The sequence below is a fragment of the Carcharhinus amblyrhynchos genome, chromosome 21, assembly GCF_965287045.1.
Source record: "Carcharhinus amblyrhynchos chromosome 21, sCarAmb.v2.hapA, whole genome shotgun sequence".
Classification (NCBI taxonomy): domain Eukaryota; kingdom Metazoa; phylum Chordata; class Chondrichthyes; order Carcharhiniformes; family Carcharhinidae; genus Carcharhinus; species Carcharhinus amblyrhynchos.
Genome location: NC_137344.1, coordinates 12,188,364 through 12,332,542, shown reverse-complemented (window position 1 = coordinate 12,332,542; position 144,179 = coordinate 12,188,364). Strand labels below are relative to the sequence as shown.

General features: G+C 43.5%; 1 protein-coding gene across 2 annotated transcripts; it reads left to right on the top strand.

Annotated features, from left to right (window-relative positions):
• The first annotated feature begins 70,966 nt into the window (after nt 1-70,966).
• Nucleotides 70,967-139,751, top strand: tha1 (threonine aldolase 1). 2 transcript variants are annotated; one of them, XM_080209504.1, is made up of 7 exons: nt 70,967-71,313; nt 105,031-105,114; nt 129,214-129,302; nt 132,517-132,702; nt 135,080-135,217; nt 137,308-137,500; nt 138,121-139,751. In XM_080209504.1, the coding sequence occupies exons 1-7, from the start codon at nt 71,109-71,111 to the stop codon at nt 138,438-138,440; spliced, it is 1,215 nt and encodes a 404-aa protein (XP_080065630.1). In that variant the 5' UTR covers nt 70,967-71,108; the 3' UTR covers nt 138,441-139,751. The 2 variants fall into 2 exon arrangements, with proteins under 2 accessions (XP_080065630.1, XP_080065631.1); XM_080209505.1 differs by lacking the exon at nt 105,031-105,114.
• The last annotated feature ends 4,428 nt before the right edge of the window (nt 139,752-144,179 follow it).

Below are 144,179 nucleotides of genomic sequence, written 5' to 3'. Positions count from 1 at the left end.
GCTTGACGTGGGCAGCACGGTGGCACAGTGGTTAGCACCGCTGCCTTTCAATGCCAGGGACCCGGGTTCGATTCTAGCCTTGGGTTCTGTCTGTGGGGAGTTTGCACATTCTCCCCGTGTCTGCGTGGGCTTCCTTGGGTGCTCCAGTTTCCTCCCACACTCTAAAGATGTGCAGGTTAACTTGATTAACAATGTTAAATTATGCCTTAGTGTCAGGAGACTTAGCAGGTTAAGTATTTGGAGTTCTGGGGCTGGGTGGGATTGTTGTCAGTGCAGGCTCAATGGGCCAAAAGGCCTGCTTCTGCCCTGTAGGGATTCTATGGCTTTGACGCCTTCACAGTCAAATAGCTAGCTCATGTTGAAGAATGGATACTTGAGCAAGATAATAGGGGATTGCTGGGGCGATAGAGACACAGGAATCTATTCTTCAGGAGAGAAAATTAGCAACAGTGATGTCCATTTATGGTCATTTCATTTGGTTTGCCTGTGCCAAGTACTATCCCCAATCAATAGGATAGACACAAACTCATCTGATTCTCCAATTGAAGGACAGTGAGGGATCCTGTTTCCCTTCTCTTCCTGAGGGATGTGACTGTGGTTGGGAGTTCAGCCAATGGAGGGCAATTAATTTGAACATCATGACCCACTGCACAGTGATCATAGAATCCCTACAGTGCAGAAGGGGGCCATTCAGCCCATCAAGTCTGCATCGACCCTCTGACAGATTACTCAAATGCTGTTCCCCATCCTATCCCCGTAACCTCACACATTTATCTTGCCCAACCCATCTAAGCTACACATCTTGGGACACTGAGAGGCAACTTAGTCAATCCAGCTAATCCGCATAGCTTTAAACTGTGGGAGGAAACCGGAGTACCCGGAGAATACCCACGCAGACACAGGGAGAACGTGCAAACTCCACACGGTTACCTAAAACCGGAATTGAACCCGGGTCCCTGGCACTGTGGGGCAGCAGTGCTAACCACTATGCCACCATGCTGTCCCATCAACCCCTGCCAAGTTTACATTGCCACTGACACTGAGAGTTGCTGCTGGGAGGTGGGTATGATGCATTAAATCTGGGTGGTGTTGGAGAAGCGTCAACCTTGTGAAGACTCATTTCCTGAAAATATTTTTTTAAAAATAAACTCATTACAATTCATCACAAAGTCCCTTTGTGCATATTTTGTAATTTGGGACAGAGAAGAATATTTTAAACCAAACGAATGATGAAATTGTAAATATTTCCAACTCTGAGCACTGTGGTGAGGCAAAGTTATTTTCAGGATAAGTTCCCTCAATGCTATTTTTTCTTCATTGGTAAAATCTGGCAAGAAGTAGACGTTGTGGTTTATCATTTCTTTTCTTAAAAATAAATCCAGTTTCAGTGTAACTAAGCAATTTTCTTCAGACGCGTAAAAATGTCAGATTCAGGAAGTACAACTGACCTCAGATTTAATCAAACGTACCTGAGAGCAAAATTGGAATCGGTTGCACCTGTTGTTTGGACATTACAGGTGGTGTTTGGGAACCAAAATGGTGTCTGCAGCGCGCATGCATACCTGGGGGGGAAGTTGTGCCAGATGCCATATTGGTTATGCTGATGCTCAGCATTCCAGTGAACACCCTCTCTTAATCTTGTACAGCTGAACACACAGTAAGTAGTGTAAGTAATGAATACACAAATGCCAGGCAATGACCATCACCAATCAGAAACACTCTAACCACCTTCCTTTCATATTCAATGGTGTTACCATCACTGAATCCTCCACTGTCAACATCCTTGGGGTTACCATTGACCAGAAACTCAACTGAACTCACCACATAAACACAGTGGTTACAAGAGAAGGTCAGAGGCTAAGAATACTGCAGTGAGTAACTCACCTCCTGATTCCCCAGAGCCTGTCCACCATTTACAAGGCACAAGTCGGGAGTGTGATGGAATATTCCTTACTTGCCTGGATGGGTGCAGCTCCAACAACACTCAAGAAATTTGACACCATCCAGGACAAAGCAGCCCATTTGATTGGTACCACATCCACAAGTATCCACTCCCTCCACCACTGACGCTCAGTAGCAGCAGTGTGTATTATCTACAAGATGCACTGCAGCAATTCACCAAAGATCCTTAGACAGCACCTTTCAAATCCATGACCATTTCCATCTAGAAGGACAGGGGCAACAGACACATGGGAACACCACCACCTGCAGGTTTCCCTCCAAGATACTCATCATCCTGACTTGGAAATATATCGCCGTTCCTTCACAGTCACTGGGTCAAAATCCTGGAATTCCCTCCCTCATGGTATTGCGGGTCAACCCACAGCACATGGACTGCAGCGATTCAAGAATGCAGTTCACCATCACTTCCTCAAGGGCAACTAGGGATGGGCAATAAATGCTGGCCAGCCATGTCCCACAAATTAATTTAAAAACTACTTACATCTCTACACAAGAACATAAGAACATAAGAAATAGGAGGAGGAGTAGGCCATCTAGCCCTTCGAGCCTGCCCCGCCATTCAATAAGATCATGGCTGATCTGTCGTGGCTCAGTTCCACATTCCCGCCCTCTCCCCATAACCCTTAATCCCCTCGCTTATCAAAAACCCATCAACCCGCGTCTTAAAAATATTTAGCAAGGCAGCCTCCACCACTTCAACGGGAGGGACCTCGGGGTCCTTGTGCATGAGTCGCAAAAACCCAGCCTGCAGGTGCAGCAGGTGGTCAGGAAGGCGAATGGGATGCTGGCCTTCATAGCGAGGGGGATTGAATATAAAAGTAGGAAGGTCTTGCTGCGGCTGTATAGGGCATTGGTGAGGCCGCAGCTGGAGTACTGTGTGCAGTTTTGGGCGCCGCACCTGCGCAAAGATATTTTGGCCTTGGAGGGAGTGCAGAGGAGGTTTACTAGGCTGATACCGGAGTTGAGGGGGTTGAGCTATGAGGAGAGGCTGAATAAACTGGGCTTGTACTCGTTAGAGTTTAGAAGAATGAGGGGAGATCTCATTGAGACATATAAGATGATGAATGGGATGGATAGGATAGAGGTGGAGAGACTCTTCCCGCTCAAAAGAGACAGTAGGACTAGGGGGCACAGCCTCAAGATAAAAGGGGGGCGGTTTAGAACGGAGTTGAGGAGGAACTTCTTCACTCAAAGGGTGGTGAATCTCTGGAATTCTCTGCCCGTTGAAGTGGTGGAGACTGCCTCGCTAAATATTTTTAAGACGCGGGTTGATGGGTTTTTGATAAGTGAGGGGATTAAGGGTTATGGGGAGAGGGCGGGAAAGTGGAACTGAGCCGCGACAGATCAGCCATGACCTTATTGAATGGCGGGGCAGGCTCGAAGGGCTAGATGGCCTACTCCTGCTCCTATTTCTTATGTTCTTATGTTCTTATGAGAATTCCAGAGATTCACCACCCTTTGAGTGAAGAAATTCCTCCTCAACTCTGTTCTAAACCGCCCCCCCTTTATCTTGAGGCTGTGCCCCCTAGTCCTACTGTCCTTTCTAAGCGGGAAGAGTCTCTCCACCTCTATCCTATCCATCCCATTCATCATCTTATACGTCTCAATGAGATCTCCCCTCATTCTTCTAAACTCTAACAAGTACAAGCCCAGTTTATTCAGCCTCTCTTCATAGCTCAACCCCCTCAACTCCGGTATCAGCCTAGTAAACCTCCTCTGCACTCCCTCCAAGGCCAAAATATCCTTGCGTAAGTGCGGCAGTGTTCGGTGCTTTCTATTTTTGTTTAACATCGCAATAGTCTACGGGAAATGATGTAGCCAATGCTGGAAATGTTTTATTGCCTTCAAGGCTTCCTCGCAAGCCAATTGCTCCCAGTCATGACTGTGCAGGGAAGACAACACGACTTGGAGAATGAACAGAGGCTGCACAGAGCAGGCCATGCTGCTAGAAGTGGGAGGAAAAGGAGAAGAGGGTGGAGAAGGGCTTTCATCAGGAGGCCACATTCACCCAGGTATTCAGGGAGCAAATCTACTAGCTGAACCTTGGCGATGAACAGTATGAGACACCCTCACTGAAATCTGAGCAATCTCAGATATCAGAGCAGGATGAGGACAGTATTGTCAATAGCAGTGAAGGTAACCAGGGTGACAAACTTTCATTTTTCTGGTTCCTTCCAAGCTGGAGCTAAAGATATTTGCTTCATCTCACAGCTGCACTTTGGAGGTCATTGAAGATCTACTAAAAGAACTAATGACATTTTGACCTCACTTTCCAGAGAGAAGGAGGCTGAGTTATCAGGCAGGGATTGCAGGGTTCCCCATGGTGCAGTGTGGCAATGATTATCCACACGTCACTTTGCAGACAGCACATAACAACTCTGCCCTTTTCTGGAACCCAAAAAGATTCCACTCCCATAACTTCCAGCTGGCGTGCAGCCAGAGACAGAGAATCATAAAGGACAGTGCCCGATGACCTGGCAGCAGTCATGATGCTTTCAATTTGCGGATATCTGCTGCATTGAAGTCAACATGGCAAACTGGAGGATGGCTGTTGTGTAACAAGGGCTATCCACTGACCACATAGCTGGTGACTCAGTCCGCAATGTGCACACACTGGCATGTACTCAAGATTACAAGCGTGAAGACTCGTAATTGTCTTCTGTTTGCTGCACAATTTCACAATTGCGAGGACTCAGGCCTTGCCACCAGCTGTGGCAAGCAGCTCAGGAACAAGAGCATGAGAAGAATGCAAAAAGAGGAACAGGAGCAAGTGGAAGGGAGGATGCAACTCATAGAGTACTTTCCTGCCCATGCTTTCTGTGAACCAGTCATTTGACTGCACTACCAGTACCGACAACCCCAATGCCCTATTCACCAAGAGTTCCATAACTTACATTCCCTCTGTCACAGACCATCAAAGCTTCCATTTGGTCACAATGCGAAAACAAAAGCAAACACAAAATAAAAAGTAAAGAGGGCACACAGTTGAGCACGTATCACCAGCACACTCTGTTAATTCACTATTATTAAGTAGACAGCTCTTCCTTGAGGCTTTTCCTGGACAGTCTGATGCTCTGTAATTGCAAAGCTGAAAAAAAACTTCAAAGAACTTGTGTCTCACTAAGGAGGCTTCAGGTTGATTCACATGAAACAATCTGCTCTGAAAACTCTGCTCATTTTGACATATACGACAAATTCCAGCAGAGTAGCAGAGGCGATTCACAGCATTCTAAAATAATCAACAATATTCTAAACAAATCACAATAAAAGCAAGATAATTCACCTTCTCTCCAAATGTTAATAGATCCGTTAAAAAAATGGGGTCCAGATCTGCATCTTTGCCTAAATCTGAGCTCTTCTTCTCTGGGCATTATCTGTGTACAGAGTCTTATTGAAATCCATCCATTAATTTTTGAGACTTTTTTTATAGACTTATAAACTAACAGGGAGAAAATATTACATCTGTTCACTGTCAGTGATGGAGGTGACAATCCAAACTAAATTTATAAATCAAATAATTCCACATATAAAGGTTAGCCAATCAACCTTGTACATTGATTTACTGCCTGGCTCCCACGTATCTTTGCCTGTCTTTGTGCGATTATGCAGCACTAGTTCAGTAACTGCAGAATGTGCTGACTTTGGGTGGGGGAGATTGTAGCCTTACAGAATGACCTTGAACAGTTTTATGGCTTGTTATGGAGATAGGGATGAACAAGGCCTTGGAAGGATTTGAAAGAATCATAGAAACCATACAGTGCAGAAAGAGGCCATTCAGCCCATCGAGTCTGCACCAACCACAATCCCACCCAGGCATACCCCCATATCCCTACATATTTACCCACTAATCCCTCTAACTTATGCATCTAGGGGCTCTAAGGGGCAATTTTTAGCATGGCCAATCAACCTAACCCACACATCTTTGGACTGTAGGAGGAACCTGGGGCACCCACAGGAAACCCACGCAGACACGAGAAGAATATGCAAACTCCACACAGACAGTGAGCCAAAAACTGGGATAAAACTTCTAAAACCAAAGTATTGCCTGCTCAGGAGTTAATGTGACTCAGTGAGTGTGAATGGGACTCAGTGGGAATTAGGACATTGAAAGCAGAGCTTTGATTAGTTCAGGTTTAGGGAGGACAACCCAGGGGAGCGGTCAATTCTATTACCATTAAATACCTTCAGAAATAGTTGGTATCTTGGTAAGGGAGTACTTGTAAATTCAACAGCAGGAAAGAAATTCCCTCTATTAATTTTTTCTCCAGCCCAATTTTTGAAGCGACTTCTTCAATCTGTGGTACAGTTGCTCAAACATCGCTAACTACCCTATAGTACCAGAACTCATCCTCAGGTTATGGGTCTGTGGATGCTGCCAGCCTCTTACACCTTAGCATCATAGAATCCAACAGTGCAGAAGGAGGCCATTTGACCCACAAAGTCTGCACCAATCGCAATCCACCCAGGCCCTATCCACATTACCCCATGCATTTACCCTAGCTAGTCCCCCTGACACTAAAGGGCAATTTAGCATGGCCAGTCAACCTAACCTGCACATTTTTGGACTGTGGGAGGAAACCAGAGCATCCAGAGGAAACCCACACAGACACAGGGAGAATGTGCAGACTCCACACAGACAGTCACCCAAGCCAGGAATTGAACCCTAATCCCTGGTGCTATGAGGCAGCAGTGCTAACCACTCTGCCACCATGCCGCCCTCAAGGTCCACAGCCCATTGCCAAGTCCAATGGTGTGTTCCCCTCATACAGACAGGACTTCCAGCAATATCTAGTGAGTAGCAATCTCTAGTGAGCATCCAAGATGAGACCAATTGCAATGTTACTCCTGCCAGCCCACCTCACATCAGAAAACCTAACACAGGTAGTGTATTCAATGAGATATTCCTGAATTGTGACACTGGAAAGAATATTTAACAGTTAAACCAAAGTGATTTTTTTTTCCTGGAGCTATGCTTTTCACTTTAACATCTGGGACCAGTGCTCATTGAACTAAGTAAATTCAAAGCTTCTTTGCTCTAAAGGGTTTGAGGCTCCCAGTGGAACTTGTTTGAACAGTCTGAGTCTCAGGGAATCTGCTAATTTAATTTTGCTTCTGATGTAGTGGAATTGCTTGAATAATCCATAGTTCAGCTGAAGCCTGTGGAAACAATGCCACATATGGCACGGTAGCACAGAGGTTAGCACTGCTGCGTCACAGGGCCAAGGTTCCAGATTCAATTTCAGCCTCAGGTCACTGTCTGTGTGGAGTTTGCACATTCTCGTTGTGCCTGTGGGGGTTTCCTCCCACTGTCTAAAGATGTGCATTGGCCATCCTAAATTTTCCCTTAGTGTCAGGGTGATTAGCAGGGTAAGTGTGTGGGGTTATGGGAACAGGGCCTGTGTGAGATTGTAGTTAGTACAGATTTGATGGGCTGAATGGTCTCCTGTGCTGTAGGGATCCCCTGCAAGGTGATTTACATTTCAAGCCAGTCCCTCTTTCTCCTGAGAGATCGGTTGCAATGTTTTGGTCTTGTGTCATTGTTAGTTTTCGACACCCTTGAGAGTATCTTTCCTGGCTTTGATAGTTTAGCAAGATACAGCACCCAAGATAATGAACAGAAAATCTTTTGTCAGATCTGGTCTAATCGAATGGGCAGAGTACATTAACTGTGATTTCACCGAGTGTTTCTACCAATTAATCATTACTGCTTTACTCTTACACTCTGTGGCTGAATTCGTAAAGCCTCAAATTTAATTGGATTTTTATAATCCACATTTGTAACATTCACAGAATCATGAAAATGAACCCCTCGATCTCTGTAGGACCTCACAAAAGGGAGAAAAATCAACGAGTGAAACATTACTATTGAACTGAAATATGGTCTATAACTTATTGCCTCTGAGACATGTGCAGAGTTCATTTGTGAGGATGGTTGGCTTAGTGCATGAAAATGTTTTTTTTAAGGGACATATTTTTCACTGGCAATCCTGCTTTTCCCTGAAATGTGGAAGGCCTGCCAAGTTTTAGGTTCATGAAGCACTTCCCCTTTTAAAACAAGGTGTCCCATTCCGTATACACAGAATTGCCTTTGAGTTTCTTGTACAAAAGGTCAAATATGCAGTGATTCAGAATCCAAAACAATTTTGTTGTTTGATTCTGGACTCACAGTGCTTTATCTTCCTGCTGTCTCAAGTCTCGATTTCCACTGGTGTCCCTGAATTTAAAAATGTAAATTTTTGGGAAAACATGGGTTTTTGTTTTAAGCACTCTTTCCATTCCCAATTGTGGCCATTCAGATACAGTCCTGATCCCCATGTGGAAATTAATCTTTTTGAGCTGGACTGAGTTTTAGCAGGTTCATTGACTGTGATGGGGCAACATAGCAAAAGCACACAAATGCTTTCAAGTGAGGAGAAGGAATCTCTGCACATTGATCAAGAACTGCCACACTAGCTAAACAGTTACACTATATAATTTAACTACACACAGCAGGACACCGTGGGTGGCACAGTGGCTAGAACTGCCACCTCACAGTGCCAGGGCCCTGGGTTCAATTCCCACAATTTGGGTCACTGTCTGTGTGGAGTTGGCACGTTCTCCCTGTGTCTGTGAGTTTCTTCTGGGTGTCCCAGTTCATAAGATATAGGAGCAGAATTAAGCCATTCGGCCCATCAAGTCCACCCTGCCATTCAATCATGGTTGATATGCTCCTCATCCCCATTTTCCCGGCTTCTCCCCATAACCCTTCAACCCATTACCAATTAAAAATCTGCCTAACTCCTCCTTAAATTTAGTCACTGTCCCAGCAACCACCGCAATTTGGGGTAGCGAATTCCACAGATTCACAACCCTTTGGGAGAAGTAGTTTCTCTGCATCTCTGTTTTAAATTTGCTGCCCCTTATCCTAAGACTATGACCTCTCATCCTAGAATGCCCCACAAAAGGAAGCATCCGCTCCACGTCTACTTTATCCATACTTTTTATCATCTTGAATACCTCAATTTGGTCTTCCCTCACTTTTCTAAATTTCAGGGAGTATAGGCCTAAACTGTTCAATCTGTTTCCTCCCGCAGTCCAGAAGACATGCTGGTTAGGTGCATTGGCTGTGCTAAATTCTCCCTCAGAGTGTACCAGAACAGGCACTGGAGTGTGGCGACTGGGGGATTTTCTCAGTAACTTCATTGTAGTGTTAATGTAAGCCTACTTTTGACAATAATAAACTTTAAAAGCTATGAAAAAGTAACTTCAACCCTAGACTAAGTTTGTATATATCACATCACTCACTGAGCTATCAAGGGAATCCAGTGAAATAGCTTCATTCCCATGGCACGATAGACTTTGAAACAATATTGAAAAACTAGCAAAAGTTGGAGCCTGTTTGGAATTTATAAATTCCCCTCGACTCTCTGTGAAAAATAATTCCACTGGGAGCCTCAAACCCTTTCCAGCAAAGAAGATTGGCATTTACTTGGGTCAAATATGAGCGCTGATCCCAAAGGTCAAAGGTCAAAGGCTTGTGCTTGTACCACGTGGTTTTGTTCCCACTTCAGGAAGACACACCTTGACTAAAATACAGAGAGGCACCATGCAGCTCAGATGGTGTTTAACTTGTACGTATTTGTACCCTAGGATGTGGACATTTAACAATCATCTTGATTCTGCATACTTCAGACTTTATTTCACTTTACTGTATATTTGACCTTAATTCAGGACCTTAATTCTTTTAATTCACTGTAACCCCCTTTCCACAACCTTTCAAGATTGCAGGGAGGAGTTCTTTACAGACTTTTGGAGCCAGTGTTCCTTATCTGGGCATTGGAATGTAAACAATACGCACTGAGGAGGCCGAGATGTAATGAGGTCTGGAGTGACCAATGCCTCTACTCTGGCTGCATTTGATTGGCTTAATCAAACAATGCAATTAGGGTTTCCGATCAATTCATTGGCTGGATGACAGAGAATCTTCCAGAAACAAATAGAGAAAAAGATGTGCAGCCTTTGTTTGCCAGTGATAACTTGAAGAGATTGATCATCTCAAGAAGACCTGTACTCCTGAACGATGCTTCAGAGAAGAAGAGGATAGATTCTACATTGAATGTATTTCGTAGCTAAGATTTTTCCTAAACTCAGTAGTATTTATTTTCAGTTAAATAGTTAAAGTAGATATTCAGTTAAAGTTGATATTCAGTTAAAGTTGATTTTCAGTTAAAGTACAGTTTAAGAGTTAAAGTTCAGTTGACAGTTGATGTTCAGTTAGAGTTAAAGTTCAGTAAAGAGTTAATGAGCACTGCTGCTTCACAGCGCCAGGGACCTGAATCTGGCCTCAGGTCACTGTGTGGAGTTTGCACATTCTCCCCATGTCTGTGTGAGTTTCCTCCAGGTGCTCCGGTTTCCTCCCACAGTACAAAGATATGCAGGTTAGGTTGAATTGGCCATGTTAAATTGACCCTAGTGTCAAGGGACTAGCATGGTAAATGTGTAGGGTTACGGGAATAGGGCCTGGGTGGGATTGTGGTCGGTGCAGACTTGATGAGCCAAATGTCCTCCTTCTGCACTGTATGGATTCTATGGCGTTGCAACTGTTTATGTTTGAATTGGTACCATAAGCGTTAAATAAAGAAATTGCTGAATTACTGTCCTAGTTTGTTGGATTAAACTGGAATGCTTGGAAGGTGTTTAAATTAAAAGCCAAGTAACATGATGGACCATGTTCCCATCAGACAGATCGCATTCAAAGGGAATCAAAGAGAGGGACCAACATGATAGAATTAGTACAATGGGGCACACTTCATATTTTTGTCTGTATATGTCCCTTTGTTTATTTTGTAAGAAAGACTTGCATTTATATAGCGCCGTTTGCAACCTTAGGCTGTTCCAAAATATTTCACAGCCACTTTTGTAAATTTCAGTCACTACAGTAAAGAAATAAATTGAGGTGACAGCTGAGACCCAATGACTAACACCAGGATTCCAAAAACAAACAAAGAAAATTTAAAGAAATTAAGTTTGAGTCTTAAAAGTTGAAGAAAGTAATTCTATAATTTTGCAATCCCAGCCAGGAGTGAATCAGGCAACTGTATATGGAACCAGCAATGTTGCAGATGTAAGTTTAAGTTTATTTATTAGTGCTACATGTAGGCTTACATTAACAATGCAATGAAGTTACAATGAAAAACCCTAGTCGCCACACTTTGGCACCTGTTCGGGTATACTGAGGGAGAATTTAGCATGGACAATGCACCTAACCAGCACATCTTTTGGACTGGGGGAGGAAACCGGAGCACCCAGAGGAAACCCATGCAAACACGGGAAGAACATGCAGTCTCCACACAGACAGTGACCCAAGCCAGGAATTGAACTCGGATCCCTAGTGCTGTAAGGCAGCAGTGCTAACCAATATGCCACCATGCCACCCAAGGAGAAATGTAAGGAGGAAAAGCATGTTTAATCTGCTTTAAAATAATCAACTTAAATCATTTTGTTGGTGTTTTACTTGGGTATTTTGGAATGTGGAAAAACAATTCTGCACCAGGCAGATATTCAATGTGCTGGAAGGAAATGAGAAAGCTTTGCAGAGTTGCTTTTTCTGGCTTAGTTTGACTCAGACTTTTCTTGTTACAATAATTGGGTTTGTAAATTGAACCAGATTTTGAGCACAGATGGTTCTATTTTACGAACTGTTCATAACAATTTTGGTCAAACAGGATAAGGCACAGTTAGATTAGCAGGAAGCTGTGATGCATTTCTCACTGTTAGTAAATCATCACTCACTCCACAATATTGCTTTAGAGGTTGCTGCAGTAGAAAAGGATGTCATTTTCAGTCAGTGATGAAGTGCGATATAACGTTCAGGGCTATTTGAGGCCCATCCCCCCTTCACCTGGGTCTGAATATTCAGGACGGAAGGGACACATCCCCGACAACCCCAACCAACCCGATGCCATATCAAGCTCGAGCATGAGTGTGGCACAGTAGTTAGCACAGTGTTGCCTCACTGCTCCAAGGACCCAGGATCAGTTCTGGCCTTGGGTCACTGTCTGTGCAGAGTCTGCACATTCTCCCCGTATCTGCATAGGTTTCCTTCAGGTGCTCCGGTTTCCTCCCACAGTCCAAAGGTGTGGGAGGTTTGGTGGATTGTCCTTGTCAAATTGCCCCTTGGTGTCCCAAGATGTGTAGGCTAGGTGGATTAATTGACTCGATGGGCCAAATAGCCTCTTCTGCACTGTAAGGATTCTACGATTCTGTGAACTAGGGTTGATCGGCATTAGACTGGACCTCACTTCAGTGGAAGAGCTATCTTAGAGAGCTGCCGGCCAACCTGACTAGCCAATAGCCTATCCCTCCAAACACAGCGCTGTGGTGGCCAAAACAGGCAATGCAGGCAGCTGTCTGGCACTAAGTCCAAGGAAAGTAAAAAGTTTCCCATCACAGGTTTATTTGGCTGCACAAGCCACAAGCTTTTTGAGCGCTGCCCCTTCATCAGCTGAGTCCGAGCACACAGAGGACAGACTAAGTAACAGGGGTCCCAGGGCGGGGAGGGTGGGAAATGTCTGGGGAACCCTCAGTGGTGGGGGAGGGGGTTAGGAATATCCAGAAGTCATTTGGCCTTAGCGAAGTCCTCACCCTCCACCCTCCCTGCCCGAGATTGAACTTACAATATTTTCAAGTCTGCCCCAGCCCCCAGAGCTCTTACCCATCTGCCAGCCTACAAATTGCGGCTGGGTGGAAAAAGACCCTTCAGTGACCATTAAGTGGCCACTTGAGGTCTTAAATGGGGCAAGGATGGACTTCCCCTCCAGAGACCTGCCCACCCTACTGCAAACACACTACCAGCTCAGAGCGGGCGAGAACGCAGAGAGAGTCTGCCCATGGAATTTCACACTGCTCCCTCCACCCTCCTAGGACATCCTCAGATCCCCCCATGGAAGAGGTGTAAAATACTGCCCCAAGTCAAACTTAACACACTGTCTCTAGAGGCCATAACTGTGGAGTGTTGACCCAGCAGACCCTGGTCTTAATCTCCAGCAAAATAATGCAAAACAATTTGGGAGATGGGGATTTCCCCATGTGCGCACAGCCATTGAAAGGTACGGCTAAAATCTAATTATTTAATAGATTATTTGTCTTATTAATTTGCAGTCTCTTCCATTTAAGAGGTGGCATGTCAACATTTCCCAGTGACAAGATGGAAATCAGGAGCTCACAGGGTGGGAATCACAATCACAGACCCATATTCCATTAGTCTGTAACACAAAATACACTGAACATTCTTCAGCATGGCCCTTGAGAAAGACATGAAACTGGACTGTGGAGTTGAGAAAAGTTAAGAGTAAAGTTGACACAGAGGGCCGGATTCTCCAACCTCATCCACAGCTGGGATTCTCCAATCCAGCTGCAGTGAATGGAGATTTGGCTGATGGCCTCACTGGCGGCAGCTAAGAGGCATCAACTGTCAGAAAATTCTGGCCAGGATATTTGATGTCGACCACAAATATCCCTTATTCAACACCAAAGAATATAATCCAAATATGTGTGGGTTAGATTGATTGGCCATGTTAAAATGACCCAAGTGCCAGGGGATTGGGTTAAGGCAGAAAGGGCTGTAATCAGCCATACTGACAGCAGCTCAATGCACCATTAGCAACATGAAGGTCTACCACCCTGCCGACTTGATGGACTGAACAAAGCTACAAGATTAAAGTTTGCTTCTCAATAGCTGCCTGCAATAGCAGAATGTACTGGCAATGGTAACTGAGTATCAGAATTCCGAGGACACATAAACACAAACAGCAAATAGCTTGGGACGAGTGACTCACACTGGATTTAATTCTCCAATCTTTGGCAAAGGTCCACGCCTTTTTGCAGGAAAAGTTGAAGACTTGTTGGAACTGGTCTCAGCATTCAAACAATATCAAGCTAAATGTTATAGGCACTGGTGGATGTGATATTCCAACAACAATAAAAATTGTTTAGTTCTTAGAAAAGAGTGCTTGTATTTTTTGTAAGGGGAAGAGACAACCAAATAGCGATTAGGATCTTGGAGAGGAGGAGAGGAATGGAAAGATGTGGTTGACCTTTGCAAGACCTTTTGAAGGGAGTGAGAGAGAATTGGATTTGAAAGACAATCCCAACCTGGGCCACCCACTTAAAGCACCTTTTTAATGACACTAATCTGGCATCTAATACCCAAATTGGCAAACTGAGAATAAATTGGAAAGAGAACAATGCACACTCAGTTTAACACAGACCTAACCTTGAAGAGACCTTTGGAGGCTGCTGAGGAATTGGTACCATTTTTTGGAGCCTTTCACTTGTGTTAATATGGAGGCAGCAGAGATAAGGATTTCTTCTTGTCACTAATGTTATCGTACCAAGTCTTCTTTCTTCTCATGTCCAACTCTCTTCTACTGCCTGTTGCTAAACACTTCTATGCTTACAGCAAAAAAGCTAATTTCTACAAATAGATGTTTCCTCTGGTCGTCCCTTTGGCTATTGGATTATCTGGGGGCAATTCAGGAAAATATGGAGCTCAGGAAACCTTTATGGATGAAAATTTCACTTTGTCCAGGCCTGACAATCCAAAAGCAGATAAAAATCTGGCCCTGTTTTCCTACAATCTGAATGATTAGTTAGTTTGATTGGCTATGCTAAATTGCCCCTTATTGTCAGGAGGATTAGCAGGGTAAATATGTGAGGGTTATGGGGATATGGTCTGGGTGGGATTATGTCAGTGCAGACTCAATGAGTCGAATGGCCTCCTTCTGCACTGTAATGATTCTATGAATGAGCAAGGTCTGAGGGTGAGAGGGACGGCCACTTAGGACGAAGCTGAAGAGAAATGTCTTCATTTGGGGAGATGTGAATCTCTACCCCAGGAATCTGTGGATGTTCAGTCCTTGAGTAAATTGAAGAAAGAGCTCGATAGATCTTTGGACACTGTGGGAATCAACATACAAAAGGATTGGTGAGGAAAGTGGAGTTCATGTAGTAGATCGACCATGATCTTATAGAATGGTGAAACAGGTTTGACAGGCTGAATGGCCTATTCCAGCTCTTATTTCTTATGCTGTAGTAAAATCTGCAACTTCATATTTGCCAACCGTTTTATTTATTCATTCATGAGAGATTTTAAAAAGTTTATTTACTCTTTAGTCATAAGCAAGGCATACATTAACACTACAATGAAGTTACTGTGAAATTTCCCCAGTTGCCACAATTCTGGCACCTGTTCGGGTCGATGCACCTAACCAACACATCTTTCAGACTGTGAGAGGAAATCGAGGCACCAGAAGGAAACCCACGTAGACACAGGGAGAATGTGCAGACTCCCACACAGACAGTGACCCACGCCAGGGATCGAACATGAGTCCTTGGCGCTGTGAGGCAGCAGTGCCAACCACTGTGCCAACATTCCCCTTAACTTCCAATAATTCACTGGAGATCACAAAGAATATCAATTTCTTTCAATGTGCAGAAAACAGCACATTATAAAGCCAATACGATAGACAAAAATTAATTCATATATTTACAGATTAAATAATACATCAAATTACAGCAAAAATTTAACATCAAACCAACACATCAAACCATAAAAGGACAATCAGCCCACTGTACCTATTCAATGTATACAGTCCAGAACAAGGACACAAAATGTTAAAGTTAGATTTGGGCCATTCGGGGTAATGTTACACAAAGGCTATTGGAAATCTGCAACTCTGTCTCCAAAAAGCTATAGAAATGAGGGACTGAAAATTTCAGCATCAATAATTTGGTAACTGAAGGCGCAGCCACTAATGGTGACTGTAAAATTGGGGATGTATAAGAGGCCAAAGTTGGAAGAGCGCAGATACCTCAGTGGGTTGTCAGGTTGGAAAGATAGGGAGGGGTGAGGCCATGGAGGGATTCGAAAACAAGGTGGAGAATTTTGAAATCAAGCTGTTGTTTGGCTGGGAGCTGATGTAGGTCAGTGAGCGCAGGGGTGATATAAGAACATAAGAACTAGGAGCAGGAGTAGGCCATCTGGCCCCTCAAGCCTGCTCCGCCATTCAATAAGATCATGGCTGATCACTTTGTGGACTCAGCTTTGCTTATCCACCCATTCACCATAACCCTTAATTCCTTCATTGTTCAAAACTCTATCTATCTTTGCCTTAAAATATTTAATGAGATAGCCTCAAGTGCTTCACTGGACAGGGAATTCCATAGATGATATGTAGGTCAGTGAGCACAGGGATTAAGTGGATCAGAAGCGGGTTGCCAGTTAAGAATCTAACAGCAGAGGTTTGGATGACCTCAAGTTTACAAGAGGTGGGATGTGGGAGGCCAGCCAGGAGTGTTTTGGAATAGTGAGTCTAGAGGTAAGAAAGACAGGAAGGAACCTGGAGAGGGGTGAAGTCGGACATGGAACAGACATGGAAATCGCCAGTCTTAGTGATGGCATAAATGAGGACAGAATTAACGAAGTTCAAATGTGACAGACTGTTGTCATGGAGAGGGGTAGAGTCAGGCGCTAGGGAAAGTGTCTGGAGTTGCAACCAGAAACAATAGGCCTGATTCACCAGCCCAATGTGTTTATGTACAAATTACGGGGGAGAGGGCATAGCCATACCCACATTACTGCTGGCGAGAACCCCCTTTGGGAGTCTCTTAGTCCCCATATCCTGATGTGAGGGCATGAATCAGATGAGTATATTTATACATTTATTTAAATATGCAGGGTTGGTTTGGAGTTGAATTCTCCCAGCTCCTGCAGGCACAGCGAGAACCTGACACTAATCACCACTGGTCACCCCAAATGGAGGAAAGGGATCAGTCATGGTGGTCACACTGGGGGGCTCAGGCACCTCCCATACACATGCCCACCCATTACTCACCCCCACCCTCCCTGGGTGTGCGTGAGTGTGTGTGTGTGAGTGTGTGTGTTTGTGTGTGTGTGTTTGTGTGTGTGTGTGTGTGTGAGTGTGAGTGTGAGAGTGAGTGTGTGTGTGTGTTTGTGTGAGCGTGTGAGAGTGAGTGTGTGTGTAAGAGTGAGTGTGAGTGTGTGTGTGTGAGGGTGTGAGTGTGTGTGTGTGTGTGAGTAAGTGTGAGTGTATGAGTCAGTGTGTGTGTGTGTGAGTGTGTGAGTGAGTGTGTGTGTGAATGTCCGTGTGTGTGAGTGTGAGAGTGAGTGTATGTGAGTGTGTGTGTGTGTGTGTGTGTGCGTGTGAGTGTGAGAGTGAGTGCGAGTGTGGGTGTGTGTGTGTGAGTGTGAAAGTGAGTGTGTGTGTGTGAGAGTGAGTGTGAGTGTATGAGTGAGTGTGTGTGTGAATGTGTGTGTGTGTGAGTGTGAGAGTGCGTGTGTGTGAGTGTGTGTGTGTGCGTATGTGTGTGTGTGTGTGTGAGTGTGTGAATGTGTGTGTATGTGTGTGTGTGAGTGTGTGAGTGAGTGTGTGTGTGAATGTGCGTGTGTGTGAGTGTGAGAGTGAGTGTATGTGAGAGTGTGTGTGTGTGCGTGTGAGAGTGAGTGTGAGCGTGTGAGTGAGTGTGTGTGTGAATGTGTGTGTGTGCATGTGAGTGTGAGAGTGAGTGCGAGTGTGGGTGTGTGTGTGTGAGTGTGAGAGTGAGTATGTGTGTGAGTGAGTGTGAGTGTATGCGTGAGTGTGTGTGTGAATGTGTGTGTATGTGAGTGTGAGTGAATGTGTGTGAGTGTGTATGTGTGAGCGTGTGAGTGTGTGAGTGAGTGTGTGTGTGTGCGTGTGAGTGTGAGTGTGTGAGTGAGTGTGTGTGTGAATGTGTGAGTGTGTGAGTGAGTGTGTGTGTGTGTGAGAGTGAGTGCGAGTGTGAATGTGTGAATGTGTGTGTGTGTGAGTGTGAGAGTGAGTGCGAGTGTGAATGTGTGTGTGTGAATGTGTGTGTGTGAGTGTGAGTGTGTGAGTGAGTGTGTGTGTGAATGTGTGAGTGTGTGAGTGTGAGAGTGAGTGCGAGTGTGAATGTGTGTGTGTGAGTGTGAGTGTGTGAGTGAGTGTGTGTGTGAATGTGTGTGTGTGTGAGTGTGAGAGTGAGTGCGAGTGTGAATGTGTGTGTGTGAATGTGTGTGAGTGTGTGAGTGAGTGTGTGTGTGAATGTGTGTGTGTGAGTGTGAGTGTGTGAGTGAGTGTGTGTGTGAATGTGTGTGAGTGTGAGAGTGAGTGCGAGTGTGAATGTGTGTGTGTGAGTCTGTGTGTGAGTGATTGTGTGTGAGAATGTGTGTGTGTGTGTGTGAGTGTGAGTGAGTGCGAGTGTGAATGTGTGTGTGTGAGTGTGAGTGTGTGAGTGAGTGTGTGTGTGAATGTGTGTGTGTGTGTGTGTGTGAGTGAGTGCGAGTGTGAATGTGTGTGTGAGTGTGAGTGTGTGAGTGTGTGTGTGTGTGAATGTGTGTGTGTGTGTGTGTGAGTGTGTGTGTGTGAGAATGTGTGTGTGTGTGTGTGTGAGTGTGAGTGAGTGCGAGTGTGAATGTGTGTGTGTGAGTGTGAGTGTGTGAGTGAGTGTGTGTGTGAATGTGTGTGTGTGTGTGTGAGTGTGAGTGAGTGCGAGTGTGAATGTGTGTGTGAGTGTGAGTGTGTGAGTGTGTGTGTGTGTGAATGTGTGTGTGTGAGTGTGAGTGTGTGAGTGTGTGTGTGTGTGAATGTGTGTGTGTGAGTGTGAGTGTGTGAGTGTGTGTGTGTGTGAATGTGTGTGTGTGACAGTGAGTGCGAGTGTGTGTGTGTAATTGGGGATGTGGGGGAAAAGTGTGTGGGTGTTTGCAAGGGAATATGGGGCTGTGTGAAGGTGTGTCGGTGTTGTATATGTGTGTGTTTGTGTGTATGTGTGGGGGGGGGTATGTGCATGAGCATGTGTGGGTGTATGTGTGTGTTGTGCGGCTGGGTGTTTGTGTGGGTGTGTGTCCAGAGGATCAGCTGTGATGTTCCCCACAGTCAAATCCACTGCCGAAAGCCACTGTTGAAGCTGAAGGATTAATAGTGCAGCCACATGGCTGAGATGTTAGGTAGGGTGCGGTGAATTTCAGTGAGAAACGTCAACAATTCTGGAAACAGGCAGTGGAACAGAGAATATTTCCTTCCTTGAAAGGTTCACACTCTGACAAAGACGACGTGCACCGCAATATGAGTATTGTCTGGCACAACGATGTGTGAACATCTCAGCTATCGGAGCACAGCCGACTCTGCAGACAAAGCTGAATACAAACTGTTCCAGGAAATGAGCCACTTAAGCTGGTACCTCTCCAACGACCAGTTAATGAGGGTGTGGTATCATCACCAGTTCCCCTATGGTCGTTACTGGTTAGAGCAGATTGCTTTTTGGCAGGTTAAAGGAAAGGCTAGCAGGAAAGAAAATTAGCATCTTATGATGGAACCAACCTTCTGTCTGTGTGTTTATTGTATATCTTCAAGGTAAATGAGTGGCAATGGCACCTGGATCAATCGCAATGCTTGCTATCTGTTTGTTCACCAGGAACATGCAACCTCATTCTACCTACACAGGCTGAAAGATCAGAAGAAAAAGTTGGCAAATTTCTTCATGTTAAATGATCACAGCCTTTGTGCAAATATTTGGTAAAGCTGTATTATTCTTTGGGTTAGAGGTGAGCTGTGTGTTATTTTAACCCCACCAAAGATAAGGAAAGTTTAATATTTGTGATTGCATGAACACTTGTTGCATAAGCAGCCAGGAGCGTTTCTCATTATCACCATATGGATGGGAAGGATGTTCCCAATTCTTACTAAGACTGACGCCTATGCTGGCATCATGGGGGGGCCACGGGGAAAGGGAAGCTGCCAAGGAACAAGGATGTACAGGCGTCCAATAGGAAGCTACAACCCTGTCATTCGACAACTCGCCAGAAATGTCATCATCACGTGTTTCCAAACAAAACCAGAAATCTGAACCGTTTGACAAGGATACAGTGCATGGTCCGTGCCACATACTCCAGCACCTTATTGCCGCTTCCTCCCTGTGCTGACTGTCTCCTCCCTGCACTGTCTCAGGCCAAACCAAACTGTTCACAATCTCAGTGTCAAATTCAACCCTGAAGCCAGCTTCAATTCCACTCCCCTCAGAACCGAATGGGGCAGATCGGGTGAAACTATTTCTGCAGCTCGAGGAGTTCAGGCCTAGGGACAGAGTCAGCTAAGCCGTTCAGGAACAAAATGAGAAAATGGTGCTAATACAAAGGGTGATAGAAGTTTGCAACTTGCTAGTTGAAGGGCTAATTGAAATTTTTTGTTAACCAAGGGTGTCAAGAGATATAGGGCAAAGTTAAAGTTAATTTATTAGTCACAAGTAGGCTTACATTAACACTGCAATGAAGTTACTGTGAAAATCCCCTAGTCATCACACTCTGGCACCTGCTTGGGTACACTGACGGAGAATTTAACATGGCCAATGCATCTAACCAGCACATCTTTCAAAGAAAACCAGAGCACCCGGAGGGAACCCACACAGACACGGGGAGAATGTGCAAACTCCACACAGTCACCCAAGCCAGGAATCGAACCCAGGTCCCTGGCGCTATGAGGTAACAGTGCTAACCTCTCTGGCAAAGGTGAGTATATAGAGTTAGACATACTGACAAGGATCTCACTGAATAACAGGCTCAAAGGTTTGTTTCTTCCTGTGCCTATATTGAGTAACACCAAACGCTTCTGTCCCTACCTCAACTCACTTGTTGCTGCAGTCCTCATTTATGTTTACACTCATACTCTTATTCTGGTGCTCTCCTAGCTGTCCTCCCATCCCTCAGCCTCTGTAAACTATTGCTCATCCAAAACCCTACCTACTGCCTGTATTCTCTCCCAACTAGGTCATGCTCACCCGTCTATCCATGTGCTCACTGACTTACGTTACATCCCAGTCACCCAGTCCCTCCAAGTTAAAACTCTCACGTTAAAATCTTTTCATAGCTTCACTTCTTCCTGTCTTAACCGAATCCTACAAACTATTTCCCCACATGCCCATCTACCTCCACTCCCCCCTCCCCCACTCCAACTCTGCTCCTCTGATTCTGGTTCCCTGTACATTCTCCTCTTTCCCCACCAGCAGTGGCTGTGCATTCAGAGTCTAGGCCTTTCTTGCTCTGGGATTCTGTTCTCCACCTCTCACTTCTCCTGCAACCTGCCTCTTTCACAAAGGTTGGGACACACTTCCAAATATCTCCTCATTTGGCTGAGCAGCCAATTATTTTTAATTATGTCTCTATGAATTGCCTCAAGAGGTTGGATAATGTTAAAGGTGTTATATAAACGTAAGTTGTTCCTGATTATCATCTTCCTCCTGATCCATGGGAATGTTGATAGCTGATAAAAGATGTGTCCATGTGATAAGCAGGACGGCACAGAGGCAAGCACTGCTGCTTCATAGCTCCAGGGACCCGGGTTCAATTCCAGCCTCGGGTCACTGTCTGCATGGAACTTGCACATTCTCCCCGTGTTGGCTAAGTTTTCTCCAGCTACTCCGGTTTCCTCTCTCAGTCCAAAGATGTGTAGGTTGGGTTGATTGGCATGCTAAATTGCCCCTTAGTGTCCGGGGGATTAGTAGGATAAATACGTGGGGTTACAAGGATAGAGCCTGGGTGGGATTGTTGTCAATGCGATGGGCCAAATGGCCTCCTTCTGCACTGTAGGGATTCAATGATTCTACCAGTTACAAACTAATGACTGGAATTCGTTCACTGAAATTGTTAAAACATATCTGAGGGGTAAAACAAATAGCCAGCCCTCTGAAGCTCGACCTTTGACATTAGGTCAAGCACTGAGATCTGGAATATCAAGACCAAGGCACCAGGCCTGGCCCTGAGTCACACATCACATGACCCTGCCCTGAAACAGAATGCCACTAGGAAATTACCATTCCTGTATTTGAGAGTTAACCTGCCCCAATTCTATTAATAATTTGAACATTGGGTTTATCGTAACAATTATGCATTTTCAACAAGAATTTCCAGTCCTCCATTTATAAATAACCTGCTTTTAAATTACAGGAAATGGGTTTGAAAAATACACTGAACCATTTACTAGCTTTATTAGGGAACACCAGTCAGCTTCAAGTGAAATTAAATATTTTTAACATGTGAAAACTTTTAAAATGTCTCAACTGGTCTTTTTGTGTCTAAAAAGGTGAGTGTATTTTGAAGAGGCACAGTGGGTAAGAATCATGTCCTCCTTGTTCATTCTATCTGGGAGTGTAGCCCGGTGGTCTGGACGGTCATCAGGATCTGCTTTGCTTTGGCAAACATGATTCTTAAACCAATGCTATAGATCACAGAAATGTGATTGGCGCCTGACTTTCTTGTCATCTTCATCATGAAGGAATCAGGTGAATGATGCTAAAGAGCAAAGAACAATACAGCACAGGAACAGGCCCTGCAGCCCAGCAAACCTGCACCAACTCCTAATCCTTATTTAGGCCCAATACCTATTGTCCCTGCGCAGTTTCTAAATAAAACTTGGCACAATTTGGTGGAAACTCTAGCTTAGTCATTGATATATTCAAAAGCACCTTGAAGTTATTAAAGTACAGTTATTGTTCATCCTATGTTCCGTCATTGCAAAACAGGCACAACATCTGGCAGATAGAGTATAATTTGGCAAACGATGAAGTTATTCACTTTGACAGGAAGTATGAAAAAGCAGAGTATTATTTAAACAGAGAACAGCTGCAGAATTCCAAGGTGCAGAAGGATCTAGGTGTTTGAGTGCATGAGTCACAAAAAGTATTATGCAAATACAGCAAATACTTAAGGTTAATAGAATGCTATCCTTTATTACATGAGGAATTGAACATTAGGATGTTATGCTTCGGTTATACAGGGAATTGTTCTGACCACATCTCAAATACTGCATGCAGTTTTGGTGTCCATGTTGAAGGGTGTAAATGCATTGGGGGCCATTCAGAGGAGGTTTACTCAATTGCTACTTGGAATGAGTAGGGTTGTCTTATGAGGAAAGGTTGGACAGAGTGGACTTGTTTCCACTGGAGTTTACAGAAGTGAAAGGTGACTTGAAAGAAGTGTAGTAGTTCCTGAAAGTTCTTCGCAAGGTGGACATGGACGGGATGTTTTCTCTTTTGGGTGAGTCCAGAACCAGGGGGCACTGTTTTCAAATTAGGGGTCCCCCTTTTAGGACAGAGATGAGGAGAATTTTTTTCTCTCAAAGGGTTTCAAACTCTGCCTCTGTGGAGGCGGGAACATTGAATATTTTTAAGGTGGAGGTAGATAGATTCTTGGCAGGTAAGTGAATCAAAGAGGTTGATGGGAATGTAGAACTTGAAACACAAAGGCATCATCCATGGTCTTATCGAATGATGGAGCAGGTTCAAGGGGCTGAATTGTCTTGTTCTGCTTCTTTTTCTTACAAACATATGTAAGTAATCTACAGCAGAGCGTGCAGCATGTGCTTTGACTTTGGGACTGTCATTTTGCATTAACTGAAGAGTGCACATTTATAATGGATGGGCAATAATGAATACATTTCTCAAGGTCACAGAATCCTTACAGTGAAGAAGAAGGCCATTCAGCCCATTGAGTCTGCACCAACCACAATCCCATCCAGGCCCTATTCCCGTAACCCTCATATTTACTCTGCTAATCCCCCATACTAAGAGTCAATTTAGCATGGCCAATCCACCTAACCCACACATATTTGGACTGTGGGAGGAAACCGGAGCACCCGGAGGAAATCCACGCAGGCACGGGGAGAACGTGCAAACTCCACACAGACAGTGACCCGAGGCCGGTATTGAACCTGGGTCCTTGCTGCTGTGAGGCAGCAGTGCTAACCGCTATGCCGCTGTGATGCCCAAATCTAACGAAGAAGCAGCAGTTTGGAGAACAAATGGATGGTTTAAGTTAAATGCTTGTTAAAGGACATTGCCAGCAGTGCAGGTTAACATTGATATGGCATTCCTGATTCACACTATAGCTGATTTTGGGTTCCATTGGCCAGTTCTATCACAGTCTCTGATGCAAGAGCTTGTGGCAGATTTAATGAATTATCTGCTCAAGCAACTTTTCACTTAAAATAATTATTTTGGAAATTTCAGCAAACATTGTATTTTCCAGTCTGTTACTTTCCAACAGAAAAATCTTGTGCAGCAAGTAAGTGAAAATGGAATAACGTGTTTACCATTAGGGATTAAAAGTCAAGTTTGAGCAGCACAGGAACACCTTCGACAATTCCCAATCCATCACCCATGATCGGTGAGCTGGGCAGAGATTTCACTGGGTGGTAGGGAAATGTCCAATCAGACCATGAATAATGGGCAACACAGTGGTTAGAACTGCTGCCTCATAGCACCAGGGACCCAGGTTTGATTTCAGCCTTGGGTCTGTGTAGAGTTTGTACGCTCTCTCCCTATCTGCGTGGATTGCCTCCAGGTGCTCTGATTTCCTCCCACAGTCCAAAGATTGGCAGATTAGGTGGATTGGCCATGCTAAGTTGCCCCTTAGCGCCCCAAGATATGTAGGGTTTGGGTGGGGTGTTCTGTCGGAGAGTCGGTGCAGACTTGATGGGCCAAATGGCCTCTTTCTGTTTTAAAGTTTATTATTAGTGCCACAAGTAGGCTTACATTAACACTGCAATGAAGCTGTTGTGAAAATCTCCTTGTCGCCACATTCTGGTGCCTGTTTGAGTACACGGAATGCACCTAACCAGCATGTTTTTCAGACTGTGGGAGGAGACATATGTCTATATCTATGCAACCAAAGCATCTGAAAAACATGCAGACTCTGCACAAACCATGACCCAAGCCGGCAATTGAACCCGAGTTCCTGGCTCCTTGTGGCAGCAGTGCTAACCACTGCGCCTCCATGCCACCCTGCACTGTAGGGATTCTATGATATTATCACGTCTAATCTGATTTTATGATTCCAAGTTAAGTTGTGTTTTTGAGGCAGAAAGCCTTTATAAGTGATTTATTTGAAGTTTTTCCAGACTTGGGCTGGCTTGTGTTTCACAATGGGAGCAGCTGATTTTGGATCACTTGAACCAGTCCCCTGATATTTGCATTGGATAGGATTTTACAAGCCAAAGAGATTTTATAAAACACTGGTTTGACCTTAACTGGAGCAATGTGTCCAATTCCAGGCACCACAGCTCAGGAGGAAGGTTCAAAAGGGTGCAGAAAGATTTACTGGAAAGATGAAGGGGATGAGAAGCTTTGGTTACAAAGATAAATTGGAGCTGAATTCTCCGTAGGGAAGAGAAGATTGAGGGGAGATTTGATAGAGGTGTTCAGAATCAAGTGGGGTCTGAATAGAGTGTCGAAAGAAGTGTCAAATAACCAAAGGTCACCAGTTTTAGTTGATTGGTAAAACAACCAGAGAGGGCATAAGGAAAAACCTTTCTTACAAAGTGAATGGTTAGGATTTGGAATAAGCTGTTTGAGGGTGGATTCAATCATGGCTTCCCAAAAGCAGTTGGATCTGAAGCAAAATGAAATTGTGGGGATGTAGGGAAAAGAGGCTGGCTAAGTAGCTGTGATCTTAGAATCATTGAATCACACAGTGCAGAAGAGGCCCTTCAGCCCAACACGCGAGAAACACCTGATCTTCCACCTAATCCCATTTACTAGCCCTTGGCCCATAGCCCTGAATGTTATGATGCGCCAAGTGCTCATCCAGGTACTTTTTAAAGGATGTGAGGCAACTCACCTCCACCACCCTCCCAGGCAGTGCATTCCAAACTATCACCCCCTCTGGGCAAAAAAGTTTTTCCTCACATCCCCCTTAAACCTTCTGCCCCTCACCTTGAACATATGTCACCTTGTGACCGATCCTTCAACTAAGGAGAACAGCTGCTCCCGATCCACACTGTCCATGCCCCTCATCATCTTATACACCTCAATCAAGTCACCCTCAGTCTTCTCTGTTCCAATGAAAACAACGCAAGCCCACCCAACTTTTCTTCATAACTTAAATGTTCCATCTCATGTAGCAACCTGGTGAATCTCCTCTGCACCCGCTCCAGCGCAATCACGTCCTTCCTATAATGTGATGACCAGAACTGCACGCATTTGGCATGGTGGCACAATAGTTAGCACTGCTGTCTCACAGTGCCAGGGACCCAAGGTTCAATTCTGGCCTCGGGTCACTGTTTGTGTGGAGTTTGCACATTCTCCCCGTGTCTGCGCGGGTTTCCTCTGGATGCTCTGGTTTCCTCACACAGTCCAAAGATGTGTGGGTTATGTTGATTGGCCATGCTAAATTGACTATGGTGTCAGGGAGATTAGCAGGGTTAATATGTGGGGTTATGGGGTTAGAGCCTGGATGGGATTGTGATCGGTATAGACTTGATTGGCCGAATGGCCTCCTTCTGCACTGTAGAGATTCTATGATTCTATGATCCAGCCGTGGCTCCACCAAAGTCCTATACAACTCCAATGTGACTTTCCTTCTTATGATTCAATGTTAACCGGTTTAGTTGTTGAGTCAGAGTATGAAGAGCCACAAGTCTAGTTGCTACTGATGTAAGATTTACTTTGCAAGACACAGGTGTTCAGTATAGAATGGCTGGAATTGGCAGGAAGGCTGGAGGGAGTCATGATAAATGGGGAGAACACTCATCTTAGGCAGATATATTGTAAACATCTGACCATGAATTTCCCTAACAGCCAATGTGGAAAAATCTTCAGATTTGTGAACTTTCTGAGGCTGAGTTCCATGTTCTGTTCTTGGCAGCAATTATCTTGTGATGAGATTCTGATTCCATACTTTTCTGAATAAGTAAATGCACAGCAGCGGACTGAGAGAGCTGTTCCTTCTTCTGGGTCTATTAAAGTAATGGCACCTTTCTTTTGGACACTTACCATCCTCTTAATAACCTTTATAGTTGGTGAATGAGTGTTATGGTAGCAAATTTCAGTTGATAAGACTAAAACTCCAAGTGAGGACAGGAGCCATGTGGAAATGAGCTTGCTTGTCTCTGCAGCCAGCAAAACTAAGCTGATACTTCACCGAATCAAACTGGATTTTTAAGAGTTCCTAGCGGCCAAAGTGCTGTGGAAATTCCTTGCGAATATTGCATTGGCTTGGAGAATTTATTAAAGTTGGACACAAACAATTTGAATGATGGGCAGAGTGGAACCACTTTCTGGTTGGGAAATCCAGTGGGATCACATTATAATATTGATGGCATCTATTGGCCCTTGAGTGTTGAAGTGGCACAGTGGTTAGCACTGCTGCCTCACAGTGCCAGGGACCTGGGCTCAATTCACATCAGGCCTCCGATCACTGTCTGTGTGGAGTTTGCACATTCTATCCGTGTCTGCGCAGGTTTCCTTTGGATTGCTCCAGTTTCCTCCCATAGTTCAAAGATGTGTGGGTTAGATTGATTGGCCACGCTAAATTGACCCTACTGTTAGGAGATTAGCAGGGTAAACATGTGGAGTTATGGGATTAGGGCCTGGGTGGGATTGTGGATTGGGCAGACTCGATGGTCCGAATGGCCTCCTTCTGCACTGTAATGATTCTATGATTCTAAAACAATAACATGGTAGAACTGCCCAATTGTGTTCTGCATCTGAAGGGACCAATGGTTTAATTGTCATCTAGACTTTGACAGGCCCTGCCAGATTATTTGGAGCTGTTTTGGACTGTAGCTTAGCATGCATTAGCCAGCACAAGCCAACTCCTTAGCCTTTTCCTCATTGAGGTCTGCGTTGCCAATGGACATTTTGTGTGGGGAGTAACAGTGTTTTGTCTGATGCCTTTGTCTCTTATATAATCCTCTGATCTCTTCTTGCTCCTTAATCAAAGTAAGCAAGTTCATTTCCAAATGCCTCCTGTCCTCACTTGGAGTTTTAGCCTTATCAACTGAAATTTGCTGCCATAACACTCATTCACCAAAGTTAGCACTCCTGTCCTCATTTGGAGTTGTCTAGTATTCTATCCTATCTGTGGCTCAAGTGATAGTCCCACACTCTATCCACCCTAACTACTTCCCTGGAGCAAGTTAAATCCCCAAAGAAATCAGCATTTTGCAGGGACCTTTAATTTGAACTGTTGGCCTGCAGAGACACAAAGCCTTATATAAATGGTTAAGCAATACTGAGGAAATTAAGAAACGTCAATGAGGAATGCTGTACCTGTTCTCAGAATCTCTTGGCTGTTGTTGGGGGCACAAATATCCCAGTTCCGCAGGCAGTCAGAGGCACATCCAGCACCGTGTATTTAATTATGATCAGGAGGTGCCCATTAGCTGCAAATTCAATTGTGCATCTATAAATTGAAACAGGCAGAGAACTGCGGTTGCTGGGTTCAGACATACACTTGTCATATGTATGTCTAAATAAAAGTTGATGAAGCGATGTAAAAATCAGTTACAGTTCTGTCCTTCACTAGGCTGTCAAACACCATCTACGCTAAACAAAATGAAAAGTATTCCAAAACTCTATTCCCAACTTCATTTGTCTGTTGTTAACCCTTCCGCTAGCTTTAGATTTCACTGCTTTCAACAGGCTCTGCTCTCATTCATAACAGGCCTTGTTCATTGTTGCTTAACTTGTATATGGTGTATTGTGCATTGGCCCTCGTTTCACAATGAGGAGCCAGTAGGCAGATAGCAAGGAAATCAAAAACCAGGGCAATACAGAATTCGATTGGGTGGCAGGGGTGCACAGTGGTTAGCATTGCTGCTTCATAGCACTAGTGTTCAATTCCAGCCTGTGCAGAGACTGCATGTTCTCCCCGTGTCTGCATGGGTTTCCTTCGGGTGCTCCAGTTTCCTCCCACAGTCCAAAGATGTGCAGGTTAGGTTGATTGGCCATGTTAAATTGCCCCTTAGTGTCAGGGGGATTAGCAGGGTAAATGTTTGGGGGTTACAGGGATAGGGCCTGGGTGGGATTGTGGTTGGTACAGACTCGATGGGCTGAATAGCCTCCTCTGTAGGGATTCTATGATTCTATGAAACGTAGCAAATTGTTCCTCACAATTCTGAAAATGGCAGAGAATTTCAGGGCCTGTTTATTTGTCTAATCTTTGTTTAATCTTTCCTCTTTCCTTCTAGGTCATTGTAACTTTTTTTTTAACCAAAAATATACTTTATTCATAAAAAAAAACTCGATTAATCTATTTCAAATATACAGGGCTTTGAATAGCAAACACAATGTGGAATCAAAATATTTTTACAGATCTGTACAAATTACAATGACTACATTTCAAAACTTAAAAAACTATATCCATGCCTCAATATTTACAGATTTGTGCTGATTACAATGATTACATTTCAATACCTAAAACTTTCTACATGCCTCAATAAATTACTGTGTGCCATTAGTGCTCAGATTGGCACTCCACACAGACTTTTTTTTTAACCAAAAATATACTTTATTCATAAAAAGCTTTTACTTTCTGCTGCTAATTCCTCACTTGTCTTTTCTCGTTTCACCATATCCTCTTGTTTCACCACTTCACTTTCATTCTTACCCTTCCAGGCTGCTGATAAATGTTATGAACCATAGAAAAATAGAAACTTAGAAAATAGAAGCAGGAGTAGGCCATTCGGCCCTTCAAGCCTGTTCCACTATTCAGGCTGATCATCAAATTCAATATCATGGGTTTCCTCCGGGTGCTCTGGTTTCCTCCCAAAGTCCAAAGGTGTGCGATTCCTCCCAAAGGAGATGCTAGATTTACCCTTAGTGTCAGGGGGATTAGCTAGGGTAAATGCATGGGGTTATGGGGATAGGGCTTGGGTGGGATCGTGGTCAGCGCAGACCCGATGGGCCGAATGGCTCTTTCTGCGCTGTGTGATTCTATGATCTCTAGTTCTGGACATCTGCACCATTGGGAAATTTCTCTCTGAATCTACCCTGTCTAACCCTGTTAGAACTTTATAAATTTCTGTGAGATTCCCTCTCACTCTTCTAAACTCCAGTGAATACAGTCCTAACTGACTTAGTCTCTCCTCATATGACAGACCTGCCATCCCAGGAATCAGCCTGGTAAACCTTCACTGTACTCCCTCTATAGCAAGGATATTGTTCCTTAGATAAGGACACCAAAACTGCACTCAATACTCCAGGTGTGGTCTCACTAACGCCCTGTACAATTACAGTAAAACATCCGTATTCCTATACTCAAATCCTCTTGCTATGAAGGCATCTCTGAATTCCTTAGGTGTGACACTCCGTCTCATTGTAAATTATATCTGAACTCAGTGTTAAACAATGTGAAATCAGGCCTTGCAGAAATCAGTTACTCATTTAATTGAAGCAGTGGCCCACTGCTAACAGAATTAGTCAATACATTATGCTTTGTCTGTGAATTCAATCATCAGTTGACAGCAACGCTTCCAATACAAGTTCTGATAATGCACTGGAGGGGACAATGAAAACATGAGGGACCATAAATATCTGCAGCTGGCCAGCTAAGTGTTTGCTGTGAGTTGGACTCATTCTTGCATGATTAGAATCAGACAGTTTTGTGATAAGTTGCTGAAAGTGGAATCTGATAACATCACAGGGTGGAGAAGTGAGACCTGAGTGATTAGGATAAGAGACTGTGTAACGAATCAGATTGAAAGATTGTGAAAATAACAGCACCAGGACTGAGAAGGAAGCATCAGTTAGAGTGGGTGAATTCAATGTCAAATCAGAAAGAGAAAGAAAATTAAAGCGAGGGAAGAAAAAGACAGGATTAAAAGAGACAATAAAAGAGGTAGAAAGATGAGGGGGGAATAATTCACTTGATTTTTACGTTTTTACAATCTTCAATAACAATTGAATCCAGAAGGATTGAGACACCACACTTGCATTAATTAATTTTCGCTGACAGTGAGGTTGATTGGTAGTAATTAACACTTAATATCACATAATTGAAGGCATTCTTGGACTTGAACTTACCTGGCATGGGTATAACCATGATCAAGCAGGTAGTTCACCCAGATAGAGAGTTAGGCTTGTCCATTGCACTGGGGGTGTGCTGACACCTGCGATCGTGGCTAAGGTAGAGTAAATGATCAGCAAAGCCAACGAGGTTAAACTGAGGCTTTACCTCATGCAATTTTTCAAAGCCATGTTGGCCTTTTGGTTTATATCTGCCAAGCAACTACATCAAAGCTGGAATTCTCCAGTTGCCACTGCCAGCACAGATGGAGAATTTGGCACTCAGCCAAATCTCTGTTCACTGCAGAGGGTAACCATGATGTGGAGTCCAGCGTTGGACTGGCATAAACACAATAAGAAGTCTAAAAACACCAGGTTAAAGTCCAACAAGTTTATTTGATAGTAAACCCACAAGCTTTCGGGGTTTGCTCCTTCGTCAGGTGAGTTATGACTGGTGTTGAGACTTCTTACTGCAGAGGGACCAGAGAATCCCACTGGCGTGAACGGCCAGACTATTCTACCCCATGTTGCTCAACATATTTCAATGGTAAGACAGGTATTGAGAAACTTTTTTTTTAAATTCATTCATTTGTGGAGCATGGGCTTCGCTGGCTGGGCAGCATTTATTGGCCATCCCTAGTTGCCCAAGGGCAGTTGGGCGTCAACCACATTGCTATGGCTCTGGAGTCACATGTAGGCCAAACCAGGCAAGGATGCTAGATTTCCTTCCCTAAAGGACATTAGTGAACCAGACAGTTTTTTCCAACAATCAGCAATGGTCTCATGGTCTTCAGCAGATTCTTAATTCCAGATTTTTGAAATTAAATTCAAATTCCATCATCTGTCACGGTCAGATTCAAACCCGGGCTCCCAGATCATTAGCTGAGTTTCTGGATTAATAGTCTAGCAATAATACCACTAGGCCATTGCTTTCACTGTTTACACCTCCAGTCGACCAGAGTATATACACAGTACTATTCACATGAATACGCTTCTATTTACATGCCATATATTCATCCTGACAACGAACTGCCTCCCCACCCCAATTATAAAGTGAAAGGAGCTCATTGCCATATCAGTCAAGCTTTTCTCTGCATCTGATATATTCCTCACCAATAAGAAGCAGTGTCCCAAGAAAAAAGAATCAAGGTTTTTTTAAAAATTCCCGTGTGATTTTTCTTCTGGAGCTTAATCTTCAAATTCCTGAAGAGAATTATTGGAGAGTTGGTAACCCTAATTCTTAACAAGACCGCTAGTAACTCCATTACTATTCCTGGAGTCAACGTAACTGAGTCCGAGTAGAACTTTAAAATGATCTGTGGAAGAGCTAAGAGTGGAAGTTTGCAGCAACTAACGTGCTGATCCAGCACATCAGCAATTAGCAGCTGATAAAACTGCATACAGCATGGAAACTCTGTGACAGGTGCTCCGAGTTGAGAAACTATGGGATGTATCAGAAGTGTATTCATGTGAATAGTACCATGTCTTGTCCACAGGAGGCAACTGCGTTTTTTTGCAAGCCATAATTGACATTCAATATGTTTTATTTATTCAATAACAGGTATCCAGAGTATTGTACTGCATCTCTTATTGTCAGTATTAATAATTAATATTAATTATTGCCCCTCAAGTGTCAGTTGGGGATGAGCAATAAATAATGACCCAGCCAGTGATGTCCCAAAACAAAGAAAAAAATGCTTGCAGGTTTTGGCATCATGTACTTCTCATCAGAGGTTGCTGTGTTAAGTGCAACTATTCCTGTTCTGGTGCTGCCTTCTACAGTTCCAAGTCCATCATTACAGGAGATTACGTCAAATCCCAAATTCCACGCTCCTCGTGATAGTTTCCTCATTTTACTCTAAACAGGATTTCTTGTCGGATTACTAATGAAATAATCAGAGTAGATTTTGTTTCCAGCAGATGTTTAGCATGACTTCTGTGAACTTTGCTGGAGATATTTGTATATATCGACGTAATGATGAACGCCTGCCAGTAAATCTGTTGAAACCCCACGCATGGATAAATGTTGAAGCCATTTCATAAAGAGAGCTCAGAATTACACAATACTTTTACATCTGGTGATAGCATTTCCAGCCAGCCATGACCACAGTGCTCACCTGCTAACTCACAAGAGTTAAGAATGGAGGTTGAATTTGGGTGAGAGTGTAGTGTGACTCACTGACCATGCAGAAATCTATTGAGTGAGTAGTTGATTCAGACGCATAGCCCCAATATATCACAGGTCTAGGCTGAAATAATTATTGTCAACTAGGGTACCTCTTGAATCACTTCAGCTGGCCTGAGGGTTCCCTTTTTAAAGGGAAAACTGTTCAAGATCCCTGCCTCACTGATTGCAGAGCGTACATCATCATCTTAACTGAGCTCAATTCTAACGCTCTCGCATCCCTATTCTAAGTTAATCCATCATCAAGTAGCACCCACAATGCTCAGGTGGGAGAGGGAGCTGAGACTGGCCTCCTCAGCTGTAATCCCCAGCTCCACAAGAATTCATCTCCCACATGACAAGAAAGAAAATACATCCAATTCAATGGAATTTCTAATAACTGCTCTGGAATTAAATCAACACACATTTAATTACCACTAAACGTATGTGTAGATATATATGTGTTTATGTGTACGTACAAGTCGATGTGATGGTACTGTGGCAATGTAGTTACACTATCGCAATGTAGTGATATTCTAACCACGTGTTGGCATTGTAGCAGTGCAGTGACACTGTAGGAGTGTAGTGACATTGTAGCAGTGCAGTGACACTGTAGCAATGTAGTGACACTGTAGCAATGTAGTAACACTCCAACAATGTAGTGACACTGTAGCAATGTAGTGACACTGTACAATGCAGTGACACTGTAGCAATGTAGTGACACCGTAGCAACGTAGTGACACCGTACAATGTAGTGACACTGTAGCAATGTAGTGACACTCCACCAATGTAGTGACACTGTAGCAATGTAGTAACACTGTACAATGTAGTGACACACCAGCAATGTAGTGACATTGTAGCAATGTAGTGACACTGTAGCAATGTTGAGACACTGCAGCATAATATGGTAGCAGTGTAGTGATACTGTACAACATAGTGACACTGCAACAGTGTAATGACATTGTAGCAATTAGTGATATTGTAGCAATGTAGTGACACTGCAGCACTGAAGTGACACTATAGAAATGTAGTGACACTGCAGCAATGTAGTGACACAGTAGCAATGTAGTGACATTGCAGCATTGTAATGAAACTGCAGCAATGTAGTGACACTGTAGCAATGTAGTGACACTGTACAATGTAGTGACACTGCAGCAATATAGTGAAACGGTAGTAATGTAGTGACACTGTAGCAATGTAGTGACACTGTTGCAGTGTATCGGTACAGTGACAGCGTATCAACGCAGTGACAGTGTATCAGCATGGTGACACTGTGACAGCACAGTGACAGTGTATCAGCGCAGTGACAGTGTATCAGCATGCTAACACTGTGACAACACAGTGACAGTGTATCAGTGCAGTGCCAGTGCCCCAGCAGGGTGACAGCACATTAGCACGGTGGCAGTGTATCAGCGCAATGACAGTGTGTCTGCATGGTGACAGTGTGTCAGCACAGTGACAGTGTATCAGTGCGGTGACAGTGTATCAGCACAGTAACAGTGTGTTGGCACAGTGAGTGTGCCGTCATGGTGACAGTGTATCAGCATGGTGGCAGTGTTTCGGCACAGTGACAGGGTGTCAGCAGTAACATTACAGTATTGTAATGAAACTGTAGCAATGTAGTGACACTGTAACAATGTAGTGACACTGTAGAAGTGACAGTGTGTCGGCACGGTGACAGTGTGTCGGCACAGTGACAGTGCAGCAACTTGGTGATGTATAAATACCTTGCCTTGAAAATGTTTAAAAACTCTACTTTTCACCCATGATTCTCCTTATTCTGTCTATGACTGGGGAGAAGTGGTGCTGTCATTGCTACTGAATGGACTGCAAAGTAAAATTGGCAAGAAAAGCACGAAGAACTAGCTGGTGTCACTCCTCTCAACAGAGTTTGAATAACAGAAGGTGGATAGAAACAAAGTGGTCTTATCCAAACAAGAAGGATTGAGAGATCCTGTTCAAACTGTCCTGTGTCCCGGGTCAGAGTAATAAAGCAAATTTTAATCTCTGCGAACTGTGATTGTACATGGTGTTTTACATAAAGGATGAACAAGTTTGGCTGACAAAATAGATGATTAATACAAAGAAAAGGCTGACTCATCTAAATGTTACATTATAAATGATTTGGACATTTCAGGGATTTGGGAATTATAGATGTGTTGTTACTCAGCTGGACGAGATTTCCAATGGGAAAATGATTAGAAGAGACCTCTTGCCATTTTGGATGGATTCTCTGATCTCCCACTCCCCCCTCCCAAGTGTGTGACACGGCAACCCCCAGGGCTATGGGCTCAGAGGCAGCAATGCTGACTGTGGAGTGCAAACTCTATTGGATAGGCTTGGTACTGGCTCCACTGCCCTTTGATATACATCCCCCACATTCCCATTCCACCCACCCTGACAGCTCACTTCCACCCCCACCCCCAACCACCCTACTCCCACCCCACCAGTTCATTCCCATCTCCAACCACGCAGCCCCACCCCACCCTGACAGCTCACCCCTACCCCCCAACCACCCACCCCTCACCCCACCCTGTTAGCTCGCTCCTACCCCCAGCCACCCACCTTCCACCCCATCCTGGCATCTTATCTCCACCCTCAGCTCCCACCCCTACCCCCCACCCAGCCAGCTCATCCCCACCCCCAACCACCCACGTCCCCACCCCATCCTGACAGCTTATCTCCACCCCCAGCACCCACCCCACTCCCCACTTTGACAGGTCATCCCCACCCCCAACCACCCACCCCCCCACCCCATCCTGACAGCTTATCTCCACTCCTAGCCCCTACCCCCACACCCCACCCTGACGGCTCATCCCCAACCCCAACCACCCACCCCCACACCCCACTTGACAGATCTCTCTAGCTTTGACAGGGGGCCATCTGGACTCAAAACGTCATCTCTTTTCCCTCCTTCCAGCTGCCAGACTTGAGATTTTCCAGTATTTTCCTTTCGATCTCTCCTTCCCCTGCCCTGGAACCTCTCTTTATCCCTCTCTACTGCTCTCCACCCTCACCTCTGTCCATCACCTGCACAACCTCACCTGACAGCTATCATTCCTCCCCCTGCTCAAGGGTCACAGCAATTTTCTAATAGAGTCATAGAATCCTACAGTGCAGAAGGAGGCCGTTCAGCCCATCAAATCTGCACTGACAACAATCCCACCCAGGCCCTATCCCCATAATCCCATGCATTTACCCTAGCTAGTCCCCCTGGTGTCAAGGGGTAATTTATCATGGCCAATCCACCTAACCTGCACATCTTTGGACAGTGAGAGAAAACCGGAACACCTGGAGGGAACCCATGCAGACACGGGGAGAATATGCAGACTCCACACAGACAGTGACCCAAGCTGGGATTTGAACCCAGGTCCCTGTGCTGTCAGACAGCAGTGCCACCATGTTGTCTCTGTTGAATGTTGAATGGGGTGACACTGAGAACAGGTTTGGAAGCACTGGGCTAGTCTCTGGTCATCACCAGGATTGAGTTGACCATTGTACCCTGGACATTCTCTCCCCCATCTTCTTCTGTCAGGAAAAAGATCACGTATCAATCAACTCAAGAACAGCTTCTTCCCTACTGCCATCAGGCTTTTGAATGGACCTAACTTATATTAAGCTGATTTTTCTCTACACCCTAACTATGACTGTAACACTACACTCTGCACCCTCTTCTTTCCTTCTCGATGAATGGTATGCTTTGCATAGCGCGCAAGAAACAATACTTTCCACTGCATACTAATACATGTGTCAATAATAAATCAAAACAAATCGACCCTGCTGCCCAGCATGTAGCGGAAACTATTTGAAAATAACAATATTTGAAGTATTCTAAGTCACTGTTAGTCTTCAGTCATCATCACACTTCTGACGACAACAAAATGTAGGGCAGAATTTTACCAGCATGTCCTCCCGAAATTCCTACAATCCCGCCTGGAATTGGGGCGGCCGTGTGGGTACAATTCCAGCCATGGTGTTGGGCTTGCTCTGTAATTCTCCAGAGCAAAACCCCACAATGAGAAGCAGTAGACAGAAACAAAGAATGTGAGAGCAAAGGGAGGGAGATAAGGAGACCAGAACTGACAGGGGCATGCAGCAAGATACTGCAGACCAGTGTGACAGGGATCAGCTGTTCCTCTCTAGTTTCTTGGAGATATTTGACATTCCTGAAGAAGCACCAGAGAGATCCTGAGAGATAAGTATCAGTTTTCTGTTGCAGGCTATTTACGAATTGGGATAACTTGAGCTCGTCTATCCATCTGCTCTGGTTATGAATAAAACTCACTGTAGGATTCCCAAAACAGAACGGTAGTTATGGAAAATGATTTCATCTCGAATATACGCTCAAGCCATTTGGAATTCATTACACTGAAACTACAATTGAGTGTAAAGTAATTAGGTTATTTAAACAGTAAGAAGTTGGAAATAAAACAAGGCCGAATAACAAACTAACTTCCCTTGTACAGACCAACCTCACCTCTTATATCTCGCTGCCAAGCCCATATCCTCACCACTGCCTCTGTTAAGCAACATCATAGTGAAGTTTTACAAGGCTATTACAAGAGCTGGTTATACAAGCTCACAGCCTCACTGTTACTGTCCATCTTATGGACATCCTGCATTTACACAATGTGTTTTATTTGGAAATCCACCAACGGATTACCCAAGAACATGGAAACACATGTAGGACATTCACCCTACTCCACCCCATTCACTGAGTTAACAAATGTGGCCAGAACTCTCTGATCATTCACATCCCACTAACACTGCCAGCGACAGTGGAGAATTTGGCGCTCGGCTAAATCTCCATTCACAGCAGCGGGACTGGAGAATCCCAGCTATAGGCAAGGTTGGAGAATCCTTAGAGCATCCGGCCCAAGGATTCCTACCTCTTTCTACCCATATCCCTTCATAACTTTTGCTGGTAAAAATCTATTAGAAGTAAAATTATTCATTGATTTAACACCTACTGACTTTGTGGGAGTGAGTTCCATAGCTCTGCGACCCTAATGTTTCCTACCTACTCTCCTGAATGCCCTGCCTCTGGTTTTAAGATTATGTCCCCTTGTCTTAGTCTCCCCCAGCAGTGTTAAATTTTCTATTAATTCTGTTCAAAATCATAAAACCTCAGTTAAATTGCCTCTTAACTTCCTAGGCTCCAGGAAACACCAAGCACAGTTTGTGTAATTTCACCATGTAATTTAAACCTTGGAATACTGGAAACATTCTGATGAATCTACTAATATATCATTGAATCTAATATATCGAGAACATGCAATGCCCAGTAGTGGATGCGGTGCTCCAGATGTGATTTATACTGTGCAGCTGTAGAAATACTTACTCCCTTTAGCCCTTTATAGGGGCAGCACAGTGGTTAGCACAACTGCTTCACAGTGCCAAGGATCTGGATTCGATTCCCGGTTTGGGTCACTGTCAGTGTGGAGTTTGCACATTCTCCCTGTGCCTGCGTGGATTTCCTGCGGGTGCTCCAGTTTCCTCCCACAGTGCAAAAGACATGTGCTGATTAGTTGCATTGGCCATGCTAAATTCTCCTTCAGTGCACCCAAACAAGTGCCGGAATGTGGCGACTAGGGGATTTTCACAGTAGTTTCATTGCAGTGTTAATGTAAGCCTGCTTGTAACACTAATAAATAAACTTTAATCTTTAGTTCTAGAGATGGATGGTACATTAGCATTTTTTGTTGAGGTCATTAGTGACACTGTGAAGCAGTATTTTGCTTTATGGTTTGAAACTAAACCACCTTCTGTAACCAGAAGACAAATGCTTGTTATACTATTTTGAAGTACTGTAGTTCGCAGGCCTTAATATGTTTGTACTTATCAGGGCAATTTTAACTCCTTCTGCCTGGGTAGTGGCAAAGTTAAAATCGACATGGTCGATTTACTGGTGTGTTCCTACTCCACCAACATTTAAACTTGCACTTTCCACCAGCTGAAGCAGGTATCCGCCTGAGTTACAATTGGGCTCTCTGCATACATACAAGCTGGTGGAGTTTTGCTACCTTACCAGAGAGATTTGTGCAGAAGATGCCCCACTCAGGAAAACCTGTTGGTCAAAATGATCAGGCCTCAAAAAACTGTATGTCCACAATGATTTTCTTAGGGAACAAAATTGCTTGTCTGGGCTCTACAATAAAAATGTTGACCACTCCAGCCTCAAGCTTTCCTTGCCCCCTCCTCCTCTGTCAGGACTACCTTTCCCATATTGCCCGGGCTGGAGGCAGGCAGTAAGCTACAAGAGAATGCCTATTTAACATATACATTGGGTTGCCAATTCTGATTGGATGTGATTCCTGGAGGTTTCATCACATGACCTCTCCAGCCTCATCTCCTGGGTGACACCATTTGTTGCCCGTCCTGGTGAAGCAAGCCAATTGTAGAGCAGACATACTTGTCATTATTTCATTGCATGCTCCCTGACTTTCATCTTGTCAAACATCCTTTTATGTCTGCCTTTAATGGCTTTATAAGAAATGAAGGAAGTTGATAAACAAATCTAACTTTCTTTCTGAAATGAATATTCCTCTCACTTTTTTATTATTCATTCCTGGGACGTAGGCGTCACTGGCTGGCCAGTGTTTATTGTTCATCCCTAGTTACCCAAGGGCAGTGAGAGTCCACCACATTCCTGTGGCTCTGGAGTGGCACGTAGGCCAGACCAGATAAAGACAGCAGATTTCCTTCCCTAAAGGATATTAGTAACCAGATGAGTCTTTCCCAACAGTTGACAATGGTCATTAGCAGATTCTTAATTCCAGATAAATTCAAATTCTATGATCTGCCATGGTGGAATTTGAACCTGGGTCCCCAGAATGTTAGCTGAGTTTCTGGATTAATAATCTAGCGATAATACCACTAGGCCATCACCTCCCTGACCTTTACCAGCTTCAGTGCCTGGGAGTCAAATCTTTAAAACCTGCAGAGGCTGGGGCTACCCTGGAGGGTTAGTGTGCCAAGGAAATGTAGTAGGCCTGTTAATGAGACCGGCCCCCAAAATAGTCTTCTGTGGAGGGGGGAATTAGACAGCTGGCCTGCCCACTGGTTAAAATTGTCTCCATTTTGCCACTGCCTGCATATCTTTTGAGCTATATTTAGTGGAGTAGCAGAACATTGAAGTTCTGCAATGCAATGTGGGAGGCTCGCTATATTCGAGCATAGCAGCATTCAGAGAACCGGTTACGTGCGAAACATGGGCAAGACATGGATGGATAGGCATCACACAAACATGTTCACTGATACTTACAAGTCAGTGACCGATACTATAGTTCTGGAGAATTAACAGTAAGTGGGAAGTGACTGGCAGGAATAAGAACCGGACAAGTCCTGGCACAGTGCTAACTGTGTGAAAGGTACAGATATCTCTGGGCACCATTATCTGGGATGTAACAGAGTCACTCAAAATTTTACTGGACTTCTAATAAAAGTTAACTGATGCAAACAAGGCAGAATTTCAGCTACATGAGATTCTCGGGAGCCACAGTACCCAACCTATATCAATAAATCAGCGCTTTGTGAAAAGACGTTGAAGCACTTCTCCTAAAATATCTGATGAACAAGATTTTTTCCCAGAAGAGGTTGGATTTTATACTAATAATAACAATTGCAGCCACATCTGCAGCTCAGCCCCCACTGCTGCGCACACTCTATACCTCTGGCAAGAGCTCAACAGCAGAGGCACAGAATGAAGTTTGAATCAGAATATTTGCCCAGTTGGTGTTTCGCAACATAGTGCTGAGTGCAAAGGAAATCAGACCGGCATTTACACAACACCACTCACAGCCTGATGACATCTCAAAGCACTTTGAGCTTTTGAGGTGTAGTCACTGTTGTGATGTGGGAAACATAGCAGCCAAATATGTGCACAGCAGGATCCCACAAACAGGAATGAAATAAATGACCAGATAATCAGTTTTAGTGAAAGGACTCCTGGGCAAGATTTTATAGCCTCGCTCATCCCAAAACAGCAAAATTCCACCCGAGATCAATGGACTTTCCTATTGTCCACTCACGTGATGGGCGGGGTGGTAAAATTCCAGTTCCTGTGTCTGCATGTGCTCAGCTTCCTCCCACAGTCTAAAGATGTGCAGGTTAGATGGATTGGCCATACTAAAATCACCCTAAGTGTCCAAAAATGTGTAAGCTAGGAGGATTTTAGTAGGTGCATTGGCTATGCTAAATTCTCCCTCAGTGTACCCAAGCAGGTGCCAGAGTGTAGCGACTCGGGAACTTCATTGCAGTGTTAATGTAAGCCTACTTGTGACACTAATAAATAAACTTTAAACTAAATGTGTGGGTTTAAGGGGATAAGGCCTGGGTCTGGATGCTCTGCGGGAGAACCGGTGCCTTATCGGGAGGTGATGGCCGAGTGTTATTATCGCTAGACTATTAATCCAGAAACTCAGCTAATGTTCTAGCAACCCGGGTCCAAATCCTGCCATGGCAGATGGTGGAATTTGAATTCAATAAAAAATATCTGAAATTAAGAATCCACTGATGATCATGAAACCATTGTTGATTGTCGGAAAAACTCATCTGGTTCACCAATGCCCTTTAGGTAAAGAAATCTGCCGTCCTTACCTGGTCTGGTCTACATGTGACTCCAGAGCCACAGCAGCACGGTTGACTCTCAACTGCCCTTGAGCAGCTAGGGATGGGCAATAAATGTTGTAAGAAATCTGACAACACCAGGTTTTGTCAGATTTCTTACAGTGTTTACCCCAGTCCAACACAGCCAACAACGCTGTTGTACCTGTTAATTCTCAGATACTTTCCACCAGTTTGCTTATTCCAACGTTTTACCCCCATGCCCTTATTTGCAACATGGCCAAAGGACAAACACAAGTAAAGGTTCAACAAGTTTATTAATAATAACGCTATTAACCCTTAAATTACCCACATAAAACAAAAGGATACCCCAGATTCAAGTAAACTACCCGCAATGATGGTTTGGTTAAACCATTCTATGAGTCCCTCTGGTCCGTCATCATGAAGCTGAATCTTGATGACAGCTTCTTCCTTCCTTCCTTCTCTGGTCAGTCTTCAGGATGGTCAAGTTCACCTCGTCTGTCAAGTCTTCGCCGATGGTATGTCTGAAAATGTGTCCCTTTATCCCCTGCCTGCTTGCCTTTCCAGAAACTTCTCTGGCTTCCGGCCAATGAGGTCCCAGGAGGGGGTTCCAATACCCAGGGTGTTTCTTGATGTCTGCCTGACAGGACACCAGTGTCGCCCCCCAGGTGTCCAGCTCCATGCTGTTGTTTACATGTAACCTGTTATCAGATAAGCCGACTGCAGGAACTCTGGGTGACAGAAAGTCTGGCCCGATTTGGGCTTCTAACAATAGGCCGGTGCATTTCAATGGGGTGCAATGATCTCCTGCTAAGTATCAGTAGGGTGCAATGACCTTTGATGGGTGATTGCTGGATCAGGCCCAGATATGTTTGTGTATTAGTACAATCGGCCTGTCTGAGGTTTGACTGTGTTTGATTTTTAATATGCCCAGTTCTTTAATTTAGGATATCCAATTTTATCAGCCTTAAAACTAGGCCCTGTTTATATTACCACATGTCCCGTGAATAAAAAAAACTCGATGGGTCGAATGGCCTCCTTTCGCACTGTAGGGACTCTATGATTCTATGAAGAAACGAGTTGTAGGAAAGAAAATGTTCTAACTGATAGCCTTCCAGTTGAGTCTGACCATTCACCCTAGGTGATTATCCACTCACAATCTCAAGGTCTGGTGAAAAATGTTACTCTTACTATTTTTGGGTTTCTTCCTGTATAGCTAAACTGTGTTGGTTTCAAAATAAACACAAGTGGGAAAGCATTGCCACTGTTATTCGATTTAGCAGTAAATTAAATGAGCATTTAAAATTGGATGCAGAAGTCTCACCAAGGCCCATTAGCTCTTTTTAAATACTGTCCATAGAATGGAGTTAAAGCATTCATAAATCAGCATTTCTTCAAATTGAGAGCAGTTTGAACTGCAAAGGACGACTAATAGTGAGTTAATTTGCAGTGCACAATGCCTTTTCAGGCGTTGCCTCTGATCTAAAACATTGTGTACCCGTCAATATGTTAAATGCTCCCAAAGGAGTTCTTGCTGCACCGCAAATGTCAAAGTGAACCTGGCAGCGAATGGTTTGCGACCATTAAACATTGTGGTGCTGCAGATAGAAGGCAATCAGTAACCCTCCAGTCTCATATCTCTCCGTACAAGAGGAGACCTGAGCCCATTCTCTGGGTAAAGAGATGGAGCTTTTCATTCTTAAAGAAAATACTGGATCAGATCAGAATTCTCAGCACTCGATGCACAACATGTGTTCAGATGTGTTCTGCTGATATGAAGGATTTACAGTAAGCACCTGACCTTGGTACTCATTTTCCTTCCAGTCAAATCACAGTCAGAACATCCTGTAATCCTGAATCATAGAGTCCCTATGGTGCAAAGGAGGCCATTCGGTCCAGCGCTCCTGCACTGACAAGGCTCTATCCTTATAACCCCATATATTTACCCTGCTGATCCCCCTGACACTAAGGGCAATTTATCCTGGCCAATCAACCTAACCCGCACATATTTCAGATTGTGGAAAGAAACCAGAGCACCCGGAGGAAACTCACACTGAGAAAACAAGCAAACTCCACACAGACAGTCACTCAAAGTGGGAACTGAACCCAGATTCCAGTTCTGGTAGCTAAGCTGTTTGTGAGAATTTATCACATTATCACACAACATTTCAGTCAATTCAGAAGTTTTGGGAAATTGGTATTTATATTTTCAGATCAAAATTATCTGCAGAGATGGAGTAGAACTGGTTTTATATCAGGTTATTGCAGTCCCAATTGGAATCGTGCCACCCTCAGATAAAAAACCAAAGTAAATTATCTATTGTGTTACATTCTCACTCATACCTCGCCTCTCTTCCTCTCTCTGATTTGCCCTCGAGTTTTCCCATGACATTCCTGAATGCCCTAACTTTGACTGTCCCACGGCAATCATTCTTCATTTGTAGGTCCAAATACTGCATATTGGTCAGTTATTTAACATCACAGGATCACAAAATTGTTACAGTGTTGAAGGAGACCATTCAGCCTGCCATTTCCATTTGGCTCTCAATAGAGTCGTTACCCAGTATCATTCTGCTGCCTTTTCCCCACAGCCCTGTACGTTCTCAGGGAATGATTCTATTTTCTTTTGTAACCTCAGTTGACTCTGCCTCCACAACATTCTCTGGCAGCACCTTCCAGATCCAAACCACTCACTACACAGGAAAACTTCTCATGTCTGTATTGTGTCTTTTACCAAGTCTGTGCCGTCCTATTCCCAATCCATCCACCACTGGGAATATTTTTCCCTTATCTATTCTGTCTAAAAGCCTCATGATTTTGAATACTTCTATCAAATCTCCCCCCAACCTTCTCTTCTCCAAAGAAAACAGTCCTAACTTCCTCAAACTATCTTTAAAGTATATTTATTAGTCACAAGTAACGTTTACATTAACACGGCAGTGAAGTTACTGTGAAATTCCTCTAGTCGCCACATCCTGGTGCCTGTTCAGGTCAATGCACCTAACCAGCATATCTTTCAGACTGTAGAGGAGACCAGAGTGCTCAGAGGAAACCCATGCAGACATAGAGAGAATGTGCAAACTCCACACAGTGACCGAAATCAGGAATTGAACCCGGGTCCCTGGTGCTGTGAGGCAGCAATGTGAACAACTGCGCCACCTGCTGGCCAAGCAACTAAGTTTCTCATTCTTGAGGCTAGTTTCATGAATCTTTTCTGCATCCTCTCCAACACTTCACAACTTTCCAAAAGTGAAGCATTCAAAACTGGAAACAATGCTCCTGCAGAGGCCAATCCAGTTAGTTTAACCGAAAATCCTTGTTTTCATAATCCATGCCTATTAATAAAACCTAGGATGCTGCATGCTTTATTAACTGCTCTCTCAATCTGTCCTGCCACCTTCTTTTTGATTTCATTTATTGTTGTCACATGTATTAACTTAGTGAAAAGTATTGTTTCTTGTGCACTATAAAGACAAGGCATACCATTCACAGAGAAGGAGAAAGTGCAGAATGTAGTGTTATAATCATAGCTAGCATGCAGAGAAAGGGCAACTTAATGCGAGATATGTCCATTCAAAAGTCTGATGACAGCAGGGAAGAAGCTGCCCTTGAGTCTGTTGGACTTTTGTATCTTTTACCCCGACAGAAGAAGGTGGAAGAGAGAATGTCTGGGGTGTGTGGGGTCCTTAATTATACTTGCTGCTTTTCCGAGGCAGGGAGAAGTGTAAACAGTGTCAGTGGGTGGGAGGCTGGTTTGAATGATGGACTGGGCTTCCTTCATGATCCTTTGTAGTTTCTTGTGGTCTTGGGCAGAGCAGGAGCCATACCAAGCTGTGATACAACCAGAAAGAATGCTTTCTATTGTGCATCTGTAAAAATTGGTGAGTCATAGCAGACATGCTAAATATCCTTAGACTTCTGAGAGAGGCGTTGGAGGTCTTTCTTAAATATAGTGTCAGTATGGGGGGACCAGGACACGTTGTTGGTGATCTGAATTCAATGATTTATGTACATATACACCCAGGTCCCTCTGCTCCTGCATCCCTTTATTTTATATTGTCTCTTCTTGTTCTCCCTACCGAAATGATTCATTTCATACAACTTTGCATTAAATTTAAGCTACCAATTGTCTGGCTGTTTCACCAGTCTCCTTTGTCCTTTTGAAGTTCTACAATATTCTCCTCATAGTTCACAGTGCTTTCCAATTTTGCATCCTCCGGAAAATTTGAAATCATTCCCTGTTACACCAAGGTCTAGGTCATTAGCATGTCAGAAAGAAAGCAAGCCAACGCTGACCCCTGGGAACTTGATGATAAACCTTCCTCCAGTCAGTAAAACTAATCAGTAACTCCATTAATCACTATTCCTTGTTTCCTGGCACTGAGCCAATTTTATATCCCTGTTGCTACTGTCCCTTTCATTCCATGAGCTATAACTTGCCCCGCAGGTTTGCTGTGCGCATTGCAGCAAATGTCTTTCGAAGTCCATGTGCACCACATCAAGAGCATTACCTTTCTCAACCTCTATTACCTCAATAAAAATTGCAGCAAGTTAATTTAACACAATTTTCCCCTAACAAGTCTGTACTTTCCTTAACTAAGCTAATCCTGTCCTTAGCACTCAGCAACTGCCCATTAACTGAATCTTAAATCTTATGGTTTAGAAAGTATTGCAAAATATCACAAAGTACTTACAGCACAGGCAGAGGTCATTCAACCCAACAGGTCTATGTTGGTGTATATGTTCCACATGAATCTCCTCCTAACTCATTAACCCATCCACAAAATTCATACAGTGCAAAAGGAAGCCATTCAACCCATCCTGTCTGCACTGACTCCCTGAAAGGATATTTTACACAGGGTCCAACCCATGCCCTATGCACATAATCCCATGCATTTACCATGGCTAATCCTATAACCTACACATAAGGGCCAATTTAGTATGGCTAATCCAGCTAACCTGCACATCTTTGGACTGTAGGAGGAAACTAGTGCTGGAGCCTCTCAGTTGCAATCCAGTAAAGGGAATGCAAGTCCTGCTTCTTCATAAACTCACTTCATTTTCTGACTTAACTTCTGATTTAACACATACACATCCAACACCCAGTGCCACTTGTAACCTCTTTAGATATGCCGGTGAGCGCTATTAAACAATTGACATACAAATTAAGTCTAAAATGGAAAGTAGTAACTAACCCATTCCTAATAACTAGGACAGCCAGAGGAAACAGACACAGGAAGAACATGCAAACTCCACACAGTCACCCAAGGCCAGAATCAAACCAAGGTCCCTGGTGCTGTGAGGCAGCTGTTCTAACCACTGTGCCACCATGTCAACCTTCTATTTCTTTCTAACCTCATAGGATTATCTAGCTTTCCCTTGAAGGCAGCTCTGCTATTCACCTCAACTAACTAAATGGTAGTGAGTTCCACACTGTGACTACAGTCTGCAATTTCTCCTGAATTCCCTTTTGGATTTGTTATTGACTGCCTTGAACAGACAGTTCAACTGATGAAATGACACGTTTGCCCTTGAGAATTAGACCAACAGCATAGGGTTCAATCCCCATTCCGATCTTCGCATAAGCGTTCTCCAAGGCAGCCTTCAAGACACACAACAACACAAATCACAGAGCAGAAACTGATAGCCAAGTTCCGCACGCATGAGGGTGGCCTCAACCAGGATCTTGGGTTCATGTCACACTACATGTAACTCACACCATTTAGCCTGGACTTGCAAAATCTCACTAACTGACTTGGCTTGAGACAATTCACATCTCTTTAACCTGTGATTGCTCCTCTCTCCAATCGCATTGTCTGTTCCTGCAAAGACTTGATTTACCTATAAAGATTTGCATTCCAACCATTATCTTGCAATTGTGTCTCTGTCTGTATTTGCAGTGTTTGTGAAACCCAACTCTCCACTCACCTGATGAAGGAGCAGTGCTCCGAAAGCTCGTGATTTCAAATAAACCTGTTGGACTTTAACTTGGTTTTGTGAGACTTCTTACTGTATTCTAGCTGAGGTAGATCTGGGGCTTACCGCCTTGCCCTGCCTCATGAACCATGGTTCAGCAATCCGCGAATATTTGTTGATGCCATCTGCTGAAGAGGAAGTGACTATCTCAGACTTATGAACCCTAGTTCTGGTTTTGTCTACCTCCTATTGAACCTTGCTTTGCAATATTTGGTTACACACGGCTTCGATCAGTTTTGCTATTGGGAAGCTATTCTGTCCATTGTAGCACAGAGCGCAGTAACTCCAAGTAATTTCCATACTAACCTCTATATAGTCTGAAAGACCTGCTGGTTAGGTGCATTAGCCACGCTAAATTCTCCCTCAGTGTACCCGAACAGACGCCGGAGTGTGGCGACTAGGGGATTTTCACAGTAACTTCATTGCAGTGTTAATGTAAGGGTATTTGTGACTAATAAATAAAATTTAAATAAATACATATTTTACCATGTACATTTAACACTTCTGTGCAACTGCTTTCTTTGTATCACAGTCAGTTTATCTCCTGTGCTGACCAGGGTAGCTGTTCTGAATGATGTTTAAGAATAATTTTATGAAGGCTTTTATGCAGAACTCAAGCCTCCACTGCAAAGATCACACCCTCTGGTTTGAGTTGATTTGATTTATTATTATTGTCACATGAATTAGCATACAGTGAAAAGTATTATTTCTTATGCACTATACAAAGCATACCGTTCACACTCTCTCAAATGAGAGTGCAGAATGTACTACTACAGTCATAAGAAAGATGAACTTAATGCAAGGTAAGTCCATTGAAAAGTCTGACAGTAGCAGGGAAGAAGCTGTTCTTAAGTCAGTTGGGACGTGACCTCAGACTTTTTTATCATTTTCCTGACGGAATAAGATGGAAGAGAGAATGTCCAGGATGCGTGGGGTCCTTAATTATGCTGACTGCTTTGCCGAGGCAACAGGAATTGTAGACAGAGTCAATGGATGGGAGGCTGGTTTGTGTAATGGATTGGGCTACATTCACCACCTTTTGTAGTTCCTTGCAGTCTTGGGCAGAGCAGGACCCATACCAAGCTATGATACGACCAGAAGGAATACTTTCTATGGTGCATCTGTAAATGTTGGTGAGAGTGTAGTTGACATGCCAAATTTCCTTAATTTTCTAAGAAAGAAGAGGCGTTGGTGGACTTCCTTAAATATAGTGTTGGCATGGGGGTACTAGGACAGGTTGCTGGTGACCTGGACACCTAAAAACATGAAGCTCTTGACCTTTTCTACTTCGTCTCCATTTATGTAGACAGAGGCATGTTCTCCTTTCCTCTTCCTGAAGTCGATGACAATTTTATTCATCCTGTTAACATTAAGGGAGAGATTATTGTTGTTGCACCAGTCCACCAGATTCTCTATCTCATTCCTGTACTCCGTCTCGTCATTGTTTGAGATCCAGCCCACTACAGTGGTCTTGTCAGCAAATTTGAAAATCAAATTGGAGGGGAATTTGGTCATAGATGTAAAAAAAAGCTTGTTAGAATAGTTGTAAATAACACTGTTTATAAAAAGTCATGATGTCCTCATTCACTGGAACAGTAATTTGTACTTCCAGAGTGCCTGAGGAAAATGGGTGGAAACACATTTTATTTAACAATAGAGCCATTAGAGGACCTCAATTTGCCCTTCTAATCTAACCTGGGTGTGTTTCAAAGCATATATGTGGGGACTGTGACGTATGATTTGCACACCCAATATTTTAAAATTGTCACTCCTTCAAATACTATTCCAGAAAGTGTCGCGTCTTACCAGTTTAATAGTAAATGGCCATTCTTTGTCACAAAACCCAAAGAAAGGCAGATTCTGAATAAACCTTAAAAAAAATCACAACTGATAGAATTCCCATAAATCATAATGCATATCATTCGGGCAATGAACAATATTCACATCAACAAGATGTTCGTCCAGTAAATACAATCGACACCAAGAAATCCCATAAATCTGCTTGTTTCTTTTCCTGTAATTCAATGGATTTAACACTCACATTGATATGACACAAGAGATTTGTCATTTAATTATTCGGTGTGGTTTTTTTTATATTCTGAACAAAGGTTTTATTTACGAGAATGTTTTGTTTAACCATGAAAGTGGGCTTCAGATTAATTGTTTCTGACAATACTCAGTTCTCCTTTAAACCACAAAATATTTGAATCATTATGAAATAAATCAAAGACATCCTACTTTTAACTCTCTGGCACAGTGCTTTGTCTGAGCAATGCTGATAGGTTAACATTTTACCACCTTGAACTTTTAGCTTTCAAATTTGATATTGGAGTTAAATTGGCTTTATATAAACTGGAGCTTTTTTTAACCATTACAGATTAGGTATGTTTTAAATTTCATCAATTCTGTAAATCCAAAAGCATAAGAATTAAACAATGCCATTAGGACAATTTGAGGAGATCAAAAAATCCCTTCTTGTGGGCATCACATCCTCAATCATACTATAAAAAAAGCAGAAGAACATGTTGCAGGAGCCAAATTTGCCCACAATCACTCAGACTGGAAAATAATTTTACATAGTATTACAGTATCAACAGTATAGAATTGTTAGCCATGACTCAGCTGCCTTTGAGACAAGTTCATGTCTTACTCCAGGACCTAAGCACAATAATCAGGTTTGATTTTCCAATGCCATACTGTCAAAAGCCAAGTTTCACATGTACCGTAGAAAGACCCCATCAGACTCCTCAGATGGATGTAGTATGGTACTGGAGATCACATAGCACTATTTTGGAAGGGAAGGGGAATTATGCTGGCTAATATTTATCAGTGTTTATCAGTGCATAAACAGATTGTCCAGTTGTTATTTCATTGGTGTTTGTGGGAGTTTGATGTGAGCAATTTGCCCGCCACATTTCCTAAATTAGAGCACAATTCAAAAGTGATTCATTGGCTATGATGTACTTTGAGATGTCTCGACCTGAAAGGCACTATATAAATGCTGACCTTTCAATTCAACCCAGCAGCTCCCTGCTGGTGTCTACTTTCTTCATGAGCTTCTTCTTCAGCATATCGATACTCACAGGACAAGCTTTTAAAAGGAAATCAATGACACAATAAAGGTGGCACAGTGGCACAGTGGTTAGCACCACTGTCTCACAACTCTAGGGGCTTGGGTTCAATTCCTGGCTTGGGTCACTGTCTGTGTGGAGTTTGCACATTTTCACCATGTTCGTGGGTTTCCTCCGGGTGCTCTGGTTTCCTCCCACAATCTAAAAATGTGCAGGTTAGGTTGATCAGCCATGCTAAATTGCCCCTTGGTATCCTGGAATGTGTAGATTAGAGGGATTAGTGGGGTAAATATGTGGAATTTCAGGGATAGAGTCTGGGTGTGATTGTTGTCAATGCAGGCTCGATGGGCCGAATGGCCTCTTTACGCACTGTAGGGTTTCTATGATTTCTAAGTATTCCTAGGGAAGGAGTAAGAATCTTGGGTCTCAGACCTATTGTTACTGCAAAGAGCTACAATTAGATTTTCCAGTGTTAGTCCAGTTGTACATTGGGGTTCAGCGGTTACATCAACCTTGTAAGATGTCCTAACCTCCATACCCCAGTACGTGTTTTACTAATGGGTAGTTTTCAAGCAATAAGCTCCGCTCCCTTGTGAAATAAAGTGGAAGTATATTGACATTTAGGAACTGATGAATGGGTTTGACTTGCCCAGAATATCCCAGCCTTTAAATGAGAAAGAGCCTTACATTCATGAACATACGTATGTTGAATATATTAAAGAGCAACTGACTGGGGAATGGAGATAATCCTTCCTGTCTCCCTGATTTGGTAGTTACACAAGGAGGTAAAAGCTTACTTGCTGCCAGTTTCTGGGATCAGGGACAGCTTTAATGAATTATTGTGAATATGCTTGAATTTTTTCTCAAGGCATTTCAGATCTAGAGAGATGTACCTTTATTAATATCTGTGCCATTGCAACGCTTTTGGTTGGCATGGGCTTCACATTAATATATTTGTTTATAATATTTGTTATTATAATAAGAGCATCTGTGTGTGCATGTTGTGTTGGTTTTTCACATCATAAATTTCTATATAAATTTACCATTGTAAAGAAAGAAACCGCAAGAAACTACAGTAGGTCGTGAATGTAGCCCAGTCCATCATGCAAGCCGGCCTCTCATCCATTGACTCAGTTTACACTTCCCCGCTGCCTCGGGAAAGCAGCCATAATTAAGGACCCCATGCACCCGGACATTCTCTCTTCCACCTTCTTCCATCGGGAAGAAGATACAAAAGTCTGAGGTCACGTACCAATTGACTCAAGAATAGTTTCTTCCTTGCTACCATCAGACTTTTGAATGGACCTATCTCGTACAAAGTTGATCTTTCTCTACACCCTAGCTCTGACTGGAACACTACATTCTGCACTCTCTCTCCTTTCCTTTTCTGTGAATGGTATGTCTTGTCTATATAGTGTGCAAGAAACAATACTTTTCACTGTATGTCAATATTGTTTATTATTGTGACAATAATAAATCAAATCAAATCAAAAAGAAGACGGCAGGGCAGATTGAGAGAGGGGTTAATAAAGCATTCAGCATTCTAGGTTTCATTAATAGGCATGGATTATGAAAACAAGGATTTTCAGTTAAACTAACAGGTTTAGCCTCTGCAGCAGCACTGCGTCCTGTTTTGAGTGCTTCACTTTCGGAAAGATGTGAAGGTGCGAAAGAATTGACTCAAGAACAGCTTCTTCCCTGCTGCCGTCAGACTTTTGAATGGACCTACCTCGTACTAAGTTGATCTTTCTCTAAACTCTAACTATGACTGTAACACTACAATCTGTGCTCCATCCTTTCCTTCTCAATGAATAGTATGCCTTGTTTGTATAACATGCAAGAAGCAATACTTTTCACAGTATACTAATACATGTGACAATAATAAATCAAATCAAATCAAATCATAATGGAAACTGCTGGTGTCATGTTGTAATTACGTCCTTCCAAAAATGGAGATGTTGGCTAGGGCCAGTTTGGCAACAGAATAACGGGCCACATTCAGCTCAGCCAGGCTTAAAGGGCCAACTGGCTTACTCTTGCTCCTTATACATATGTTCCTATGTATGTTCCAATTGTTAGAAACTCCATGGGTAAAATTTTAAACTAACCCACCAAGCAGATACCTGACGGGTTCGGATGGATCACCAATTTTAAACACTGCCTGAGTTTATTTTCAACTGAACTCAGATAAAACATCCTCCTGCACCCCCAAACCCTGCCCCGCTGCTCCCAATATTATGCAAGAACAAAGAGCAAAGCCATGGTACATCTGCAAGTCATGGGCAGAGGTTTTGTCTTCTATGTCTCAACCAATTTTTTCTATTCTTGAGACAAATTATAAAGGGAAAACAGGCAGTCATTTCCAGTAGAAAGAAAAAGATTCCGAGCAGCGGAAACTATCCACAGATTCACCTCAAGATACCCTTAAAAGCAATTACTTTCTAATTTACTCAAGTAATTAGATCTCGTACTTCTCTTTCTGATAATTAAAATTTCTATTCTGTTGTACTCTGGTAGTGTTCAATAAATAAAAATGAATCAAATCCCATAAGAACCAGACACAGATAAAGGCAGTTTTCATTGCCATTTTGTTTAATTAGAGGATACACAAGACTTGTCTACACTTAGAAAGCACTCCACTGGTTGCCAAACACTTTTAGGTGTTTTGGAAGTTATGGGAGGTGCAGTGCAACTCAAAGTTCTACAGTCTGTATGAGAAAATATTGATGAAATTTTAACAGTTACAGGGTGGACGAGCCCAGAACTTGTGGCTAGTGGCAAATAGTGCAAGCACTATGGCAAAGATACATAGGTTAGGGGAGGGCGGGAGGACCCCGCACACCTCGGACATTCTCTCTTCCACCTTCTTCCATTGGGAAAAAGATACATAAGTCTGACATCATGTACTGACTGACTCAAGAACAGCTTCTTCCTTGCTGCCATCAGACTTTTGAATGGACCTACCTTATATTAAGCTGATCTTTCTCTACACCCTGGCAATGACTGTAACACTAAATTCTGCACCCTATCATTTCCTTCTCCCCCATGTACTCGATGAATGGTATGCTTTGTCTGTACAATGTGCAAGACACAATACTTTGCATTGTATCCCAACACATGTGACAGTAATGAATCAAATCAAATTCTCCCATTTTGAGAGAAAGTGCTGTGGCAAGGGCGGAAAATCCTGTGGGCAAGATTTTCCATGGAATAGATGGTGTATAGTGTGTCATCATGGGTGGCATACTGAAAAGATGCCAACATTACTGACCCACATTGAAGAAAAAAGGTGGACCTCCTGAAAATGAAGATGGATTCCACAAGCATTCTGGGACAAGGAGCTGGACATCCTACGAACAAAAATGCATCTTCAGGAATAGTATGAGGCTGGAAGATGGAGCCTTTCCAGAACATTGAATCCGGAAGCTCCACCTGCAACAGACCCCCCACCCAGAGCTGTGGTGTTCCAGCATCCAGGGTTGCTGGCGGCCTCCATCCTGAACTCTGGGGGCAGTCCCAGGCATTGTTCAGATGAATCTCGGCATCTGCATGGTATGATATTCCAGGTGTGTACTCCCGCTGTCATCGCAGAGGATCTGGTATGGGAGGGGTTTCATCTACATCCCATTACCGTGATGTAAATGATGTTTCTGCTGGCTTCTAGTGGGTTTTCTGACCTGCTATGGTGGGCACCAGCAGAAGACCCCATTGTAAATTCAGATCGGCATGAAATGGATTTCTGGGCCACCTGCCATATTCTCCCCCCACGCCTGCTCGCCATCAACAGGAACAAGGGAGAATTCCACCAAGGTTTTAAACATGATTGTTAGTAATTACAGGGGGCAGTACTTTATACGTTCACCATGATTTCTATCAAACAATATCATTTATTATGGGTTTTCAATGGTTATGCTATGAGGACAAGTTTCATAAACTTGACTTGATACCCTTAAATATGAAGACAGAGTGGTGACCTGATTGAAATGTTAAAAATAGGGAAAACATTCAATCTGATGGGGGAATAATCTTAAGATAAGAACTCGGCCATTTAAGGGAGAAGTTCTGAGAGAAACATGTTTTAGCGAGGAGCTTTAGGAAATCTGCATTAGTAAGGAAATGGTTTTGGGGAAATTGATGGGATTGAAGGTGAATAAATCTCCAGATCCTGATCATATTCATCCCAGAGTACTTAAGGAAATGACCCTGGAAATAGTAGATCCATTGGTGGTTATTTTCCAAAATTCTCGGCTCTGGACAGGTTCCTATAGATTGGAGGGTAGCTAATGTAAGCCTGCTATTCAGAAAGGGAGATAGAGAGAAAGCAGGGAACTATAGACCAGTGAGCCGAATATCGGTACTGGGGAAGTTGCTAGAATCCATTTTCAAGAATTTCATAACTAGCATTTGAAAGGCACTGCTATAATCAGAGAAAGTCAGCATGGATTTACAAAAGGGAAATCATGCTTGATGAATCTCTTGGAATTTTTTGAGGATGTAACTAGTAGAGTTGACTAAGGAGAACCAGTGGATGTGGTTTATTTAGACTTTCAGAAGGCTTTCAACAAGTTCTCAGATAACAAACTACTATGTAAACTTAAAGCTCATGGGATTGCAGGTAATCCCATTGAGATGGGTAGAAAGCTGGTTAGCAGATGGGAAGCAAAGAGTTGGCATAATTGGGTCTTTCTCTGATTGGCAGTCAGTGACTAGTGGGGTTCCGCAGGGATCTGTATTAGGACCCCAACTGTTCACATTATGTATTAATGATTTGTTTGGAAGAGGGAAATGAATGTATTATCTCCAAATTTGCTGATGAAACAAAGTTGGGTGGGGAGGGTGAGCTGTGAGGATGCAGAGATGCTTCAGTGTGACTTGGGCAGGCTGAGTGTGTGTATAATGTGGATAAATGTCAGGTTATTCACTTTGGTAGCAATAAAAGAAAGATAGATTACTACTTGAATTGGTGTAATTTGAGAGAGGTTGATACTCACCAAGACTTCAGTGTTCTCGTGCATCAGTCACTGAAAGTAAGTGCACAGGTACAGCAGGCAGCAAAGAAGGTAAATGATATGTTGGCCTTCATAGTGAGAGGATTTAAGTATAGGGATAGGGATATTTTGCTGCAACTGTATAGGATTTTGATGAGGCCATACCTGGAGTATTTTGTGCTGTTCTGGTGTCCTTATCTGAGGATGGATGTCCTTGCTATAGAGGGAGTATAGTGAAGGTTTACCAGGCTGATTCCTGGAATGGCAGGTCTGTCATATGGGAGAGACTAAGTTTGTTAGGATTATATTCACTGGGGTTCTGGTGTCCTTATCTGGGGATGGATGTCCTTGCTATAGAGGGAGTACAGTAACAGTTTACTAGGCTGATTCCTGGGATGGTACATCTGTTGTATGAGGAGAGATTAAGTCAGTTAGGATTATATATACTGGAGTTTAGAAGAGTGAGAGGGGATCACACAGAAACTTATAAAATTCTAACAGGGTTAGACAGGGTAGATTCAGTAAGGATGCTCCCAATGGTGGGGGAGGCCAAAACTAGGGTCATAGTTTAAGGATAAGGGGTACACCTTTTAGAATTGAGGTGAGGAGAAATTTCTTCACCCAGAGGATGGTGAATGTGTGGAATTCACTACCACAGAATGTAATTGAGGCCAAAACATTATCTGATTTCAAGAAGAAATTCGATATAGCACTTGGGGCTAAAGGGATCAGGATATTGAATTTGATAGTCAGCCATGATCAAAATGAATGGCAGAGCAGGCTTGATGAGCCAAATGGCTACTTCTACTTCTAGTTTCTATGAAATCAAGATGCATTTTTTTCACAAAAGGGATGATAGAAATCTTGAGTTTGTTTCCCCCCCAAAAAAGCAATGGATTTGGGGGGCAATTAGTATTTTCAGGACTGAGCTTGATAGATTTTTGTTAGATATCACAGAATTTGAAAATAAAACAATTAAATGGAATTGGTGAATGGAGTCTTCCTGTTCCCTGCTCCCACAGAAAGCATCCTACTGTATTCACATCTACTGTATTCACCTGCATGTATAGAAATATTAGGAAATGCAACAAAATGGAAGTAGTTTTGTCCATACGGTACCTAAGAGGTTAAAAGCAAGTTCATTGAAAGCAGTGATTGAGGTGCACAAAGCAAAATGCGACTGCTGATATTTACTGCATTGCAACAAAAGGTTGCTTTAATGTACAATTGTGTGTTGGTACAATGCCACTCACATTATTCTACACATCAGAATCTCAAATGTGAGCTCAATGGGGATTGTCACGATAATGTAATTGTTGAATTACGCTTCAATGGGCAATGACCCTTCCCATGGCTCTTTGATTGAGCAACTCTTCCGAATTATTGACATGGAGCTGAATTCTGAGAATGCAACTGATGAATCAAGGCCATCACAAACACATCTCTCCTGATTGCGCCACACATCCTCTTTGGTAGCATGGTACATTTGGAGACCGATATGTTTGATCTCCCTTGTCCACTTGTTGCATTCCAAAGGACTTAGAAGTATTTCGTGAACAGACTTGCCCCATTTTGGATGCAGCGGAGACCAAGGGAGGTAAGCATATTCTGTAGTAGGCTAGCAGAGATCTCCACCAAAGCTTCTGGTCAGAGACTTTCTTCAAAACCAATTTAACATTTGGTTTTATTGGAGGAAGGGCAACTCTTGTTATTTTCTATATCTAGAGGAAAACCTTTCAAATCAGTTGACTGTGAATAACTCTGCTCGTTTATAACCAAAGCCTTCCTCTGGTCAATGTTTAAGGTTACTGTGATAGTGTGGCCCCTTTGAAAGTGCATTCCCTGAGGGCTACGTGATCAGGCTGGACGCCATGGACTGTCAAAGTGGGAAGCTGAGCCAAGTGAGAACAAGGATGCATTTGCCAGGTTTGGGAGCCAGCCAGGCAATTTATATAGTTGCACAGTTGATTCTGTCTGAACACTTGTTGTAAATGCTTAGGTACCGTTTGTAATAATTCCCTTGGTAACTGAATCACATCGAGTCACCCTCAATTTATTACAGCTAGCACTTTCTGAAGTCAAAGCAATCATGCGAGGGAATGTTATTTCCAATAAGGCATTATGTTCAATTCTTAAGGCCCATACCAATATTCGTTAAGACATACTCAATGTGGTAGTGTTCTCCTTTAAGGGGCAACATATCAGAATTGAATTTTTTTTAGGAATGATGAACAAATGTGAAAGATTTTTTCCTAATCTTTTGTAGTCTTGGCACCTCTACACACACTGCTCAAGAAGCAACCGAGGTGGTCCCGGAAAGAGCATTACAAAAAGAGATCTTTGAACAGGTTAAACTGGCATAGCAGTCATCCAGCCTCTTAGTGCATTTTGATCGCTCAAAAGAGATCACTCTTACCTGTGACGTATATCTTTATGGATTCAGCACAGTTTTATCACATAAAATTGAAGATGGCACAGAAAGGCCTATTCGCCTACACCTTGAATCCTCAAACTGGTGATGAAAAAGTTTACTCTCAGATCAAAAAGGAGGGACTAATATCATCTTTGGAGTGAAGAAATTCCATCTGTACATTTATGGATGCCAATTCATAGTAGTTATTGACAACAAACCCCTATTGGGCCCATTTTAGAAGGACAAGACCATTCCTCTTATAGTTTCAGTGTGGGTCCAATGCTGGGTTCTATTGCTAGCAGCCTAGGAGTATACACTTCAACATAGGCCAGGCACACATATTTCAAATACAGATGCCTTCCCCGCCCCAAAACTATACCACATGTACCAGTGATGTGGAGTTGCCGGCATTGGACTGGGCTGGGCACAGTAAGAAGTCTCACAACACCAGGTTAAAGTTCAACGGGGTTATTTGGTATCACGAGCTTTTGGAGGGTTTCTCCTTCATCAAATACCTCTACCAGTATTACAGGAAATCGGATTTGTCCTATGCTTTATCAATACGTTGCCCATGTCGGCATAGCAGGTCAGGTTTTGGTCAAAGATGGACTCTATATTATCACAAGTAACGCATATGGTCCTCCATGTTTGACACTATGATGAAAGGTCTGAGCAGTCTAAGCAATTTAGGCCCTTTCAGATATGAAAATACAAGTTAATTTGTGAAGATGGCGCATTATTATGGGGAGCAAGGGTGGTCATTCCCACTCCCGCTAGAAAGTTATTGTTACAAGAATTGCCATCTACAGCACTTATGTCAGACTCCTATTTATTGACTACAGTTCAGCCTTCATCACCATTATTCCTGTAAAACACATCTCCAAACTCTGTGACCTGGGGCTTAGCTCCTCCCTCTGCGACTGGATCCTGGGCTTCTTAATCCACAGACTCGCAATCTGTAACGATAAGCAACAACACCTCTTCCATGACCATCCTCACACCAAAACTGTGTGGCCAACTTCCCCTCCAACTCAATTTTTAAGTTTGCTGATGACACCACAATAGAGGGTTGGATCTCAAACAAGGATGAGATGAAGTACTGGAAAGAGATAGAGAATCTGGTGAACTGGTGCAATGACAATAATCTTTCCCTCAATGTCAGTAAAATGAAGGAGATAGTCATTGACTTCAGGAAGTGTAGTGGAGGACATGCCCCAGCCAACATTAATGGGATGAAGTGGAAATTGTCAAGAGCTTCAGGTTTTTAGGTGTCCAGATCACCAACCAACTGCTCTGGTTCCTCCACACTGATGCTGTAGTTAAGAAAGCCCACCAACATCTCTACTTTCACAGGAGGCTAAAGAAATTTGTCCGCTACAACTCTCACCAACTTTTACAGATGCACATTGAAAGCCTTCTTTCTGGTTGCATCACAGCTTCATATGGCTCCTGCTCTGTCCAAGACTGTAAGAAATTATAAAGGGTCATGAATGAAGCTCAATCCATCACGCAAACCAGCCATTGACTTGTCCACACTTTCCACTATCTTGGAAAAGCAGCCAGCATAATTAAGGACCCCATGCGCCCTGGATATACCCTCATCCACAGTCTTCCGTCGGGAAACCAACTCAAGAACAGTTTCTTCCCTGCTGCTGTCAGACTTTTGAATGGACCTACCATATATTAAGTTGATCTTTCTCCACCCCCTAGCTATGTTTGTAACACTACATTCTGCACCCTCTCCTTTCCTTCTCTTTGCGCGGTACGTTTGTCTGTATAGCACGCAAGAAATAATACTTTTCACTGTATACTGATACATGTGACAATAATAAATCAAATCAAATAAAGATGCATCCTTGGCAGTGGCTAAGTCGACCATGGGTGCAACTACATATAGATTTTGCCAGTCCATTCATGGGCTCCACATTTCTGGTCATTATAAATGGTTGGTCACACACAAAATGAAATACACAACCTCACCAGCAACGGTCAAGAAATTGCGACAGGCTTTCGCCACCTGCAGGTTGCCCAAGGTGCTTGTATCCAATAGTGGGACTGCTTTCACTCATGAAGACTTTCAACATTTCATGAGAACCAACAGCATTCAGCAGGTTTGAACTGTACCCTTCCACCCTGCTTCGAATGGCTGGCGGAGAGAGCCATCCAAACATTCAATGAAGAAACAGTCATCAGCCTCTCTACAAACCAAACTGGCCTGTTTCCTGATTGTCTATAGAACAATATCTCATGTCACTATGTTATTAATGGGTGGACATATTAGGATAAGCTTAGATCTCGTATTTCCAAATGAGGCGGGGAGAGTAGAGGTAAAACAGAACGCACAGAGGAAGCATCATAACCTGGCAAAAATGGAAAGTGCATTTCAGGTGGACAACTTGGTATATGTAAAGAATTATGGTGCTGGTCCGAAGTGGATCCACGGAATGGTCATAGCCAGGACAAGCCCAGTGTCATATAAAATTCTTGTCCAAGGAGAAAGGGTAAAGAAACACCTGGATCATTTGAGGGGGGGCGGGGAGGGGATGGTGAATCACACACAGAATGGCTGGCAGAGAGCCTAGTCAGTCTGCCCCTAATGTGTCCGTCAGTGATATTGCTCTGGATGAAAGTAATGCAGCAGCAAGCTACCCCAAAGTCATGTTCGAGAGTCAACCCATTGAGGCTCAAACTAAAGTTACCTCAACTTCTGGAGTACCTGCCAGTGAATGACAACATTCCCAAAGGATCACGAAGTCCCCTGACTAACTTAACTTATAAGGCAATAAGTTTGCGATTCATTTGTGATATAACATTGTAATTAGTTCAATTGTTATTGAAATGTGTTAACCGGGAATTTAAAGGGGAAAGATGTGGTAGCACGCCCCTTTAAGGGGCAAGCTCTCAAAGGGTCATGTGACCCATTTGGCCAAGTGGGCCAAAGTGTGTGAATCCTGGAACTGAGTGCGGGTTTTCCTTGCAGTTAGAAGTCTAGAGTTATGTCTCGAGGTAGCTTTACTTCACTCTCTGTACATAATTACTTATCGTAATAAACCATTCATATGTTATTCTACTTCCTGGTCATCTGTCTTTGCAGGATACTACACTAAGATTTATTGAAGTTAATGGCTTAGTTCTGTGGATGATCTTTGGCACAGAGCAAGAGGAAAACATCTGAGATAAAAGTTTAAAAGTCAACAGAAGCCTCCCCCCTCCACTTTTCTTTGCAGAAGGGCCAAGTATTCCTGCTCAACAAGAACAATGTCTGAATCATGGTTTGTGGTTTGTCTGAGAACATAAAAGAGAATGCTGTTGTGAATGTACATCTTAAAAGCGGGAAAGGAAATGAATTTCTCCAAAATTTTTATATTTTGACAAATAGCTTTAAAAGGAAGTTCTGTGCACATGAATGCCCTTGGGCCAATTTCTGAACAGATGCTCCCAGGGTTACTGCCAACTAACTTCAACGTCACAAATTTGGGCGGCAATGCTTTTTATTTGTTTTATCACCATTAGATCATTTTACTCCACACACATTTATCTCTACATTGACCACTTGAAATCTGGGTAAATCTGAATCAGACTGGTTCACAGCTGCTTTTGATATATCCATATTGGGTAACAGAGTGAAATAACCCTCTGCATTCATTCTGACTGGAACAGCCTAACTTCAGTCTTTTTTTTGGGAAACAGTAGTTGACTCGGAGGTAAATGCAATGTGGCATCTGGTTATAAAGGTCAGAATTCCATTTTTTTCTATTGCAGCACAGAAGAAGGCCTTCTTATGGAACTTTTCTGCATCCTCTCAGAAGTCTTCACATCCTCCCTAAAATGTAGTTTCCTCCATTGGACACAATATACCAGCTGAGGCAGAATTATCATTTAAAAGAGTTCATCATACCTTCCTTGCTTCTGTACTCTTATGCTTCTATTTATAACACTTTTGTGAACTTAATTAACCACTTTCCAAATCTGCCCTGTCAATGTGTGCACATACCCCAAGGTGTTGCTGTTCCTGCACCCCCAGTAGAAGTTGCTGGGTGGTACGGTGGCACAGTGGTTAAGACTGCTGCCTCACAGTGCCAGGGACCCAAGTTCAATTCCCGACCTGGGTGACTGAACGGAGTCTGCACGTTCTCCCCTTCTCTGTGTGGGTTTCCTCTGAGCGCTCCAGTTTCCTCCCACAGTACGAAAGACTGGTTGGGTTGATTGGTCATGCTAAATTCTCCCACAGTGTACCCGAACAAGCGCCAGAGTGTGGTGACTTGGGGATTTTCACAATAACTGCATTGCAGTGTTAATGTGAGCCTACTCATAACGCTTATTAGTAAAATAAATAAAAATTAAAAATAAATAGAATTTATTCTTCTGGATGCTCCGGGTTTAAAGGGCGCAGTGGTGGCACAGTGGTTAGCACTGCCGCCCCACAGCGCCAGAGACCAGGTTTCAATTCTGGCCTCGGATCACTGTCTGTGTGGAGTTTGCACATTCTCCACATGTCTGCGTGGGCTTCCTCCGGGTGCTCTGGTTTTCTCCCACACTCCAAAGATGTGCGGGTTAGGTTGATTGGCCATGCTAAATTGACTCTAGTGTCAGGGGGATTAGCAGGGTAATTATGTGAGGTTACAGGAATAGGGCCTAGATGGGCTCGATGGGCCAAATGGCCTCCTTTTGCATTGTAGGGATTCTACTATTTCTAAGACATTCTATAAATTGTAGGTGGTCAATGTGGAGATAAAAATGTGTGGTATAAAATGATCTAATGGTGATAAAAAATGAAAAGTATTACCACTCAAGTCTATGATGTTGAAGTTAGTTGGCAGTGACCCTGTGAGCATTTGTTCTAAAATTAGCCCAAGGACACTCTGGAGCACAGAACTTCCTTTTAACAATATTTATCTTATATTACCTTTCCTCATTCTTCCTATCAATATTGTCACTTCACACTTCCCTGAATCAAATTTCATCTACCATGTGTCTGTCCATTCCACCAGTCTGTCTGTGTCCTCTTTGAAGTCTATTACTATCCTCCTCACAGTTCAGAATACTTGCCAAGTGAACTTGGTGCTGGATTTGATCCTAAGTTGAGCTTCCAACCTCTCATCTTGCCATCACACAGATTGTTTATTTCCACCTGTGGAACGTCATCTGATTCCACCCTCACTTCAGCTCATCCACTTCTGAACGCCTCATCCTTCTTTTTGTTACATCTGGACTGAATTATTCCAATGCATTCCTGCTCGGCCTGCCACTTTTCACCCACTGTGACCATAGCATTCAAACTCTGCTGGCCATGGTCCGACTTGTACTAACTCCTGCTCACCAATCACCCCTGTGCTCACTGATCTACTCTCGACCCCTGGTAAGCAACATTTCAAGCTATAAATTCCGTCAATTATCACTCCACCCCGAGACCCTGACATTAAAATACAGACACACCTTTCTCACACGATCTTCTGACTCACACCAGTTGAGAAAAGTGCAGTGCTGTGGGATCTTGAGGCCTCCAGTCAAGTGCATGAAAGCTGTGAGTAAGGAAGACTAGCTATTGTAAAGCAAGTAAGTTTAAAGTTCCCAGCTACTTTGAGAAACTAGGAAGAAGGCAAGTGTGTAGATGTGTGTGTGTGTGTGTGTGTGTGTGTGTGGGTGGGTGGGTGGGTAGATGGGTAGAGGGGGTGCAGGGTTGGGTTCAGGGTGTTGGGTAGTCAGTGAGGAGGGATTGGGCAATGGAGTGGGTAGTCTAGTGGTCAGAGAGGGGATTGAGTGGCCAGAGGTAGGGGTGGTGCATGGATCATGGGGGCAGTGTTGGTCAGTTGTGGGATGGGAGTGTGAACTGTTTGCCGGGGATGGGAGTGGAGGTGTGGGAGGTGTAGTGGGGGATTGGTGGGAAGGGTAGTCGGACGTCATTTGGGAAGGTAGTCAGGAGACCCAATGAGTCTAGGAAGGGGTGTACTATAGTTACTCAGAAGAGTCATGCAATTGTATTTATTTTTATTGACTCATGCAGAACTCTGCTGTATTAATGTATGCACCAGAAATGATGCAATAGACCAAAGAAACAGCCATGGAAGGGATCACACACCATTTATTCAGAGTCTGTCCCACGTCTCCTTACTTGGGAAAGGATATACTGACACTGGAGAAGGTGCAGGGGAGATTCACTCAGTTGATTCCGGAGTTGAGAGGGTTGGTTTATGAAGAGAGACTGAGTAGACTGGACTATTGGAATTTAGAAGAATGAGGGGGAATTTCGTAGAAACTTATAAAATTATGAGGGAAATAGATTAGAAGCAGGGAGATTGTTTCCACTGGCAGATGAAACTAGAACTAGGAGGCATAGCATCAAAATAAGGGAGACCAGATTTAGGACTGAGTTGAGGAGGAACTTCTTCACCCAAAGGGTTGTGAATCTGTGGAATTCCCTGCCCGGTGAAGCAGTTGAGGCTACCTCGTTGAATGTTTCTAAGACAAGGATAGATAGATTTTTGAATGGTAAAGGAATTAAGGGTTATGGTGAGAGGGCAGGTAAGAGGAGCTGGGTTCACAAAAAGCATTAGCCATGATCTTGTTGAATGGTGGAGCAGGCTCGAGGGGCCAGATGGCCTACTCCTGCTCCTAGTTCTTATGTTCTTATGTATCATGTCTCCAATACACAAGAAAAACTGATGACGAGGACTAGTGACATGTGCTTGCTAGTCACCCGGAAAGAAAACATTAATCAAAGTGGGAAAAAAGAAAATTTTCATACGTGCTCCTGAGACTAATGGGCTAGGTGGACATGGGGAAACATTCTGCAAACAGATTATAGAGCTAGCTTTGATAAATGAGAGACTAAGCTTGATTCAGTATCTTTAGTACAAAAATATTGGGGTAGCTGCTGGAAACACATTTGCGAAGCACGCATACAGAAAACCTGCTTTAGTAAACAATTACAGGAGTTCTTGGCATCATGAGACCCTTTGATGGAGTAATGGAGCTCTAATACTGAGCATTCTGATGATTTTGATTGGGCAAACAAAATACCCCGGGAGGGGCTTGGCAAAATAGCCCACTTTCCTGAGTGTGACTGGGGAAAGATCTTTTAATCTCCTCCGCAGTTCAGCGCAACCTGACAACGCAGTACTAAAACATATAAACACAAGGTGAACAATCTTCAAACACATTTTTCACTAAAACCCCTGGTGATTGCAGAGCATTTTAGATTCCTTCAAAGAAACCAGAGGAGGGGAAATCTATCGTGCAATTTGTGTCAGTATTTAAAAGACTTGAAGAATATTGTGAGCTTGGAGATGTGCTGAATGATAATATTTAGGATAGGTTTGTTTGTGTTCTATGCAGTGAAACAACATCAAAATGTCTGTAAACAGAGTAATCTTACTCTGCAGAAGGTCAGTGAAATCACTGTTTCTATGGAACTGGCTGCAAAGGAAGCCCAGCAATTGAGTTTGTGTATTCAAATACACAAAATGTCTGCCGAATCGATACCCAAAGTCATTGATACTCATACATGTTACTAATGTGCAAAGCCAGGCTATTCTGCTGTGGAATACTGGTGTAACAACATGGAATATCAACATTGTGACAATAAAGGACACTTAGATCATGCTTGAAGGAAGAAAAAGCTATGAGTGAAAGTAAGAAGCAAGATCAAGCCAAGACAGCATTTAATCACAATGAAAGGAGAAATGTCCATGTTTTATACAGGGTCAAAGAGAGCAAAGAGATTCACAGTAAGAGGCGTTATCACTAAATGTGCTAACCGTGGCTATTACTCCACAGCTACTGTGTTACTGCACTGCTGGGTGGACAGACAGTAAGGTTGGACATTGACACTGGGGCAGCAGCCTCGCTGGTGCCAGAGACAATCTACAATGAGAAACTCCAACACATTCCTTTAAGGCCATTAAGATATTGCTGATGCTATACACAGGTGAAGCCATTCACCTGAAGGACTGCATTGAAGTGGCAATGCAGCCTAACGGGCAAACAGCAGATTTACCTCTACACATCGTGAAGGAAAACTATCCAGTGTTGATGGATATTTGATGGATAGCACATGTCTGGAGAGATTTAACTGAACTGGGCTGAAGTCAATATGATGACCAATGCAGAATCAGGCCTCACAAAAATGTTAAACAACTATACTGTTGTTTTCAGTGGAGAATTAGGAAGCATAAAAGACACTATAATCAAACTGCAAATAAAAGAGCAAAGCCCGCCCAAGCGAAATGCTTGAAGGCAAGGTCTGTACCATATTCTATTAGGCCAAAAAACACTACTTGGAGTGACTGGTGAAAACTGGAGTTTTGGAACCTATCAGCATCAGTGAATGGGCCATACCTATTGTTCCACTTGTCAAGAAAGATGGATCTGTAAAAATTTGCGGGGACTTCAAGGTCATCATAAATACAATGTTTTTGCAGAACAGTACCCATTAGGCAGAACAGTACCTATTATCTCACATTGAAGACCTCTTTGCAGATTTGGCAAGAGGCCAAAATTGAGCTCAGCCAGGTCTACTTGCAGATGAATGTGAGCAAGAAGTCATTGGAACTTCTGACAAGTACGACTCGCACAGGCTTGTTCCAGTAACAAATATTGCCGTCCAGTATCATATTTGCTCCTGCATTGTTTCAAAAAGCAATGGATCAGATTCTGAGTAGACTGAGTTGAGTCCAATGTTATCTGGATGCCATAGTAATCACTGGAAGAAATGAAGAGGAACACCTTTGAAACTTGGATGACTTTCTCCAGTGATTGGAAGGCTATGGTCTGAGAGTCCGTAAGGATAAGTGTGAGTTCTTCTAATCCTCCACTGAGTATTTGGGACAGATGGCATTGTGGTTAGCACTACTGCCTCACAGAGCCAGGGACCCAAAGAACAAAGAACAAAGAACAACCCAGCACTGGAAACAGGCCCTTCGGCCCAATGAGCCCGCGCCGCCGCATCATCCTACACCTTTTCTACCCTGCGTGTCTATGAATGGAACCCCTAACTTAGCCAGATTCAGGGGAGAATAGTGACCCGTGTTCAGCTCCCAGCTTGGGTCGCTGTGTGGAGTCTACACATTCTCCCAGTGTCTGTGTGGATTTCCTCCAAGTGCTCCAGTTTCCTCCCACACCCCAAAGATGTGCTGGTTAGGTGCATTGGCCATGTTAAATTCTCCCTCAGTGTACCCAAATAGATGTGGCAACTAGGGGATTTTCACATAACTTCACTGCAGTGTAAATGTAAGCCTACTTGTGACTAAGAAATAAACTTTACATGATTAACAGTACTGGCCTTCATAAATCTCTTTCTAATGTTAAGGCACTTCAGGATATTAACTAGTTATGTTCTTTCCTAGAACTGTTGATTTATTATAGAAGATTTATCCCAAACCTGACAACACAATTCTGAAATCATTACATAATTGTGTCAGAACAAGATGTGGATGTGGTCAGATCAATGCATTAACACGTTCAAGCAAGCCAAATAAGTCTTTAGGCCTGAAGCTCCCATGCATTTTGATCCTACTTTACCCATACAGTTCGCTTGTGATGCATCCCTTCCTGGTGTAGGAACAGTGGCCTTCCACTTTATGCCATCGGTTGAAGAAAGGCCCATAGCTACCGCTTCTTGAAACTGAGTAAAGCTGAAAGTAACTAAAGCTGAAAGTAACTATGTTCAGATTGAATGGGAAGCATTAGGGCCATTCCACTCCCCCATTCAGAAAGCCGATGTTAGACAGGCTACACAAGGGCTATTGCAGAGTTATACACTTGAAGAAAATAGCAAGAAGTTATTTCTGGTGACCTATACTAGATGTGAAAATTGAGGAGAAAGCTAGAACATGTTCTTGGGCGATGATAAGAAACATCTGCCCTTAGTTTCGCTGCATCCATGGGAATGGCCTGAAGAGGCTTGGCAAGGAGTGTGTGTGGGTTTTTGCAGGATTTTTCAAAGGACATATGTTCTTAGTAAGAAGTCTCACAACACCAGGTTAAAATCCAACAGGTTTATTTGGTAGCATGAGCTTTCAGAGCACAGCCCCTTCATTAGGTGAGTGGAGAACTGGGTTCACAAGCAGGACATATATGGACACAGACTCAATTACAAGATAATAATTGTAATGCAAGTTTCAACAGATAATCAAGTCCTTTACGGAATATCTGTAACCTCCTCCAGCCCTGCAACCATTCAAGATAACAGCACCACTCCTACCCTAGTCTTGAGGAACTCTGATTTCAATCAAACAAAAAAAAGGCAAGTAACTGGAATCTGCAACACAAACAGGAAATTCTGGAAAACCTCAGCAGGTTTGACAACATCTGTGGAGAAAGAACAGAGCTAAATGTTACAACTCTGGATGACTCTTCGTCATAAGCTCTGACAAAGTCATCCAGATGAAACATTGGCTCTGTCCTCACTCCACAAATGCTGTCAGACCTGCTGAGATTTTCCAGACTTTTCTGTTTCTAATTACTTCAAAGTTGGTGGTTGTAACTTCAGCTGCCAAGACTGCAACGCCCTAAAATCCCTTCCTAAACCTCTCTGCCTCTAGGACGAAGAACAAAGAAAATCGCAGCACAGGAACAGGCCCTTCAGCCCGCCAAGCCTGCACCGACCATGCTGCCCGACTTAACTAAAATCCCCCTACCCTTACGGGGACCATATCCCTCCATTCCCATCCTATTCATGTATTTGTCAAGACACCCCTTAAAAGTCACTATCGTATCTGCTTCCACTACCTTCTTCAGCAGCGAGTTCCAGGCACCCACTGCCCACTGTGTAAAAAAAAACTCTCTTAAAACAATCTTTAAAACCTAAACTTTTGGTCAACTGATCTAACATCCTGTTATGCGGCACTGTTGCAAGTTTATTTAACGTTTCTTTGAAAGTGCCTTGGGATGTTTTACTAGGATAAAGCATTATATAAATACTAGTTGATTTTGGTGTTTGTGGGTGATCAGATGACAGATTGACAACTAATTTTTCATTTTAAATTAAATAGACGACAAAATGTCCTCTATTCGATTGAAAAACATTTCTCGTTTGTTCTGTTTGAGCCATGTTTTTTTTGTCTCAATGTTGACTAGATAACAGGCTAGTTATGTTATATAACATTTTGTTTCATCGTGTGCCAAATGTTACACTGCAAATAAAACAAATTCTGGCTGAACAATATTTTTTAAGATTACATAAAATGAAATCCAATTATTGCCTGCTGTTCTTTTCCGACCTTGAAATGACCTTGACGAGCTTGTTAAAGTAATAACTCAAGGAGATGCCATTCTAGAGAAACTTCCAGTAACAATAATTAACTTTTCATGGAATGAGTGAGGGCCACGTGGCAAGGGTTTGCTCGAAACAGGGCTGAAAAAGCTCAGGTGGAGAGGTCACATGTGATCCTATAAATCACAATGGATTATCAAAGAATTCAATAAGTACTCCAAAAAGTTCATAAAAACAAGTCTGGGCTGGTACCCAGAAAATCACAGCAACTTCAGTTATTTTAGTCTCCCCAAACTGCATTTTTCCAGTCAATTGCCTTAAACTATCTGCACAGTTAGCTGCCCCCAATCCCATTTTGTTTCTGCTGGTAAGTCTGACTTCATTTCTCCATAAACTCATGTTTACCCAAAACTCCAGCATTTAACACTGAGATAAGGAGGAACTACTTCTCGCAAAAGGTGGTGAATTTGTGGAACTTGCTGCCCATAGCACGGTGGAGTCTGAATCATTGAATAGCTTCTGAGAATGGAGATAAATATATTTCTAATTTTAAAAAGGGGATACGGAAAACAGGTGGGGAGGCAGATTTGAGATCAGGAAGAGATCAGCCATGATTTGACTGAATGGCAGAACACGCTCAAAGGGCTGAATTTGTCTGTGTTCCTATGCCTACCACCAACAAGACCAGCTCACCTAAGTCACTCTCACCTTGTTATTCTCCATTTGCGACCTATATCCCAATACATCTAACTCAGGTCCCTAGTCTTTGTCCTGGATCCTCCCAGTTTTATCCAGCCTCTTTGAAACATCTTACAGTGCACCATGATCCATATAGACAACTTCAATACTTTCTACTATTTGTAATGACCACTGTGAAATCAGACTTTTGAATGGACCCACCTTGCATTAAGCTGATCTTTCTCCATACCCTAGCTATGATTGTAACACTATATTCTGCACCATCTCCTTTCTTTCTCCATGAATGGTATGCTTTGTTTGTATAGCGTGCAAGAAACAATACTTTTCACGGTATACTAATACATGTGACAATAATAAATCAAATCAAATCAAAAATCAAATGTCTGGAACATTTCTTTGACTGCATTGAAGCATCTCAGAGTGCACCTTGATCCATGTACAAAATTTAAATACTTTTGTACCATTTTGATTTTATTTATTATTTTGTCACATGTATTAACATACAATGAAAGGTACTGTTTCTTGCACGCTATACAAAGCATACCATTCACAGAGAAAGAAACAAGAGTGCCGAATGTAGTGTTACAATCATAGCTAGGGTGTATAGAAAGATCAACTTAATGCAAGGTCGGTCCATTCAAAAGTCCGATGGCAGCAGGGAAGGAGCTGTTCTTGAGTTGGTTGGTACCTGACTTCTCAATGGAAGAGACAATGTCCAGGGTGTGTGGGGCCCTTAATAATGACGGCCGGTTTGCCGAGACAGCGAGAAGGGTAGACAGAGTCAATGGGTTGGAGGCTGGTAATTTGCAATGACCATTTAGTGAGGTTCTTCAGGCCGGGCAATGTGATGTACATAGAAATCTGAATATTTACTGCACTGTGTGTGACAAACAATTTGAAATGTTTGTAATGTTCTTTCAGGTATTTTACCAATAAAGAATATTCTTGTCAAAACAAAAACATTTCCAAAATCAACAAGTTTGAATGTGACTTTGTTATTTGGAGGAAGCAGGAGCTGGATTGAGGATTAGTCCCGTCAGAGACAGTATTAAATAGGGGGGGGGGGGGGCCGCGGTTAATCATTGAACCGACCCGGACCCTCGGCCCGGAGGATCAGACAAGGCCCCGGCTCGGGCCCCGCGCCTCCCCGCCCCGCTCAGACTCTCATCCGGAGCCTCGGCCTCTCGCAGGCTGCGCCCCCGCCGCGATGTCCTTCTCCCTCTTACTGAGGCGGCTCCGCCCAGGCCTGGGCCTAGACCTCGGGCAGCGCCGGTACCCCGGGCCCGGGCGGCCGCTGCGCACCGTGGATCTGCGGAGCGACACCGTGAGCCGCCCCGGGCCCGCGATGAGAGCGGCCATGGCGGCGGCGGAGCTCGGGGATGATGTTTATGGAGAAGATCCGACCGTCAACGGTAAGAAAGAGGAGGGAGGGTGAGGCTGTGAGGGAGAGGGTGTCTATAGGGTGACGGGGAGAGGGTGTCTATAGGGTGACGGGGAGAGGGTGTCTATAGGGTGACGGGGAGAGGGTGTCTATAGGGTGATAGGGAGAGGGTGTCTATAGGGTGACGGGGAGAGGGTGTCTATAGGGTGATAGGGAGAGGGTGTCTATAGGGTGACGGGGAGGGGGTGCCTATAGGGTGACGGGGAGAGGGTGTCTATAGGGTGATAGGGAGAGGGTGTCTATAGGGTGACGGGGAGAGGGTGTCTATAGGGTGACGGGGAGAGGGTGTCTATAGGGTGATAGGGAGAGGGTGTCTATAGGGTGACGGGGAGGGGGTGCCTATAGGGTGACGGGGAGAGGGTGTCTATAGGGTGACGGGGAGGGGGTGCCTATAGGGTGACGGGGAGAGGGTGTCTATAGGGTGACGGGGAGGGGGTGCCTATAGGGTGACGGGGAGAGGGTGTCTATAGGGTGACGGGGAGGGGGTGCCTATAGGGTGACGGGGAGAGGGTGTCTATAGGGTGACGGGGAGAGGGTGTCTATAGGGTGATAGGGAGAGGGTGTCTATAGGGTGACGGGGAGGGGGTGCCTATAGGGTGACGGGGAGAGGGTGTCTATAGGGTGATAGGGTGAGGGTGTCTATAGGGTGACGGGGAGAGGGTGTCTATAGGGTGATAGGGAGAGGGTGTCTATAGGGTGACGGGGAGGGGGTGCCTATAGGGTGACGGGGAGGGGGTGTCTATAGGGTGACGGGGAGGGGGTGTCTATACGGTGACGGGGAGAGGGTGTCTATAGGGTGACGGGGAGAGGGTGTCTATAGGGTGACAGGGAGAGGGTGTCTCGGGGTGACAGGGTGAGGGTGTCTATAGGGTGACAGGGTGAGGGTGTCTCGGGGTGACAGGGTGAGGGTGTCTATAGGGTGACGGGGAGAGGGTGCCTATAGGGTGACGGGGAGAGGGTGCCTATAGGGTGACGGGAAGAGGGTGGCTATAGGGTGACAGAGAGAGGGTGTCTATAGGGTGACGGGGAGAGGGTGCCTATAGGGTGACGGGGAGAGGGTGCCTATAGGGTGACGGGGAGAGGGTGCCTATAGGGTGACGGGGAGAGGGTGCCTATAGGGTGACGGGAAGAGGGTGCCTATAGGGTGACGGGGTGAGGGTGCCTATAGGGTGACGGGGAGAGGGTGCCTATAGGGTGACGGGGAGAGGGTGTCTATAGGGTGACGGGGAGAGGGTGCCTATAGGGTGACGGGGAGAGGGTGCCTATAGGGTGACGGGGAGAGGGTGCCTATAGGGTGACGGGGAGAGGGTGCCTATAGGGTGACGGGGAGAGGGTGCCTATAGGGTGACGGGGAGAGGGTGCCTATAGGGTGACGGGGAGAGGGTGCCTATAGGGTGACAGGGTGCGGGGGTGTCTCGGGGTGACAGGGAGGGGGTGTCTATAGGGTGGCAGGGTGCGGGGGTGCCTATGGGGTGACGGGGAGAGGGTGTCTATGGGGTGACGGGGAGAGGGTGTCTATGGGGTGATGGGGAGAGGGTGTCTATGGGGTGACGGGGAGAGGGTGTCTATGGGGTGACGGGGAGAGGGTGCCTATGGGGTGACGGGGAGAGGGTGCCTATAGGGTGACGGGGAGAGGGTGCCTATAGGGTGACGGGGAGAGGGTGTCTATAGGGTGACAGGGCACGGGGGTGTCTCGGGGTGACGGGGAGAGGGTGTCTATAGGGTGACGGGGAGAGGGTGCCTATAGGGTGACGGGGAGAGGGTGTCTCGGGGTGATAGGGAGGGGGTGTCTATAGGGTGACGGGGAGAGGGTGCCTATAGGGTGACGGGGAGAGGGTGTCTATAGGGTGACGGGGAGAGGGTGTCTATAGGGTGATGGGGAGAGGGTGTCTATAGGGTGACGGGGAGAGGGTGCCTATAGGGTGACGGGGAGAGGGTGCCTATAGGGTGACGGGGAGAGGGTGCCTATAGGGTGACAGGGAGAGGGTGCCTATAGGGTGACAGGGTGCGGGGGTGTCTATAGGGTGATGGGGAGAGGGTGCCTATGGGGTGACGGGGAGAGGGTGCCTATGGGGTGACGGGGAGAGGGTGCCTATGGGGTGACGGGGAGAGGGTGCCTATGGGGTGACGGGGAGAGGGTGCCTATGGGGTGACGGGGAGAGGGTGCCTATGGGGTGACGGGGAGAGGGTGCCTATGGGGTGACGGGGAGAGGGTGCCTATAGGGTGACAGGGTGTGGGTATCCAAAGGGTGATAGGGAGGGGGTGTCTATAGGGTGACAGGGTGAGGGTGCCTATGGGGTGACAGAGAGAGGATGTCTATTGGGTGATAGGAACTGTGGATCAGAGAGAGCTCTCACAGAGCCAGGGAGGGTTTTCAATACCTTGTTTGAAACAAAATACTGCGGTGCTGCAATCTGAAACAAAGACAGAAAATACTGGAAAATCTCACCAGGTCAGAAAGCAGCTGTGGATGGAGAATAGAGCCAACCCTGTCGCCCAGACTGGAAACACTGACCCTGTCGCCCAGAGTTGGTGACTAGTGGAGTGCCGCAGGGATCAGTGCTGGGGCCTCAGCTATTTACCATTTATATAAATGATCTGGAGGAGAAGGCTGAGTGTAGGGTGATGAAATTTGCTGATGACACAAAGATGAGTGGAAAAGCAAATTGCATGGAAGGTGTGGAAAGTCTGCAGAGGGATCTGGGTAGGCTTAGCGAGTGGGCGAGGACCTGGCAGGTGGAGTATAATGTTAGCAAGTGTGAGGTTATCCACTTTGGCAGAAATAATAGTAGGAGGGATTACTATTTAAAGGGCGAAAAGCTGCAGCATGCTACGGTGCAGAGGGACCTGGGGGTCCTTGTGCATGAGTCACAAAAACCCAGTCTGCGGGTGCAGCAGGTGATCAGGAAGGCAGATGGAATGCTAGCCTTTATAGCGAAGGGGATAGAATATAAAAGTAGGGAGGTCTTGCTGCAATTGTGCAGGGTACTGGTGAGGCCGCAGCTGGAGTACTGTGTGCAGTTTTGGTCACCGCACTTGCACAAGGATATATTGGCCTTGGAGGGAGTGCAGAGGAGGTTCACTAGGCTAATACCAGAGATGAGGGGGTTGGTCTATGAAGAGAGACTAAATAGACTGGGTCTGTACTCGTTGGAGTTTAGAAGGATGAGAGGGGATCTTATAGAGACGTATAAGATAATGAAGGGGATGGATAGGATAGCAGGACTCGAGGGCACAGCCTCAAGATAAGGGGGGAGCAGTTTAGATCAGAGTTGAGGAGGAACTTCTTCACTCAAAGGGTGGTGAATCTCTGGAATTCTCTGCCCATTGAAGTGGTGGAGGCTACCTCGCTAAATGTATTTAAGTCATGGGTAGATAGGTTTTTGATAGACAAGGTTATGGGGAGAGAGTGGGAAAGTGGAACTGATCCACTTCAGATCAGCCATGATCTTATTGAATGGTGGGGCAGGCTCGAAGGGCTAGATGGCCTACTCCTGCTCCTATTTCTTATGTTCTTATTAGACTGGAAACATTAACTCTGTCGCCCAGACTGGAAACACTAACTCTGTCACCCAGGCTGGAAACAGTAACTCTGTCACCCCGACTGGGAACAGTAACTCTGTTCGTCAGACTCCAAACACTAACTCTGTCACTGAGTAGAAAGACCAACTCTGTCACTGAGACTCCAAACACTAACACTCGAAACATCAGCTCTGTTTTCTCTCTCTACAAATGCTGTTAGACCTGATGAGATTGGGATTTTCCAACATTTTCAGGTTTTTTTTCAATGCCTGTTTGTTTATTTGGGCAAGATCAAGAGACATTGAATGGATTAAAGCTTTTCTATCGACTGTATGAACAGCAGTGTTTTAATGATACATTTAGAAGTTTGTAAGATGAGTGTTTTCCTCCCCAAGATTTTATAAGCACGTTTGCTTATTTTGTCAGTTTTAGGACCATTTCAAAGATTTGCCAATGACTCATTGGTTTTGTACATAGTGGATACTAGAAGGATAGAAGAGGCATGGTAAAATAAAAGCAAAATGTTGTAGATGTTTGAATTTGACACAAAACAGGAAATGCTGCAATATCTCAGCAGGTGTGACAATATCGGGGGAGAGAGGACCGTGCCAATGCCTTGAGTCTGGATGACATGGCTACATAGGCATTAAGAGCAGAAGCAGGCAAATTCAGCCCTTCAAGCCTGCTCTGCCATACAATCAGATCATGGCTGATCTCTCCCTGGTCTCAAATCCACCTCCCCACCTGTTCCACATATCCCTTTATCCCATTTTTAAGATTAGAAATGTATCTATCTCATCAGTGTGTGTGGAAGAGGCATGGGGTTGGAGGGAATATGAGCGATCATTGGCAAAATCTTTTAAACTTACCTGTGAAAAGGTTCTCAACTCCACTACAAGCTCCCCACAAGGTTTATGAACTAATTTGCCGTGTGTGTTTGCTTGGGGATGGGGATGGTGTGGTTAGTGGATGTAATTCCTCTTCAAAACCAATGTTTGAAACATTTTGTGTGGGGGAAGAAAAGCTGTAATGGTGATAACTATGTACAAACCACCAGACTTAGCTGGAGCTCTAAGAATACACAGTTATACATCTGCTTGTGGTTATTTACTGCCAGGGTAAGATCACACAGTGAGGTGAGAGTTCAGTGGAAATTGTGCAAATTAATTAGAAGCCAGCATTGAAGATGCTGATCTGTGCTTCTGAGCATTGTGAATCACACGCTGCAGACAGAGCAATGGACTGAAATTGGGACCCAAACTTGGTTGAATTTTGTTTTTTGCTTTCCCAGCTCTTTCATCATGGAATCCCTACAGTGCAGAAGGAGGCATTCAGTCCATTGAGTCTGCACCAACCACAATCCCACCTGGGCCCTATTCCCATAACTCCACAGATTTACCTGCTAATCCCCCTGACACTAGGGTCAATTTAGCATGGCCAGTCAACCTAACCCACTCATCTTTGGACTGTGAGAAGAAACCGAAGCACCCGGAGGAAACCCACACAGACAGAGGGAGAGCATGCAGACTCCACACAGACAGTGACCCAAGGTTGGAAGTGAACCTGGGTCCCTGGTGCTGTGAGGCAGCAGTGCTAACCACTGTGCCATCATAGTGCCCTTTGTTAGGCTATGGCACTCTCAATCAGCCATTATTAATTTCTGAGCTTTGAAAGCAAGTAATGGCACAAACTGGAGAAGGGGTATCACAGCCAAGTCCATTCATGCAGCTTTACAGTATGAACGTGTACAACCCAGGATGCTGGGTTGTATGTACAGATGAACCCAATCTTTGTAGCCCAGAATGTTGAGCTAACTTGCAGTAGTTTTAGGATCATTGAATTGATCGTAGAATCCTTACAGTACAGATGAAAGCCATTCAGCCCATTGAGCCTGCACCAACAACAATCCCACCCAGGCCTTGTTCCCATAACCCCGCATATTACGCTGCTAATCCCCCGAAACTAAGAGTCAATTTAGCATTTAGCAATCCACCTAACCTGCACATCTTCAGACTGTGGGAGGAAACCAGATCTCGCGGAAGAAACCCATGCAGACATGGGGAGAATGTGCAAACTTCACACAGTCACTCAACCTGGGTCCCTGGTGCTGTGAGGCAGCACTGCTAACCCCTGTACTATCATGCCGCCTCGATAATAATTCTATATGATATTATTTTTATCTTGTTTATCCTTTCATGAGTGAGTGTTCTCCTTTTCTCTGCAGTTGTGAGGGCCTTCATTCATTTTTTTTAATTCATTCATGGAATTAAGGGTATCCATGGCTAGGCTGGCATTTATTGCCCATTCCTAATAGCCCTCCGTTTCAGAGGTCATGTAAGAGTCAACCACATCACTGTGGATCTGGCATCACGTGTCAGACCAGGTAAGTATGGCAGATTTCCTTCCCTAAAGGACATTAATGAACCAGATAAGTTTTTGCAACAATCGACAATGGTTTTATGGTCATTAGACTTTTTAATTCCCTGATTTTTACTGAATTCAAATTTCATCAGCTGCTATGTTGGATTGTAGTGCCATCCCATTGAGATCAGCAAACTGATTACAAACTGGGAATCGAACCAGTGAGCTTCTTGCCCTGTATGTTTCACCTACTCCCTGAAAGAACTTATTGAATCAACTGGAGGATTGCAATCTTCATTTTAAGAATGGACATAATATGCTTCCCTAGCCAATTAGCTGAGCGTCATCCATTGTTCTAAGATAGCTGAAATCAGCTACACATCCCAACCTGGTAGGAACCTTGTGTGAACAATCTGTCATCACATTTTCATTTCTTGCTTTCTCTTACTGCCCCTTTCTTCCATTTCCTCCTGAAGATTGCGACTTCAGTACCTCCTGTAATTTACCATTATTCATGTTGGATTGCTGATTATAGGAGTTTTGCGGATAACATGGTGGCATAGTGCTGGCCTCACAACACCAGGGACCTGGGTTCAATTCTCGGCTTGGGTCACTGTCTGTGCAGACTCTGCACGTTCTTCTTGTGTCTGTGTGGGTTTCCTCCGGGTGCTCCGGCTTCCTCCCACAGTCTGAAAGGCGTGCTGATTAGGTGCATTGGCCATGCTAAATTCTACCTTAAACAGGTAGTACCCAAATAGGCACCGAATGAAGTGACTAGGGGATTTTCACAGTAATTTCACTGCAGTGTTAATGTAAGCCTATTTGTGACACTTATAAATAAACTTTGCTGTTTATTTTAATTACATCTTCCTCAGCAACCACACATTTCAGTTTCAACAGTGATTAACTGATAAGCTGGACATGAAAACTGGCCAGTTTTTTTGTTTTTCCATACCCGAAGGGTGTTGGAGCTGCCCCATCTTATTCCCTAACTACAATGAGAACGTTTTAGGGTTTCCTCCTTTGTAGAGCTCAGTTATTCATTGGATAAATGTGCTGAGCTGTGAAATGCCCAGGGTTGTATATTCCAAGTGTTGGTGAACTGATATTCAGAAAGACAATGCAAGATGATGGGGTGGAAGAGCTTGTGAAAGAAAGAAAATATTTATCACATTATTTGCAGGAATCTCCTAAGGGTTTGTTTTTTGCAAAGGGTGAGAGCACTAAATACCAGTCACAGGAGTTTTGTGGTAGTTATGATGGAAAGTTAATGATAAAAATACATTTTGGTTTAACCCTTACAATGCTGTAAATAAGTTTTCTCAGCAAGTTGCTATATAGAGGCAAGATAGATTAACATCTGAATGACCTGGCTTGTTTAACAGCATTTGCAATTCACCTGACGTTATAACACCTTGTAACATACATCAAATTGATTGCTGTTCTATATAATCGTTGCAGTAGAAAAAAATGAAAATATTATATAATGCACTTAATTTTCCATATATTCTAGTTGTTGGTGTTTTGGTGACCCAGTAATGAACATTATTTGTTTGTAAAAGTACATAGTATGTATTTTTAGATAAGCAGTTTTCCACACATCATATCGCCTGTGTTGCAGTTCAGGAATCACATAAATAAACTGCAACAGCCTCATTTCTCATGATTTGTATCATGTTGGTGAATGTATAATTATATTTTACTGTTGTACCTTTCATGTAGGGATTGCTACAATTTAAATGCAAAATTAACAGACTAAAGAAAAGTGATATTTTAATTAGAGGTGGTGAGAACCCAAGCTAGGTTAGAGGGAAGGAAATAAATTAGTTGGAAATAGAATACTATTGAGTAAGATCAAACAAATTCCTATTCAGAAAAATAAATCATGCTCTCGGCACCCTTTAAAAAAATACCAGCTGAAGAGAATGTGAAGAGCCTTTCTCGTGGAGGCTTGTTCTGAATAATTTGTTTTGTATTGGACATGGTGAGGGAGTATGTTATCTTGCAATGATAAAATGTTCTGTAAAATATTGCTCTGTAGCCAGTTGTGGTGGCAATCAGAGTAAGAGCTGTCAGCCAACAACCCCCCCCCCCCCCCCCCCAGCCCCTGTCAAACCCAACCCCATGGAAATTCAGTCCTTCAGAGGTAGAGAAATAGTTTCCACTGTTCTATGTATTCAGCTTTCACAGTTTGTAGGTAACATGATTTGGTTTTCCTGTTCTATTCTGGTATTTCTGAAGTGTTCGTTATGAAATGTACTTTTTTTACACTTCATGCAGATGTGCTCAAAGTACCTCCACCTCCTCAGCTTTGGTGACTTGAAGCCCAAAGTACTGATGCTATCAGTTTTCCATAAATCGTGTGCTCTTCAGTTTTATTTTCCACACATCTTGTTCTCATGTTTCTATTTACACACATTGTGTAGACCATCTGTGAGTGTTATTAAGAGGTTTGCCCTTCTAGGGTACTCAGGCGCACACCATGGTGGTCTCATAGCTATATATTGAGATCAATTGGACGTTTTTGGTATTTTGAATGCATGTCAAATTGTGGAAATTAGCAGCACACATTTAATATTGTTGAAAAGATGGTGTGGAACTTGCATCAAATCTGTGGAACATGAATCGTCAGGACCTAGAGTAAGATCACCACCTTCGGCACTATTGCCATGACTCTGGATTCAGGCTACATTCGTACAACTGCAACTGCTTCTCACCAGCACTGCATGTCAATGTGCCCTTGCTGATTTAAGTGTTCACCCATCGTTCAGAAAATTGTCACAAGATAAAAACTCTTGCCAAACCTCCAGGCCCACAAAATTTCAACAAGATAAATGCATGAGTAAAAATTTAACAGAAATAGAACTCGTGTTGGCATGGGCTTCATGGGCTGGGCGTATCTATGGGCTATATTTTGAATTTTCCAATTTCAGAAAATATCTGTCTTAACTTTTCGGAGGCTCTGATAGTGACTTTCTACAGCAAAATGCTAAGAATACCAAAGCAAAATGCTGCAGATGTTGGAAATCTGAAATCAAAACTGAAAATGCTGGAAGTACTCAGCAGATCTGGCAGCATCTGGGAAAAGAAGAGTAGTTAGTATTTTCAGGCCTGTGACCTTTCTGATCAATTAATCCAATGAATGAGATTTCTAGCATTTTTTGTTGTTATTTTACTTAGCCATTAATTGACTTATTCAGCTCATTTTTTTGCCTTTGCCATTCTGCCAGGCCACCGGATATTTACAGAATGTGATTTTTGAAAAATGGATCTTTATGGGTGGCATAATTATTATACATAGAAGACTCAGAACACCAGGTTAAAGTCCAACAGGTTTATTTGGAATCACAAGCTTTCAGAGCACTGCTGCTTCATCAGGTGAGCGACGCTCACCTAATGAAGGAGCTGCACTCTGAAAGCTTGTGTTTCCATATAAACCCATTGGACTTTAACCTGGTGTTGTGGGATTTCTTAATGTGCCCACCTTAGTCCAATGCTGGTATCTCCACTTCAACATTATACATAGAACCTTCAGACAGTATACAAAGGAGGCAATATGGTCTTTGAACAGTCCTGGATCTTCACAGAGAGCTATCTACTTTCAGTCCTATTTCTGTACACTTTGTACAGCACTCAAAAGTTAGTTAAAATGTACAGCATATTGAAGTTACTTAAAATATACAGCATATTTAACTCTTGTTATTGCACAAGATGCCAACACTACGATATGATTTCAGAAATAATCTGTTTTTTTTAAATTTGATCTTGGACAAAATTTCTAAGTGACATGTTCATATTGCAACCAACAAAAGAGAAGTTGGAGTTTCAATGAAACCTTATTTGCAGCATAGCCCCCAGCCTCTGAAATTTTTATTAGAAATCCGTTTGTGTTTTGACATTTTTACAAATGCGCTGTTCCAATTATACAAATGCGTGTAGATTATACGCACAGGGAATCTGATGGGTAGCACTGGACTTCCTCCTGGCATTTAAGAATTCAGCATTCAAATCTACCCACATTAACAGAGTTTAAAAGCATGAGGAATTTTTGTTGTAATTTCTAAACTATAGGTTTTAATTTAGAGTTATGGAACAAAGGCCAGTAGTGTGAGTTGGAATGCAGATCAGCCGTGATCTGATTGAATGATGGTTCTGGCTTGAAGGGCTCAATGGTTTATGCTGTCCTTATATTCTCATCTGTGTTAAGAGTTGGTGCCAAAACTGATGCAACTTTAGAAGCTTATGCTATATATTTTGGAACTGTTTTTCCCCACCTCCTCTTGCTGATCCTCATTTTTACTTTTATAATTTTTAAATATGCACTATGCCAGTTGTCCTGTAATTATTTTCTAAGCAGGCTGCATAGATTGTTGTTTCTCGGGTCAGTTGATGCTCAGGAGTATGAGATTTGTACTGGCTGTGGGGTCGCATCAGTGGGGTGGCACAGTGGTTAGCACTGCTGTCTCACAGCGCCAGGAACCCGGGTTTGATTTCCGGCTTGGGTCACTGTGTGCAGTCTGCATGTTCTCCCTGTGTCTGCGTGGGATTCCTCTGGGTGCTCCAGTTTCCTCTCACAGTCTGAAAGATGTGCTGATTATGTGCATTGGCCATGCTAAATTCTCCCTTAGTGTACCCAAACAGGCACCAGAGTGTGGTAACTAGGGGATTTTCACAGTAACGTCATTGCAGTGTTAATGTAAGCCTACCTGTGATGCTAATAAATAAACTTTAAATTTAAGCTGTTGGTACCACTATCTAATTGTCATAGATCAACATAGTTCATCAAGTTATCTTGTTTCTCCCCATTTGAACTTCCAATAAAATGGCTGTGCTGTGGTTCTGTGCTTCGAATATTGGAGATCATAGAATTGTTTTCAGTACATTAACTGATGAAATTGATGTTTAATTCTGTTAAGTTTTTGCACCGTGATTTTCCAAATCAACATAAACATCATTTGAGCATGTATAAATAGTTGGAGACACATTTATGTGTGGCGTTGATCAATACAAAAATGAGAGTTAGTCAGAAAATAGTGCCTTGTGTTCCTGGAAGACTTTTGGGTGCAGTTCAATTTAACAGCAGCAAAATTAGTTTACTAAAAATGATTGAATGTGCTGAGCTCAGTATTGCAAACAAGATGCATCTATAATACACAAAAACAAAATAACTGTTTTAGTGAGGCAAAGTGCCCCCAACTTTGGGTAATTGAATTCACCCCCCCCCCGGCACTTCCATGGTTTAATAAGTTTAAAAGGCTTAAGTTTAACTTTATTTATTAGTGTCACAAGTAGGCTTACATTACCACGGCAATGAAGTTACTATGAAAATCCCCTAGTAGCCACCCTCCGGCGCCAGTTTGGGTACACTGAGGGAGAATTTAGCACAGCCAATGCACCTAACAAACACCTCTTCCGGACTGTGAGAGGAAACCACAGGACGTGGAGGAAACCCATGCAGACACAGGGAGAATGTGCAAATTCCGCACAGACAGTGACCCAAGCCAGGAATCAAACCCAAGCCCCTTGTGCTGCCAGGCAGCAGTGCTAATCACTGTGCTATCCTGCCACTGTGCTTCATTCTTAAAGAGTCAGTCAAATTCATTCCTTTTGTTTTTCGGATTAGACACAATCCAAACAACTGAATGCAAGGCAGCGGAAACACAAAAACATGAGTGAGCAGTTTGGATCTAAAAGTTAAACACATGATTGGTAGTCTCAGTTCCATAAAAAAATACAAAGCTCCAGCAACTAAATTGTAATTTCGCCCTTAAATTTTTGATTATTTTGGAGACACATACTGGCGCATACTGCTGAACTGACAAAGCCATTTCCAGATTATGAATGTTCCTTTTGTAGTTTTTGATGTACCCAAACTAGTCTTTAATATCAGAACAATTAGACCTAAAGAAGATATGTCCACGCGTGAGAAAGACATAAGATAGTCACTAAGGAATTCAGGGGAAACCCTCTACCCAGTGACTGTTAAAATGTGGAACTTGTCAACACCTTGAGTAGTTGAGGCAAACAGCAGAGCTGTATTTACAGCCAAGTTCAGTAAGTATGTGAGAGTGAATAGAAGAAGGATATTCTGATAGAGTGAGAAGAAACTTGTGCAGGTCATAAACACCAGTGCAGAGCAATTGGGCCAAATGGCCTGTTTCCTTGTTGTAAATTCTCCTCAAAGACTGGGAACAGAGAATAGGCCTACTCACCTCTATAGGGCTCACGTCCCTGTTTGTTGCGGGGGTGGGGAGATTAAAATTAATCTAAATTTCTGCATCTCATATTTATTTCTGCTTGGGACCTATGCAGAGACCAGCCAGACACAAGGTTGGGCCTGATGTTATGCCCCAAGTGCCATATAACTATGCTTAGGCTGGCAGATGAAGAATAGCCTCTTAAGTATCCAGAAATCGATGCCCATAAAACTGTAATCCGCTGAGAGCCTTACTCTCTTAGAGGGAAAGAATTGATAGGTGAAATGGCGGAAATGGAATTGCTTTTTGGAGGAGACAGACGTCTTTGTAGGACAGAACAGGAACAATAGATTGAACGGCCTTCACCTGTACTATATCATTCTAGTCTTTAAACTCAGCTCCCTCTCTACCATCCAAATCTGGCCTCTTATTATCTAAACCAGGTGGTTAGTACTCCTTATCTGCTGCACACACAGTTTCAGAGGTTAACACATCTGAATCGCAAATGAAAAATGTTCTTATATGCAAATATTGGGCTTACCACTGCCGGTAAAAAAATAATTCTGGTGGTAACGATTGTCCACAAGCACTGAACACATATTGACCGCTAGATAGAACATCCCAGTTCTGGCTTTCTGTGATCTCTGGGTTTGTGTTGGTTTTTCTCATACTTCTCTCTGTTCCTCAGTATTATGTCAGTCATTTCCGATTGATTTAAGGCAGAGTTTGAATTCTTAGGACTACAGCTGCAGTTTATCGCTCAAAACGATACCAATGAGGACTTTCACTTACCACTCAAATTGCAGGTTGCTATCCTGTGGCATGCAAGCTATTAATAACCACTGGCGTTTATTTTGTGTCTTCTATGTAGTAAAAGGTCCCAAGTAGCATAAAGATAATGATGAGATGCTAATCCCAAATAGGAGAGGTTGGTTATCAGTGCTGCCTCACAGTGCCAGGGACCCAGGTTCAATTTTGGCCTTGGGTGACTGTCAGTGTGGAGTTTGCACATTCTCCCCATGTCTGCATGGATTTCCTCCAGGTGTTCTGGTTTCCTCCTATAATCCAAAGATGTGTGGGTTGGGTTGGGTTGATCATCCATGCTGAATTGCCCCTTGGTGCCAGGGGGATTAGCAGGATAAATGTGTGAGGTTACAAGGATAGGGCCTGGGCGGGGTTATTGTCGGTGTGGGCTTGATGGGCTGAATGGCCTCCTTCTGCACGGTAGGTTTTCTATGATTATTAGAAAAGCTGGCCAAAAGCTTGGTTGAATAGGTGGGTTTTAAGGAGGGCCTCAGAGGACAAGAGAAAAGTGGTGGCATGAAGGAGTTCCTAGTAGGGCCTTGACAGCTCAAAGCTTGGCTAATAATGGTGAGGCAATGGCAGAAGAGTCGCAGGGGGATAGTGGAAAGCTTAACAGTTGCGGGGGGATCGGTTACAGAGGTAGCAAGTGGTGGGACCAGATAGGCATTTAAATTAGAGGGTGAGAACTTCAAATCTGTGGAGTTGAGCAATTGCGAGCCAATGTGGGTCAGCAGGAAGAGGGAGTGCACTTAGCAACCTTGGACTCCCATGCACAAGAATTTCCTTCTTGACCCTCTCTACCCCTCCACTTTTCTCTCCTCTGGATTCCAGTGAAGATGGCACTGTCAAACAGGTCAGAGCAAAAACAAATCCTTTAGCCCACAGACAGTGAGAGAATGCTGGGGTTGAATGGGAAGAATAATGAGACAAAATCCATCCCATTAAAACAAATCTTTTGTTGGTTAGTTGAGAAGCAGCAATGAGAGCTGCCAGAGTGACCTGACCCCATTCAACCAACTGAACAAAGAACACTAGTACTAAAAACAGAGATCTGCTGAAAACTGATCTGGCTGCTTCTGTGGGGGGTGGGGGGGATCCCAAGAGGGGAAGAAAAAATTATGGTGGCATGGTGGCACACTGGTTAGCACTGCTGCCTCACAGCACCAAGGACCTGGGTTCAATTCCAGCCTCGGCTGACTGTCTGTGTGGTTGGCACCTTCTTCCCGTATCTGAGTGGGTTTTCTCCAGGTGCTCAGCTTTCCTCCCACAATCCAAAGAAGCACAACTTAGGTGAATTGGCCATGCTAAGCTGCCCCTCAGTGTTGGGGGGATTAGCAGGAGAAATAAGAGGTGTTGCAGGAGTCGGGCCTGGGTGGGATTGTTGCTGTTGCGGGCTCAGTGGGCTAAATGGCCTCCTCCTGCACTATATGGATTTTTTGATTCTATGAAGATAATGATGAAAGGGTAATGTACATTCTTCCTAATGTAGATTTCCATCATTTTAACAATGCGTATGTCTTTTTCTCTTCCTCCCATTTTTTTCTTGAAGTGTGGGAGGAAGATGTATGTAAAAGATACAATGTAAAACATATAGGAATATGAGTGGTAAGGAGGATGTTAAGAGGTTGCAAGGCAATTTAGACATGTTGAGTGAGTGGCAAATGCATGGCAGATGCCAGTATAACATGGATAAGTGAAGTTACCCACTACAGACAAAGAAACAGAATGACAGAGTGCTTTTTAAATGGTGATAGATTGGGAAATGTTGATGTAGAAATGGACCTGGGTGTCAGCCACTGAAAGCAAGCATGCAAGTACAGCAAGCAAGCAATTAGGATGGCATATGGTATGATGGCATTCATTGCAAGCGGATTTGAGGACAGGAACAAGGATGGTTTACTGCAGCTGTACACTGCCTTGGTAAGACCACACCTGGAGTATTGTGTGCAGTTTTGGTCTCCTTATCTAGAAAGGGATATTACTTGCCAAAGTGGACGTACAGCAAAGGATCACCAGATTGGTTCTTGGAATGGCAGGATTGTTAAATGAGGAGAGATTGAGTTGACTGGGTCTGTATTTGCTGGAACTTAGAAGGATGAGAGGGGATCTCACTGAAACATATAAAATTCTGACAAGAGCTGGACAGGTTGGATGCAGAGATGTCGTTCCCTCTGGCTGGGGATCTGAAACAAGGGGTCACAGTTTCAGGATACAGGGTAGGCCATTAAAGACCCAGATGAGGAGAAACCCCTTGCAGGGTGGTGGGTCTGTGGAATTCTCTACTACAGAAGGCTATGGAGGCCAAATCACTGAATATATTTAAGGAGGAAATAGATTTATAGACCCTATAAGTGTCAGGAGGTATGGGGAAAGTGCTGGAAAATGGTTGAGTTAAAGGATCAACCATGATCATTTTGAATGACAGAGCAAGCTCGAAGAGCCAAATGGCCTACTCTTCCTAATTTCGATATATGTGTAAAACATCCTTCTGGAGAAAATACCACATTCTGTGAAAACGTTTCGGCAGGTGGTGCTGCTTGTTTGATTTGCCACGTATTTAATACTTTGAAACGATTTACTTTGTAACATGTAGGCTAGCCCTCAAGCTCTGCCGCAACCTTTCATTTTCTTATCTTGTGTTTTCTAGGTAACTCCATTCGCATGTAGATCTAATCATGATTGCGCTAGATAAGATGTTCGCCTTGAATACATCAACCTAGCCTAGTGTGTGTAACCTTTGAAGCAGCAACACGAATGCACACAACTGCTGGAGCAGGCTTTTGTACTATCCACATGTTTGAAAACAGGTCCCTCCTATTACACCCTTCAATATGCTAACCTGAATGGATGCATAAGGAAAAACAAAAATGAATACAAAATTTTCTTTTACCCCTTAACCCCTGCCCCACTAATGTTGGTACTCCAGCTGTGGTTAGTTTCCATGGGTACCACTTTTCTAAGTGAGTGCGCATTGACTGCAAATGTTAGTTGGTTATTTTACCATGGAATGTATCACCGGCAAACCTGATCCCATCCTCACCCACACACTTCCATCCTATACCGTCACCTTCACCAGTGTGTTGTTAAAGATTGATTTGATTTATTATTGTCGCATGTATTGGTATACAGTATTGTTCCTTGCACGCTATACAGACAAAACATGCTATTTGTAGAGTACAAGGGGAGAAGGAAAGGAGAGAGTACAGAATATAGTGTAACAGTCACGGCTAGGATGTTGAGAAAGATCAACTTAATATAAGGTGGATCCATTCAAAAGTCTGATGGCAACAGGAAAAAGCAGTTCTTGAGTTGATTGGTACATAGGGTCGGCTCGGTGGCACAGTGGTTAGCATTATTGCCTCACAGTGCCAGGGACCTGGGTTTGATTCATGGCTTGGGTCACTGCCTGTTTGGAGTTTGCACATTCTCCCCATGTCTGCGTGGGTTTCCTCTGGATGCTCCAGTTTCCCCCACAGTCCAAAGATATGCAGGTTAGTTGAATTGTTCATGATAAATTCTCCCTCAGCGTATCTGGACAGGCTCCAGACTATGGCAACGAGGGGATTTTCACAGTAATTTCATTGCAGTGTGAATGTGAGCCTATTTGTGACTAATAAGTAAACTTTGCTTTTATTTTCACATGATCTCAGACTTTGTATCCTTTTCCCAATGGAAGAAGGTAAAAGAGAGCATGGCCAGGGTGTTTGGGATCCTTGATTATGCTGGCTGCTTTTCTGAGGCAGCAAAAGCCACCAGCTTTGGGGGAGGTGCCAGATGACTAGAGAACAGCTACTGTGGTTCCACTATTTAAGAGAGGTTGTAGAGATAAACCAGGGAACTACAGACCAGTGAGTCTCACCTCAGTGGTAGGGAAACTCTGAAGGAGAGCATGTATCTCCACTTGGAGAGGCAAAACTTGATCATGGATAGTCCGCATGACTTTGTCAGAGGGAAATCATGTCTAACAAATTTAATTGAATTTTTTGAGGAGATGACCAGGTGTGTAGATGAGGGTAGTGCTGTCGATGTAGTTTATATGGATTTTGGCAAAGCTTTTGACAAGGTCCCACGTGGGAGACTTGTAAAGAAGGTAAATTCACATTGGATACAGGGTAATTTGATAAAGTGGATTGACAATAGGCTCAGTTGTAGGAGACTATAGGGTGATGACAGCAGGCTACTTTAGTGACCGGAAGCCAGTATCCAGTGGAATACCACAGGGATCTCTGGACTCCGATTATTCATCATTTATGTAAATGATATTGATGACTATGTGGGAGGTAGGATTAGAAACATTGCAGATGACACAAAGATTGGACAGGTGGTTAACAGGGAGGTGGAGTATCTTGGGCTATAAGAAGATATAGATAAATTGGTCAAATGGTCAGATAAGTGGCAGAAGGAATTTAACCTTGAAAAGTATGAGATGATACACTATGGAAGGAATAATTTGATAAGAAAGTACTCAATGAATAGTAGGGCACTAGGAAGTTCTGTGGAACAAAGGGACCTTGGTATGTTTGTCCACAGATCTCTGAAAGCGCAAGGGCATGTTAGTAGGGTGGTGCAATAGACATATGGGATGCTTGCCTTTATCAATCAAGACATAAATTACAAAAGCAGGGACATCATGTTGGAGTTGTATAGAATTTCGGTGAGGCTACAGCGAGAATACTGTGTGCAGTTCTGGTCGCCACATTATCAGAAAGATGTGATTGCACTAGGTGAGGTGCAGAGGAGATTCACCAGGATGCTGCCTGAGATGGAACAATTAAGTTATGAAAAGAGGCTGTGTAAGCTTGGGTTGTTTTTGTTAGAACATAAGAAATAGGAGCAGGAGTAGGCCATCCAGGCCTTCGAGCCTGCCCCGCCATTCGATAAGATCATGGCTGACCTGAAGTGGATCAGTTCCACTTTCCCGCTTTCTCCCCATAACCCTTAATTCCCTTGCCTACCAAAAACCTATCTACCCACGTCTTAAAAATATTTAGCGAGGTAGCCTCCACCACTTCAACGGGCAGAGAATTCCAGAGATTCACCACCCTTTGAGTGAAGAAGTTCCTCCTCAACTCTGTTCTAAACCGCCCCCCCCCCATCTTGAGGCTGTGCCCTGTAGTCTTGCTGTCCCTTCTGAGCGGGAAGAACCTCTCCACCTCTACCCTATCCATCCCCTTCATCATCTTATATGTCTCAATAAGATCCCCCCTCATCCTTCTAAACTCCAACGAGTACAAACCCAGTCTATTCAGCCTCTCTTCATAGCTCAACCCCCTCAACTCCGGTATCAGCCTAGTGAACCTTCTCTGCACTCTCTCCAAGGCCAAAATATCCTTGCACAGATGGGCAGAGAAGACTGAGGGTGACCTGATGGAGGTGTACGAGATTATGAGAGTCATGGATGAAGTGAATAAGGAGCAGTTGTTCCCTTTGGTTGAAGGATCAGTCACGAGGGGACATTGGTTCAAGGTGTGGGGCAGGAAGTTTGGGAGGGGATGCGAGGAAAAATTGTTTTTACCCCCGAGGGTGGTGACGATCTGGAATGTGCTGCCTGGAAGGGTAGTATAGGCAAGTTGCCTCACATCCTGGATGAGCACTTGGCACATCATAACATTCAGGGCTATGGGCAAGTGCTGGCAGATGGGATTAGGTGGGAGCCCAGGTATTTCTAATGTGTCGGTGTGAACTCGATGGGCCAAATGGCCTCTTCTGCGCTGTATAATTCTATGGTTCTATGAACCTGGGATATTTCTGGTTCAAATAGCTCAGAACCACATTAAAGTGTTTTTTATCCATTGGAAAGTCAGGCAGAGTTGATGCATTATACTTGTCTGACAGTACTTTTACAATAATACTGCCAGAAAGCTTAGAATCATAGAAACCCTGCAGTGCAGAAAGAGGCCAATCGGCCCATCGAGTCTGCACTGACAACAATCCCACCCAGACCCTATCCCTATCACCCCACATATTTACCCCACTAATCCCGCTAACCTACACATCCCGGAACACTAAGGGGCAATTTAGCATGGCAAATCATCCTAACCCGCACATCTTTAGACTGTGGGGGGAAACTGCAGCACCGAGAGGAAACCCACACAGCCACAGAGAGAATGTGCAAACTCCACATAGTCGGTGACCCAAGCCGGGAATCGAACCCAGGTCTTTGGAGCTGTGAGGCAGCAGGGCCAATCACTGTGCCACCGTGCCGTCCCTTAGCATTGTGAGTGGCCCGTCTCTTAAAATATCACATGTTATCTTTTTTTTAAATGCGGGTCATTAGAAGTTAAAAAACATGTTGACCTCTTGAACGGAATGCCTAGGCCCAATGCTGCACCACTCCCTAACAACATAAACACTACTGACATTTGTGGTTCCCCAGGGGATGAATTTATACCTCTTGGATCAGTCAATTGGAAAGAGAGAGCTGGGGGATGAAAGCGAGTGTTCATTGCTTTGCTCACATTTCCCTTCTGTGGAGGTCACTGAGTGACCCCAGGGATGGGGCTGTGTAGAAATGCACAGCTGGATAATTTCACTCACCTGACTGAATTGTGGGGCCAGAGCCTATAATGCAGAGAAATGAACCGACTACAAAGGAAAGCAGAAACTTTTGTTATTCTTGGTAATGTTAATGACTCATTTGTTAAATGAGTAATGATTCTTTTTGTTTGCAGAAAGAAAATGATGGGTATTTATTTTGGCTGAAGTCAATTCCCGATTTGTGGCTCAGCTATAATTTAGCACTTTGAAGTCCTGTTCTCACAGGGAAAAAAAATGACAGGACAGCAAACGTAATGCTGTCTGAGATGTTTGATTATATCTGCTAATTAGAGCACTATTGATGACACAAAACTGGCCAGTTGGTTGAGGCAGTGAATTGCACCCTGCAAAATCCTTTGCTGCCAATGGTTGTCCTGACCAGGAATGTTATAATTGTTCTCAGAACACTGAGTGAGGATGTGATCATTCTTTCATTCTTCCTATGTTTATAATCTCTCTTCCAGCCCCACAATTCTCCAAGCTTCTCTAATTCTGGCGTCCTGAACATTGGCATTCAGTGGTGTTACCATCACTGAATCTCTCACTGTCAAAATCCTTGGGGTTACCATTGAACTAAACTGGTCTCGTCACATAAACACAGTTGTCAAAAGAGCAGGTCAGATGCTAGGAATATTGCAGTGAGTAACTCAATTCCTGACTCCCCCACTCCCCAGTGCCTGTCTGCCATTTACGAGGCACAAGTCAGGATGTGATGAAAGCCTCCCCACTTTCCTGGATGGATGCAGCTCCACCAACACTCAAAAAGCTTGACACCATCCAGGACAAAGCAGCCTGCTTGATTGGCACCACATCCACAAACATCCACTCCTTCCACCATCAAAACTCAGTAGCAGCAAGGTGTACTAGCTATGAGATGCACTGCAGAATGTCATCAAAGATCCTTAGGCAGCACTTTCCAAACCCATGACCACTTTCATCTAGAAAGACAAGGATGATAGATACATGGGAGCATCACCATCTGCAAGATCTCCTCTAAGTTCCTCTCCAAGTCACTATCAACCTGACTTGGAAATATATCACCATTCTTCCACTGTCGCTGAGTTACATTACTGGAACTCCCTGGGTAATAGCATTGAAGATCAACCCAAAGCATGTAGACCACAGCGCTTTACGAAGGCAGCTCACCACCACTTTTCCAGGACTAAAAGGGATGGCCAGCCCATGTCCCACAACTGAATAAAAAACAAAACATCCCCAAATTTAATAATCTCACCATTGGGTTGCCATATATTCAGTTAGTTAGGTCTTAGGCTCTGGAATAGAAACATACTCCATACATTTCTCCACCTGCCTCCCCATCCTCCTCTTCTTTAAGATGTTCCTTAAAATGTATCTATTTTGATCATGTGACCTAATATCTCCTTACGTGGTTTAGTAACGTGCTTGTTTTACAGTGCTCCAGTGAAGCTCCTTCAGATTTTTTAACGTAAAAAACACAGTAAAATATCAGTTATTATTGTAGTTGAAAACGCAAATAATAGCCGTTTGGGTAAGATACCAGAATAAAATCTTTACTTGTAGGTACAGACACAGAAAGCAATTTGGACTTTCAGGAGAAGTGGAGCTGGGTTGTGGGCAGAAAATCCACATCTCAGCGTCAGCAGTTCATTCCGTTAGTTTGCACAGCTTTAGGACCAATGCTTTCAAAAGCATAGATATTGCACAAAAGACCTTGGTGCAATAAACATATACTCCTGGAGATCTCTGGTGCAATACGGAAGGACTGTGGCACTGTTGGAGGTGCTGTCTTTCAGATGAAATATTAAAGCAGAAATCTGTCCACCATATCAGGAGAATGCCCAAGATGCTATTTGAAGATTATCTGAGCAACCTAACCAACATTATTCCTCAAACATAAATGTATTAGCTAGTCATTTATCTCATGGCTGTTTGCAAGACCTTGTTGTGCACTAATTAGCTGCTATGTTTCCTACTTTTGATGTGTGTACCTTCTTGTTTTATTGTTATGCTGGATGTTGAGCCTCGGTGATGTCTGTGGGGAACAATGTAGTATCACAGTTTCAGCCTTGCCTTTGTTCGTCCTGCATTAGGCTGGGTGCTGCCAGTGATGCAGACACAGCATTTTCAATATGAAGTAGGGAAGCTGGGTGCATCTGCAGATTTGCTTCTTTACAGAAACCCTCCTTAGTGTTAGAATTACCAACCAGTGGTTTATGAGGAAACATCAGACACTTTTACCTCTGCATATTTCCTGGGATCCTGCTCAGATAATACTATCATCCTTTGTCTTTGACACTTATCCGATAGTGTGTACAGCACACATCAGGGATTAATCCCCAAGTCCCATGGTGGCAGTGATTAGCACTGCTACCTCACAATTCCAGGGACCCAGGGTTTGATTCCTGGCTTGGGTCACTGTCTATGTGAAGTTTGTACGTTCCCCCCGTATCTGCGTGGACTTCCTCCAGTGCTCCAGTTTCCTTCCACAGTCTGAAAGACATGCTGGTTAGGTACATTGACCCGAAAGGTGCCGAATGTGGCAACTAGGGGAATTTCACAGTAACTTCATTGCAGTGATAATGTAAGCCTTGTGATTAATAAATAAATGTAAAACTTTAAAAAACTTATAATAAGAGATCCAGTCACAGTCAGCGGGCCATATGTATAACTTCACTTATGACAGCAGCTTTAACTGGGCAACACACTCGCTGGGCCACGCTCGCCCAAAAACCAGAAAATCCCACCCAAGGTCAACGGATCTTTGCATGGTCTGCCCCTGCCCGCTATGATTCCCATGTTGGGAAAATTCCGTTCCCCCCCCCCCCCCATAGAGTCCCATTTTTGGAAGTTTAAATCCTGGTTCCTTTATTCTTGCGATTCCAGCCAATGCCTTTCCCAAGCCCAGTTGCAGAGACATCACTCACCACAGATCAGGGGTCTTTTGCAGATTTATTTTGCAATGTACAGACCAACTGTTCACTGCTTTCACTAGCTGACCAGCTTGTCATTCGAATAGAACTATAGAAATTTTAAGTAACATAATAACATTAGTAACAGGGAAACAGACCATTCAGTCCCGTGAAGCTTGCTCCATCTCCACCATTCAGTTAGATGATTGCTGACCTGCACCTCAACTCCAGTTTTCCTTTTTTATTATTAATTTGTGGGAACTGGGAACTGCTAGCTGGACAGCATTTATTACCCATCCTGAGTCGCCGAAAGACAGTTGAGAGTCAACCACATTGCTGTGGCTCTGGAGTCACATGTAGGCTAGAATATGTAAGAACAGCAGATTTCCTTCCTAAAAGGACATGAGTGAACCAGATAGGTTTTTCCGACAATCGATAGTGGTTTCATGGTCATCAGATTCTTAATTCCAGATTTTTTTAAAATTGAATTTAAATCCCACCATTTGCCGTGATGGGATTCAAACCACAAACATTAGTTGGATTAATTGTCTGGTGATAACTCCATCGCTTCCCCTTTCTCCATCCCCTTAGCTAATAAAAATCCATCAACTCGATTCCATGTGGTCCAATTGTTCAGGCATCCACAGCGTTTGAGGGGAGAATTTCCATTACCCTTTGTATGAAGATGTTTTCTCCGATTTCACTTTCTGAATAGCCTAACTCTAATTTTATGAAAATGTTCCTTTGTCCTTGATTTCCTCCACACAGTGGAAGTAGTGGAAAACAGCAGCTGGGATCTAGAGTGTTATCCTAAAACAGTATGGAGGCTTTCGCTGAGGAGTGAGATCCTGTAAAGCTTAATGTGATTGACCCTGGGAACTCTGGTGGGGGAGCCTAGAGCAAGAAGGCATGATTTCAAAATGACAGCTAGTTGTTCAGGGTGAAGTCAGGAAGCAGATATTCAGACAATCAAAGAATCATAGAAACCCTACAGTGCAGAAAGAGGCCATTTGGCCCATTGAGTCTGCACCGACCACAATCCCACCCAGGCCCTACCCCCATATCCCTACATATTTTACCCGCTAATCCCTCTAATTTACACATCTCAGGACACTAAGGGGAAATTTTAGCATGGCCAGTCAACCTAATCCGCACATCTTTGGACTGTGGGAGGAAACCCACACAGACACGAGGAAAGTGTGCAAACTCCCAAGCCGGGAATCGAATCCAGGTCTCTGGAGCTGTGAAGCAGCAGTACTAACTACTGTGCTACCATGCAGTGACAAAGATAGTAGGAATCTGGAACTTTATTCTTCTGAGAAAAATTGCGAAACCATATAGTTTGGCTCTGTTGTGTGCAGGATGCAACTGTAAGTATTCAGTACTACTGTATTGTAACGACAACCCAATATTTACCACTCTGTCGAGTAAAAATACTATAGGTAATAGTCTGTTTCTCTTTCAGTGTTCATCAGGCTGATTTCATGCAGGCTCTGACAAGTTTGCATCAGCTTGCATGAAATATCCCATCCTTTCCAGTCAGCCCTCCTTCCCCCTGCTGTTGTCTCCAGTTCTGCAGATATGAGATCTTGCATCAAGTTGATTGGAGTCGAGTTATTTTGGCAGCTTGCAGCTGTTTACCACCTTAATCGTGGTGACCTAGCGATGACTTCACCGAGTTGGTGAAACAGGCTTTGTGGAGATTGATCATTCGCCCAACTTTGAGGATTGTCATGTGAATCCAGAAGTTTATTTGCATTTTGTGTAGTAACTGTACATGCATTCTCATGGCTGCACTATCCCTCTCAGTGTTATCAGTACAATAGTTGAGAGTCGTTCATTAAGTCTACCAACCAGGAATGAACTGAGCTTGAATTCTTTTAGCAAAAAGGAGTTGATTTTTAGATCTCAAACAATAACTTTGATAACTATCAAACGTTAGTCTATTATTTTCTTATATGATATCTATGAATGCATGGTTCAGACACAGAAGAATCCAAAAGTAAAGTTTATTTATTTGTTAGTCACAAGTAAGGCTTATTTTAACACTGCAATGAAGTTACTGTGAAATTCCCCTAGTCGCCACAGTCCAGCGCCTGTTCAGGTCAATGCACCTAACCAGCGGGTCTTTCAGAACATTGGGAGGAAACCCACGCAGACACGGGGAGAATGTGTAAACTCCACACAGACAGTGACCCAAGCTGGGAATTGAACCCAGGTCCCTGGTGCTGTGAAGTAGCAGTACTAACCACTGTGTTACTGTGCTCTTTGAGAGTGAATAGTTACTTTATTTCAGAATGTCCTTGCACTTTTTGGGATACTGTTCAGTGGTCTTGTTTGATGGGACAGTTGAATTGAATCTGTTCGTATGCCTCTTTCAGTGTCTCTGCTGTTACTTTCAGGATCTTAATTTCTCAAAATTTGAAGAGTTTGCAGAATTTAATAAATAAGTCTCAAAATTTGTCAAAATTTGTGATACCATGAAAATCTTTCATTTCTCCCATCATTTTCAAATTAGTACAATCTTTTTTTATTTACTATCAAGAGAGAAAGTACTGGAATAATTCAGATCTGGCAGCATCTGAGGAGAGGGAAACAGAGTTAATGTTGCAAGTCCATCTAACTGAAGAAGAGTCATGTGGACTTGGAACGTCAACTCGGTTTCTCTCTCCACAAATGCTGGCAGGCCTGAGTTTTTCCAGCATTTTCTCTTTTCAGTCCTGATTTTCAGCATCTGCAGTATTTTACTATTGAGTTTTGGTTGATTTGATATGAAGAAGCCTTCAAAGTAAATGCTGAGTGGATAATTAGTCAGGAAATGGGCTAAAAGATTACTGTGTAAATGGAGCAACTGAACATGGCTTCAGTTGTGCTTACAAGGCAACTTTGCAAAACCTCACCTTTCCAGCGAATATACACCATATTACCAAGGGTTACTGGAGGGTCAGACATTACTAGTCCTTGTGGAATCTTTGTGGTGTTATTTTGTCGATGACTTATACCTGACTGTCTTGACTTCTAAGTGCAGCTTAAACCTCAATATTCCACATTGATTTGATCTGTGCCAGTGACCTACTGACCTTTATCTCCCAGGTAACAAGCCTATTAGTTCTAATAAGGCCTGAAAAGTATGACAGTGTTTGACTATCATTTAAGGGGCTTGTTCGTTTGAGTAAATCCAGCTGACGAGTCTGAATTTTGAAGGTGGTTTAAGAGAAATATTATTTTCAGTTATCCAATAGCAGGAAAATTTAATTTTAAAATGAAAACTAGCATTTAGGATTACAAAAGCAAATATAGCGGCATAGCCAAAGTTAGTCAATGGCTAGAAAAGAATAATATTTTGGATTTCTTTTTTAAAAGTTTTTTACTCCATTCTTAATGTTACTAAGCCAATGTTCGGAGCAGACTGGGCAAACCAAAATCCACTCCCTGCCCACTTCAAAAACCAAACCCAAACCAAATCCTATTCAAGGGCCCCATAAGAGAGATGAGCAACACCCATGCTGACAAAACAAAGCACTGCGCTCCACCGTGGGTCCAATCCGACACTTGATCTTAGCCAAAAAGCTGAGATTATGTTATTCAGACACTGACCAGACAGTTGCTTTCTGTCTTCCCATTCTAGACTAGGTATCAGCTGTTGCTCTGCTAAATATTTGAGGCAAGTCAGGTCATGTGCTCAAGACCTTCCAACACTCGTGTGTGCCTTAAATCCTGGCCTCTTGTGTAACCCTTTTAATCACTTAACAATTACGAACCTTGATTTCATCTGTCCGAACCCTAAATTCTTGATTATCTTCTGCTCTATCTTGCTCCCTTCCTTTAAAATTATCCTTAACACTTACCTTTTTGACCAAACTTTAGGGCCCCTGTTTGACAAAGGTTTGTTTGACAACACCCTTATGAAGTGCCCTGGGGACATGATATGTAAATGCAAGTCGTTATAGCCTCGGTCATTCAACAGATATCCTGTCACGACTTGTGTTAAAAACAAATCATTTTATAGTTCATGATTCTGACCCTGGGAGCACTGCCGCTTTTAAAAACATGTTACAGTTCTGACAATGTTATTTCCTTATTTCAGTAACTGTTTCTGAGCTCCTGTTTTAGAACGAATATGTTGAAACGAGTGGGTCCCTTGACAGAGGAGGCGCCATATTCTGTTTCGCAATGCACTGCCTTGCATATCCTGAGCATTCTTACCAAATGGCTACATGGCAAACACTTGATGCTATCTCCAGCAGTATGTGATTGAAAATAAGATGGTCACAGTTTTCCCCCACATCAACAGGGTTTGGACTATTCACAATAGCCAGAGCTACTCAAGGAGGCAGTGTGACTTTTGTAACAGGAGCAAGTTAGGGAGTGACTTAAAATAGTCATCTTAAGGTGGCAAATATTGTTCATAACCGATGAGGGTATTTTATTTTCTATTATAGTCCAGGACCTTGATAGGCTTACCTTCCTATGGCATAGCACGGTAGATATCACCTGATAAACAGTCAAAGCTACCTCTACACCTTGCCCATGGGTGATGTGTACACGTACAAAAACAAAGGACTGCGGATGCCAGAAAACCACAATAAAAACTGAAGCTACTGGAAATGTTCAGCTGGTTGGAAAATGTTTTTAAAGTTTGAAATTTATCTGTTATTGTCACAAGTAGGCTTACACTAACATTGCAATGAAGTTACTGTGAAAATTGCCCAGTCGCCACACTCCGGCGCCTGTTCAGGTCCACTGAGGGAGAAGTTAGCATGGCCAGTGCACCTAACCAGCATGTCTTTCGGACTTGTAGGAGGAAACCGGAACACTCGGAGAAAACCCACACAGGGGCACAGTGGTTAGCACTGCTGCCTCACAGAGCCAGGGACTTGGATTCGATTCCTGGCTTGGGTCACTACCTGTGCAAAGACTGCATGTTCTCCCGTGTCTATGTGGGTTTCCTCTGGGTGCTCCAGTTTCCTCCCACAGTCTGAAAGACATGCTGTTTTGGTGCATTGACCCGAACAGGTGCCAGAGTATGGCAACTGGGGGATTTCCACAGTAACTTAATTGCAAGCTAATGTAAGCCCATTTGTGACTAATAAATAAGTAATAAAAAACAGACAAGGGGAGAACGTGCAGATGCTGCACGGACAGTGACCCAACCCAGCTCCCTGGTGCTGTGAGGCAGCCGTGCTAACCGCTGTGCCACCATGGGACAGAGAGAGAGAGACAGAGTTAACATTTCAGGTCAGTGATCTCCCATTGCAACCCATAATAGCAGCATGTCTTCAAACAAAGTGGAGGCCCGTGGAGTTACAAGAATGTTACTCAACGTTTAATTGAAAAGATTTTCTTTCAGTCAAGACGTTGCAATTTCTATTGTTTCTCCTGTTAACAATGCCTGACTGGCAGCTCTTCAACCTTGAAAAGAACCCTTTCTTCCTGTCACTGGATATAAACTGAGCCCAATTGCCTTGAGCAATACGCCAAGCCATATCACACTACAGTAAATTGTTTAAACCACCTGCAACATTTTGAAACAATAGGTAACATTTGCTCAGAAATACTTTGTATTAAGCACATAGAAAGAATGCAAATAGAATTAATCACCCTGTCCTCCTGATGCAGTGACTCATGAAAGGACTGAAGACACGCATATCTTGCCAGGAAGAAGAAATCCTGTTTCTCTTCAGATTTGGGAAAGAGATGTAAACTTTCCCTCCCACGAAGCATTACACACTTATGCAAACTTACTGAAAGTAAATGAGTAAAGCAGCAAATTTCATCAATTGTGAAATGAATACTCTAGGAGAGATTCCTCCAGTGCCCTGATCTATTCTCATTCTGCGCCAGCCCAGAGTCCGCTGAAATCAAAGCCAAATGTGGGACGCTTGAAGCTGAGGCTTTGCAAAGAAATACCGCCATTTTGCAGTCTAGATTTAAAGTCCCTTTTCTTTGGGTTACAGTACGACACCTCAAAACAACAGATAAGTCACACCCGTTTAGGGTTACCCCTCTCCAGTGTCTTCTCAAAGCCTGATCACATCATCTAATCATCTGACATCCAATCACAAGGTTCTTAATGGGGAAATGGTAGCGTAGTAGCAATGTCACCAGACTAGTAATCTAGTACTCAGGGGACATGGATTCAAATCCCATCACAGCATCTGGTGGCATTTGAGTTCGGTTAATAAAAATCTGGAAGGTAAAACTAGTATCAGTGATGACCATCATCATTGTCATTAAAACCCATCAGGTTCACTGTCCTATCGGGAAGGAAGTCAGCCTTCCTTACCTAGTCTGGTCTACATATGACTCCAGACCCACAGTAATGTAGTTCACTTTTAACTGCCTCCTGAAATGAACCATAGGATCCCTACAGTGCAGAAGAGGCCTGAAAGTGCATTCTACCCAGATCCATTCCCCTGCCCTATCCCCATAGCCAATTCATCTAACCTGCACATCTTTGGGAAGAAACCGGAGCATCCAGAGGAAACCCACCAAGACATGGGGAGAACGTGCAAACTCCATTAAGGGTTATGGGGAGAGGGCGGGAATGTGGAACTGAGCCACGACAGATCAGCCATGATCTTATTGAATGGCGGGGCAGGCTCGAAGGGCTAGATGGCCTACTCCTGCTCCTATTTCTTATGTTCTTGTTCCATACACCCAAGGCCGAAATTGAACCCTGGTGCTGTGTGGCAGCAGTGCTAACCACAGTGCTATCCTTATCCCTAAATGGCCAAACAAGCCACTCAAATCAAAGACAATTAGGAATGACATCAAATGCAGGCTTTGCCAGCAATGCCCACATCCCATGAAAGAATACAAAAAAAAATCGCTGACTGACAAAATACCAGGAAGAAGGAAACCTAAAAATAGCAACCCTGCAGGGCCTGATGGTTTCTCCCACAAGTGTATTAAACGGAACAAGTGAGAAAATTACGTGCGTATTAGATTTCCAATTGTCTCTCGTATTAGGAGGCTAAAACCTCACTCTGTATTTTCATAAAATGGATGTATTATGTATTGGCTAATTTGTAATTTTGTTTAAGAAAGGGCTTTTAAAATAACCGAAGCCGTTGCTTAAACAAAAAAGGAACTTTCTGGTGTCCGGAACACCTGCCATCTTGTTATCTTTGAAGAGATAACCCCTGTCCCCATAATAAAAATGTTGGTGAAAGCTGTAATATTGTCTCATGAAGCTGAAAAGCTCTGTCTGTCACCTTTCTTGTAGAAAACAACAGTTTCAGAACCTGAGCTCAGTCCTGGTTTAACTGCTTGGCCCCATTTACACTGTTTTCGCCAGAACTTATGAACATCTGTACCCGCTTCTACTAGACTCCTTCGTCTCTACGTGCTGATCCCATCATGGAATTTAGCTCCAATGGACAAGTGAATTATCTAGCGTACCTGCTTAATCTGTGAAAGAACACACCACTGGACTTCGATTCTGCACCCTGGACTCACATGGAACAATTATTTTTTATCCAGTGGTTTTTGCCCTGTAAGCCCCTTTCTTTCTCTACTTTGCCCTTTTATTGAATGAGTGAAAAAGGGAGTGACATTGCGACCCTCGTCTCATGTGCTACTAAACTAACCCCCTGAGCTTACCGCATCTCAGATTTGCTGTGGAGTTCTTAACAGAAATTGAATCACGTTAAAACTGAGGACTGGTTGCAAAAAGATGCAACCACTTGCAAAGAGGGAAATCAAACACTTTTCTGTTTATGGATGGATGCTGAGAAGGGAAATCAGGGTTGTTTAAATTAATCCTCCTCCTTGTCTGTAACATGAGATTCAGGATTGTGCTCATTGTTAGAAAATTGTTAATGAGGTTCCATTATTTAAGAAGGAAGGGTGGGAGAAAGGTAACTACAGAACCATCCGTTTAATATTGTCAGAAAGTTACTGGAATCAAATATCAGAGACAGTATCACTGAGGAGGTCACCAGCATGCCTACAGATGTTGCCTCCATGTACTTCCAGAAGGCATTTTATAAAATTCCCCCAAGTGATTATTAGTTACAAATAAAATGCCATGGAATTGGCTATAATCTTGCAACATAAATGAGTAGTTAATTAGGATAAGGTGACAGAGACAGAAAGGAAATGTTCTCTGATATGATGAATGGCATTCTCCAAGAATTTACATTGTGCCATCCATATTTCAACAGATATGTAATTGACGTGATGAAGGGATTAAACACATCCTTACCCAAGTTTCTAGGAATTTAATCAGGAAGCCCTTTTTCACAAAGGCTAGTAGAAATCTGGAATTCTATCCTGTAAAAGATTTGAATGCTGGGTCAATTATATTTTCAGGACTGAGATGCATAATGGCACAGTGGTTAGCACCGCTGCCTCTTAGTGCTAGGCACCTGGCTTCAATTCTGGCCTTGGGTCACTCTCTACATGCAGTTTGCACATTCTCCATGTATTCTTGCTGCAGCTGTACAGGGCATTGGTGAGGCTGCAGCTGGAGTACTGTGTGCAGTTTTGGGCGCCGCACTTGGCGCAAGGATATTTTGGCCTTGGAGGGAGTGCAGAGGAGGTTTACTAGGCTGATACCGGAGTTGAGGGGGTTGAGCTATGAGGAGAGGCTGAATAAACTAGGCTTGTACTCGTTAGAGTTTAGAAGAATGAGGGGAGATCTCATTGAGACATGTAAGATGATGAATGGGATGGATAGGATAGAGGTGGAGAGACTCTTCCCGCTCAGAAAGGACAGTAGGACTAGGGGGCACAGCCTCAAGATAAAGGGGGGGTGGTTTAGAACTGAGTTGAGGAGGAACTTCTTCACTCAAAGGGTGGTGAATCTCTGGAACTCTCTGCCCGTTGAAGTGGTGGAGGCTGCCTCGCTAAATATTTTTAAGATGCGGGTTGATGGGTTTTTGATAAGCAAGGGGATTAAGGGTTATGGGGGAGAGGATGGGAATGTGGAACTGAGCCACGACAGATCAGCCATGATCTTATTGAATGGCGGGGCAGGCTCGAAGGGCTAGATGGCCTACTCATGCTCCTGTTTCTTATGTTCTTATCTGCGTGGATTTCCTTCCACAGTCCAAAGACGTGCAAGTTAGGTTGACTGGCCACGCTAAATTGACCTTCATGTCGGGGAATTAATGGTAAGTATGTGGAGCTACGGAGATAGGGCCCGGGTGGGATTGTGGTCGGTGCAGACTCGATGGGCTGAATAGCCTCCTTCTGCACTGTACGGATTCGATGATGACATCAATATATTTGTGTTAGACATCAATCGCTGCCTAATTAATTGGTGAAACATGTCTGAGGGGCTGAATGGCCTCCTGTTTGCTCTCTTGACTTTCAGAAGACATTAAATAAGGTTCCCCACTCTTTGGATGCTGGAAGTCAGGTAAAATTTTCAAAGACTGAGATACTGTCATCAAATTCAAATAGAATTGGATATTTACTAGAAGGGGGAGAACTGGTATAGCAATGAAGAAAGTATAAAGGAATGTGACTAGTTAACTAGCTACAGCAGTTGCAATGCATTTCAGAGTACAGATTGAGTAAGAAAATAGGTCATTGGTTAACATAGGTGTGTAAACACAGTGCTTGCCCTGAGGCCAAGGGAGTGGCTCATGTATTTCTCTTGTTCAAAGAGTAAAAGATTGCGGATATGATTCAGTAAATTTTACAACTGTTAATCTAACATCTGAAACATGGGAAATCAAATTTTGTAATTTGCCAGGACCTTTTCAATGGTTTGATTGAGGGTGATGAAAACAATCAAAAGATCATACGTAGAGCTAAACCCAACCCAGCTGTAAGGCCAGAAAATACTGGAAATTCTCAGAAGGTGAGAGAATCACTGTCCGAATGTTTGGATGGGGACCCTTTGTTCAAATAGTCAGTGTTAAACCAAATACTTCTCTCCATGTTTCATGGACTCCTCCCTCCCCACTGCGCACTGCTACATGCATACTATCCACCTCAACAGCACTGTCTCTCAAAGGGTTCATCTTCAAGTTCACCACCAGCCGCACCCCCCTGCCACCGGCCTGGTATACCATCACCATAGAAGTTCCAACTTTTCAGAATCTTTTGCTTGCCTTTGTCTCCCTGGCAAGAAGGCTTCTTCCTGCACATCTAACCTTTTCTCCTACCTTCAATCATTGTTCGTGTGGACTACTTTTTTTTGCCCCCCCCCCCCCCCCCTAGGGAACGCAGTGGCATTTCAGGTTCAATCCTGTGAGTCCTTCACTCCTCAACCTGTCTCCATCCAGCAACAACTGCCTCTGACAAGCTAAATCTGACCTCACATTGAACATTTTTTCCTCTAACTCTGTAATTATGTCCCCCAGATAAAAGGTGTCGCTCTGGGAACATCATTTTTTGGGAATCCTGATTGTTTCTTTGCCACTTTGATGATTTTGATGATGCCTTGAATAGACCAACTTAGTAAATGAAACATCATCGGCATGGTGACACAGTGGATAATCATAGAATACCTGTAGTACAGAAGGAGGCCATTTGGCCCATTGCATCTGTACCAATCACAATCCCATCCAGACCCTATTCCCGTAACCCCACACATTTACCCTGCTAATTCCCCTGATACTAAGGGTCAATTTAGCATGGCCAATCAACCTAACCCGCACATCTTTGGACTTTTTGCCTCATAGTGCCAGAAACCCAGGTTCAATTCCATTCTTGAGTGTCTGTGCAGAGTCTGCATACTCTCCCTACGTCTGTGTGGGTTTCCTCCAGGTGCTCTGGTTTCTTTCCGCAGTCCAAAGATGTGCAGAATAGGTGGATTCACCATGCTAAATTGCTCCTTGTTGTCCCAAGATGTGTAGTTTAGGGGGATTGGTGGGGTAAATGTGTGGGGTCACAGAGATAGGACAGGGGATGGACCTGGGTGGGATGCTCTGTCAGAAAGTCAGTGCAGACTCGATGAGCTGAATTGCCTTGTTCTGCACTGTATGGATTCTATACTCTTTATCAACCCACATTTCCAAAACAGTGAAACAGTTTTATGTTGAATGATGAGAAGTGTCTAACTCACAGTGTATGCCACAAACTGCCTCATCCTGCACATGCCTTTGAGTTCAGTGTTTTGGTATTGGGCACAATCGTGTAACCTGCAACATTTCACAAAAAGGTGCCATCAGCAGTGCTAAACTGCTTCTTGGTCTGATTTCTAAGTAGAATCTTTCAGAGGCTGGAGGTTGAGCCTGTGTCAATGGTGGTTCTTGCTACACCCATAAGGCTTAAAAAGCTAAGCAATAGGAGACCATGTAGAAAATAAATAATCGGAAAATGTACCAAATGATTCGGTAATCTGGGACTCTGTAACAATTCTCAATTCATGGAGTTTAGCAATTCAAACTAGGTACTTTTACTTTTCCCCCTCACAGAACTTCAGAAGCAAGCTGCTGAGCTGTTTGGGATGGAGGATACCTTGTTTGTACCCAGTGGAACGATGGGGAACCTAATTTCAGGTCAGTGTAACTACAGCATGACGTTGCACTACAGCTTTTCAATCTAATCACAATGAACAAAAGCAACTGAAGGCCCAGTTCAGCTAACAATGCAATGCTGGTTTCGGCTGTAGCTTATTGGTGGTAGCCCTCTCAACCCTGTGTGAAAGATTTGGATTTAATCTTGGCTAACAGTCTCCGGGTAGCGCTGAGGGAGTACTGCATTGTTAAGGGTGCTGTTTTTCAGATGAGAATTTAAATCAAGCAACGGCCTGCTCGCTCAGGTGGAAGTAAAAGATCGTATGACACTATTTTGAAAAAGAGCAGTGAAGTTCTCACTGGTGTCCCGGTCAATACTTATCCTTGAACCAATACTAATAAAATAAGTTACGTGGTATGTATTACATTGGTGTTTGTAGGATCTTGCTGTGCATAAATTGGCCATTTTGTTTTCAACTATGACCACCATTGCAAAGGTGAAACATACAGGGCAATGTGAACTCATAAAATGGCACAATGTAAATCTGGTCCCATAGAGGGTGTTGCTGCATTTCAATTTCTAATTATAATCCCACAAGAGCATAAAATGGGTGTGCAAGTATAATTGTGTATTTAATTGACAGGATTGCCTACCACTGAGGGATATCCTCCAATCCAAAAAGATATCTGACCATCAGAATCAGGAAATATGGTTGGGAGGGTGACTCAGGAGGTCATTCTTTGCATGATGTGAGGTGGATCTAATAGACGAGACAACATTCCAATGGACGGAATTAGGGAGGTTGTCACCTTCCCACTTGTTTCGGATTATGTTGGCTACTTTTACGATGGGGGTCTGCTATCTGAGTCCTAGAGTCATAAAGTTTTACAGCACAAAAAGTGGCCCTTCAGCCCATCATGTCTGCTGGACATCAAGCGCATATCTATTTTAATTCCATTTTTCAGCACTTGGACCTTGAATGCTATAGTTTTTAAAGTGCTCATCTAAATACTTGTTAACTGTTGTGAGGGTTCCTGCCTCTACACCATTCAGATAGTGCGTTCCAGATTCCCACCACCCTCTGGATGAAAAAGTTTTTTCTCAAACCCTCTCTATGTCTCTTGTCCCTTATCATAAATGTATGCCCCCTGGTTATTGACCCCTGTACTAAGTGGAAAAGTTATTTCCTATTTATCCTATCTATATTCTTCATAATTTTGTACACCTCGTTCAGGTCCCCCCTCAGTCTTCTCTGCCCTAAGGAAAACAATCCCAGTCTATCCAGCCTCTCTTCACAGCTGAGCTGCTCCAGCCCAGGCAACACCCTGATGAATCTCCTCTGTACTTTTCCAGTGCAGTCAAATCATTCCTATTTGGTGCCCAGAAATGCACACATTGCTCTAGCTATAGCCTAACAAGCATTTTATACAGCTCCATCCTAATCTCCCTGCTCTTATATTCCATGCCTTGGCTAATATAAGTAAGTATCCTATATCCTTTCCTCACCATCCATGTACCATATACTTTGTCTATATAGCGCAAGAAACAATACTTTTCATTGTATACCAATACATGTGACAATAATAAATCAAATCAAATCAACCATCTTATCTACCTATCCTGCTGCCTTCAGGGATCTTTGGACATGCACCCCAAGGTCCATCAGGTTGTCTGGCAGAGGAACTGAACAGTGACTTTGCATCAGTCTTCTTCAGGCAGAGAGTGGTGAATCTCTGGAATTCTTTGCCGCAAAAGGCTGTGGAGGCCAGGTCATTGAGTGTCTTTAAGACAGCGATAGATAGATTCTTAATTAATAAGGGGTTATGGGGAAAAGGCAGGAAAATGGGGATGAGAAAAATATCAGCCATGATTGAATGGTGGAGCAAACTCAATGGCCTGAGTAACCTAATTCTGCTGCTATGTCTTATGGTCTTATGGTCTGTACTTCCTGGTGTCTTATCATGCATTGTGTATTCCCTTGTTGTATTACACCTCCCAAAATGATGAGGTGAAAATGTGTTCAGCCCCTGGGTAGTCTATTATCTGTTCAGATTTTCAAATTTCCACTTGTTCTTAGGGATTATGTTCCACTGTTTTCATGGGATGTGCCTTTTCACCATGAATAGTAAAAGCCTTTTAAATGTATACAGTACGAGAAGACCCAATTGCCTGTTATCTGATCTGCATGATGGTAATTGATATTCCTGACATACTGCAGTATTTGATGTACTGCGTAGGCTATTCATTGTCTCTGAAATGCCAAAGATTTCAAGAGGACCAAAGTCTTAAACAAGTTTACAAGGAATACATTTCCTATTTTAAAAATGGGAATCTCATATTCCCTTCTCTTGATACTAAGTTGCATTATTAAAACAGAAGTTGGGATTGAGATTGGGTAGATGGTATAAGCACCCCATCCTGATGATAGAATCATAGAATCCTTACAGTACAGAAGGAGGCCATTCAGCCCATTGAGTCTTCACAATCCTACCCAGGCCCTATTCCCTTAACCCCACATATTAACCCTGCTAATCCCCCTGACACTAAGGGTCAATTTAGCATGGTCAATCAACCTAACCCACACATCTTTGTACTGTTGGAGGAAGCTGGAGCACCCAGAAGAAACCCACACAGAGAGAAAGTGCAAATTCCACACAGACTTAATGGTGGAGTGTTATAGAAATCACTAGGTCAGAGTTTCCCCTCAATTTCCTGAGTTTACTCCAAGGTTTAAACAGATCCTGCACTTGAAGATTTTTCATACTTAGACAGATTTTCCACGCAATAGTTTTAAAGTACTTTTGAATTCTGTTCTGGCATATTGGCACAATCGAAATGGGTAACATCCTTGAGATTGATGTAGACTGGAACATGAGAATGCATCCATCTGCCTAAAGTCCCTTTTCCTGATTCTCAGAAAGTGTGCAATATCTGTCGCTGTTCATCTGGTCGGCCCCAAGATGTGAAAAATACCAGAGTCCTTTGTCTCTTATCCCCTTCTGCACTTTTTCTGTCAAAAACCAGTCCAGTTTCCTTTTAATCTTGCCAACATTATCCACCTCTATGTGTAGTATGCTCAATATCATTATCACACTATGTCAAAGGGTTAGATTTATAGTCCCTGCCTTCCTTCCCTTTCTGTTCTCTCTACCCCAAACAAACAAATTTAATGGATTCATACTGCTAGTTATACACTGAATAGTTCCATTGGTACTTGAATTCCCAGTAGAATGTAGTTGGAAGGAAGTGCTAAAAAGTATAGAGTTACGTCAGTCCATAACAGCCTGGGATACACTAGGCGTGTGCTTTGAGGCTGATTCCCATAAAGTAATTGAACAGTAACTCTTTGTGAATCAGGGTTTTCTTGGTTCAGGAGATTGGGCTATATATGTACAACTAATAATGCACTCAATGTACTGGCTGCAGTTCAGGATTCTTCCAGTAATGAATGTAGGAGGTCTTTTATTCATTCTCAGGAAGTGGTCATTTGTTTATTACTTCTGCTTAGTTTCCGCCAGTTGTTGGTAGGACTGAGTCGCTAGACCAGTCCTGTGCTACTATTTTAGTGTGGAAGCTTTGACCCATGGGTCAGACCAGTAAAAATGGCAGCCTTCCTTCCTCCAAGAACATTAGTGAATCCAGTCTGGATCTTTATGAGAAACCCACACATTCATGGTCACTTTTAATGATACCACTTTTCTATTTCTAGATTTCAAACTGAATCCAGATTTTCAAACTGACATGGTGGGTGTTAAACCTGCTTTCACCAGATTACTATCTATTACAACAATATAATTTGCATGCTGCCACTCCCATTTGATTTGATGTACTTTTTGCATATAAATGAAGCCACGTTTTGTGCTCACTCCTGGAATTTCCACAAGGCTTTTTCCAATTTTCTGCCATATTTTGATTTTAATTTATTATTGTCACATGTACTGACATACAGTGAAAAGTATTATTTCTTGCATGCTAAGCAGACAAAACATACCACTCATAGAGAAGGAAAGGAGAGAGTGCAGAATGTAGTGTTACAGTCATAGCTAGAGTATACAGAAAGATCAACTTAGTGCGAGGTAAGTCCATTTAAAAGTCTGACAGCAGCAGGGAAGAGGCTTTTCTTGAGTCGGTTGTTACCTGACCTCAGACTTTTCTATCTTTTTTCTGACAGAAGAAGGTGGAAGAGAGTATGTCTGGGGTGCGTGGTGTCCTTAATTATAGTGGCTGCTTTTCTGAGGCAGCGGGATGTGTAGACTCAGTCAATGGATGGTTTGTGTGATATATAAAATTATGAGGGGCATAGATAAGGTGAACAGTTGGAAACACTTTTCTGGGGCAGATATGACAATTACAAGGAGAAAGAAGTTCAAGGTAAGGGGGAAAGGTTCAGTAGAGATGTGCGGGGGAAGTTTTTTTACACAGAGAGAGGTGGGGGCGTGGAATGCATTGCCAAGTGAAGTGGTTGAGGCAAACACATTCGTGACATATGAACAGGTGGGGAATTGAGGGAGTTGGTCTAGATAGGACAACATGACTGATGTAAGCTTGGTGGGCCAAAAGATCAGTTCCTGTGTGCTGTAGTGTTCTTTCTTCTTTGTTCTATAACTTTTGGTAGAAGTTAAACATTATAAATGATTGTTGTTTCTTTGACTTCCTGCTAATATTACAGTGAGAAATCACAGAACCTGAGGCAAACTTTGATTCTCCCCAGTGTATATCAGTGAGCAAGCCTTTTCCTGTGAATTCTGAACAAGCAAAAAGCAAGTTCCACATTTAAAATATTTAACTTGGTTGGAGGTTTGTAGAGATACCACTGGTGCCATGGCAACTCCCCAGGAATTTCTCATTAAAGGACAAACAAAAGAGCAGACACTTTCAGAACAAGACAGAGTGTCCCATTGGACTATTCCTTTTAGTTAAGTGACCTCCCGGATAGTGAGAGAAATTCCAACTGTTGTATTGTACTGTTGATCTACTACTTCCAATGAAAAAATTGAAGCCATCTGTTAGGTTTCATAGAATCATAGAATTCCTACAGTGAAGAAGGAGGCCATTCAGCCCATTGAGCCTGCAATGACAACAATCTCACCCAAGCCCTAAAATAAAAGCAAAATACTGTGAAATCTGGTTCCACCCGAGCCCTATTCCCGTAACCCCATGTATTCCATGCTAGTCCCCCTGACACTAATGGGCAATTGGGCATGGCCAATCAATCCAGCCCACACATTTTTGGAGTGTGGGAGGAAACCGGAGCACCCAGTGGAAACTCACGCAGACATGGAGAGAATGTGCAAACTTCACACAGACAGTCACCCAAGGCCAGAATTGAACCTAGGTCCCTGGCGCTGTGAGATGGCAGTGCTAACCACTGTGATAACACTCTTAAAGTGGCTTTGCAGGATTCGTTCTTCATTCTTTATAAAGAAGAGATTCTTTGAGATTACAGAGAAATAGAGCAGTAGTTGATCTTTATATTGCCAGTGAGAGTTGCCTCCCAAACTATGGAAAGATTAATCTCTCAGTGTCTAAGTTCTTCACAGGTATGAGATTGTGCACCAGAATGTTTCTCAAAACGTCTTGCATCCTGCCTAGTTCTCAGAAAAACTGCACAAATAGATTGAGTGTTGTTTCTCGGACGAGCATTTTTTTGAGGAAGGTGTGTAGCTTGCTGAGTCTGAGAGGAAAAAACACAGGAAGTTGGGCTGTGTAACGTTCATGACCATATGTAAATCTGGAAGGCTTTCCTGTGCTATGCTCGAGTACAGTTTGCAGTGAAGTGCAGTTCGCTCTGTCAATCTGATAACATTTATGAGAACTGACCACAAAGGAAGAGAGAGAGAGAGCAGTGCAACCTTGAAATGACGCGCAGTTTTTGCTGCATTGTTTTTAAGAGGGAAAATACAAAATAACTGAGTGGAATCACTATAATAGTTTAAGTATTCAATGGTGTAAAGTTGCATGTAATTGCTGTTTTTAACCCTCACTTTCAAGGTTTATAGAAAGAAACCATGCCAACTTGACAGAATTTATAATTGAACTCATTGGTACATGAACAAGAAAGCAACATATCTGACATTTCAACACTTCAGATACTTTTAAATTACAGGATCCCACATATTTCATGTCATAGAGTATTACCAGTGTAAAAACAAGCTGAAAACATTCCCCTGCCTTCCAGAGTTGCGGTTATGGGTATTTATGTCTGTATATTAGAGGTTAGCTTTGAGTAAAGTGAAATAGAAGTGCCAGCAAAAGATTGGAACATTTTCAATATTTTCATGCAATTGGACCTTGCTGTACCTAACCAAAATATTGAAAATGTTTGCATGTATTCCAAACATCTTACGCCAGGCAAGAATGCCCATGAACCTTACCTTGACTTAGTTGAATGGAGATTTCTACTGTGTGTTTTTGCATGAATGGATATATTCCGCATATAGCCCATCAACCATATGATTTCACCCAGCTTCAAGCCATGCAGTGGTAATCTGAGATTTCTGCGGACTCTTGTTGCTTGACCAGGATTGACATTCTAAATTTTAAACAAAGAGGCGTGCGAGAGATTGAAGAGTTGGGGGAATAGCAACATTATTGAAAAGGGAGAAAAGTGGACAAAGTTGTTCATCTTGTACTCATCAGAAAAAATACAAGAATGTCAAATTTTGAACCATCACCACAATTTATACCACAGGGGAAATGGGGTGCTGATTGGTTGACAAGTGGACACTGGCTGAGGCATTGCCATGGTGTAGGGAACGGGGAATTGGCTTCCTGTGCTTCCAGTCAAATCTAAAAAGATGCAAGACCTGAACAGATTCCTTTTGTTTGCAGAGGAAGGGTCCTCTATGAATTTATGTCCCTTATAGCCTAGCATTAATGAACCGCATTATGAGCTCAACTGCTTGTTAATGTAGCTATCAGTGCACTCAGAATTGTTCAACAAGTGCTATTCAGTTGCAAAATCATACTTAACAGCAGACATTTTCTTTCTGAGTTTTTGTAAGTGCTGACTGGTTGTGTATCCTGCCTAATAAGAACAGTCAAAGGAGCATGTTGTTAATTCAATTAGCCAGTTTTTAGGATGTATGGCCCATGCATCTGGCATCACACCAGCATTGAGATTCATACACAACATTGATCAGTTGTGTGGTTGGCAGAACATCTTTTTGGAGGATTGGGCCACACATCTGTACAATCCTTAGTGAGCTAATAGCTACACCAAAAACCAACTTAAATTAGTCAGTTGAGTTTGTAACATGGCTCATTTACACTACAGATCAGATCTAAGCATTGCAGTCCTGCCACATCCAGCCATAAATAGTGATGGACAATTAAACAACTCATTGGAAGATGAGACTCCACAAATATCCCTGTTTTTAATGATGGGGGAACCCAGCACATCAGACTTGATAAGGCTAAGGCATTTACACCAATCGTCAGCCAGGTTCTGAATAGAGTAGTCCTGGAACGAAGTGACACCTGAATCGAGTGGCTTCATTGGGAGTTTGGAGACAGTGGAAAATGCTGGTACGCAAAATCTAAAAACTGAAGCCCAGTTCAGCAGCTCGACTTAAAGTTAGAACTTTAGAAATTCTAGTAACAGGACTTGCCTGCCTGTGGCAGTGAACTGTCAATCAGTTGCAAGCAATTGTTTTTGAATCGGTGCTAATCAGCAGGTATAGGGCAGTTGAGTCATTATTGGGAACTTGGAAATAGTATAAAGAGCAAGAGGGCCTGAGCAGAGCACTTCTAGAATGGAGTGGAACCTGAACAGAGTGGCTTAATTGGGAAGGTACCACATGGTAGGTTACTGCATAAGTTAAATCTCACGGGATCCAGGGTGAGGTAGCCAAATGGATACAAAATTGGCTTGATGACGGAAGACAAAAGTTGGTTGTAGAGGGTTGTTTTTCAAACTGGAGACCTGTGACCAGCGATGTGCCTCAGGGATCAGTGCTGGGTCCACTGTTATTTGTCATTTCTATTAATGATTTGGATGAAAATTTAGGAAGCGTGGTTAGTAAGTTTGCAGATAACACCAAGATTGGTGGCATAGTGGACAGTGAAAAAGGTTGTCTCAGATTGCGACAGGCTCTTGATCAACTGGGCCAGTAGGCTGATGAATGGCAGTTGGAATTTAATTTATATAAATGCAAGGTGATGCATTTTGTTAGATCAAACTAGAGCAAGACCTACTTAGTTAATGATAGGACGTTGGAGAGAGTTATAGAATAAAGGGATCTAGGGGTACAGGTTCATAGCTCCTTGAAAGTGGAGTCACGGATGGACAGAGTGATGAAGAAGGCATTCAGCATGATTGGTTTTATTGATCAGAACGTTGAATACAGGAGTTAGGATGTCTTGTTGAAGTTGTACAAGACATTAGTAAGGCCACACATGGAATACTGTGTAAATTCTGGTCACCCTATTATAGAAAGGATATTATTAAACTAGAAAGAATGCAGAAAAGATTTACTAGGGTGCTACCGGGACTTGATGGATTGAGTTATAAGGAGCGGCTAGATAGGCTGGGACTTTTTCCCCTGGAGCATAGGAGGCTTGGGGGTGATCTTATAGAGGTCTATAAAAATAATGAAAGGCATAGATCAGCTTGATAGTCAATATTTTTTCCCAAAGGTAGAGGAGTCTAAAACCAGAGGGCATAGGCTTAAGGTGAGAAGAGAGAGACACAAAAGTGGCCGGAGGGGCATTTTTTTCACACACAGAATGGTGAGTGTCTGGAACAAGCTGTCAGTGGTAGTAGTCGTCGAGGCAGGCACAATTTTGCCCTTTAAAAAGTATTTAGACAGTTATGTGAATAAGATGGGTACAGAGACAATTGGGACTAGCTTAATGGTTTAAAGAGAAAGATGGCATGAACAAGTTGGGCTGAAGGGCCTGTTTCCGTGCTGTAAACTTCTATGTCTCTAATTTGGAGACTGAGAATTTGGAGAAAAGGAGAAACAACCTAGTATATAAAATTTATATATAATATACAAGTATATACAGTGGGAAGTATATCAACCATGATTGAATGGTGGAGCAAACTCGATGGGCTGAATGGTCTAATTCTGATCTTATAATCTTAAGTTTTTATGGTCTGTAAATGACTAAAAATAAGAGTTAAATTACTGCTACAGGAACTGACATGCGAGGGAGCAGCAGGACACTGTCCACAAACTCACTAGTTAGTGGGAAGTTGGTTTTCTCCACTTTAAAGCTGCATTAAGGTACGAGTTCCAGCTTTTTTTTAAAAAAGGAACCTTAAATAAATTTCTACCTGGCTTAAATAAAAGACTCTTTAAGTTAAAGTTAAGTACAGCCTACAACACGTGGGAATTTGTAGACATTCCTTGCAGTCTGAATGACTACATGTGTGGAAAGTGCCACAGGTTTCGCCAACCTGAGCTCTGGGACTTGGAGCTTGAATGTCACGGCTTGAGGAACTGAGGTGCATCCACAAGACTGAGAGTTGAAGGAACTTGCCAAGGCTCCTTGGGAGTTCCTTCCAAACCCACACTATTACCTTGTAGAAAGACAAGGGCAGCCAGAAACATGGGAGCACCACCACCTGGAGATTCCCCTCCAAGTCACTCCCCATCCTGACTTAGAAATATATCACCATTCCTTCACTGTTGCTGGGTCAAAATCCTGGAACTTCCTCTTTAACGACACTGTGGATGTACCTACACCACATGCACTGCAGCAGTTCAAGAAGTAAAAAGTCTGACAACACCAGGTTTAAGTCCAACCGATTTATTATTATTATAAATTTATTATTTATATTAGGTATGCTGTGTCTGAAGCCAGAACTCTCCATTCACCTGGCGAAGGGACAAACCCCGAAAGCTTGTGAGTTTACTATCAAATAAATCGGTTGGACTTAAACCTGGTGTTGTCAGACCTTTTACTGTGTTTATCCCAGTCCAACGCCGGCATATCCACATCAGCAGTTCAAGAAGGCAGCTCACCACCACCATCTTCAGGGCAGTTAGGGATGGGCAATGAATGCCATCCTAGCCAGCGAAGCCTACATCCCACATCCCGTGTCTGACAAATTTATTGGAGTTCTATGAGGATTTGTCTAGGGCGGTGGATAGAGGAGAGCCGGTGGATGTGGTCTTTCTTGATTTTCAGAAGGCGTTTGACAAGGTACCTCACAAGAGGTTATTGCAGAAGGTGAGGGGGCATGGAGTTAGGGGTAGGGTGTTAGCGTGGATAGAGGATTGGTTGTCAAATAGGAGGCTGAGAGTGGGGGTTAATGGGTGCTATTCGGATTGGCGGTTGGTGACTAGTGGAGTGCCCCAGGGGTCGGTGCTGGGGCCTCAGCTATTTACCATTTATATAGATGATCTGGAGGAGGGAACCGAGTGTATGGTGTCGAAATTTGCTGATGACACCAAGATTGGTGGAACGGCAAATTGCGCAGAGGGTGTGGAGAGTCTGCAGAAGGATCTAGATAGGCTGGGCGAATGGGCCAGGAACTGGCAAATGGAATTTAATGTTGGCAAGTGCGAGGTGGTCCACTTTGGTAGGAATAATGGTAGGAAGGACTATTACTTACGTGGCGAAAAACTGCAGCAGGCGACGGTGCAGAGGGACCTCGGGGTCCTTGTGCATGAGTCGCAAAAACCCAGCCTGCAGGTGCAGCACGTGGTCAGGAAGGCTAATGGGATACTGGCCTTCATAGCGAGGGGGATTGAATATAAAAGTAGGGAGGTCATGCTGCAGCTGTATAGGGCATTGGTGAGGCCGCAGCTGGAGTACTGTGTGCAGTTTTGGTCGCCGCACTTACGCAAGGATATTTTGGCCTTGGAGGGAGTGCAGAGGAGGTTTACTAGGCTGATAACAGAGTTGAGGGGGTTGAGCTATGAGGAGAGGCTGAATAAACTAGGCTTGTACTCGTTAGAGTTTAGAAGAATGAGGGGAGATCTCATTGAGACATATAAGATGATGAATGGATGGATAGGATAGAGGTGGAGAGACTCTTCCCGCTCAGAAAGGACAGTAGGACTAGGGGGCACAGCCTCAAGATAAAGGGGGGGCGGTTTAGAACGGAGTTGAGGAGGAACTTCTTCACTCAAAGGGTGGTGAATCTCTGGAATTCTCTGCCCATTGAAGTGGTGGAGGCTGCCTCGCTAAATATTTTTAAGATGCGGGTTGATGGGTTTCTGATAAGAGAGGGGATTAAGGGTTATGGGGAGAGGGCGGGAATGTGGAACTGAGACACGACAGATCAGCCATGATCTTATTGAATGGCGGGGCAGGCTCGAAGGGCTAGATGGCCTACTCCTGCTCCTATTTCTTATGTTCTTATTAGAAAGTGATATCTATTCATTCCTAGGGATCTATTCTCTACAGATTCCATCCTTCCATATTTTTTAAATGACATGGAATTTTGGGGAGTCTATAGTTCCCATTGGTGTCTCCATAGCAGAACCTTGGCCAATCAGCATCAATTTGCCAGCCAACCAGCACCCTTTTCTCCCATGATATAAAACTAGCCGTGATTGTTTGTAATTTGGCATTCCGGCAAGACGCATTACTGTCTCTCTCATCAGAAATGTTCAGGTTCCAACAAGCAGCTGTTTGCAAGTCTTAACTCTAGTTTCTGTCCTTGACTCAGTTGGATTTCTCTTTAAAACTAACTAAACAATTGGAAAATATACTGTCTTTTCTTGATGAAAGGTCAATCAAAGTTGTGGCAAGGAACCTCAGGTAGAATTTCACCACAGCCTTCAAGTACATGCATCCATGCACGACGCAAGGAAACTGGTTTTCTTGTGAAAGAAAAGCACATTCCATTGTCATGTAATTGAACAAGACACAGTTCGGAGGAAGCAGTTTCAACTGGTTTAACTGCTCTGCACGATCTCCAGGGAACTCCATTGTGCCAAAAAAACTAGATGAAGCAACAGATACAAGTGCAGCACCGTGTAAAACCCAACTGAGAAAAATAATAAATGCTTTGACGTTCCAAGCATGCCCCACAGCTTGGTATGGCTCCTGCTCTGCCCAAGACGGCAAGAAATCACAAAAGATCATAAATGTAGCCCAAAACGCAAACCAGCCTCCCATCCATTGACTCTGCCTACACTTCCTGCTGCCTCGGCAAAGCAGCCAGCATAATTAAAGACCCATGCACCCCAGACACTCTCTCTTCCACCTTCTTCTGTTGAGAAAAAGATATGAAGTTCTGAGGTCACATACCAGCCGACTCAAGAACAGCTTCTTTCCTGCTGCCATCAGACTTTTGAATGGACTTACCTTGCGTCAAATTGATCTTTCTCTACACCCTAGCTATAACTGTAACATTACATTCTGCACTCTCTCTCGTTTCTTTCTGTATGAACGGTATGCTTTGTCTATAACGCGTGCAAGAAACAATACTTTTCACTGTATGCTAATAGGTGTGACGATAATAAATCAAATCAATCTTTCTGCATTCAACTTGCGCAGAATTGTTAAATGCAAAGCTTACTGTCAGCCAGTGGAAAATAACACCAACTAATTAGCAGGAATAACTTCAACTTCCAATTTCAATAATATACGATGACATGGCAACCAGTTTGCGCCCAGTGAGACGTAAGAAATGAGGTAAATGACCATACGATCAGCTTCAATAATGACAGTTCAGGGATAAATATTGACTGGGACACCAGGAGAACTCCAGTTCTCTTTGCCTTGTACGGTAGGATCTTCTACATGTACACACAAAAGCAAACAGGGTCTTGATTTTGAAGTGTCATCCAAAAGGTGGTATCTCCAAACATTGCAGCACTCCATTGAGGCAACGGCCCCAGTGCCTATGCCCTCCTGAGTGACATGGTGTCACAGTGGGTTAACACTACTGCCTCACAGCACCAAGGACCTGGATTTGATACCCAGCTTGGGTCATTGTCTGTGTGGAATCTGCACGTTCTCCCCATGTCTGTACGGGTTTCCTCCAGGTGCTCTGGTTTCCTCCCACAGACTGAAAGACGTGCCAGTTAGGTGCATTGGCCATGCTAAATTCTCCCTTAGTATACTCAAAAAGGCGCTAGGGGAGTGTGGCAACTAGGGAATTGTACAGTAATTTCATTCCACTGTTAATGTAAGCCTACTTGTGACACTAATAACTAAGCTTAAAAAAACTTAAACTTTAGTGGTAGTGAGCAGTTATCACTGTTCTTTTATCCAAACTTTCCAACAAAATCATATTTTAACAAAATCATACACGACCAGAAGATCCTAAAACATCCAACGATGACAGCCTTGTAAATAATAGCAGAATTTATGTTGTGGTTCTCTCATACACAACTGTAAGATTCTCTCTGAACTGTAGAGAAAAGATCAAAACACCAAATGTTTTACCAAATTAAAGAATTATATTTGGCATTCATTAACAGAGCAGTTTTACCAGGAATAAAGTCACGTTTTCCTACACAACCTTATCGTGTTGAGCACAGCTCGTGTGAGGGAGTAATCAGGTCCTGAGTGATGAGGGAAAAGTGAAATTTGCTCTCCTATGGCATCTTGTTCATATGTCACAGACAGTGCCCCTGAAAAATCACTTCTGAACTGAGTTTTATTCTTTCAACATTAAATATTGGAAAATCTCAGCAGGTCTGACAACATCTGTGGAAAGAGAACAGAATTTCTCAAAATGTTAGCTCTGTTGTGTCTTATTCTTTCAAGTTTTATTACTGGCAGAATTGCTATCAACGGACTGGTTGTTCTTGATTCAGTTCTTAATCTCCAGCTGTCTTGTCTTATTTATCTCGCACTGTTAGCGCTGAATGTATACCTCCACTCTGCCCAAAGCAATATGACAGTCCATAATAGTTTTAATGTTTAAAATTTTTATTTATTAGTCACAAGTAGGCTTACATTAACACTGCAGTGAAGTTACAGTGAAAATCCCCGAGTTGCCACACTCTGGTACCTGTTTGGGTACACTGAGGAAGAATTTAGCATGACCAGTGCACCTAACCAGCACATCTTTGGATTGTGGGAGGAAGCCAGAGCACCTGGAGGGAAGTCCACACATATAGTGATCCAAGCCAGGAATTGAACCCAGGTCCCTGGCGCTGTGAGGCAGCAGTGCTAACCACTGTGCCACCCCTTGTTCTTGTCTTGTCAAGTTTAACTTAGATCTTTACTTCAGTGTCATTCCTCGCAAGGCCAGTGATCCAAATTTGTCCAGCTATAATTTTGTCTCTGTTTTGTTGACTGCTTATGAGTTATCCTTTTAAATGAGAAAGTTCCGCGCTTACTCTTTTGAAAAGTTGTCAGGCTGTTAATACAGGGTTTCGAATTCATTCCTTTATCCATCTCATAGAAACATATGAGCAGGAGTAGGCCATTCAGCCCATCAAGCCTGCTCCACTATTCAGTGTGACCATGACTGATCCTCTATCTCATACTCCCTAGAAATCTGTCTATTTCCTTCTTAAATACATTCAGTAACTTAGCCTCCAGAGCCCCTTCGATAGAGGATTCCACAGATTCATACTCTGAAGAAATTTGTCCTCTTCTCAATCCTACCCCAACTGATAGCCAAGTTCCGCACACCGAGCAGAAACTGACAGCCAAGCTCCACTCAAATGAGGACAGCCTCAACTGGCATCTTGGGTTCATGTTGCACTACGACTTGCCTGAGCTTGCAACATCTTACTAACTGTCCTGGCTTGAGACAATTCATACCTTTTAACCTGTGATTATCCCTCTCTTCACTTGCATTGTCTGCATCCATAAAGACTTGATTACCTGTTAAGACTCGCATTTCAACTATTATCTTGTAATTGAGTCTCTGCCTATATATGCCCTGTTTGTAAACCCAATTCCCCGCTCACCTGACGAAGAGGCAGTGCTCCGAAAGCTCGTGCTACCAAATAAACCTGTTGGACTTTAACCTGGTGTTGTGAGACTTCTTACTGATCCCACCCCAGTCAATGTCAGCTTCTCCATATCAATCCGATCCCATATCCTGATCCCTTGTCTAGACACCCCAGCCAGAGGAAACAGCGTCCCTGCATCCAGTCTGTCTAACCCTGTCAGAATTTTATAATTGAACAATTTAATATGACAATTTTGCTATCCCAGGAATCAGTCTGGTAAACCTTTGCTGCACTCCCTCAATGGCAAGTACGTAATTTCTTAGATAAGGAGGCCAAAACTGCACACAGCATTCCAGATGTGGTCTCACCAAGATCCTGTAAAGCTCCAGTAAGACATCCTTGCTCCTGTACTCAACTCCTCTTACAGTGAAGGCCAAAATGCCATTTACTTTGTAACTGCTGTACCTGCGTGCTTGCTTTCAGTGACTGGTGTACAAGGACACCCAAGTCTCTTTGTCCAAAGATGTGCAGGTTAAATTGATTGGCCATACTAAATTGACTCTAGTGTCAGGGGATTAGCAGGGTAAATATATGAGGTTACAGGAATAGAGCCTGGGTGGGATTGTTGTCGGTGCAGACTCAATGGGCCAAATGGCTTCCTTCTGCTCTGTAGGGATTCTATGATTCTACATTAACATTTCCCAGTCTTTCGCCATTTGAATAATACTCTACAGTTATGTTTTTCTTACTTAAGTGAATAACTTCACAATTAGCCATGTTATATTGCATCTGCCAACACACTCAACTTGTCTAAATCACTTTGAAGTCTCTTTACTTCTCACTCACTGCTCACAATTCCATCAGCATCCTCGGAAATAATGTATTTGATTCGCTAATCCAAATTGTTGGTGTATGCTGTAAATAGCTGGGGCCCAAGCACTGATCACTGTGCAAGCTCACTAATTACTGATTCCCACTCTGAAAAAAATCCATTTATTCCTATTCTCTGTTTCCTGCCTGCTAACCAATTCTAAATCCAGGCCAATAGATTACCATTAATTGCACTTGAATTTTGCGCACTAATCTCCAATGCGGGACTTTATCAAAAGCTTTCTGAAAATCCAGATACATCCACTGGTTCACCCTTACCTATTCTACTAGTTACGTCCTCCAATAGGTTTGTCAAACATGATTTCCCCTTTACAAATCCATGTTAACTTTGTGTAATCCCGTTGACACTTTCTAAGTGTCCTGTTATCATATCCTTTAAACAAACTCTAGTGTATTCCCTACTAGTGATGTTAGGCTAACCAGTCTGTAATTCCCTCTTTTCTTCCTCCTTCCTTTTTTTAGATAGTGGGGTTACATTTGTCACCCTCCAATCTGCTGGGCCTGTTCCAGAATCTACAGAATTTTAGAAGATGACAACTAATGTATTCAATATTTCCATGGCCACTTCCTTTAGTACTCCAGGATGTGGGTTCTCAAGCCCTGGGGAATTATCAGCTTTCCTGGTGGAAAGGCAAACATTGCTCTGACAGTCGCTGTCCAAAGGTTTTACTCTGTCAAACTTTAAAAACAGGAGCCCAAAATGACTAAAATCCTTCCAAGTGTTATACGGTAATACATAGAGCACTGAAAATGGCACAAAGTCTTGAGGGGTGGCACAGTGGTTAGCACTGCTGCCTCATAGCGCCAGGGACCCGAGTTCAATTCCAGCCTCGGGTCACTGTCTGTGTGGAGTCTGCACATTCTCCCCATGTCTGCGAGAGTTTCCTCTGGGTGCTCCAGTTTCCTCCCACAGTCCAAAGATGTGCGGTTCGGTTGATTGGCCGTGCTAAATTGACCCTAGTGTCAGGATATTGGCAGGGTAAATGTGTAGGGTTATGGGACTAGGACCTAGGTGGGATTGTGGTTGGTGCAGACTTGATGAGCTGAATGGCCTCTTTCTGCATTGTAGAGAATCTGTGATTCTATCTCTTACTTGGATCTTGCCTGTTCTATGTCAGTAATTTGCTTGAATGCTGAAATGTTAAACCCATGATTGTGCTACAGGTGCGTCTAAGTAAGATGAGAGTTGGCACTGTGATAATGTGCATGTAAGGGCTAACACCAAGTTAGCTTTTCCATTGTTAAGACTAACATCTCTCATTTCATTTCATTCATCACGCCCTCCCTGTATTCCTTGAGCCTATAATGATTGCACTGAATTTGGAAATGTGGGAAATACACAGTCATTAACTTAATGCACCATGGTGGATTCGCTGTAATTGTCTGACTGGATTGGAAAACTAGTTATTTGCAGTCAGCCTGTGCCACATTTAATCATGTCACAGAACCACAGGTTTCTGAACCCTGAACTGAGTTCCGATGGATACATCAGTGTCCAAAATATGTGTATGTCTTATGGAAGGCGCAAGGCAGCAGCTACAGCAGAAAATATCGTCACAAATATTAGTTTTTGCAGCATGTTACCAGGCACTGAGTGATATTTTATTCAAACACGAGATCCAATCTCAGAATGGATTTTTATTATTATTTAGTATTGGGATGCAGTGAAAAATATTGTTCCTTGCGCGCTATGCAGACAAAGCATGCCGTTCATAGAACACATAGGGGAGAAGGATAGCACAGGGTGCAGAATATAGTTACAATAATAGGTAGGGTTTAGAGAAAGATCAGTATAACATAAGGTAAATCCATTCAAAGGTCTGATGGCAGCAGAGAAAAAGCTTTTCTTGAGTCGGTTGGTACGTGACCTCAGACTTTTGTATCTTTTCCCCAACAGAAGAAAGTTGAAGAGAGAATATCCAGGGCGCGTGGGTTCTTAATTACGCTGGCTGCTTTGCTGAGGCAATGGGAAGTGTAGACAGAGTCAATGGATGGGAGTTTGGTTTGTGTGATGGACTGGGCTACGTTCACGACCCATTGTATTTTCTGTGATCTTGGTCAGAGCAGGAGCCCTATCACGCTGTGACACACCTGGAAAGGATGCTTTCTATGGTTCCCTTGTTTGCGGAGAGAAGACAGTGCAGCAAATCTTCCTCTGCAGTCAGGAACCATTTCTTGTTTCTAGTGTTTTGAAGATGTTTACAGCATTGTTCAGATTTCTAGGACATTTGGAAAAGAGTTTTACCATCTTATTTCCATCTTGTGAAACACCACCAGTTGCAACATAAGACAAAGGTACAACATTAAAACTTTACAAGCTGGCTCACGTCTTCTCCCTTTTCTTTGTTTCCCAGTCCCCCTTCCCTCTCCTTATTCCATTACTCCTTAGAAGGGGAGATAGTGGTGTAATTTTCATTGGAATAATCTAGAGACAGTAAAAAGTCTGACAACACCAGGTTTTAGTCCAACCAATTTATTTGATAGTAAACTCACAAGCTTTCGAGGGGACTCCCTCTTCGTCAGGTGAATGGAGAACTCTCCATTCACCTGACAAAGAGGGAGTCCCCTCGAAAGCTTGTGAGTTTACTATCAAATAAATTGGTTAGACTAAAACCTGGTGTTGTCAGACTTTTTACTGTGTTTACCCCAGTCCAACGCCGGCACGTCCACATCGTAATCTAGAGACCCAGGGTAACACTCTGAAGATCTGGGTTCAAATCTTCAATAAAGATCTGGAACTAAAAATCTAGTGATGACCACCATTGATTGTCATAAAAACCCATTTGGTTCACTAATGTCCTTTAGAGAAGGAAATCTGCCGTCCTTATTCGGTCTGGCCTACATGTGATTCCAGAGCCACAGCAATGTGGTTGACTCTTAAATAGACTAATTGCCATTCTGTTCAAGGGCAATTAGGGATGGGCACTAAATGCTGGCCCTGCCTGCAACACCCAGTCCCGTGAATGAATTAAAACTTCAAAATTCAAATATCTACAACAAGCTTGATTAAAATAGTAATGAGCTCTGCCAACTTTTAAAAAAACTCAAACAATAACAAATTAATTCCGATCAAAATTCATCATGATGCGAATGAGCTGGGAGTCCGGCTGGAGGTAAGTGAACGCCCTATGTTAAAATGACATTTCCTGAGGCAAGCACGGTTAACACCTATTGACGTTAATCAGCTTTGTCACATTGTCTCAAACCCAGGTCTGCCAACAGTGTGATGAATAATGAATACCTCTTTTGGTAAGATCTGGAGCAATTTTTTTTATTCTTTCATGTGACGTGGACATCATTGGCAAGGCCAGCATTTGTTACCCTAAATGCTCTTGAGAAAGTGGTGGTTAGCCATCACCTTGAACCGCTGTAGCCCATGTGGTGTAAATACACCCATGGTGCTGTTATGAAAGGAGTTCAGGTATAGTTAAGAAAGTCCACTAACACCTGTACTTTCTCAGAAGGCTAAGGAAATTTGGCACGTCCACTACGACTCTCATCAACTTATACAGATGCACCATAGAAAGCATTCTTTATTGTTGTATCACAGCTTGGTATGGTTCCTGTATCAGACCGCAAGAAGTTACAAAAGGTTGTGAACGTGGCCCAGTTCATCAAACAATCCAGCCTCCCGTTCATTGACTCTGTCTACACTTCCTGCCACTTCGGAAAAGCAGCCAGCATAATCAAGGACCTCACACATTCCAGACATACTCTCTTCCACCTTCTTGCATTGGGAAAAAGATACAAAAGTGTGAGGTCACACACCGACCAAGTTTTCCCTACTGCCATCAGACTTTTGAGTGGACCTATCTTGCATTAAATTGATCTTTCTCCACACCCTAGCTGTGACCGTAAAACTACATCCTGCACTCTCTCATTTCCTTCTCAATGCTTTGTCTGTATAGTGTGCAAGAAGCAATACTTTTCACTGCATACTAATTAATACATGTGACATTAATAAATCAAATCAAAATCAAATCAAACTGCAACAGTATATTCTGTACCCTCATTCTCCCCAATTACTCCATGAATAGCATGCTTTGTGTAGAGCACAAGAAACAATGCTTTTCACTGTATACTAATACATGTGACAATAATTCACTGATAACTTCTTCATTGTTGAGTTGTAACATTCTCAGGAATAGGCCGAATCCTTTTTAACTGTGATATTTATCCAGGTTATGTTCCTACAAGACCATGTGAGATAGCTCCCCTTCAATTCGATTATCAAGGTAGCTGACAACACTACCATAGTCAGTCGGATCTCAAACAATGACGAGATAGAGTACAGGAATGATTTAGAGAATCTGGTGAATTGATGCAGCAATAATAATCTCTACCTCAATGTTAACAAAAGAAAGGAGTTTGTCATCGACTTTAGGAAGTGTAAAGGAGAATATGTCCCTGTCTACATCAACGGGGACAAAGTAGAAAGGATCGAGAGCTTCAAGTTTTAAGGTGTCCAGATCACCAACAACCTGCCCTTGTCCCCCCATGCCAACACTATAGTTAAGAAAGCCCATTAGCTCAGAAAGCTAAGGAAATTTGGCACGTCAGCTACAACTCTCGTCAATTTTTACAGATGTACCATAAAAAGCATTCTTTCTGGTTGTATCACAGCTTGGTATGGCTCCTGCTCTGCCCAAGACTGCAAGAATCTACAAAAGATCATGAATGTAGCTAAATCCATCACATGAACCAGCCTCCCATCCGTTGACTCTGTCCACACTTACCACTGCAATGACAAAGCAGCCAGCGTAATTAAGGACTCCATGCACCCCAGACATTCTCTCTACCACCTTCTTCCTTCAGTAAAAAGATAGAAAAATCTGAGGTCAAGAACAGCTTCTCACCTGCTGCCATCAGATTTTTGAATAGAATTACATTGTATTAAGATGACCTTTCTCTACACCCTAGCTATGACTGTAACACTACACTCTGCACTCTCATTTCCTTCTCTATGAATGGTATGTTTTGTCTGTATAGCACGCAAAAAACAATACTTTTAACTGGATGATAATACATGTGACAATAATAAATCAAATCAAAAGAAATAGGATTTAGATTAGGGGAAATGGAATTATACGGAGGCTTATTAGCGCCATATGAGAAAGAAACCCGCTGACATTATATGTGGGAAATCCTGACTCATTAGCAGCTGTATTAATTACTTCCACATTTCCGTGTTGAAGCTATGGGGCACGCAACAGGAGAGAAAAGCTCATCAAAGCCCCATTAATCAGCATTGGAACACAGCAGTACAATAGAATGGCTGATTCACTAATATCCAGTTAATCTCAAACTCCATTGCATCTGAGATATTGCAACAAACTATTGGGACACAGTGATTAGCTGAAGAAGAATCTGTGACAAATATTACCCGCCTCACGTACCCCCCACCCTGTGATCTGTTGTTTGCCTAAGTCAGTGGAAGTTGACTAAACTTGGCACAAGTTTCAACTTGAGAATGTCGTCTGTGCTTAATGTTTGTGGTTATGATGTAAATAAATAAGATGTGAATACTCCTAGCAGTGAGAGAATGATCTGATCCATGTGTGTGCAGTACACTGTCCCAGTATTGCATGTAGTATCACGCAGGCTCTGTGTAGGAGGTTAGCTATTTCACATGGTATTGTAGCAACATAACCTAGATAAATATCAGAGTTAGAAAGAAGGATTCCTGAGAATGTCACAACTCATCATCAAAGAAGTTATCAGATCACGTCATCAAATCTCTGTGGTGCAGAAGGAGGCCTTTCGGCCGTCAAATGTACGCAGACCACAATCCCACTCAGGCCCTATCCCCATAATGTGACACCACTGTTCAAAGAAGGAGGTAGACAAAAGGCAGGTTAGCTTAACGTCTGTGGTAAGGAAGAGTTCGTGAAGGGAAGGCCATGTTTGACTAATTTGGTGGAATTCTTTGAAAACATTATATGTGCAGTGGACAATGGGGAACCTGTGGATGTGGTGTATCTGGATTTCCAGAAGGCATTTGACAATGTGCCGCACCAAAGACTGCTACATAAGATAAAGGTGCATGGTGTTACGAGTAATGTATTAGCGTGGATAGAGGATTGATTAACTAACAGAAGGCAAAGAGTCGGGGTAAGTGGGTGTTTTTCTGATTGGCGATCAGTGATTAGTGGTGTGCCTCAGGGATCAGTGTTGGGATCGCAATTGTGTACGATTTACACAGATGATTTGGAGTTGGGGACCAAGTGCAGTGTGTCAAGATTCATAGATGATACTAAAATGGGTGGCAGAGCAAAGTGTGCAGAGGATGCTGAAAGTCTGCAAAGGGATATAAATAGTCTAAGTGAGTGGGCGAGGATCTGGCAGATGGAGTACAATGTTGGTAAATGTGAGGTATCCATTTTGATAGGAATAACAGCAAAATTGACTATTATTTAAATGGTAAAAAATTGCAGCATGTTGCTGTGTAGAGGAACTTGGGTATCCTTGTGCAGGAATCTCAACAAGTTGGTTTGCAGGTCCAGCAGGTAATTAAGAAGGCAAATGGAATTTTGTCCTTCATTGCAAGAAGGTTGGAGTTTAAAAACAGCGAGGTTATGTTGCAACTGTATAAGGTGCTGGTGAGGCCCCAGCTGGAGAACTGGGTACAGTTTTGGTCTCCTTACTTGAGAAGGGATACACTGGCACTGGAGGGCATGCAGAGGAGATTCACTAGGCTGATTCCAGAGTTGAGAGGATTGGCTTATGAGAAGAGACTGAGTAGACTGGGGCTATACTAATTGTAATTCAGAAAAATGAGGGGAGATCTTATAGAAACATGTAAGATTATGAAGGGAATAGATAAGATAGAAGCAGGGAAGTTGTTTCCACTGGCAGGTGAAACTAGAACTAGGGGGCATAGCCTCAAAATAAAGGGAAGCAAATTTAGGACTGAGTTGAGGAGTAACCTCTTCACACAAAGTTTGTGAATCTGTGGAATTCCCTGCCCAGTGAAGCAGTCGAGGCTACCTCATGAATGTTTTTAAGACAAGGGTAGATATATTTTTGAACAGTAAAGGAATTAAGGGTTATGGTAAGTGGGTGGGTAAGTGGAGCTGAGTCCATGAAATGATCACCCATGATCTTATTGAATGCCGGAGCAGGCTCGAGGGGCCAGATGGGCTACTCCTGCTCCTAGTTCTTATGTTCTTATAACCCCATATATTTACCTTGCTAATCCCCCTGACGCTAGGGGCAATTTAACATGGCCAATCAACCTAAACCCACACATCTTTGGACTGTGGGAGGAAACCCCCACAGACACGAGGAGAATGTGCAAACTCCACACAGACAGTGACCCAGGGCCGGAATTGAACCTGGGTCCCTGGCGCTGTGAGGCAGCAGCGCTAACCACTGTGCCACCATAATCCAGGAATTCCTCTAATAAATAAATGTTTATTCTTGGGACGTGGACATCACTGACAAGGCTGAGCTCTCTCCAGCTAGCGGAAGGAGAGGTATCTGAACTACTGCACTCCATGTACTTTCTTCAGCCACATGACTCCATAACTTACTAATAAGGAAACTCTACCGTCATACATCGACTTAGAATTAGCAAATCTCTTCAGTGCAGAAGGAGTCCATTCAGCCCATCGCTGCACTGACAACAATCCCACCCAGGCCCTCTCCCCATAACCCAACAAATTATCCTGCTTATCCCCCTGACACTAAGGGGCAATTTAGCATGGCCAATCCACCCAACCTGCACAACTTTGGAGTGTGGGTAGAAATCAGAACACCCAGAGGAAACTCACGCAGACACGGGGAGAAAGTAAACTCCAGGCAGGTACTTGGAATCGAACCCAGGTCCCTGGTGCTGCGAGGCAGCAGTGCTAACCACTGTGCCACCATGCTGTCCTCGACTGCTGAAATTTCATGGAAAAGGATACATGATTGTTACGCAAGTTAATTTTTTTAAAACCAATTTTTATCATTCTAATTCACCCAGGGCTGCCCCATCACTAACATGGGGACGGAGGGGGAAGAATGTTGACACCTTAACTCTCTCCCTCACATTCCAGACCAGACTCTCTCTCAGGTAAAAGCATTTTTATTCTTCCTTAAACATGTAGTTTTCCACATTGCGATCCCAGCTGGCTGGAAGGTAACTGAAGGCAAATGCACAGCTTGGACTAAAGTCACGGGATTGAGTGATATTTATAAAGTGACATGTGCCTCCAATAAGATCCATTCCTAATGGCCAGATCACTTCCCATAACTGGTCAACACTGCCACTCTTACAGTAAACTGGTTTCATGGTTAAGGTCAACAACCTGGGGACTGGCCTTGCACTATGTTCCCAAACTTCATTTTTGTTGAAGAATGTGCATCAGTTTGAGTGGTTCCCGTGAGATTGACTGGGAAATCTCACAGTGAATAAAGACTGACCGTAATCTCTCTCCTCCTTTGCAGCCATGTGTCATTGCCGAGAAAGGGGAGCTGAACTGATTGTGGGGGACCAGGCACACATCCATGTCCATGAGCAGGGAGGAGTGGCTCAGGTACAGCAGCTCATTCTGCACCTTGCACTGGGAACGTGACACTCGATAGTAATCGGTACACTATGTCCCTGTCTGCTTTTAAGTCACACCTCATAACAGTGTTAACTAAATTTAGGTTGGGCATGGGTGGGGTGGGTGCGGAAGGGTGAAATGCTCGATCCAGAATGATAATAGCAAATGTGCTGCATCTGTAAGTGTTGCTGGGCCTCCCTCACCCTTTGACACGCACACACACACACACACACACACCCCCCCCCCCCCCCCCCCCCAGTTTGCTCATGGGCAATTATGTCTGTCTATTTGCAGTGTTAATTGGCAAGTTGTGGAGCAATTTACTAAACTGCCAAAGATATACTCAATATGCAACTGAAATCCTGTGACTAAACCCCAACACAGCTCTGATCCCAATAGTAACTGTTCAGAATCTCCAGCGGTTCCCAGTGACAGAGAAAGGAATTAGCCTCTCAAAGACTCACTTTTTTTATTTTAGTTACATCTATAATTATCCCATAATGAACAGTCAGTTTCTTTTACTTTATTCTTCAATTTTAGCAGAGTTGCTGCTTATGCATTGGTGAAGAGATGCTGAGGAATTGAGTGCCCCCCATCCCCTGCCACCTGCCACCCCAGCCCCTGCCACCCCACCCCCCCGCCAGCCCCCGCCACCACCTGCCACCCCACCCCCCCGCCACCCCCCTGCCACCTGCCACCCCACCCCCCGCCACCCCATCACCCCACCACTGCCATAGATGGGAAATAAATCTCTCTCTCTGCCTACTCTGCCCAAATCCCCAAAAGGGGCTGCACAATGGTTAGCATTGCTGCCTCGCAGCTCCAGGGACCCGAGCTCAATTCCGGCCTTGGGTCACTGTCTTTGTGGAGTTTGTACGTTCTCCCCGTGTCTGCATGGGTTTCCTCTGGGTGCTCCGGTTTCCTCCCACAGTCCAAAGATATGTGGATTAGGTTAATTGGTCAAACTAAATCACTCTTTAGTGTTAGGGGGAATGTCAGGGGGATTAGCAGGGTAAATATATGGAGTTATGGGGATAGGGCCTGAGTGGGATTGTTGTCGGTGTGGGCTTGATGGCCGAATACCCTCCTGCATTGTTGAGATTCTATCTGTATCTCTGCCACAACTTCAGAAAATGTCCCGTTCCTAATAGTTTCACTTTTCTGCAGACTTTGAGACTATTTAAATTTACATCTCTTTGCCGCAGCTAACACTCAGTCCCTGTAGAGTTCTGACTGAGCAAGAATGTGGCGTAGAACATCAACACCTTCTCAGTAAGACACAAAACATTGCCAGTCTCAGCTCAGTAGCGCCACCTCCTGAGTAAGAGAATCACTGGCTGACTTACCCAGCCCTCGTCAGAAAACACAACCCCAGGCAGATATTGCAATGCAGGTCACTGCACTGACATACCTGGCAGGTGAAGTGCTGAACCGTGGAGAGAAGATCTTGCATTTGTGTCCTGGACATATCTCACTGCCTCAGGACATCCCAAGATGCTTTACAGCTGGTGAATATCTTTTCAAGTTTAATCCCCGTTGTCGAGTAAGAAGAGAGCCAATCTGTACACAGCAAGATCCCACAAATAGCAACGACCAGAGTGAAATTCTGTCGATTTTTTAACAATTAATTTACATGATGTGAGTGTCGCTGGCTGAGTCAACCAGTGATTCTCATCCATGTGTAAGGTGCAGCATTTTCTCCAGCTGTGGCAGGGAACTCTGTAAACAATAGCTTGCTGCACTGTGGCATTTTCCCAAACAGACCTAAGACATGTCTTTCGACAAGTTAAGTTAACTTGGAATGTAAAAGTAAAATGAATAAATCGGTTTAATATGGCAATAAACTTGTTAATTAGCTGCTAAGATTAGCCCTGCTTGTTCAAGCATTCCTGTGTAGTTGCTGCCCTCTGGTGGTGCTTTGTTAGAACATATAGAACATTACAGCGCAGTACAGGCCCTTCAGCCCTCAGTGTTGCGCCGACCAGTGGAACCAATCTAATGACCCTCTAACCTAAACTGTTCCAATGTTATCCATATGCCTATCCACTGACCATGTGAACGCCCTTAAAGTTGGCGAGTCCACAACTGCTGCAGGCAGGGCATTCCACGCCCTTACTACCCTCTGAGTAAAAAACCTACCTCTGACATCCGTCCTATAATTACCACCCCTTAATTTAAAGCTATGTCCCCTCATGTTAGCCATCACCGTCTGAGGAAAAAGGCTCTCACTGTCCACCCTATCTAACCCTCTGATCATCTTGTATGCCTCAATTAGGTCACCTCTTAACCTTCTTCTTTCTAACAAAAATAACCTCAAGTTCCTCAGCCTTTCCTCATAAGACCTTCCCACCATACCAGGCAGCATCCTGGTAAACCTCCTCTTCACCCTTTCCAATGCTTCCACATCCTTCTTATAATGCAGTGACCAGAACTGTACACAATACTCCAAGTGCGGCCACACCAGAGTTTTGTACAGTTGCAACATGACCTCACGGCTCCGAAATTCAATCCCTCTACCAATAAAAGCTAACACACCGTATGCCTTCTTAACAATCCTATTAACCTGGGTGCCAACTTTCAGGGATCTATGCACATGGACACCGAGATCTCTCTGCTCATCCACACTACCAAGTAACTTACCATTAGCCCAGAACTCTGTATTCCTGTTACTCCTTCCAAAGTGAATCACTTCGCATTTTTCCGCATTAAATTCCATTTGCCACCTCTCAGTCCAGTTCTGCAGCTTATCTACGTCCCTCTGTAACCTGCAACATCCTTCCACACTGTCCACAACTCCACCGACTTTAGTATCATCTGCAAATTTATTAACCCATCCTTCTACGCCCTCATCCAGGTCATTTATAAAAATGACAAACAGCAGTGGCCCTAAAACAGATCCTTGCGGTACACCGCAAGGTTTCAGTTTAGGATTGCGAGCACTGGCCACAGAACTTAGGAAAGTTACATTTAAAGGTGGGAAATTAAATCAATCTTGGCCTCTCTTTCTCATTATTGTGTCGCCCTCTTTCTCTCCTGTTTGTCTCTGTTTTGGTTCTTGATTGTCCTGATGTCTGCAGGAAATCCTCCATACTTGGAGGATTGGAATCTTACAGCACAGCAGGAAGCCATTCTGTGCATTGTGTTTGAGCTGGCTCTTTGAAATAATCATCAGCACAGATCACTAAAGTATCATCTTTTTCAGATTGCTGGAATTCACTCACGAGTTGTAAAGAATCTTCCAGATGGGACATTTGATTTAAATGAGGTAGAATCAAAAATACGTCAGCATTACCCAGACCCTCACTCCCCCAGGACTTCCGTCATCTGCCTCGAGAACACTCAGAATTTAACAGGAGGGCGGGTTCTGCCCCTCTCCTTTCTCCAGGAGGTGAGGCCATCTTAAACAATTAACACAATTTGAAGTCAAGCTTTTATCCATACCAGGCGCAGGCACTGCTTTAGCTCAGCAACAGCCAGGACCATCAGGAAGGGAGCCAGCACAGAACTAGCCTTTCTTAATTTGTGTGGGATCCATTGCCTCTGATGGGCTTCACCCGTATCTGACTGAAGATCAATCTGTATGAGGACTCTGGAGCAACTCCCTTCCAATTATACCACCGTGCTGTCACCTCTGCTGGATCCCACAATATTTCTTTGTGCTAGGTATCCCTCCGACCAGGAGAGGTTGCCCCGATTCTGTTTGACTCCAGTTTTGCTGGGACTCCAAGATGCCACACTTGGTCAAATGCTGCCTTGGTGTTAAGGGCAGCCACTCTCACCTCACCTCTGGAGTTCATCTCTTTTGTCTATGGTTGAACCAAGGCTGTAATGAGGTCAGGAGCTGAGGGACCCTGGGGAAACCCAAACTGAGTGTCCATGAGCAGGTTATTGCTGAGCAGGTGCTGCTTGCCACCACTGTTAATGACCCTAGACTGATGGGGCGGTAACTGGCCTGTTTAGATTTGCCCTGCCTTTTGTTGACATGACAGATAGAATCATTGAATCCCTACAGTGTGGAAGGAGGCCATGTGGCCTATCAAGTCTGCACCGACCACAATCCCACCCAGGCCCTATCCCTTAACACCAAATATTTTACAATACTTGTCCCCCTGACTACCAAGGCCAATCCACCTAACCTACATTTCTTTGGACTGTGGGAAGAAACTGGAGCACCTGGAGGAAACCCACGCAGACACAGGGAGCACGTGTAAACTCTACACAGTCACCCAAGCCAGGAATTGAACCTGGGTCCCTTGCGCTGTGAGGCAGCACTGCTAATCACTGTGCCACCATGCTATCCGTAAATGCCATCCCTGGTAATTCTCCTTGAGAAACAGGTGCCAGTGTTGTAGCTGTGCTGGATCAGTTTACTTAAGGGCACAGCTACTTCTGGAGCACAAGTCTTCAGTATGACTGTTGGAGTTGTTGACTGGGTCAGTGGAGGTTACAGCATCCAGTGTCTTCAGCTATACCTTGATATCAGATGGAATTAATCAAATTGGCTGAAGGTGATGCAGAGGATGTCATGGGGTGGATGAAATGGATCAGCCTTGCCTTTTGCGCTGATGTACTGAACTCCCACATTATTGAAGATGAGGGTGATTGTGTTAATTGTTAATGGTCCACCAACCAGCCCTCCAGCATTCCTCACTGAGAGTTGATCACTTGGTTTGATAGTAATGGTAGAGTGGGGGATATGCCAGGCCATGAGGTTACACATTGTAGTTGAATATAATTCTGCTGTTGATGGTCCACAGTGCCTCATGGATGCCCATTTTTGAGTTGCTAAATCTACTCCAAGTCTGTTCCATTCTACTGCATTCAAGAGGTGGCAAGAGGGTTATGGTGAGAAAGCAGGATTAGGCAATTGAGTTGGACGATCAGCCATGATCATGATGAATGGTTCAGCAGGCTCGAAGGAACAGAAGGAGGTCCTATCTTCTATGTTTCTAACATAATGCTGGTACCACACAACACAATGGAGAGTGTTATGAGTGAGAAAATGTGACTTCAGCTTTGGGCATTGCTGACAAGGTTGGCTTATGATGCCCATCCTTAAATGCACATGAGAGTGGTAAATTGGTGACGACAAGCTCATGTCCCTCTTGCTGGTTCCCTCACCAGATGCCCACATAGACTCTTCAGCTCCCCAGTACCTGTGTAACTGAGCCACTCCTGGTGATGGACATTGATGTTACAGGTAGAAGCTCACCCTAGGGTCAATGAATTGACCAAGGTGGTGAATGGTCTTTAGTGTCAGACTTAGTTTCAGGGTGTGGGGTTGAATCAGTGGTGGGGGAGTAGAGTTTGTGGCAGGAAGTAAATGTATTCTGCCTTCCAGGTATGTGGTTGGAGGAAATCTCAGCTCCAGTACTGGATGTTGGTGAACCAGTCGGTCAGTTTTGAGACAGTGGAGGCGTTGAGAGTGTTAACTGTGAGATTGAATTCAAGATCACCAGCAACATGTGATGCTGTGCTTTTGGATTGTTTTGCCGAGGGTTTATTGCTGGGATTGTATCCAGAATTGAACAGGAAATTTACCAGTTATTCCTGGAGACTCCAGGCCAGTCTTGGAGAGTTGGGAACATTCTGATTGTGACTGGGTACAGAGAGGTGAGGCTTCAGTAACATTTTACACCAACAGTCCTGTTCAATTCTGTGTGACAATCACCAGCTCTCACTGTGTGAAATGCTTGAAGTAATGACATTCACTGCCTGTGCAGATTGTTTCTCTAAGTTACTGTTCCTCTCTGCTAATGTTACAGATCCGAGCTCTTGCTGACAGGTACAAGCTGCCTGTGCACATGGATGGCGCCCGCCTGATGAATGCGGCTGTAGCTTTGAATGTTAAGGCCTCGGAGATATTGCGGCTGTGTGACTCAGTGTCCCTGTGTCTGAGCAAGGTAGGAACTATTTAACTGGGAGAAGTAAGATGGGACACGCCAGATAGATAGACAGTATATTTGTAACAGACATTGCTAGGCAGCCTAGAGGAACAGGAAAAGGAACAGTGCAGAAAGAGGCCATTCAGCCCACTGTGTTTGTGCTGGCCCAAAAAGAGAAAAAGTAAACTATTCGCCCATTTTCCAGCACCTACGTAACCTTGCAGGTTACAGCATTTATGATGCAAATCCAGGTACTTTACAGCCTCAACGCTAACCTAGGCAGTAAATTCCAGGCACCCATCATCCTCTCAGTAAAAAGGTGTTTCCTCATAGCCCTTCTAATCCTTTTACTGATCACCTATCTATGCCACTGGGGCAGCACGGTGGCACAGTGGTTAGCACTGCTGCCTCACACATCAGGGACCTGGTTCAATTCCCGGCTTGAGTCACTGTCTGTGTGGAGTTTGCATGTTCCCCCTATGTCTGCGTGGGTTTCCTCCAGGTGTTCCGGTTTCCTCCCACAGTCCAAAGATGTGCAGGTTAGGTGGATTGGCCATGCTAAATTGCCCCTTAGTATCAGGGAGACTAGCTAGAGTAGGTGCATGGGGTTGCAGGAATAGGGCCTGGATGGGATTGTGGTTGGTGCAGGCTCGATGGGCCGAATGGCTTCTTCTGCACTGTAGCATTCTATGACTCCATGAATAATTGACCCTTCAGCCAAGGGGAAACAAGTCCTTCCTGTTTACCCTGTCTAGGTTTCTCAATTTTGTACACCACAATTAGGTCACCCCCTAACCTCCTTTGTTCCAAGAGAAACAACCCTAAATCCAATTTCGTCTAATTTGTTGCAATTTTCAATACCTGGCAACATTCCTTAAATCTTTTCTGAGCTCTCTTCAGAGAAATTATTTTCTTCCTGTCATGTGGTGGCCAGAACTGTACACAGCTGTGGTCTAATCAGCACTTCATCCAGTTCTATCAATACATTACTGCTTTTTATTCAATATCGCACCCAATAAAAGAAAGCTTTCCATATGCTTTCTTGACCACCTTGTACACCTGTGCTGCCACCTTTAAGAACCTGAAGACATGCACTTCAAGGTCACTCACTTCCTCAACCCCTCTCAATATCTTCCCGTTTATTGAGTATTCCCTTGCTTTGTTTGCTTTCCCCAAATGCATTACCTCACATTTTTCTGGACTGACTTTGAATTGCCACTTCTCTAACTTAACTAAACCATTGATATAATTCTGGAGACAACAGCTATCCTCTCCACTATCAGCTACACAGCCAATTTTTGTGTCATCTGCAAATTTCCCAATAATACCAACCACGTTTAAGTCTAAATCATTAATATATACAGCGAGGGCTCCAATACTGAGTCCTGTAGAACCCCACTGGAAACCATTTTTCATTCTCAAAAACATCCATCAACCATTACCCTTTGGTTTCTGTCACCGAGTCAATTTTGGATCTAACCTGCCACTTTCCCTGTATCCCACGAGATCTCATTATCCTGAACAGTCTGCCATGTGGGACTTTGTGAAATGCCCTTACTGAAATCCAGGTAGACAACATCCATTGCATTACCCTTATCAGTCCTCCTTGTTACTTCCTCGTAAGATTCCATTAAGTTAGTAAGACACAACCCTCTCCTAACAAAACCATGCTGATTATCCTTGATCAATCCATGCCTAAATGGGATTTTCTTTAATCTTACTTGCCTATATTTCTTCAAATCTTTTACTTCCCTAATTTTCAGTTTTACTTCACCTCTACTTTCTACGCTCTTCTAGGCTTTCTATGACTTGTAACTATAAGGAGAGATTGATTAAGTTTGCGTTATTTTCCTTGGAATACAGAAGGCTGAGGGGGTAACTTGAGTGAGATGTACAAAATTATGAAGGGAAGAGACAGAATGGACAGGATAAAATTGCTTTACTTGATGGAATAGAGTATGTCTGCGGTGCATAGGGCCCTTAATTTTGTTGCCTGCTTTGCCAAGGCTGCAGGAAGTGTAGACAGTGTCAATGGATAGGAGGCTAGTTTGAGTGATAGACTGGGCTTCTATGAGCTTCAGAACTGACTGTGTTTGTGGATTGTATAGGGTCTAGGAGCTCCAGTCGGGTCTCTCATTGGTGGCCGAAAGGAATTTATTGAGCAGGCCCTCCGTGTGCGGAAAGCGCTTGGAGGAGGCATGAGGCAGGCTGGGGTGTTGGCAGCCGCAGGACTCATCTCCTTATCAGATATGGTCGAAAGGCTCCGAGATGACCACAGAAATGCCAGGAAATTTGCTGAAGGTACCAACTGTTTATAAATGTTTCACTGTTCACCTCCTTACCTCAAAGTGAACTATTGCAGTGCTGTCTGATTTTCAATTGATTCAAAGAACAAAAGATCCAGCACAGGAAAAGGCCCTTCAGCCCTCCAAGCCTGTGCTGATCATGATGCCCTAACTAAAAAGAAACCTTTTGCTCCTGCTTGGTCCATACCCCTTGATTTCTTTCCTTTTCGTGTCCCATCCAGGTGCTTCTACTTCTAGGCCTTATGGGGGCGCATTTTCCCGTTCCACCCACCCCTGGAATCATAGCAGGCCAGGGCTGGACCATGGAAAGGTTTGTTGACCTTGGGCAGGATTTTCCGGTTTCAGGGCGAGCATGGCTGGACAATCCTGCGCATGGTGTGTTTGTGTTGTTGTCCTGTTTATTGTGCTGTCTGTAACTATACTGGTGGTAGATGTCGCTATTCTCCTTTTCACTAGTTAAAAGATATTAACGGATATGGAGCCAAACCAGGTGGGTGGAATTAAAATACAGATACACCATCATCTCACTGTAAAATGGAATGGGCTGAATGGCCAAGCCCTGCTCCTATGACCAATCAATATAACATTACCACGCTACTGCAATCTTGTTCACAGGCATTCAGACATTTGCCACCTCCGTTTGTGACGTCGATATCAACGCCCTAGAGACAAATATTCTAATGTTCACAATGACTGACCCAAGAATCTCACCCAAGGAATTCTGTGACAGGATGGCAGAGGTGACTGAGGAGGAAGTGAGTGTGATGGGGTGTGGGGTGCGAGTGCTGCTGCAGCAAGCGTACGGGTGCACAGTCCGAGCTGTTTGGCACCTGGACGTATCCGAGGAGGACACTGACCTGGCCTTACAGAAATTGCAATACGTGATAAAGTCAATCAAAACTAGCAATGGATCCACCAAATCGTGCAATTCTTAAACCCAACTTGAAGAGAATGAAATACTCTCAGGTGAAGAGTAAGTGTGATGTTTTGGATTAATTGTCAGGTCTGATGACACTGTTCACAACGGTTTGCGATGTTTGTTCGTGGGAATCATATTTTGTGAATTGTGTACTTTGCTGTTAATTTCAAAATTCTCATCCTTGTTTCTCCGCGGCCTTGGTACTCCCAATCTTGTAATCGCCTCCAGTTTCACAAACCTGGGGTACTATCTACCGAATTACCATAGAGCAAGTGTAAAGTTCACTAAGAGGCTATTTTTCTTTTATATATGCATGGGGTGTGGGCATCACTGGCTGGGCCAGCATTTATTGTCCATCCCTGAGGGCATTTAAAACTCAGCCACATTGCTGTGGCTCTGGAGTCACATGTAGGCCAGACTAGGTAAGGACAGCAGACTCCTTCCCTAAAGGACATTAGTGAACGAGATGGACTTTTACAACAATCGGCAATGGTTTCACAGTCATCATTAGACTTTTAATTCCAGATTTTCAATGAATTCAAATTTCACCATCTGCCATGGTAGGATTCAAACCCAGAACCCCAGAGCAATACCCTGGGTCTTCTGGAATAGTTGTCCACTATGCCACCACCTCCCCATTAGCTGTTCATGTAAAGTGCACAAAACCAGGCCTAATATATTGTCTGTGACTGGCTACTAGCTCAATGACTGTCCAATTCCAGTAATCAGGCAAACACAAGATGGGGGCATTTACTGCAATTCATCGAATCCCTACAGTACAGAAGGAGGCCATTCGGCCCATACCTGTAATCCCACACGTTACTCTGCTAATACCTCTGACACTAGGGTCAATTTAGCACGGCCAATCAACCTGACCCACACATCTTTGGACTGCGGGAGGAAACCGGAGCACTCGAAGGAAACTGACATAGACATGTGGAAAAAAGTGCAAACTCCACCCAGATAATGACCATGCCACCCAATTGTCAAGAAAAAGCCAACCTAATAATGAAGAATTGTTGAGTAATTCAGAAAAGGGTGAAAATTAAGTGCTAAAAATATGATCTAAAATGTGCACAATGAAAATGATGTCCTAGTAATTAATTTCCAATTACCGGAATTTATAATGTGACTCAGTGGAGTGGGATTTATACTGAATCCAACTGAATAAGCTGTTTGTGTCAACGTTTTTAGTTAGCGAGTTATTGTATTTGATAAATGAAGAAGCTGCTATTATACCTTTCATTTACAGGACTTGACAATGTTCTAGCATTTAATTATGTTTCCTTTGTGTTAAAACTGTTTGAAGTTTTGGAAATAAATTTGACAGAGAGAAGTTCAGTTTGCAGGATGCTGTCACTTTAACACTCCTACACTTCCTTAGCAAGCAGCAAAAAAAAGATTTCTGAGTTTGCAGAAGGAATATCTGCAGATGCTGATTATGGGCATCTACACAAACCAGGAAGATCCTCAGATTATTGCCGAATGTTACCAGTTGAAGTTCATGTACAAGGTGAGCGGACTGACAGTGGACAAAATACTGTGTGGCTTGCCTGTCTGCCTGTGAGGGGGCGACGGGGTTTTTTTAATTCATTCATGGGATGTGGGTGTCATTGATTGGGCCTGTGATTGCTGCCAATTCCTAATTATCCCTGTAATAAATCCCTTCACCAAAATCCCTTTATTTACAATTCCAACAGCAGTACACAGAGTGCTATCAGTCAGCAGTCTACCTTCAGAGTGCCAGAGGAACTGACACTCCTGGTTAAATACAAGGAAAAGACTCCCTGATTGGCCCATCAATTGAATCCTTAATCAGAGAGTTTATACTCCAATAGATCAACCGCAGTGGCCTGATTGAAGGCATTGCAGCCCCTTGAACTGTTTTCAGAGGATCTGGAATCTCTTGTCAGTTGGGCTGGGTGTGGAAGGCAGATTTCCTTCCACATTAGTGAACCAGATGCGTTTTTACAACAATCAACAATGGTTTTGATTCCACTTTTTTAAATTCAAGTTTCACCATCTGCTGTGGTGGGATTTGTATGGAGACCCTGGAGCATTACCCTGGGTTTTTGAATTATTAGTCCTGTGGTGGCAGGACCACCACATCGACCCCACCACACCATATGTGTTGCAGATCACCCACTGAGCCTGAGTTGCTGTGGCAACATCCACTCTTCTGCGCCTGTTGTAGTTCGGGGTAATGGATGGTGATGGTATGAGGCTTCAATGTCCTTTGCCTCAAGCATGGCTGTCCAGGAATCTCTCCTGCTCTTATCACCTGCTACTGGTGTGAATTTGGAAGGATAACGCAGGTTGGTACTCAACCCACTTTGGCTACGTTATGAACACACCTTCCTTGGCCCTCACGTCCTGCTTGGGGGTGGGGGTAGAGGACACTTTAACCTGAAGCTTCTGGCTTGGAGGCAGAGATACTACCCCTGTGCCACATGTACATCTATGAGTGTCACGCTATGTGTATGTGTGCCTGCTTGACCTGATTCTGTGGGTGTGGATGAGTGAGTGTCATTTGCTCAGCGTTTGGGACTGACACACTGGATATCTCGTCTATGTGAGGACGCGGTAGATTGCTGAGTTTTCACATCTCCTCTATGTCAGGAGAAGTGACCAGAGAGCTGCCAGGGCCTGGCCAGCTTTGATGCGCCCTTCCCTATCCACCCTCATTCCCTGCCAATAGGACTAAACCCAGCAGCAACCCCGCCTCCGACCAAATAGTTACTGAAACAGAAACAAAAAATGCCGTATAAACTCAGCAGCTCCGACAGCATCTGCGGAAACAGAAACAGAAACAGTTGTTGTTTCCAGTCCATGTGACCCTTCTACAGAACTGAAGAGGGATAGAAATGTGATGAATTGTACAGTTGGCGATGGAGGGGAGGGTTAGAATGGAAAGTGATACTTTGATTTAATTTATTATTGTCACGTGGATCATATACAGTGAAAAGTATTGTTTCTTGCAAGCTATACAGACAAAGCATACCATTCATAGAGAAGGAAAGGAGAGGGTGCAGAATGTAGTGTTATAGTCATAGCAATAGGTCAGAGCTAAGGAGAGATTGACAAAGATGTCACGGACATGAGACAAAGGAACTATTGCAGATGCCATTGGGAACTGAAGAATGCTAATAGTGACAAAGCTCAGATAGGAGAATGTGTTAATCAGAGAACAAGAGGTCAGTGCTCAGTAGGAGGAAAACTGACCAATAAGGGACAGTGGCCATGTGGAGGAGGTGTGGGATTGTGTTCAGACAAGCCAGGCAAACTGAATAACAGAACAATAAAAGGGGATGTTGTTATATATTTAAGTGGTTGCATGATTTCTGTTACAGCAGGTCACATGATTTGATGGTGATGCTACTGGGGTGACTGTTCCTGCCTTAGTTTCATTTTCTACTCTGTACCGGCAACACCTCCTCCGATAAATCTGTCATTGTTATTTTGAAACTAGCTGTGAAAACCACATCTTTTTCTCTTCTGGTTTAAAACCCACAACTGCTTACCTAGTTAGGACATCACAGGAGCCAAGAAGGAGGAGAAAGTTCACAGTCTGTTGTTACTGAGGAGCCTGAATGGGAAAAGTGTGAGAAGATTGGGTGGATTGGCCATGCTAAATTGTCCCTTAGTATCCAAAGATGTGTAGGTTGGGGGATTGGCGGGGTAAATATATGGGATTACATGGATAGGGCAGGGACTGGGCCCTGGGCTGGATGCTCTGCTAGAGATTCAGTGCCGATTTGATGGACCAAATGGCTTCTTTCTGCACTGTATGATGCTATAAAGATTCACTGCATAAAGAAAATTGGAAGTGCACATAAAGCCAACAATTTATTGGATATTGCCTGGATATGGAAATTCACCTTGAAGAGAAAGTTTCTTCCTCAGATCTTTCTTTGCTGCAGTTAAAGCACAAAGGCACCTATTTGGTAATACAGTGTGAACAGAGAGCTAATCAAATGTGACCTGCACTAGCTTGTTCTCAATCAGGAGCCTAATCAAAATCACTCAACCAGAAATCAATGCAGTGTTGCATGTCTTTTCCTTGTAATAAGTCAGTGTGTCTCAGGGGAGTCATTGTGCAAAACAGAAAGGCACTGTCATTTCCTCTCTGCATGTCAGATCCTTGGTTTTAAAATCAGTTCTCTCATCTTCCCATCTAACAAGACACAAAGGTCCAAGTCAGCTTCTGCAGTTTCACTGACAAAGACACTCACAACATTTCTCAAATACTTTGGATTAAACTAATTTAAAATATCTTGCTTTAAAACCTCCATGAAAATATTGAACAAAGGAATATCATACAAATGTGTTACCACCTCAGCACAATTCAATCCTTCAGTGTTCAGTCTTACCTCTGGGTAAGCATTTCATCATTTTGATCACCCCCCCATGCCCTGTTAAAGGTCATCTATTGCTACTAGTGATAAAGTGCCATTCCTGATACTACTGTCTCATATTGTTATTTTGTACACCACCAACCAATCCATCTTATATCAATAAAATGGCTATTGACACTTTCGAAGAGGAAAGAATTGAGGCTTTCTATACAGAAAGAAAAACCAGGAAAGATGTCATGGTGAGTTACTTAGGCTGTGTACAGTCCTGATCACCCTCTTATAGAAAGAATATTATTAAACTAGAAAGAGTGCAACAAAGATTTACTAGGATACTACAGGGACTTGATGGTTTGAGTTATAGGAGAGGCTGGATAAACTGGGACTTTTCCCCCCCGAGCGTAGGAGACTTAGGAGCGATCTTATAGAGGTCTATAAAATAATGAGGGACATAGATCAGCTAGATAGTCAATATCTTTTCCCAAAGGTAGGGAGGTCTAAAACTAGAGGGCATAGGTTTAAGGTGAGAAGGGAGAGATACATTAGGGTCCAGAGGGACAGTTTTTTCACACAGAGGGTGGTGAGTATCTGGAACAAGCTGCCAGAGGCAGTAGTAGTAGATCCAGGTACAATTTTGTCTTTTAAAAAGTATTTAAACAGTTACATGGGTAAGATGGATATAGAGGGATATGGGCCAAACACGGGCAATTGGGAACTAGCTTAGTGGTTAAAAAAAAAAGGGGTGGCATGGACAAGTTGGGCTGAAGGGCCTGTTTCCACACTGTAAACCTTTATGATTCTATTTCTTTACACTTGATTCAGAGCAATATTCGCGAATCCTGAAGCTCGGTTCTCTGCCTGTCTCCATCTTGATCATTCAGGTATTACTCTGAATGAATTAAAGTGATAATTCACACACACAGTACAGAAACCAGATCAACCTGAGCAGAGGTGTCACTGCCCTGCTGCTACCACTTTGTTTCGATGATCTGGTTCCTCATTGTAATCTTTATTCATTGGTTTTAACAGAGACAGAAATAATGCACCCGTTAACCCCAAAGGATGGGATGACGTGAATGTCAAAGTTAATCAGTGAAATGTGTCAATAATTTTACTGCTAATAATATTTCCTAATTGTACATTTGGATGTTTATGTCTATAATCAGTGCTAGTTGGATTCATTCATGATGTGGAGACGCCAGCGTTGGACTGGGGTAAACATAAGAAGAAGTCTGGTGTTGTGAGACTTCTTACTGGATTCATTCAGACAGTTTATGTTCCAGAACGGGCATTATGCATGTTTGTCTTGTGCTCCGGAACTCAATCAGTGATTGAGTATCACTGGGATCCTCACCCTTCACATCTCAGTTTCTGTTGTCTATATCTGAAAGATGTGCTGGTTA

What these genes read in the sequence shown, in the direction of transcription:
- tha1 (XM_080209504.1), top strand. Translation starts at nt 71,109, where the DNA reads ATGTCCTTCTCCCTCTTACTGAGGCGGCTCCGCCCAGGCCTGGGCCTA. An exon ending in AGAAGATCCGACCGTCAACG is followed by an intron (nt 71,314 to 105,030) that starts GTAAGAAAGAGG and finishes TCCCCCTCACAG; the next exon opens with AACTTCAGAAGCAAGCTGCT. An exon ending in TGCCAGGAAATTTGCTGAAG is followed by an intron (nt 137,501 to 138,120) that starts GTACCAACTGTT and finishes TCTTGTTCACAG; the next exon opens with GCATTCAGACATTTGCCACC.